This window comes from Tauraco erythrolophus, chromosome 2 (assembly GCF_009769465.1).
Source record: "Tauraco erythrolophus isolate bTauEry1 chromosome 2, bTauEry1.pri, whole genome shotgun sequence".
In the NCBI taxonomy this organism is placed as follows: Eukaryota; Metazoa; Chordata; class Aves; order Musophagiformes; family Musophagidae; genus Tauraco; species Tauraco erythrolophus.
This window is the reverse complement of record NC_141466.1, coordinates 71,226,188-71,369,805: the sequence shown is the minus strand read 5'-3', so window position 1 is coordinate 71,369,805 and position 143,618 is coordinate 71,226,188. Positions and strand designations below refer to the sequence as shown.

Below are 143,618 nucleotides of genomic sequence, written 5' to 3'. Positions count from 1 at the left end.
GGGAGGGAATCGGTAACAATTAATAGCTTTAAAAAAGAAAATGCTGTTGGGGTTGCTGCAAGCAAGGCGGGAGCGGTTCTCGGGACAGGAATCTGAGGTTTCGTTCCCTGCATGGATGTGGGCTTTGCTCGTGTCACATCACACCTGCGTGTGCCTCGGTCCGTTCCGGCGCATCGTTTTTGGAGGCAGTTAGGCAAGGCAAAAAAACCCCACCCAAAACATTTTAATCAGGAAAACTATGAGAGTTTTTAAGGCAAAACCTGGTGGTTTTAGGCTTTGTGAGTCTGCTTAGCTCCATGAAAACTGATGTTGTGGCCTCGCTGTGTCTTTCAAAACTAGGCTGAGCAAGTTATTTTTGGTATTTAATGATTGCACCAATGAAGGCAGCTGGGAGGACTGGGAAGGACTTTCCCTTAGCATTACTGTATGGCCCCAATCAGCAAAACGCTTCAATATTTGCTTTTGAATCCCATCAAGCCCACTGGGAGTCAGTTTTCTGACTTCCATCCTTTAAAACACGTATTTACCCAACCCAACTGTCGTTACCGTCCCACTGACACCAGCATCGCTGGTGGTGATATTGCACTTGGTGTTTGGGCCAGGATGCGGTGGCCAGGGGGCCGGATTGCCCCGTTGGCTTTCCCCCTCGCTGGGACAGGCAGCCATTTGGATTTTAATTTTTTTTTTTTTTTGTTGCGTTTTGATAATCACAGGCCGTAAACCTGCAGTCATGGAGCTGAGAGCAATCCCTGCACGCGGCTTGAGCCCGGCGTGTTTTAAGGACCCCGCGCTGAGGCTCAACTTTCCTTATAAAAGTGCATCAAATGGCGGAGAGAGTGCGATATTGATACCCAGATCATCACGAGCCCCGTTGTTGAAGGATCGGGTGGGCAGGCGAAGCGGGTTACTGGTGTTTGTTGGCGTGTTGGGGTATTTTTTTGTTGTTCATTTGTAACTTTGTACATACAAGCAGTGTATTGTCCCGCAACCTTCTCTTCTCTCCAGTATCAAACTGGCGGATGCAAAATGTTGGCCGCTGGAAAGCAGGAGCAAAACTGGCAGGATACTATCCAGGCAGGATACAACCCTGCGGAGTTTCATCGCTGGGTGAGTCTGGACAGATCCAGCTCAAATCCTGGGGAAGAGGAGAGGTGTTGCTCCTTGAGAGCTGCTCCCTCAGGCTCCCGTCCCTGCCGGAGCCTGGTGTTGAGAGCAAAAAGTCAGGAAAAGCCTTTTCCCGCTGGCATCGCGGACTTTGCAGGCTCCCAGGTTGAGTGTTTTATTGCGAGAACAACTTTCCAGACCGCGTTGCAAGTTGGTGCTGTGCATCCATGGCCCCGGTGACAATTAATTGTGTGGGGCAGTTGTTGCACTACTTTAAAAATAGTTTTGGTTTGGTTTGTTTTTTTTCAATAAAGAAAATGCTGCTGTCTGACCTCCAGTGTTTGAACAGCCGAGCTGGCGACATCCACCCTGCGTCGCCTGGCAGAGCTCGGCATGTTTATCCTTTCAGGAAGGGCCCGGCGCTGCCAGGGTGCAGGCAGGTTTTCAGCGATGCTGGTGGCTCTCCAGAAGCGAGTTGACACTTTGGGAAATCCCACACAGCCCCTCGCTGCATTTTTATTTTTCCAAATGTTTTTCAAAAAAGGGGCTCGAAGCAGCACCCAGAGCATAGAAGGAAAAAAAACCCTGAATTTTTGCTTTCCCTCAGACCTTGTGCCTTTCCCCCCACAACATCAGAGAGACCCAGGCAGGACCAGAGATTTTACTTTTTGCTTTTTATGCCCTTTCTGCCCCAAAAAGGCACTGGCCGACACAACTTGGCTCCCGCGGCTCTCAGCAAAATCACTCAGGAAACTTCGAACAAGCCATCCAGGTCGGCATCGGGGTGGTGGCATCACGCCAGCTGGTGTAGGGGGTTCATCCTCCTGAAACAGGGGTATGACATCGACACCCCCGGCCCTTCCCGGCCCGGATCTGCCTCAGAGGACCAGATTTTTCACTGGTGGGAGCTCAGGTGTCCGAAAAATAAAGCGAAAATAACTTTCTGCTTTTTTCTTAAAAATGCTTTTTTAAAAAGAATTATATAAAAAGGAAGAAAAAGGCGTCAGCAGCTTTGGAACAAGCAGGTGCATGTGGCGTCCCTGGGTGAGACGAAGGGGCTGGTAGGACCCCCCTTCTTCCCACCCCAGGAAACAGGGAAGCAGCCCCCCCACTGCCCTTCGGCCCTGGCCCTCGCAGTGCCTCCTCCTCCTCGCGCAGCGCGTAGCACTTACTGCCCAGCAGCCGCAGGGATTATCGTGTAGGAGTATTTTATATCGGTGGTGTTTTATCGGGGGCACGGGAGGGGCGTGCAGCTGCTTTTCCGAGGGCTTTTGCGGTACGGACTTAGCTGACAAAATTGTCCTTATGCTCATGACTTTTCTGTTGTGTTTTTTATTTTATTTTTAGTGGAGAACTGTGCAGGGTGGGTTGTTTGGTTTTTGGTTTTTTTTTTCCTTCTGGTTTGGGAGTATTTCGGAATTTTTACCACTTGAAAAAAAGAAAACCTCTCGTATTTTGCAGAAACGACAGCTGGCTTTCACCCTGTCTATCGAGTTGGTTGCATTGAATATATATTATATATATATTTTGTCCCTGCCCTATTATTTTTTAACTCACTTCCAGCCACCTCCCAACCGTTGGACTTTTCCTCCTGACACTTGAGTCTCGCTTGGTCTCAAGAAAACTCCTCTTTGGCCTCAACTGCGGGTAACCCCCACCTGTAAATCCAGCTCAGAGAGGTTTTCCCTCATCCCCTGCTTGTCTCCCATATATATGTATGTATATAGGAACCTCTTAATTGGGCACTAATTAATTGGAGGCTGCTCCTCCCTCTCCAGCAGGACGCTGTGCCCACTCCAACTGCTGCTGGGGGGTAGTCGGACCCCGAAAGGTGAAGTGAGTCGGTTTAGCGCAGGGTGACCCCACGTCGTTGCTCCTGTTGGCAGGAGACACACAGGTGGAGGTGTCATGGAGCAGGGAAGGGGTTGGGGACACTTGTCGCTGCGGCCATGCCCCTGTGGGGCCACTGGCTTCCCGACCGAGTGGGGACAATGCCGTTATCAGTGAATTTTCTGTCTTGTCGGAGCTTTTCTCAGCTGTCTTCCAAGTATTATTTTTATTGTTTAAAAAAAAAAAGAAGAGGACAAAAAAAAAAAAAGAAAGTTAAAAAATAAAAATGTGAAATGTAATTTTTACAGCAGCAATATGAAATATATTTTATAAGAAATAAAAAGAAAAGTTGCCTGGTAGCTCGCTGGCCTGCCTCGTCCTTGCGGCCCGTGTGGTGTCACCCGGGGACATGCCATGTCCCTTGGGGACCCCCTGTGTCCCCCAGTATGGAGGTGGTGGCACTTTCTGCCACCGTTTGTGGCTGCTGGGCCTCGACCCAGAGGTGTCGGAGTTGGCACAACTGTTCCTGGCACCACTAGATAGCAGTGTCTGCCCAGCGCTGGCAGTGCCGCTCCCTCCCTCTGCAGCACTTTTTTGTTGTTGCTCTTCTTTCCCAAAAAAACCCAAATTCATCAAGTTTTAACCTGGAAGCCGCAGAGAGGGGTTAATAAGTGCTAAACCTGGTGGTTTTTAACCCGTGTCCTGCCGTGGGGGACTCCGCGCAGTCAAACATCGAGCTGAGAAGTTGCCTTTGATGCAGAAAATGGATAATTTTATTTTTTCCTCCCTGTGTGGAGGTGAAAGAGAATGTTGAAAGGCGGGGGGGAAGAGTGGGACGAAGCAAACCCTTCCACTGGCCAATGTCTTCCCTCAATTAATTTCTTAATTGCCAACCCCTCTTTCTTGGTGGCAAAGAAAAAAGCAGCAGAAGTCGCCACCGTCCCTGCCTGGAGCTGGTTGTTCACCCGGAGCCTGACGCTAACCCAGCTTGCAAACTGGGACCCTCAAATCCCCTTTTTTCCCCCCAAATAACCCCCTGATCCATCTCATTTTGGCTGAGGGGCACATGTGCAATGGGACCGACAACCCCCCCACAGTAGCTCTGCAACAGCCCACACAAGGGGGAATATCTACCGTCCCAAAAGCCCCCACTCTGGAAATCATACAAATTTCCCCAAATCCTCCTTTTTTCCCCTAAAACCAAACCATTCCCCAGCTGAGTGGGGGGGACTCAATCCCACTCCCCATGGTGGGAGGTGGGAGGGGCATGCAGCGGGACCCGCTCTGCAGGCGTTGACCCAAGTGACGGTCGCCAGTCGCAATAATATTGTAGAAACAGTAAACTAATTTATTAATCCTTTTGCTATGTACAAGTTTAATGGAGAAATCTTTGTATGAAACAATTAAAAAGAACAAGATTTTGGAATTTTTTTTTTCCGTCGGGATTATTCTATATTTTTTTTTTTTTTTACAAACAGTGAAGAAGGGCAGTGCTGCAGGTGAGACCCGGGCGAAGTCATTCCCGGGATATGCTTTTTTTTTTTTTTTTTTTTTTGGTAGCAAATTAGGCAAAAGATCAACCAGATCCCATTATCCTTCTGGGAGTGACACGGAAAAACCGCATCCCGGCGTGGGGAAGGGGGGGACGCAATGCATGCCGGGGGCGGGGAGGAGGGGGACACACACGCAACAAAAACACCCGCCCGTGCGGTTTGTATTGCTGAGCAAGAAGTCAACCCCAGAGGCTTTGTGAAACTTCAAGGAAAACACTTAAAAGAAGGAAAGAATAAAAAAAAAATCAAAAGTGGGAAAAAAAATGGAAAAAGAACCATTTCCAGGTGCTTTCTGGGCATCGGGTGGGACAGAGTCACGGCGGGACGTGACTCCTCAGCATTCTCCGTCAGAAAAATTGGAAATAAATCCTGTGTGAAGCCGAAAGCCCCCTGCCAGGGGATGCCAAGCGCTGCCAGGGAAGGCACTGGGAATGTTGGATGGGGGCTGATTTTTCGCAGGATCCCAAGTGGCTTTTTCATAGTGGCCAACTCAAAAAAAAACCCCAAACAAAAAAAAAAAAATCCATTTTTTCCCCCAAATCTCTTTTTTTTTTTTCTTTATTTCTTTGACGTTTCCCCTCCCCGCCGTCCTCTGCCCCCTGCCTCGCGGCGTCCCGCTCTCGTCGCCGGCGGAGGCCGAAATTCGTCGGATCTCGGTTTAAATCTGTCTTAGTGAGTGAAGAGCAAAGTGATTTCTGAACGTGTGTGAGTCTGAAGCGCTTTGGGGTCCGTCAGAGAGAGGATGGAGGCTGCTGGGGTGGACAGGAGCAGGGTTAATTTTGCCTGTGCCTGGCGGAAGGTGCTGGGATGCGGTGCCGGAACGCTATAAAAAAAAATAAAAAAAAATAGAGAAAAGAAAGAAAAAGTAAAAAAAAATAAAAAAAAAAGAAAAAAAGAAGAAGAAAACGAAGAGAGAAAAAAAAAAAGAAGGAAAAAAAAAAAGCAGCTGAGCCGAGAGTGGAGGGAGCGAGGCACTCTCTCCCGGGGGCTGTGGGGTTGGGGGTGCATCCCCTGATTTAGGGAGATGCAACCTGGGGGAGTAAAAAAAAAAAAAAGAAAAAGAATGAAAAAATAAAGGGGAAAAATTTTCAAATTCTACCAAATTGTGGATTTGGGAGCGTCTGGGGCTGGATGGTCTCGGCAGCTGCAGGGTAAGAGAGCTGGCGGCTGCGAGCATCCCGGTGCTGAGCGGCGGCGGGATGATGCTGGTGCCTGCGGAGCGGCAGCCGTGGGGTTAACCCCGCTGCTTCCATTTGGCAAGGAGAAGCTGGAGCATTTGGGGAGGAATTCTTTAAGTTCTAAAGGAAAAGGTTCTGCTATAGTTGAATTTAGTTGAATTTATTTGAATTTTAAAAAATTTCTCAACATTTAGTTTAATTTTTTTTTTAATTTAATTTTTTTTTAAGGTTTTGAAGTTTTTTAATTTTAATATTTTTTTTCCTGTTTTTTGAGAGACTGAACTATCCTTCAGACCTACTCGGTGTGGAGGACAAACCCCTTTCGCCCATCATCCCCGGAGAGCTGACGGCAAAGGGCCTTTTCCCTGCGCACCCTCCGAATGCCGACATGCTGTTCTCGACATCCCTCCTCCGTCTCCAATTTGACATTCTCAAGCCATTTCCCTATTTTTTCACCCCTTTTTTTTTTTTTTTTTTTTTATTTTGAATTTGCACTTATGGACATGTGGTGTAGAGGGGTAGAGGGTTGACTTTTTGGCCATGGCGGACCTCGCCGGGCGGCATGGGTCTCCGTTAGATCTCGTTGTGCTCGCCGATGCTGCCGGCAATGTCGTACTCACTGGAGCGCGGCGACATGCCCAGGTACTGCTTCAGGAACTCGCTAAACCTCTTCTGGTTGTTCCACTTCCTCGCTGACTTGCGGACCCCGATGAAGCCCCCGTACCGCTTCTGCACCCCCTTGGCCGTCGGTGCCGGCCACGAGCCGCGTGTCCCTCGTGGGAAACCGCCGAGTCGTCGGGAAATGTCCTCGGGTGGCTGCGGGAAGGCGCCCGGCGCCGGTTCGACGCCTTCGTCTTCGGTTTCCCGGTGCCGCAGCAGTTCGCTTACCTGCAGCGGGTTCACTGGCACCGCCGGCACCGCGCCGTGCCGGGCGTCGCCGACGGCCTGGAGGTCGCGGGGCTGCGGGGCGGCTCGGCCGACAGTGGAGGCACACAGCTCCCAGGTGGCCCGCGGCACGGCTTCGCCTTCGCACTCCAGGATGCAGACCTGCGCAGGAGACACAAGGACGGGTGTCAGATGGGTTTTGATCCCCTGGGGACTGCAGGATGCCGGGCAGTGCTGGGTGGTGTACCCCAAATGACGGGAGCTCAGGCATCCCCCCACTTCCAGCCTGTTCAGCGATGCAACGCACTGGAAGACACACATGGAAAGGTGCCAGCAGCTCATTGGTCCTTGCCTGGCCTCATTCGGTGAGATGTCCCCTCTCAAAACCCGTTCCTGGGCTCCCAGGGGTGGTGGTGGTGGAGATGCTGGGAGCCATGGCATCCCTCTCCCAACCCTCCCTAGACAGACTCTGCTCTGCACTGGACACGCTCCACACTTGCCCATTGATGTCCATTTCCCATCCCACCACCCCATGCTCAGCACTTCTGTGTCCTTCAGCTGGGCATGAGCCCAAAAAATCACCAAGTCACGGGACAGTGGAGGTGGGAAGGGCTCTCTGGTGTGTGCCCATGGCACAGCCCGCGTCTGGGGTTGTTCCTCCTCAGGAGCAAGACGTTGCTCTTCTCTTTGTTGAACTTCATGAGATGAACGCCTGTTTCTCCAGTCTGGCGAGGTTCCTCTGGATGGCAGCACAACCCTGTCGTCTACCTTCCATGCCTCCCAGCTCTGCATCATCTACTGATTGCTGAGGGTGTGCCTGCCACATCGTCCTGGTCATTAACGAAGGTGTCAAGGTCCCCCGGGTTTCAGTTCACCTCACAGCTTGTTCATCTACCTTGTGCTTCAGCAGCTCGTCTACGAGGATGTCATGGGAGACAATGTCAAAGCCTGATGAAAGTCAAGACAAGCAGGTTGTCTCACTGCAGAAAACTATTAGGTTGGTCAAGCACGATTTCCCCTTCATAAATCCATGCTGGCTGCTCCCGATGACCTTCTTGTCCTTCATACGTTTGGAAATGCTTTGCAGGATGATGTGCTCCACTGCCTTCCCAAGGATTGAGGTGAAGCCAACCAGCCCATAGCTTCCTAGATCCTCCTTCATGCCTTCCTCAAAGACAGGTGTGACATCTGCCTCCTCCCAGTCCCCAGGAACCCATCCCGGTTGCCATGTCCCTTCAAAAGCCATCAAGAGCAGCCTCATCAAGAGGTGCCATCGGGCTTCCTCAGCACTCGGATGCATCCCACCACATTTGTGTCTTAGCCCTTTCCAAAAGGCCTTGCCCACCAAGGCAGGAAACAGACCCAGCACTGCTGTGGGCTGGTACCACCAAAACCAGCATCCAGGGAAAACCATCCAGGAGCATATTGTAGAAGAACCAAACCCAATAAATGCCCAAAGAAACCAGGGCTGGAGGGTCCAGGAGGGAAGGGTTGTCTTCCCTCACCTTGGAGTGTCTCCATCCCAGTATTATCTTCATAGTGGGCTCTTCTGAATGCTTAACACCAACTGGAGGACCTCGTATTGAAGCATGTTGGCTTGTCTCATTACTACAGGCCATCTGCAAGACCAAAAGCCTTGCAAAGACCCTCTTCACCATGGGTTCACTATCTTTGCCAGATGAGAGGTGCTACAAGTCCCAACGTGGTGTCTCAGGGCTGCAGCTCAGCACATGGCTCTGCAGCAATTGGCTATTTCCACCCCCGAGGGCAGCCAGGCTTTTCAGTCAAAAAGAAAAAAGAAGAATAGTCGTCCCGAAGTGAGGTGGTGACGAGGGTCTTGTATGGTGGGACACCTACAAGACTCTTTGCAGAGACATCAGAGATATCCTGCACCAAGCCAAGATCCCGTCCTGGGATCTTCAAGGCTTTGGCAGGGTCTACAGCTGATAGACAATGTCCTTGGAGATGAAAGGTGGTGGATCACACACAGGTGACAGCTCTGATGAGCACCAGCTAATAGGCTTCAGGAGGAATTACCCCAGGCGTCAGTCTGAAGACCATCTGTGGTCCTCTCACTCATCCACAAAACAGCACCATGAACATCCCAGGGTCCTGGGCCATCATGCTTTGGTCTTAATTCACATGGAAACGGCTTCTGCTCGCAGTGTTTTGAAAGTCCTCAATAAACACCAGCCAACGCTCCTCCACGTCCAGTGCCAAAACTACCTGAGGAAGCTCCTTCCAACCTTCAATTGGCATTAACGGTGCCACCATGGCTTTGCACCGTCCCTAGATGACTCTGGGGGCCAGGACGTAGGTGATTCATCCATGTCTTGAAAACCAGCTCCATCAGCTGGTCCCTGTCCTGCCCTGACAGCTGCAATGATGATGCAGGCATGCCTGTAACTTCAGGGACATCTCCTATTTCTATGTCTGAAGGATGGATCAACCATGTCGCTGATGGGACTTCCTTGACCATTGCTTTGGAAACGGTGGAGAGTTGTATCAAATCCCACCATGACACTTCTTCCAGCTGAAACCAAGCCTTGAAAAACCTCAAGTTCCTCTTGCTTTGAGATACAACCTTGCATGCGACCCGTGAGCCACCAGCCATCCCATCTCCTCTTCATCTTACTGGTCAGGGAAGACAGAGCAAAATGCAGCTCCAGAAGCAGGATTAGGCGGGAAGGATGGGGATCCCTGCAGAGATGCTGGTGCCTTCAGACTGCAAAACAACATTTTGGGGCAAAACCAGGGCAATCGCGCCCCGAAACTTGGTGGCGACAACAAGTGATTGCAGAAGGGCATGTCTCCATGTTTCCCACTGGTTTTGGGGGGACATTTCCCAGCCCTGGGGGCTTCCCGAGCTGCCGGCTCCTTGTGGGTGGACATCTCAACCCACCGTGATTTATCATCGCTAATAAATAGGTGAGGGGGGAGGTGATGGATAATCCCTCCGGGGGCAGAGGTGGAATGGGATGGAAAGAAATGCTGCCTGGCCACAGCTCAGCAGAGGGGAAAAGAAAGGATTAGGGACTGGGAAAAAACCAAAACGGCGATTTAATGGCTCTTCCTGTGCATTATTGGAGGCAACTCAAGAGGGCGAGAGGGGCTGTGGAGCGCCCGATGTCCTGTCCCTCAAAACACCGCGGTTTGCTGGCTGTCTGCAAAGCTGCTCCCACAGGGCTCCGAGGGGGATTTCAGTGCCTCCTTGGAGGATGGAGTGGGGGGACAGGGCGGTCCAGAGTTGGTGTAGGTGGGGACGGTGATGCCACAAGCCATGAGGACAGGAAAGCTGGGGATGCTCATGGTCTTGGGACCCTCCTTGGGCCATCCCAGCCTTGTTCCCATCACTCCCAGCTGCCGATTTGGGGTCTGCATCCTCCCTCAGGACCATCTTGTCCTAAGGTGTCCCTGGTGGGTGCCCAAGGAGGAGCAACAGTGACGACAGGTGGCACCTTCCCTTTGAATCTCCATGCCAAGCAGCAGCCAAAGCCCCCCTGACCCCAAACCCCAACACTGGCACCGGGAGGAGGGTGCCCACCCGATGTCTACCCCTCTGGGGATGCAGCTGGCACAGCAACCATGGGTGCCACCCCCATGGGCGCTGCCCATGAAGGAGGCCAAGCCAGCAGGCAGAGGCACTTACGAGGACGTCAAAGCCATCCCGGTAGAGGTGGCGGTCGCAGCGCAGGCAGTCCCCCCGGCAGTCGCCCCGCGCCCGGGCGAAGAGGCAGAGCAGCAGCAGGTCCCAGAGCACAGCCCTCATGGCAGCACCAGCAGTGGCTGCAGCGCAGGAGAGAGAAAATCCGTCAAGCCACGACGGCACCGGCACCTCCGAGCCCTATTCCTGCACCAAAATGTGCCCGTTCTCAACCTGTCCTCCCTCACCTCCCCCAGACAGGCATGTTCCCAGTCTCCCTGCCAAAATTTTCCTGTTGGGAAAGGAGCCTGGCTCCCTCCTCATCCCCAAAACAGATCCGGCGTGTCCCGGCGTAATTTTTTCCAGGCTATCTCATGGCATGAGTCCCAGCCAGGACTTATTTTAGCAGGTGGACGTGGCGGGGCAGCACGTCTCCAGCTGTCCCCTGAGCAGGACGTTCCTTATCCAAGCATCACCAGAGCTGGGTGAGGACATTGTGCTCCGGTTTCCCTTCCTGGCTGTTTTTGGGGTGCTGCTGCACTTGTCCTTATTTTGGGAGAATTCAGCCAGTGCTGCTGGCAGTGATTGCTGGGATCGGAGCCCACCCAGTGTGGAGCAGCAAAGACAATTCCCAAAGAACCTGCCCATGTCCTTTCCGGCTTTGCCGACATCAGTGCCAGGTGGTAGTTAAGTGACATGACCAAGGCCATGCACTTCCCTCCCAGTTCCTGGAGACTGAGCCCTAGCCATCCCCATGGCCATCTGCAAACAGGAGGGTTGGTCCTCCTGACACCCCCTGGCCCTCATCCTGCTGGGAAAAGGGATCTGACATCCCTGTGGGCCTTCTGAGTTGGATCCACCGAGTCCCCTGGGTCCCGGTGCTGCATGGCATGAGGTTTATTAGCCAGCAAGTAGATGAGATGGAGGTGGTGGGGAGGAGCAGAATGGGGACATGAAGGTTGGTGCTACCCTTGGTGGCGCCGAGGTCCCTCCGTGCCAGAGCAGGCATCTGGAAACCCCCATTCCAGGATGCTCAGAAGTGAGGAAGACCGCGGTGACGGTGGCTTTGCAACCTGTGTGTTGCTCCATCAGCATTTCAGGCAACTTTTGGGGGAGCTGAACACCTGGGCAGGGGGTCCCCACTTATTTCCCATCCCACCAAGGTGGGGGACACCTCTGCTCTTGGCAGAGCATCTGCTGGGGTCTCTGACCAGAGTCACGGTCACCTTTCGTTCCTGCCAGCTGGGAGGTGACACGGAGCCTGGCGGCTCCCGCTTGTCATTTGCTGGAGGGTACGAGGGGAAGCTGATAAGGCGCAGGAATTAAGGCTTAATCTTCGTCGAGTCTCATTAAAACTGGCTGGCGGCATGAGTCAGAGGCTCGGCGGAAAGCTCCCATGAGAGGGCAACCCCCCCCAAAAAAATCACTCAGCCCCAAAATGGGGTTCGGTAGAGCCGGGGAAGGGGCTGCAACCCACCCCCTAGCCCTGTACCCGTGTCCCCAGGAGATACCAAGTTCAATGTCCTGGGAAAAGCAGGTCACATCTGGCTGCGGAGGAGGCTCCGAGATTACGGCTCGGCTTTTCTTTCCCGTTAATTGAAAGATGCTATCGGGTGGGTGGGTGGGATGCAGTACCCTGCCAGCATCACTGGCCACGGTAGGGGTGGGAAGGAGGGAAATAACCTCCCTGGAGCATCACTGCACCTCCGAAAAATTAAATCAGCTTGTTAAAAGGGAGGGAGCCAAGTGCGGTGGATTTTTTTCCTGCTTCTGCCCTTGGGTGTTTGGGGCGAGGGGGGTGGCAGGGGTGGGGGGGCAGCAGCACGAAGCCTTTTTCTGAGTCTCACAGTCATGGATCTGCAAGAAAGAAAGAGGGATGCTTCTTTTCCTGATTTTTTTTCCCATTTTTCCCCCATTTTTTCCTATTTTTTCCCCATTTTTCTCTCTTTTTTTTTCCCATTTTTCCCCCATTTGTCCTCACTTTCCCATTTTTTTCCTATTTTTCCTCTTTTTTTTTTTGTATTTTCTCCTATTTTTTCCTCCAGGAAAATTGAACGTGGGCCCTATTTGCCCAGGGATACACCAGCTGGCCCTGTTGTCCTCATGTCTAGGGATGCCATCGACCCCGGCAAAGGATGCTACAGCGCCGGCATCGTGCCATAGCCACCCCAGTGGCTCTTCGGACACCAGAGCTGCTCCTGGGCACGAACCTTCCTCTTCCTCCCTGAAAACTAAACCTATTCATCTCAGGATATGGCCACCCCATCCCGCAAAACAGCTTCAGGATCCCCTCCTGCTGCTATGGGCTGCCCCAAGGGCGCATCCTCCGGAGTTTTTGATCCAGTTGAAATTACCCTCTTTAACATTTTTTGGGGAAAAGAAGAGGTTTTTCTAGAAATTCAGCCTGCGGTTCAGATAACAGCGAGGTCCGGTTATCTGTCAGGACAAACAGCTTTTATTTATTGCTCCGGGTGGGCTGATGTGGGAGATGCCGCTGTACCATTAGGGATGGGGGGGGCAACGGGAAGGATGGAGCAGAGCTTGTGGGATGGGAATAACTGGAGAAGAGGTGGAAGGGGAAGCAGGTGCTCGCTGCGATGAGTTTTATTTGCTTGATTTGATGTGATTTGGGTCAGGAGCCGGCGGGCAGCACCAGGGAGACGCTCCCTGCCTCTCCCCTGGGAAGCTCCATCCCTTCTTCCCATGGGGAGATGCTAACCGTGGCACAGTACCCATCACCCTCCCTTCCCAAATACCTTCACAGGGATTTAAACTCTCGGGTCAGGATTGATCCCGCCACGTGCAGAGCATATATCAGAGCTCCTCGCTTCCCACATATGGACCTCAACCAGTCCCAAATAATTTTTTTCCTGGCTAATTCCCACTGCCCAAAGCCAAGGTCTGATCCAGAGGGCAAGAGAGGTGTGACCAGGCAGGATGCGGCCAAGCTGAGACCCAGCGTTGAAGGAGTCAAAGCTTTTTTTCAGACAAAAAACCGCATTATCCAACAGTGGCCCCCACTGGCACCGGCTACAACACTTCCCCGGCTCCCCCAGACCCTGGCAATGCTGCCCGGCTTTATGCCGACAGCTTTTGGGGGGATTTTAGGGAGAAGCAAAGGGATTTGGGGAGTGGAGGGGGTTGTTACAGATGTCCAGCGCTTGCCAGAAAAATAAGCGTTTCCTTTTGTCAATCCCCCTCAATCAGGTAATTGGCCATAATTGGCCGAAATTGGACGCCGCGGCGTGACTATAAACACAGATGTGGGCTCGAGAGGCTGAGAAAAGGCTGTTTAAAGGTAAAAAAGCTGGGGAAGAACATTTCTCCCCACGTCCCCCTGTCTCAGCCATTCATTCCTGTTTTTTAGGGGGGGACTAAAAAAAAAATCAAAGCAAGAAACAAACAAACAAAAACCCCAACAAACCCATTTTCCTCTTTTTTTGTGCTTTTTGGGAGGAAAAAAAGGGATTGCTCGCAAGCTGGGCATCTCCCACTGTGACCCTGGTGAAGTCCTGGCTGGAAGAAAAAGGGGCAGAAATATTGAATGGGGAAATAAATAAATCTCTAAAATAAATCCCCTAAAAAAAAAAACCATCTCCTGGAGGAACCCACCATCACCCCATGGGCTTCCCCCTGGCTTCGGGCAGGCGGCCCGTGCCGACTCCTGTTGCATCCCTCCAGCTCCGCTCCCGTTGATTTTGGGGTTGGATGACGAAGCCGAAACTTTTCCTCTCTTGGGATAGAAGGGTTGGGATTTCACCCTCCGGCAAGAGATTTCATTCAGCCTTTAGTAGGGAAGGGAATATCTATCCATGAATCGAAGCCGGACAGAGTAGAAAAAAACCAGCTGAGTCCCCCCAGGATGGAAAATTGAAGCGGATTTCCTACCTGCAGGTGAGCTGTCGGCTGCCGGCTCCTCTGATCTGTGACTCCTCCGGCGCCTGTGCCACGGTGGTATATATAGACGGTGTACACACGCATCCCCACACCTCCCTCCCCGAACACGTGCATCGCTGAGCCCACCCCCGGGGGCTGCCGGCAGAGGGATGCGCCAGCCGGCAGCTGGGGAAGGGGATGTGCATCCTTCCCCCCCCTCCTCTTCTTTTTCTCCGATGTCCTTCATCCCTCCCTTCTCTTCCTCTCCCAAAACCGGATAGGTAACCCCGAAAGGGGTGAGGGGTGCCGGCCTCATGGTTATCCGAAGGTGCGGTGTCTCTGAGCATCCCAGGGGCGGTGGGGTTGGGATGCGGTCCTCGGGGGGTGTGAAGGTACTGGTCGATGGTCCCGCTGTGCCCCAGTGCAGACGTGGGGGATTACAAGGACCCGAAGGCACCCACAGCCTTGAAATTGCCCCCACACCCCCAGGGCAGCCGCCAGTCCTTCCTGAGGGGGGGTCTTTTTCACTCTTCGCACCCAGGAGGAGGCAATGGGGGGTCCCCGATCCCATTACTGACATGCTCCGGCACAGCCATGACATCGCTACTGAGTGTGTCGCGCATCAATGGCAGGCGTGCGGGTGGGGATAATTGATTTCAGGCTCAGCAGATGATGTGGGGTGGGGGGGAGCAGAAAATTCTGACTTCACATTTCACGGATGATGGAAACGCCCGGCGAGGCAGCCTCGGGGAGCAGGGAGCCAGATTTGGCCGCTCCGACCTCGGGATAGACTCTGCTTTTGGTTTGGAAAGGCCAAATTGGTCTTGACCTTCAATGGTTCCTCTTACAAACCAGCATCAACTTATTTTTTTCCCAATTTAGGTGACCTATAACGCTCGTCCCCATCGGTGTGGAGCCAGGACCCCCCCAAGCCATCCCTCCCTACCCCACCTCGGCAATTAAGTAATAAAATCTGCCGTGCGCTGCGATCCTATCTGGGTAATTTCTTGTAACGACTCCCCGGGAAGGGCTGGGGATGGGGCGAAACGCCTCAGCGTGCTTTTCCGTTCGGCTCCGGCTGTTAAAACAGTCCCGTTTAATGTCCCCGGCTGAGCCGTCGGATGCACCGGCGCTTGGGCGGGCGGAAACAAAATCTTGAAATTCTATAAAAATGCCAAAAATTGGTGAAACGGCAGCATGAGGGTGGTCGGAGAGGACTTGCCCGGTGCTGGGGACAAGAGGCGAGGCTGGATTTGGGGTGGTTTAGGGGAAAATAGGGCTGGTGGGCAATGCTGGGCCGTCTCCGTGAAGCAATTCCCCATCACGCTCCCAGGCGAGTGCTGGAGAAAAGGACACTGTTTTTTTTATATAGATACATATATCTTAAATTTATTTTTAATTTAAAAAAATAAATATTTTTTATATATATAATGCTTCAGTCTTTCCTTAACCACCTGGTTTCTCAGTAAGGACATATTCCCTGGCTCTTATGCAAAGCCGAGCAGCAGCCAAGCTGGAGCGTGAAGATTTCGTGCTTCTTTTGTCCTCTCCTGGGGTAATTTTACACTCTCTTGGGGCCTGTGACCCCCCCGAAATATTCATTTCTCAGCATTTATTGAAGTGGTGGAGCCTTTTCTCCCCCAACCCGGCCAAAGGGGTTTGCCTCCACAGCCCCCTGTTTGAGACAGTGATGATGATGATGATGATGATGATGATGATGATGCTGTTGAGCTGGCAGGAGCAGGAGGCAGCAAATAACATTGGGGTGACGTCGTTTATGGTCTCACTAATTAACAGAGGGGTGGGGGGGGATGATTGACAGTCAGGATGCCCAAAGCCAGCACGCTGCGAGGGAGAAATACCCATTTTTGCAGCATTTCCAGGTTTTTTCCCGGTCCATGCAGGTACCAGCAGCTAAACCCCCACCAGCACTACCAGGGAGGGCACGGGTTTGGGATCAGGGGACCATTCACCCCTTGTAAAATTAGGGTGGAAAACACAGACATATTTTGGTTTCAGGTTTTTTGGGTGCTTCTGTTTCGAAGTTGGGTCTGATGGAGCGCTCTCCTCCATGGGGGGGGGGGAAGCATCCCTGGCGAGGCGGAGCAGGAGGATCTGAAGTGACAGGCAATTAGCAGTGAAAGGCAACAATCCTTTTCTGAAAGAGAACATAGAGCAGATGGGATCTGGTGAGAGGGAAACATGGAGAGGGCGGATTCAAAAGGTGCCTGGAGGAGGCAGGGGCTGGGAAACTTGGGAGCTGTGAAGTCGCGTCATTCCTTTGGTCTCGTGAATCCCTTCAATGTCATCACTGGAGGAGCCCAGGACCCACCCAAGCCTGTTTGATGCGATCTGTATGAGGTCAGGAAGGGGTTTGATGGGCACCAGGAAGATGTGATGGGGGAGGAACCATCCTCCCGTGCCGGTGGAGCTTTTCATGGACAAAGCGGCAAGTAATCCCCTGCCTGGTCTCCATGATAGCGTGGGCAATAACAGCTTCACCACTGGGTCTCCAGCAGGTCCTGGCTGAAATGAGGATTCTGACATCAAGAACAGACAAGTTGAGGGATTTGGGAGAAATGTTAAGGGAATAAAAACACATGAAAGGGAGAGGGGAGCAATCCCTTCCTGCACTTTGCATCAAGCGGGAAAGAAGGACAGATGATATCCCTGCGAGCAAAGAGGGACTACAATAACTCAGCTTGAGGCAACATCTGAGAAGATCATAATTTCTGCTTGGTGCCCTTCATCCCTGACACTGGGAAGGGCCGATTTGGACAAGGAAACTCCATTTTGTGTCGGGAAAGGGAGATTTTACCCTTCAAGCCCTGAGGGACATGGCTGCTCTCCTCTGCATGACTGCAAGGTTTCGTTCTTGGAGATGCTGGAGCCACGTCTGGATGGGTGCTGAGCAGCATGACCTGATTTAGGTTGGCCCTGCTTTGAGCAGGGCTGGGACCAGAGCCCTCCAGAGGTCCCATTCCAACTTCCTAGGGCTTTCTGACCCAATAGTTGCAGGATGCAGACACCTCCACCCATCTCCATCTCCATCTCCGTCTCCATCTCCATCTCCATCTCCATCTCCATCTCCATCTCCATCTCCATCTCCATCTCCATCTCCGTCTCCGTCTCCGTCTCTGTCCCTGTCCCCGTCTCCGTCTCCATCTCCATCTCCATCTCTGCCTCCATCTCTGTCTCCATCCCTGAGCTGGTCCCAGTGGGGATGTGGTGGCTCTCAGAGAGCTGCAGTAGCTGGGCATCATCTCTGGCCCACAGCAAAGTGATGGAGAGAATGCATCCTGGTGTTTTTCAAATTAATTTGTGGGACCAAACTGCCCTGACCAGATCAGAAATCCCCCCCACTAGCACCCACTTTGCTTGCAGATGGACCTGGAGCCCCCACCCTTCCTCTGGTGTCGGTTTTGGGGGGTCATGTCACATCAACCCCATACAAAGAACAAAGATGGGTGATGTCTTTTCTTCAAACATCTCCAAATTTGCCTTTCAAGGTGATTTTTGCCACAAAAGCTCTTTGTGCCAGCATCCCAGATCATCTTCCTGCTTACCCCATCCCAGGACACACCACCCCCAAATGTCCCCATGGCTCTGTGCTCCTCAGCTCTGTTGTCCCACGAGACACATGGGTGTTAGCTCCCACCACCATCACCATGTACCCACTTTGGGATGAACCCACAAAGCAGAGAACAGCCAGTCAACAGTCTGTGATGTCCAAGCAGAAACATGAGTACCTAAGGGGGGTCTACAAGAAAGCTGGAGAGGGGCTATTCACAGGGGCATGTAGTGATAGGACAAGGGGCAATGGCTTTAAACTGAAAGAGGGGAGATTTCGATGAGATCTAAGGAAGAAATTTTTTACAATGAGGGTGATGAGGCACTGGAACAGGTTGCCCAGAGAAGTTGTGGCTGCCCCATCCCTGGAGATGTTCAAGGCCAGGTTGGATGAGGCTTTGAGCAACCTGGTGTAGTGGAAGGTGTCCCTGCACATGGCAGGGAGGTTGGAACTGGATGATCTTGAAGGTCCCTTCCAACCCAAACCACTCTATGATTCTATGATTCTATGATTCTATGATTCTATGATTCTATGATTCCATGATTCTATGATAGGTTCCTCAAGAAATAAAATGAACGGGAGCTGTTGCTGGCAACACGAGAGATCTGTCGCTCAGCACTCAGCCTCAGTGAGTGGTGGGGGCTTGACGGGGCCCCACCAAGTATTTGTGTCATCTTGTTAGAAATTGCAGTTTTATTGAAAGCCCGATTGTGCTCATTTAGCTGTCGCTCAAACCCTTCTGCAGCTGCTTATTAGCGCTGGAGCGGGGAGCAATGAGACTTTGCTGAAGATCGCCCATCCTTTCACAAATTACCTCTTACTGATGAATTAAGGCCGTCAAGGCGATGGTGCTGGAGGGATATCTGGATTTCAGTAGGAGTGTCTGAAGCCATTACCCCTCTCTATTCATCACCCATAGTGCCACATCTGGAGCGTTGCATGAGATGCTCAGCTCCGAGGAGCAGCGCAGGGGGCCCAGAGGCCACGGGCATGGTCGGAGGCTGGAGGATGGGACATCAGAGGAGCTGTTAAAAAACACTATGGAGCAGTTTTTTGTTCAAATGGAGGGGGAAGACGGTAGATCTGTCCCTAAATATACTTCAGCATATGGTGTATCATTCCTTGTACACCCCCTCCATGCTGGAGGCAGGTGGCCCGGCCAGAGATGGGCTTGAGCTCAGTGTGGGGTAGGAAGATCACCTTATTAGAACCATAAACTGATTTTTTTTTTTTGGAAAAACTCTTAAGTTTAGGCAAATCTCTAAAAATACTTCAGGGTAGAGAAAGAGTTTTATAGGGGGAAAGATTTTAACTCATGATGTGAGGAGCACGGGCACGTCCGTATATGTGTCCCTGGGTTTGGGGGTCCAAATAGCAGCCGGAAAATTGCAGGACAAGGTTCTCTGCCTCCCAAAGCATCCGGGAGTGACGCTGTCATCAGCCCATGGTTCTTATATTTATGTCCAACCCCTGGGGCCAGCACTTAAAAGATGGGAAGGATGATGTTCTAACCATCTACTCCCTTCTTGATTTGGGGCCACGGCACCCCCTGTCTCCTCCTTCCCGCAAAAAAAAACCTTCCCCGGGGGAAAAAATCTGCTCGCCTCAGCCCAGCCTGATGGATGGTGACAGAGACCGGCAAGCGAGAAACCAGATTGAAACCAGTGACTCATTTCCCACCGGCGGCTATTGCAGGGGAGAAGAGAGGCCGTTGTTCCCCCCCCAACATCCATCAGGTGGTCGGAAAGTCCCTGCAGCCACTTCCGACACCCGCCATGCTGCCGTGGGGTGGATGAATGAGTTTTCACCTTAACTGGATCTTTATCTCTCTTTTCTTGCAGCCCCACCCCGTGCCACCCTCTGTCGGACCCGGGATGAGGATGCAGCTCTGTCCCCGCTGGTACCCAAACCCCCCGTGCCTACCCCCCGGCCATTGATGGGTGACGTTTGGCTGCGATGGAGCAGCTTTCCCTGGGAGAGGAGATAATTAGCAATCAGCTTCCCTAGGAGATTGCCATCACTTACAGACACCAAGATATCGATAGGCACTGCGATGGAGTTGATAACCAACTCAGAGATATCAGCCAGCACAGATGCCCTGGGGGATTTTTTGGGGGCAGGATTTGAGTTTCGAGGTGTCAATGAGCCCATCGGAGAGCGGAGGTTGCGTCTGAGCCCAAAGCCCCAGATCGCACCCATCCTCGCAGAGCCCCAAACGCTCGCGCTGCCTCCAGCCGGGCAAAAGAGCCTGAAGTTTAATGAAATGAGATCAGCAATCAATAAAAAAAAATAACTATATGGGATTTCTTTGCTCAGCAGCAACTAAATCTCTCCTCCCGCCCCGCAGCCCTGCCCAGCCGACCAGCCTCGCACCCTCCGCTCACCCCATCGTTCCCTATGTGGGTCTCAGCATCCTCCCAGCAAGGAGTCTGGGCTGGTATCCACTAAACCATGATGCACCAAAAAATAACCCCCAAACCCCAGCATTTAGTGCTTTGCAAAAGGAAAACTGCTACATCACTGTCGTCTTTAGCACATAAAACCTCTGAGTCACCGGAGGAATGTGCAGCGCTTTTTAATAGAGTCCAAACTGTCCCAGCAGGCCCCATGTTTAACATTCAGGGCTTTGATTTATTTTATCTTTATTTATTTAGATGGCTCCATTAAAATAGTCCCCCCTCCCCCCAATGCCCCAACAATGGGGATGATGCGTTTGCAGGAGTGAAGGGGAGCTGGTGCCGGATGCCGCGTGGGTGAGGAAGGACAGACCAACTGCACCACCAGTCTTCTTGATGCTTAATTATTTTTTTTAATGGGAAAGATGGAGTGGTCTCCCCATGAGGGATGGGGAGAGAGGCAGCTCAGAGTGGATGTACTAGAGGTCTACAAAAGCCTGCATGGGTGGAAAAGTTAAAAAGAAAATTACTTTTTTCCAGGATAAAATACACAAATGCATTGAGCAGATGGGCGGATGGGAGAGGAGCAGGCGTGAGCCATGGGCTCCTTGCTGCGGGATATCACTGCAGCTGAAGGATGCTGCCATGATAATAAGGCAATAAAAATCCAGTGGAGGTAATTAAAACCCTCTTCACCAGCCCGGCATGGTTGGGAAGTCAATGGGGTGGTACCCAACATCCCACCGGGCTCATCCTTTCCATAGCATATACATTTGGATTTGGGGTTGATACCATATACCTGGGCCTAGCTCTTTGTTTTTAAGACACGAGGAATTATTTCAGACTGATGCTGTGGTTTTATTTCATATCAAGAGCTCCGACTGTTATTAAAACCAATATTGAGGGGGTGTGATGGCCATGCAGAGGTCAGCTGCGGGGAAAACCTCCCCAGCCTTGCTGATTAGCGCCAGAGGAATGGGATGTCGGGGCTGGCATCCAGCTGCAACTCTGCGTCTCCATGTCTGGGACATCCCAGGGTGACACGTGAGAGCACCGTGGGGATTTATTTGGCTGCAATTCTTAATGCAAATGCAACAAGAGTTATTTCTGATGTGGAGGCCTCCAACATCAGAAGGACATGGAGCTGTTGGAGCGGGTCCAGAGAAGGCCATGAAGATGATGTGAGGGCTGGAGCACCTCTGCTATGGAGACAGGCTGAGACAGTTGGGGTTGTTCAGCCTGGAGAAGAGAAGGCTCCGGGGAGACCTTCTAGCAGCCTTCCAGTACCTAAAGAGGCTACAAGAAAGCTGGAGAGGGGCTTTGGATAAGGGTGTGTAGTGACAGGACAAGGGGCAATGGCTTTAAACTGAAAGAGGGGAGATTTCGATGAGATCTAAGGAAGAAATTCTTCCCTCTGAGGGTGGCGAGGCACTGGCACAGGTTTCCCAGAGAAGCTGTGGCTGCCCCATCCCTGGAAGTGTTCAAGGCCACGTTGGATGAGGCTTTGAGCCACCTGGTGTAGTGGAAGGTGTCCCTGCCCATGGCAGGGGGGTTGGAACTAAATGGTCTTGAAAGTCCCTTCCAACTCAAACCATTCCATTTATTCTATGACTCTATGTTCCAAGAGTTTTTTTTGCCGGAGGACCACAACAGCCCTTACTACTGGGATGAAGATGGTCCCAGCTGCCTCTTGCCGGTCCTTCTTCCCAGCCCCATCAATGCTAAGGGCTTATTTAGGACACAGGTGTCTCCAGTAGCTCAACTGCAGACCCCGAAGACATCTTATAAAATTGTATTTCAGTTTGGAAATGTGGCCAGGTGGAGTTGAACCGGAGCAGGAATAAAACGTGGGACGGTTTGAAATCCCCTCGCTTTGCCCCCCCCTCCCCCAGCCACACAAACGAATCCAATTGCTCTCTATAAATTAAAATATCAGCAAATGGCTCCATTTTCCAGCTAAATCGGGTCATTAAAAACTGTTTTGTTTTATTAATTTCTGCAGGCGGTGGGGAAACCCCCATGCCCTGTCTCTCCCGGCCGCAACTAGGAGGGAAATAAGAAACCGGATTGAAAAGGCACGTTTCCACTGCCTGGAAATGTTGCAAATTGAGAGAGACGAGCTGGAAATCAGCCTGCCCGTGGGGGAACCGCGTCTTCCTCGGCCGTACGGTCCCAATTCCGCGCCGGGGCTGCGGACACGGGTGAGCCGCAGGTTGGGGCGATGCCCCGGGACGGACACACGTTCCTCCGCCGCTCTTTCCGGGGCATTTGATGCCACCCGTGTCTTGAGGAGCTGCACCAGGACGCTGATTCGGGGGGAAGCGGGAGCGGGGCGCGCCGGGTGCCCGCTGGAGACCTGCCAAAAGTTGCAAAAAAATCGTCTTTATTTCATTTTTTTAAAATCATTAGGGCCAAATCAGAGGTGGGAGGCAACGGCGCGGAAGCGGCTGCGGACAGACGGACGTATGGGCGTGGAGGACACAGCCTCGCTCCCGCCCCCGCCGCGTTTCGCGGAGGATTGCCCTGAGCGGGCACCCGTCGCCCATCGCAGAGGCTGCTGGGACTTGTAGTTCTCCCGTGCTGCCACCACTACGCATGTGCAGAACTCCTCGCCCGGGCTGCTCGAGCCGGAGAAAGCGAAGCGTTCGCCGATTGGTCTGCCGGTGGCCTTACTCCCCGCCCCTCCACCTCCTGGCTGACTTGTGATTGGTTCGACTGCGCTTCCTTCTTTCTGGTTGGCCGGATTCACCTAGTGGGCGGGGTCGCGCGGCGCTGGCGGGAATTGCGGCGGGGCTGAGCGCGAGCAGCCGCCGGTGGTGAGGGGGTACGCTGGGGCGGGCGGCAGGCGGGAACGAGCCGGGCCTGAGGGGCTAGTGGAGGCGGAGAAGGGTCTGAAACTGGGGAAAGGGGCTGAGGGGAAGTACCTGGGGCTGGGAGAGTGGGGAAGGGGTCTGCGGTGAGGAAGGAAGGAATCTTGGGCGAGAAACGGGGAAGAGCTGAGGAGGTGGGGGAAGGGGGCTGGGGGCTGGGGGTGGGGGAAGAGGCTGAGGCTGAGGTGAGGAAGGAGCTGGGGCTGGGGTGAGGCAGGGGCCTGAGGTGTCCAAGCGGTCTTAGTTGAGATGCTGAGAAGAGGTGGGGCAAGGGGGATGGGGAAAGGGGCTGAGGGGGTAGGGAAGGAGCTGGGGCTGAGGGGGTGGGGAAAGGGGATGAGGTGAGATGCTGGGAAGAGCTGGGCCTGAGGGGCTGGTGGAGGCCGGGTAGGGGGCAGAGGCTTGGGGGGTGCGTAAGGGGGCTGAGATGAGGCAGGGGGCTGGGCCGAGGAGGGGGTGTGGTTATGCCATGGGGCAGGGCTGGGCTACGGTGGAGGTGGGTTTGGGGGGAGGTTGGCATTTGGACTGTGGTGGGGGCTGCTTTGGAGGGGAGTGGAGGGCTGAGGGCTGGAGAGTGGGAAATAGTGTGGGAGAGCTTGGTGAAAAGATTTGGGAAAGGAGCACACAGCTGGGGGATTCAGCTGGAGGAAGGAGGGGGATTGAGAAGGAAGCTGGGGTGTGCTGAGAAGAGGAGGGTTAGGTTGGGGGGCTGGGCTGAGGGTTTGGGAAGGGAGGAGAGTTTGCGGGGAAGTGGGAGCTTTGAAGGCAGCAGCAGGTGGTGCAGGGGGGCGGTTCAAAGGGGGAAGGGTTAAGGGATTGGGAAAGGAACATGTGGGGCTTGAAAGCAGAGGAGGATTACTATGTTATTAGGGAGCAAAACTTGGGCTGGTGTTGAAGAGCACTGGAGCAGGGAGAAGTGAGATGAGAGGCTGAAAAGGGAATGGGTTTGGAATGAAATGAGGGACAATGAGACTCACAGGGAGAGCCTGTGCTAGAGAGTGAAGTGAAGTGAAAAACCACCCTGGGGTAGGTGCTCTGGGAGTGGGACAGGGAGCTTGAGGTGGAGGGGAAGTGCAGTGTAAGGCTTGTGAAGGGGTTGGAAGAGGGTGAGCTGGAGAAAGGGGGTGAGTATCAGGGCACGGGCTGGTAGAAGATTGGTAGTGGAAGTGCAGGGACACGATGTAGCCATTGATGGATGAGCACATTTACGCGGGGGGGCAGCGAGGGTGAAAGATCTAGTGCCAAACGGGTGCTTCTGGCTAACTTTATTTCTTTAGAAGTCAATTCTGGTAACAGTAAGTTCAGCTGTTACCCAGGAGGTCTTGTCTTCCCTTTCCTGCCCTGCTTAGGAAACGTGTCTACATAGTACTTTTTCTTTCTCACTAAACTCCGTCTGCTGTGGACAAATCAATGTCGCTTCCCAGGTGGTTATATCCCACTGTGCAGTCGGGATTGTACTTGATAATGTCTCAAAGTTACCATGGATATAGGTTTTCTCTTAAAACCCCATTTTAGCTGTCAGTCCTCGTGCAGCTGCATCATATACTGATGCATATACTGCTAAAATTGATACTGGTTGGAAATATTTGCAGTTACTAGTTGGTAAGCTGCTTGGTTTGGGGAGAGTTTTAAGCTTTTTATCCTCTTCTCTTCCAGGGTTTTACTGCAGGTGACAACCGATTGCCATGAGTTCAAACATTTTCCTCTGATTTGCTGTTCTCTGGGCCGAAGTGAGGGATGGCTACGGAAGCCAAGTATAGCATCATTCGAGAAGTGGGCCGAGGGAGCTATGGCGTGGTTTATGAGGCCATCGTTAATCAAACTAGAAGCAAAGTAGCTGTTAAAAGGATGCACTGTAACGTGCCCGAAAACGTAGAACTGGCTCTGCAAGAGTTCTGGGCCCTGCAGAGCATCCAGAGGCAACATGAAAACGTGATCCAGTTGGAGGAGTGTATCCTGCAGAACGGCCAAGTCTTTCAGCCAATTAGTCATTGTTACAGGAAATCAGACAGCCATTTGCTGCTCATCGAGACCTGCCTGAAAGGCCGGAGGTGCATGGATCCCAAATCGGCCTGCTTTCTGTGGTTTGTGATGGAGTTTTGTGACGGTGGCAACATGAACGAATACCTGCTGTCTCGCAGCCCCGACGCTCAGCTGAATAACAGCTTCATGCGGCAGCTCAGCAGCGCCGTGGCTTTCCTGCACAGAAACCAGATAGTGCATAGAGACCTGAAATCTGACAATATTTTGATTTCTCATAGACGTGGAAGTCCCATAGTAAAGGTAAGGGAATAAAACTTTGCTGTAACAAGTATGTGATCTACGTGCTTTCGCATCACGTGCTTTGGAATGGACTTTTGGTAAGTCTTGTGATACTTATAATAAATGTACTCGGAACATCTGATATCAGTTGTGGGCTTTTTTTTTTTTAGGAGTCTTGGAAGGAAGTAGAGGTCACGATGGTGTGTTTCTGTAACAGCCTTCATCCTTCATCCACTGCTCATCCTGTTGAGATGAGCAGTTCAGGGCTGTCAAACTTCTGCCTGCTAAATAATCAGAGAGATCACAACCGGTCAAAGACGAAGCAGTATTTTCTGTGCCCTTAAACTTTAAGAACACACTGTTCTGTTACAACAGCCAGTGCTTCCAATATTGCTGCCTCAAGCACATATCGATGTTCGGGGGAGGTAGGGAACATCTTTGTGCTTCGTGTTGGTGCCCTGATTGAGATAAAGACTGGCTAGCTGTGTTCTTGTAGCATCAAACTGAAAGTCTGTTCCAGCTCTCCGAAAAGCTGGGAGCCGGCTTGCTCCTGAACTTTCAATCCCGAGAGTTCCCATTGTTAGACACAAAATAACAGGTTGGTGCCTTGCAGGTAATTCATGACTTGACCGTTCACATCAATAATGGTATTTTTACTTCGACCTGTAGAGCTGTTAAGGGACATTTAAATTAATGTCATCTTAATGGCTGTGGGTGATAATGGTAATGCAAGAGATTCAGTGTCTCCACCGTGGATAGGTAAGAGCTGCTTCTACTGTAGATGTTGTTCCGAGGTGTGTTTATGCCTGACGAGATGTAATCAGAATGAACTTCACAGAAAGAAAAGGAACAGATAGCTGTTTCGCCCATCCTGGGAAGGGGAACAAACAACAGGAAAGGAGTTGAGGAACGGACAGCTAACAGGAAATAATCAGCTTTTTGTTTCAGAAGGGTTGCCACACAACAAGTGTCAGTGCTGTGCTCTGGTGGATTTCGGAGGAGAATTCACTGAGCTGCTGTTTGTAAACACACTTGTAAACTCGGTGTTTGTGAATAAGGTGTTTTGCTTTTCTTCTTATGCATTGCAGGTAGCGGATTTTGGCCTCAGCAAGGTGTGTCAGGGGAAAGGGAATGTGAACCAGCATCGCTTCTCCTCTGCATGTGGGTCAAACTTCTACATGGCTCCAGAAGTATGGGAAGGTCACTACACCGCAAAGGCTGACATATTTGCCCTTGGGATTATTTTCTGGGCTATGGTCGAGAGGATCACCTTCCGAGACGGGGATACTCAGAAGGAATTGCTCGGTGAGGATCAGATCAGTGCTGTCCTGTTGCCAGTGAATGTTCTGGATCTGTAGGGATCCTCTGAGAGGTGTGTTCCTGGGCATAGTTACAAACGCTGTGGCATATATACTTTGGATGTGACTTTTTCCAGGAATTTGCAAGCACCTTGCAACCTAAAGAAGCCCAAAGTTGGGATTTTTTGTGCATTTGGGTTTTCGTTTTTAGGAGAACTGCAAAGAAATCTCTCTTCAGCATGCATTGCTCCTAATTTGGTTGTTTCTTATGCAGGGTTTCCCAGTCTTAAAGAAATAAAGACAGAGGGAATGGTTTTTATATTTACAAATTATTATTTTATTTGGAAGATCATTCCTTCAGCCAGATTTTTCAAAAATACTCTGGAGGATTTAAAGATTAAGGGAAAGATCACTTCTGGCTTCTCTGCTGTCAGGCCTTCCTTAGCCTAAGGAACGTTCTTCCAAGAATGGATTTGGCCCTTATTGTGGCCAAAGAGTCGTAAGAGAAAAAACTCATAGCTGTTGGTGAGGCACCTGTCTTACAGCTATGCTCTTCATAGAGGATTTAGTATCTGTATACTTCCATTTGCTCAGAAATGCTTTTAATGCTCTTAAAACCAAAACCTTTCTGGAACTGGGCTTATAGGTTCACTTGTGTCCTTGACTCGGCATAACCAGGGGACAGGATCACTTGGAGCATGGAAAAGATGTTCCAAGGAGCCAAACGATAAACTGGGAAAGGATGTTTAGATAAGCTTTGTTGCCATCTGGCTGAGTTTCCTCACAGCTTAGAGATGCAGGATCTCACAGGGATGACTCTGGCCTGCTCTCTCCCTCTCTTTCCGCCTCCTCTTTCCTCCAAATCCCTCACATATAGGCACGCTTGAAATACTTTGTACTAAATGACTTCAGAAAAGTATATTGCAGTGGAAAATCCATCTTGAGAGGAAAGAATGGCAGTCGTGCACATTAGCATAATAATTGAAGACATCTACCCAGGCTCTGAGATCATAGCATACCTGTCTGCCTTTCTTTTAAATGTTTAAATTCTTAAAAGATATTGCTGCGGAGGAACTTTGCGAAGCTATTGTGCTACCCCTTTAATAGTTTTTTCATCTTCAAGTAGGCTCAGTTCTAATTCTATTGTTTATTTCTTTTAAAAATGCCAAACATTGATAAATGTTTTAGTTCCTGCCTACAGAAACAACCAAATGGCTGCAGCTGAGGCCAAAGCATGAACAGATTTCATTAAAATAGCTGCCCGCCAACTCGAGATAAGGAGTTTGCAAGGCCAACCTTTTCTACCCACAGACAGGTCACTGCCTTTGAAACATTTATTCTTTGCTCGGTGCAGGGGCAGAACAGCCTCAGTGAGCAAAGCTGTTTTTACTGTCTGTTTTGGAAGCTGGTTAATCATTTTCAACAACGGGTGAAATTATTTAGATTACCAGGAGCAAATTTACATTTCCCTTCCTTAATCTTGCTAAGGAGAAGTTGGCTAAAGCTAAATGGCATATGCTGTCATTTTAATTGAAAATTGTTTGATTAACTGAGCAAATAAGTTTTGTGTTTAACTCTTTCAAGTTACCTCAGCCAAGCACAGTCTCCTTCCCTACCTCTTCTAGAGCTTCCGTGCCTGGTAGTAGGCTGCAACGGAGTAAAATGGAGGGGATTCATTTCAGCAGCCCATTTTCTCTGCAGATGGTCCCTATAAATGCTTAACGAGCATGCGGCGCTTAAACTTGCTCCCTCTTCCATGCATGATTACGTGCACAGCCTTGTGCAACATCTTGATTACTATTTGCAAGTAAAAACCTCTTCTGATAACAACCTCTCCCAATATTTGACTTGGCGGTCACCTGTTAATAAGTGATCTTTCCGGTCATCTTTCAGATGTTTTGTTTTTCAGATTGTCTATCCGTACTGCAGACAACAGCATTTTGAGTAGACTTTCCTCTACCTGTATAACCTGACTCCTTCTAACCTGTGTTCAGGAACTTACATCTGCCAAGGCAAGGAGCTTGTTCCCCTCGGAGAAGCGTTGCTGGAGAATCCCAACATGAAGTTACAAATTCCTCTGAAGAATAAGAAGTCCATGCCAGATGATCTCTGCAAGCTCCTGCATGATATGCTGGCTTTTAACCCAAAGGAAAGATTGGATGCCTTCCAACTAGAAGTCCGAATCAGGCAAATCTCCTACGGCAAAAAGCGTCAACGCTCTGTCTCGTAGAGATGAAGGACGTTCAGGTGAGTGTCTCTGCCAGGCTACTCCCTGCTTAGTCTGAGCTTATAGGGGATTTTTTGATATTGACCTCCAGGACAAAGCCCTCTAAATCCTACATGACCTGTAGCAGTTCTGAAAATTCAGCGATAGAAAGATGCAGTCAAACTAGAAGTAAAAAAAAAAACCAAACACAACAAAACTGCTTTGGGAAAAGGAATTTGGGCAGAGTACCTCTAACAAAGAAACTTTTACCTTTTTAATGGTGTTTGTTCAGGGAACTGGCTGTGCTGTCTATACTTGGGCCAACTTTTCCTTTACTCTAAACCTCATCTGTTTCCACAGATGAGGGCAGGTTTCTGCTGTCGCTCTGGCGTTTACCCGTGCTTGTTTTTTGCTTTTACAATCTGTTTGCTAACTAAATGAAAGCTGAAGCGAGCAAAGTTACTGTGCGTTTGTAGGTGTGCATCTTAACTATGGTGTTCAGGTATGACAGTAACTGTCAGGTTAGTTTGTTCATTCATTTATTACAGGTTTATTCATTTACTTTTTAAGCTCTGAGCATTAACAGTGCTTTAATTATCAGAGCTGCGTGCTCTAGGTGCTAGAGGAGCTTCCTGTCTTGTTTTTATGTGCCCACTTTGGGGGAAAAAAAAAAAAAAATTGATCCTAATCCTTATGAGCTCTTGATGGCCTCTTGGGTACCTGCCTTGATGGCAGTATCAACATCAAACATAAAATTCAAGTTAGTCTATCAGATTCTGTGTCTTTCAGCAGAGCAATGAAAATACAGAAGGGAGTTTCCAGGATTTTCAAGTCCTGCCTTCCTGCCATGTAGTCCTCCTTATATGGGCTTCATATCCTCGAATTTGATAAATGCATCATAGAAATAAAGGTTTTCGTGTCTGATGCTGTCACTGAGGCTGAGCATCTGGCTGTCCTTACAGTGAAGGACGTTGTCCTTTGCAACACGAGTGCATTTCTGACGAGTTTAAGACTCTTGATCTTGTGACAGACTTGTCCTTTAGCTTAAAATGTTTTCCTCCATCCCAGGTGTTTGCTCATTCCGAACTATTTTGTAGAGAACAATTGCAGCCTTAGCAGCATTTCTTCCCGCCGAAGGTTGGCTGGTCGTTTCCATCGAGTTTGGCTCCTCCATCTGCTCTGTACACAAATAATTCCAGCACTAACTCCAGGCGAGTCTCTTCAGGTCCTTGTAAAGAACAAGCATTTACTATCTAGTCTGGAAATACTCCTTCTGATGTATTCCAGGATCGCATCTCTCTCCTTTCTTATCTCTATCACTTAATCCTCTCATAATTACTTTGTATCCTAAAGCCCTTTTTGACTTGAGTTGCTTCAAATCAATAACATTCTGGGTTGCAGCAGTTACTTTTGTTCACAGATGCGTGACCTTAGGTTTTCTGTTACCCAGTTTCATCCTCTGTCAGTTGGAGGAAACGGTGAATGACCCTGAATATTTCCTCATCCTTTTTTATAACCGTAATACCTCCAGCTTTGTGTCATCGGCACGCTTCTAATTGTGCCAAGGCTTTTAGTGCAAACATTAATTAAACAAGTCCGTTGCCAGTGCCAATCTTGATAAAACTCTACTCTAGCCTCTTTATTTCAAATTATCTGTTTCAGTTTTCCCTTGGGCCAGGTTAACTGCCTTACATCTTCCTTTTCTCTAATCCCAGTCCTCTCGACTCTATCTGATACTTTCTCATGTGGTACTGCATCAAATGCTTTACTGAAATCTCAGTGGATGAGACAAACGCTTCTTTTTATCTAGAGAAAAAAAAAATGAGTTTCATCGCTGAAAACTACTTGATTAGTCTGGTAGGATCTGCAGTTCTGGGGACTGTACCTGAAACAGGAGGCCTGGAATACTGTAATAGCAACAGTACCACTAGCTGGCAGGCCAGCCCTGGAGTGGTTAGTCTGCTCTAGAGGAATTTGCAAGGATAAAGAGAAGGAATAAAGGCTCCAGCGGCGCAGTGTCAGGCTGATATTAGGAAACCACAACAGTGAACAGGTTTGCAGACAAGGTTCAGAAGAAAAACGCCAGCACAGCCAGGACATATCCCTGAAGAAAAACATCTGTCTCAATCTTTTTGGTTTATTTTATTTTCCTGTTGGGTAGGAAGCTGGCTGTGCTTGCTTCCGGCACATCATTGGAGCCGATGCAGCAATGGCTCGTGGCACAGCGCTCCACGCCACCAGGCGCTGGGCTGGCGCCGCTGAAAACGCTGTCAGCTGCTGCTGCGTGCGGGCTGAAATGAAAACCTGCTCGCCCTTCTGAAACGGGGTTGTCTTAAACACCAGTTCACGGGTGCTTCAGTCCAGAGAGCAGACCGATTTCATATCCTGCTTTCCTCATCTGAAATCAGGAGTAGCACAGGAGCTGAGAAGGATTTCTCCGAGGTGCTTCAGAAGAAATTCTCCAAGAGCAAGTTCAAATCAAACAGGAGATAGAGGGTTTTTTTTCCCATAATGCTTTGTTATCACAGGGCAATGAACTCTACAGTGTAGGGCAGCCAAATGCTAAATCTCCTCAGAACAGTGTGAAAAACATCTAAATGAGTTTTCTTTCATGAATTTAAAGACAAGGACATGGATATAACCTGTGATTCAGGAAGCCCTTCAGTTAAGCATCGCTCAGAACTGGGATGTTTATGGAGGAAAGCCCACCTGTGTACCTGCCCTGTGCTGTGCCCTAGGTGTATGCTATTGATGGGGCAGAACAATGGCTCGGGGACCTTTGGTACGGGCCAGTGCTTTTGCCAAGAAGTATTTTATTCTGTGTTTCCTTTGCAGGTATCGTGTCTCACTGTGATCTGGAGGCCTCAGAGACGGCAAACAACTCTGCCTTCCTTTGGAACGAGTGGGTCGACCAGAAGACTGGTTGCTGGCTTCCAGTTTTCCCCAACAGTTATATTTAAATGGACAATAACTTTATTTATTTGTACAGTAATTTTAAGAGGAGAGCTACAAAAAAGATCTATTTTTATGCAAGCCTTTGGTGTTTTTATATTTGCGTTCTTTTTATGCCACGAGTAGCGTAGGTGAAAACTGGGCTGAGGTGACCTTGACTGTCTGGCCGTACTCGGCACAGATGTAGGAGGAGTTTCTGAACTTCCTTTCTTTAAAGCAACCCTTGTGCATCCTTTTGCTGCCGTCCTGTGACTGCCTTTTCAAAGAAACATGCAGAAACCACCTGGAGATGGGCTTCTCTGCCCCATGGCGTGTTGATTGCCTTTCCAGCCCTGGCTTCTCACTGATAACGCCATAGTGCTTGTCCTTGGCACAGAAGTTGTCTTTATGAGGTTTAATTGGAGCTTTTTTTTTGTTTCTGTGTGTAATTCTTCGCTCCGTGTTGCTTGGCCACGTAACTGAGTGATGTCTGCTGAATGAGCTGGCAAAGTGTTCAGTGTCTATTCTGAAAAGTTAGAGCAGAAACAAAAAAATGTATTTTCTTCACAGTAGCTTTTGAATATTCTTGCTTAGATTAACTAAAATGCTTTCTTAAAATAAATACAAAGAATGTTAAAGATGCCAACTCTTGATTAGAACGTATGCGTCACTAACACTTAAAGTAGTTTAAGGAATCATGCTTCCTGCTGTGTTAGCTGCTCGCGCCAGCTGCTCTTGGAAGAGAAATGAAAAGGACTGAACTGGAATCTTGGCAGGTAAATGGCGAGTCTAATTTGCACCCCGTTTGAAAAATATTTTAATGTATCTGTAAACTACTGCTGATCTTCGCTCTTCTGAAGAAGCTGGTTGCTCCTGGAAAAGGTTCCTCCTGTGCTTTTTCTGTTGTGCTGAGGTGAAATAGTGTCCTTCAGGGACAGCTTCCTTTTCTAGGTAAGGAATAAACTGCCAAAAGAGAGATGCCACACAGAGGACAGAAATACATATATTTCTGTTAGAAATACATTATATATTTCTTCCCTCTGTCCTACTCTGCTAAGATTGCGATTGCGATATATAGGACACTCCGTATTTTAAGCAGTGTGCCGCAAGATAAATTCATGGAGAGGATCTTTCTTCCTGCTGTGACTTTATCCAGAGGCTTTGCTGGCCTTCCATGGGGAAGCGTAACATCTTCTCACCTGCTCCTCCAGGCTGTAAAATACGTTTGTCCTGCCCAAACAAGCACTAATTGACCTCCGTCCCCGCAGCAGATAACGAACGGGCTACCCAATAGCAGCGGTCCCTGAAAAGAGCTGTTGCGGGAACATGTGAAAAATAAGTTAATTCAAATTATTAAGTTAAAATTGACTTTCGATTTTAGAGAATCTCCAGCCTGGCAGCGCTGGTGCGTACGAAGTGTGTGCAGCAATGATAGACACAGTTGCTTTGCAGCTCATTCAGCTCTTGACACCTCTGTGCGGGCCGTGCGGTGACTGGAAGTGGAGGTCTGGATCTTTTGTCGAGCCACGGTCGCCCTGTTCTGGAGAGCACTTGTGTCTTCCCGTAGGAGACAGGTCTGGCTTTACCACAGATACAGAGCTGCGATCCCAGCCCAGTTTTACCTAATCCTTGTTGTTGCCATGATTTCTAACTCATTTTGGAGTTCTGGGGGATCGGGACTGCGCACTGGGTGTTCCTTTCTGCACCTTTCGGTTATAAATACACTCTTGTGCTTTGCAGAGCTGCTTTTCCAAAGGAAGATTCCGTCATTCTTCTCTTCCTCATCCTGTAGCCGCTGCTACTCTGCTGTCTGCATTCTGCCATCTCTCCTCAGAGCACGCTCTTGGTCTTCCAGAGCTGATTTTAGCTGAGAGCAGATCCATTTTTCTGGAATACAGACAGGTTCGCACACCCTCGCAACACGTGAGGAAACTGCGGGGCGCAAAAATGGCTGTTTACTGGTTTTCTTCCTTATTTTACTCTGCTGGGTGAGTATCTTCACAGCTGCTGGATATTTTTAGCTAGTCTGTATGTATGCTTTAATCGCTTGAAACTCTGTACTTTTATAAATTAATAAAACGCTCTGTATTTTTTACTAATGCATTAAAAAGTGTGGTGATACTGAGCATCTCTTTAGAATGATGTGACACTAATTATTTTTTTTTTTTTAGGTCCCACAATTTAGTCTTACTGTAACACCTGGTGAATTGGGAAATGAACAGATGCAATGACAGCCTCTAATTTAAGTGACTGCTTCTTAGGGAAAGAGGCGGTGGGGAGAATCCTGGAGCTGCTGTGTGTAGCTCTCTGAAAAGAAGCTCGATATTTAAAAGTGATCTAAAGGGTAAATGTAATGTCTGTAGCCAGGAAAGGAACAGAATAAAATGGAAAAGTGCAGGAATCCATGGTGTTCTCCTGTTTCAAAAGCTGCCTGCAGCTCATTAATAATAAAGCTGAGCGAAAAAGGAAAAATAGAGATAAGTTAGTTTGACAAAAACCCTACAATTGGGGAAGGGGAATTTTGTTAAATTATGTATGTTACAGAGAAAACAAACTCGTTACTGAATGGATGATCCCCTCCCTGTGCTATGAGGACTGAGGGCATGCCCGGGGCACGTGCAGGGTTCACACAGCAGATAGCTGAATCGCTGAACTCCCTGGTTGTGGCAGAAGTGTCAGAGGGCTTCAGTCGTACCCACTTGTGGAAGAAAAATCTATGAGCGGCTCCTGGACAGAGGTTTAGAGCAACTGTGGGTTCAGGGAGTTCCTGCGCTGCTGTTCAGCTGCTGATGGAGCCCATCTCTCGGTGGTGCCCTGTTTCTAGACAGTTGTTCTTCCAGCTCCTGGCCCTAGGGGAGACAGCGACGCTGCTGTCCTCCTTTCTCACCATAAAATGCTGAACCCCAAATATTGCTGCCCATCACAACTTTCATGGTAAAGTTGCTGGGTTTTGGTGAAATCCTCTGCTTTGGTGGCTGGAGGAAGATATTTGCCAGCGCCAGCTGCTTATGTGGCTTCTCATTGAGGAAGAGGGTTGAGAGCAGCCCTGAGAAGGACTTGGAGATGCTGGTTGATGAGAAACTCACCATGAGCTGGCAATGTGCACTGGCAGCCCAGTCCGTGTCCTGGGCTGCATCCAAAGCGGCAGCGTGAGCAGCAGGTCGAGGGAGGGGATTCTGCCCCTCTGCTCTGCTCTTGGGAGAACCGAGCCCCTGCAGTGCTGCGTTCAGCCCTGGGGTCCTCAACATCAGAAGGACATGGAGCTGCTGGAGCGAGTTCAGAGGAGGCCACGAAGATGATGCGAGGGCTGGAGCACCTCTGCTATGGAGACAGGCTGGGAGAGTTGGGGCTGTTCAGCCTGGAGAAGAGAAGGCTCTGGGGAGACCTTCCAGCAGCCTTCCAGTGCCTAAAGGGGCTACAAGAAAGCTGGAGAGGGGCTTTGGACAAGGGTGTGTAGTGACAGGACACGGGGCAATGGCTTTGAACTGAAAGAGGGGAGATTTTGATCAGATTGAAGGAAGGAATTTTTTACAGTGAGGGTGGTGAGGCACTGGCACAGGTTTCCCAGAGAAGCTGTGGCTGCCCCATCCCTGGAGATGTTCCAGGCCAGGCTGGATGGGGCTTTGAGCAACCTGGTGTAGTGGAAGGTGTCCCTGTCCATGGCAGAGGGGTTGAACTGGATGATCTTTAAGGTCCCTTCCAACCCAAACCATTCTGTGACTCTAAGAACGGTGCTGTCAAGTGCATCACGGGACGACAGGGCTCCAAGCAGGTCCCTCGGCTCAGCACTCACCTCGTGGAGCTTCGAGGCACTTGATTTTTCCCCAGTTCAGAGCACAGGCAGTGGTGACAGGGATGTACCACTCCATTTTTTTTTTTTTTAATTTTTCTATGGTCATAATCTCTCTTGAAGAAAAAGAAGGGAGAGGAACGTGGAGCTGTGTTTCAGCTTTGTATTTCAAGCGCACAGATAGCAAAGGTGAAGCTCCGTTCTGCTTTGGTGGGGAAAAACGTGTAAGTTAAGTAAGTTCTCCATTTTCCTTTTCTCCCCTGAAATGAGCGTCATGTGCATCGGAGCCATTTGTTAGAATAGCCTCCCTAAATGCCAGAGTCGTCCATCGAGGCAGTTTAATTGATCGCTTTAGATTAAGGCTGCTTCACCCTAGTTAATTTTTTTCAATGGGACAAACAACATCACTCACAGAGATGCGAGATAGCCGGGGGCTGAATTTAGCCGGGGAAGAATAAAAAACTTGCTGCTGTCCCCTGTCAGGATCGAGCCAGTCAATACCATTCTATTTTTCTCTAAAATTAAGCATTGCCTCCAAATCACTCATTAGCAGGATCGTCCATTAATCATAAACCCCAGCACATCTCGCCAGACAGCAGTAGCAGAAGGGCTTTTTTCCCCTATGTCTGTTAAATACATCATTGTAGCTGTGCTATTACGGCTGCTGGGAAAAGTGGGGTTGGGGTGGGGTTTTTTTTTTTGGAACTAAATAAATTCACAGGTCTGTTAATCACAAAGACTAATGAAGGCGCTCTGGATGCCTGTCACTGGGTCGTTATCTGCAGGCACCCAACGTGCAGATGGGATGGCTGGAGGTATAGATCATTCCAAGGTGGGGGGGGCGAGGATGGACACAGGAGTTGGTTGGATTAAGTGTCTCATCTCAGTGGGGTCTCCAGATGAGATAAGGAAAGCAGATTTGCTTGGGAAGGAGGAGGGTTGGTTCCAGTGAAAGCCGCGGTGTTGGTGCGGTGCTCCTGTGAGCCCGAGTCATCAGAAACGTTCCCTTTGCAACGGGTTCACAGGAAGAATTTAATTTCTTCAGGGCTGGAAAGGTAAGAACGATGTTATTGACCTGTGTGGGTGCAGCAGTGACTCGTGGACTGACTGAATCTAGAGAAACAGTTTCACAAAATAAGGGAAATAACAGGGAAAATCTACGGCTGTGTCCTAACCTGCTGCTAAACCCATTGGAGATGGCTCCAGACTATTTCCTAATTAAAACCTTTAGCACTGGAGCACTCAGTTCATGTTCCTCCTCTCTCATCCTAAACTTTGACCATGTTTATCCTTTGCTCTGTTAAATACCTGCTGCCTCCCCCATAAGAGGCGGCTGTTTCCGTAAACCACTAACCCGGTGTCTGCATCCTGTTTGCAAAGCACAATCCAGGTGCTCTCCCAGGCAAAACGCAAAGCCTGACGTGCCACGGCTGACGCTGCGCGGGCACAGCGCGGAGCGAGAGGGTCTGAAAAGGTAACGCGCTCGCGTGGTTCAATCCGTCAGTCCCTGTGGTTCTTTCAAGATTCTTTGTACACTCTTTAATTGATTTTGCTGAGGCTTTTTGGGGTTGGAAGCAGCGGTTTGCTCCCTTTTGAGATTCCTTAGCTTTCCTTTATTCTCAAAGAGCTGCGGGATCAGAGAATTTAGATTAAATTGGTTTTAAATGCAAACAATGTGCAGTCTACCGGTGTTCTTCATGCTCTGGCAGCCCTGTGCTTCCTCCCTGTTCAAAGGGCTGTTGGCAGAACAGCTGGAGCGCCAAGCAGCCGCGTTTACCCGGAAGACAGGCAAGAGGGGTCCTGGCCCCACAGTGAGTGGCACGGGCACCCACACGCTCTGTGCCAGGATCGAGATCCTGGTTTCATTGCCCTGCTACCTCCAGCTTCCCAATCCCAGCAAACTTTCCATGACAATTGGCTCCCAACCAAAATAGCAGCATCAAGGTTTACTTAATGGAACTCTACTAATGCAAAAAAAATTTTCTAGACCCGCTCGGGTCCAAGCAGTGCTGCAGGAGTCTGAAATCCCAGCGTAGAGGAGAGGGAAAGTTCTCCTGAGGATGTGTGTCCCAGGAGCAGTGTGCTGAGCCTGTGGTTCACCACTGGCTTCCTGGGAAGTGATCTGAAAGGGCTCTGGGATGCATCAAGCCCATCCATGGCTGAAAATACATATATATATATATATATAAGGCTTATATGGTGTATACGTAAGGCTCGGACCTCAATTTGGTGCTCAAGAACCATCAGTGGGTATTTATGAGCCAGAACAAAGTTTATATTTAATTTTCATCATGCGTATCAGCTGGATTTGGACAAAAACTAGATCTGCACGGATTCTGGGAGGAAGCACCAATGAAAACAGGCACCTGCAGAGGAATATGTACACACTGACTTGAGAGTTTTATATATTTTTTTTTAACCTTTTCCCTTAAAGCAGCACCAACTTCTGCCCAAGACGTGTGCTGGAGGAAACTAGCTGCCAGTTTGTGGCTGAGGAGTCTCAGCCTTTCGCTTATGTGAAAGATTGAGGTTAAAACCATCACATTCAGCTTTTCCCCACAATTACAAACTAAAAGAGGGGAGAAAAAAATATATAAAGCTGACTGTATTGTTAAAGAGTTTAAAACTCCCTAAGTGTCTCTGTGAGTCAGTGCAGGGGCTGGTGGCCCTCAGAGGGGAACTTTGGGCACGAAATCCCGCAGAGCACCTGCGCCCCTGCGCTGTTGGCTGAGAAAGGGAGGGGACAAAAGCAGGAGGTGGCAGCGCTATCGATAAATCGATACCAAACCACTTCTCCTCCATCTGGAAAAGGACTTGAGATGAGCCCAAAGACTTCACACTGCTGTTTACCCGAGGTCTGAGTGGTACCGTTTTACCTCCACTTTTTTTTTTTTCCCCCCCAAACCACCAATTCCTTCTTCTTATTAGGCAAAGCTGATGAGCACAGCCTGATAACAACTGCTGTATTTTTTTTTTTTTCAAATCAGGCTCCTTTCTGGCTCCTGTATCTCTTGATTTAATTTTCTCCTTTTCTTACAGATTCAGTGAGCCCCCAGCACGACTGCTTATTGCACTGGAGGCAGGAGGCAGCCCCCGCTGCTGCTGCACGAAGGATGCGAGCGAAGGAGAAAAACAAAATCCGAGGTGGCGGAAGGGGATAGATCCTTCCAGACCACCCTGCGCTCCTGGTAACACCTGGTCTCAATAGAGCAGCTGCCCCGTTTCATTAGGTGTTTCTGGGTTACTTGCTTTTTTTTTTGTTTTCTCTGTTTTCTTTTCTTATTTTTTTTTTCTTTTTTTTTTAATATATCCAGTTCACTTTTTTTATAACGAATATTGCTGCCGGGGTCTCGGGAAGCAAAGGAGCTAACGCTGGCTTAAGAGTTCGCAGCTGGACACAGGATGAGCCAAACTAGAATCTGGAAACAGGTATTATTTTATTTTCTCCAAACTGAGCATCATCTATTCTGCTAAATTCATCCCTTTCAGATGCGGAAGGGCCCACTGGATGTTAAAGTTGCCCTTAACATTAACAACACAGAGCAGCTGAGCGGCTCATGCTCTGCCCATACAGTGTTTCTCTCAGTGGTGGTGGTGTCCGCTCGTTTTACGGCTCAGTTCCTGTAATGGTGATGCTTCACCTTGGCCATCTTAAGCTTGAACACTTCAAGTTTTTGGAGGTATTTCCCAGCTGCTCTTAAATTTCCACCTTCCTGCTGCTGTCAGGCTGTGGTCAAACATCCTTCTCCTGGAGCCAGCTCTCCTACCTTGTAGGAGTTACTGTCTGGAGCTGTTCAGCACTGCGCTCTGCCAAAAGCCATCGGCACGGCAGATCCTGTGGCTCCCTGCAACAGCTTCTTTTTTGCTGGAAGAGGTTGTTGTATCACTGCAGTCACCTAGTTCATCTTGCCTAATCTGAGTTGAGCTACTCCTGTAGCTCCAAGGAGCAGCTGGGGGCAGGAACCACTTTGGCCTCCAAAGCTACAGGCAGCGAGGGCAGGGATCGCACCCGGATGACCAACAGGCAGCTGTGTCTGGTAAGGCAACCTGCTGGAGGTACCCATGGGTGTGTTCTTATTGGGGGTACTGGACAGGGGGTTGTGTAGGTGCTGGCGGATCCATGTTTTTGGTTTTTTTTTCTGCAGAGCGATACAAGTAGGGTGATGCCCATCAGGTCCTCCAAGCTCAGGCTGAGCACCGAAGTGGAGAGGACAGAGGGACACAGATGTGCCTGAAAAAGACAGGCATAGAATGATTTGAGTTGGAAGGGATCTTCAAGATCATTTAGTTCCAACCCCCCTGCCACAAGCAGGGACACCCTCCACTACACCAGGTTGCTCAAAGCCTCATCCAACCTGGCCTCGAACACTTCCAGGGATGGGGCAGCCACAGCTTCTCTGGGCAATCTGTTCCAGTGCCTCACCACCTCCAGAGAGAAAAATTTCTTCTTTAGATCTCATCAAAATCTCCCCTCTTTCAGTTTAAAGCCATTGCCCCTTGTCCTATAGCATTTAGTTTGGAAAAAACCAATCATTGAGTCCAACCGTTAACCTGGAGCTGCCAAGTCCACCACTAAACCATGTCTCTAAGCATCACATCTACATGTCTTTTAAATACCTCCAGGAATGGTGATTCCACCACTTCCCTGTGCAGCCTGTTCCAATGCGTGACAACCCTTTTGGTGAAGGAATTTTGTCTAATATCCAATCTAAACCTCTCCTGGTAGAGGGAGGTTTAGATTGGATATTAGGCAAAATATCCAATTGAGGCTGTTTCCTCATGTCCCTGCCTGTCTCCATGTGGCTAATTTAGAGATTGCTTCCAGCCAGGACAACAGCATGCCTCAGGAACAGGCTCAGGGTACTCTTTACCTGGGCTTTGCTCTCTTCACAGGTGGAGCTTGTGCGGGGTGGACCCACCTGGATGCCTATGTGACCCAGGGCAGCAGTTTTGATCCCTCCTGCAGTTCCCAACCACCGGTCTGATGCTGCGCTCCGCTGGAAAGCAGGAGACAACAGCTGCCCATGGTCTCAGAAGCAGCAGATTGAGGCAGTCTCACATCCTCAGCAGGGTTCTTCTGCCAGCAGCTGTCCTGGGCAAAGATGGGCTCCTTCCCATTGCCATGGGGAAGCAAAAACCTGCTCTGCAGCCCTTGTGCTTACAGTGAGAGAGGCTACTAGTTGCTCCAGCCCTACCGAGGCAGGGACGGAAAATAAATTTTAAAGCAATGAAGGGAAAAGCATATAAACAGAAACAAGAGAAGTATTGAAGCTGGCAGAAAGCACAAGACTACAGCAATGAAACCATGGCACGAGCCCTGGTGCTCCTGCCCTGAGCAGGTTATTGCTGCTTGAGCTGCACCTGAGCTCCCCGGCACCCGCGTGCCACATCTCGGCCGTGTCTGATCACAGGCGCAGAGCATCAGCGTCCCAAAAAGTCAGAGCAGGAGAAACGCAACAGGCTAAAATTAATGCAGAAATGAGCATGACTCACCGCCACCTTCTTCAAAGTATTTTAAGCTGGTCACTGCTTGCCTAGGAAAGGAGAGAGCAGCTTCTGTTAATGACTTGCTTTCTTCCTGCCTGCTTGCTTGTTTTCCTCTTGGGCTGCGAAGGAGCTGGGAGCAGGCAGGGAAGCAGGACCCTCGCTGATGCTCTCTTGCTTGAAGGCATTGGCTTCAAACTCCCTTTGCCCGATGGAGGCTGCGATGAGTTACTGAGCAGGGATGAGGCGGCACGAGCACCCGCTCTGCAGTGGCGCCCTGAATCTTCCCTTGGCACCATTTCAACCCAGAGAGAGGAAATTCAGGGCCAGCCCAGCCCCAGATATCAGTTCCAGAGGTGTGGGATCGGCCACAGCTCTTGGTCTGTTGGGTTTTACAGGCAAATGGCGTTTTCATGACTTTGTTCATCTTTTGACCAGTTGCGTAAGCCCCTGTCTGCGTAATCGCCCTCATTCCCATCATGAGGGAGAAGAAAGAGGAGCTGCAGCTTCTCAGTATGAATCACCTTGGTGTGAGGGGTTTTATCTGTGGTTTTGAGGGTTTTTTTTGTTTGTTTTCCATCCAGGAGGCTTCAATACACTCTTCCACTGAGTGAGTCCCACGGCCACTGAAGGAAACGCTGCATTTAGCCGACCTCAAACTTCAGGACGATTCATGGCTGCACCAGACACACATTTCATGGGCTGTAGTGAAGTGCAACTGCTGGATTTCAAAGCTGCTCTCCCTTTCCCAATCAGTTCATAGATTCATAGATTTCTAGGTTGGAAAAGACCTTAGAGATCATCGAGTCCAACTGTCCCTAATCCCCATTAAACCATATCCCTAAGTAGATCATCCACCCTATTCTTTAACACATCCAGGGATGGGGACTCAACCACCTCCCTGGGCAGCCTACAGCGGCTCTGCAAGAATAACGTACCTGTACTCAAACAGATGCTGTATTCATGGAGGATAAAACTCTAAACCCTCAGATAATAACCCAAACTTTCAGAGTATTGCAAAAAACATGTCATAGCCAACTGGAAAATTCTTTGGTGGGGCTGAGTGGCTACCAGGACCCTGGGAATGAGCAACCTGGCCAGGAAAAAGCCAACACACCTCACCCAAGCTAAACGACTTCTCTTATGATAAAGTTTTTGGTGCTCAGCAAAGCTTCCTTCTCTCTGCAAGGCCCTCTGCTCATCTCTAGCCACAAGTGTGAACTTTTAAGTGTGGAGGGGGTGGAAAACCCATCCAAAAAAAAAAAAAAAAGCCCAAGACTATTTTGATTTATTTCCTGGCAGGGATTGCAGAAGTTAGCCATGAGGACGGCCAGCACCAGGACTGCACTTTGTCTAAACGTGAGATGGTTGTTGGGAGCCAGAATTGATGACATGGGGTGCAGGCACTGGCCTGACAAAGAGCATGACCATGGCCATTGTGTACAATCCTTTTTTGCAAAGAGCTGCTGTCTGTCCGTCTGCGCTGTTGCAGCGACATCCCCCGCAGGCAGGGCTGCCAGTAGGAAACGTGCTATGTCTCTCTCCAGTTGCATCAGGACTCTCCAGGTGCCCCAGTTTGTTATCTGGATAGCTGGTCCCACGCTGTTGCCCTGTATTAATGAAGTCTGGCTCAAGAGGTGGTCACAAAGCTTCGAGCATCACTATGGGAAGGATCTGCACAACCTCTTTCCTTCCTTTGTGTCTTTTTTTTTTTTCAGCTAAAGGTGTCTGAGATCTTTCCAGACTTTGTGGCTCTGTTGCTGTTTGTGCCTGGTGTACATCAAACACCAGACAGCCTGAAACCCTTCAGAGCAGCTTTAGAGGGAAGCGTGGTTTTTGCTTTTCCGTCCCGGCAACCGCGCCACCGGCAGCAAAGCGCACCGCAGGAAATGATCTCGCCTGAACTTACGTCCAGGCACCTGCAGATCCCGTGAGCCATACTAAAACCCGTGGAAAATCCACACACACCTGCTCACACGTCCCTTCCCCATCTCTCCACAGCTGACTGACACATACCACTGTATTTTTAAACTCGGGCAGACACACTAAAGGGCGAGAAGCTGCAGCTCCAGCTGCCATCCCAGGACCTTTCCTCAAACCATCGCATCTCCTGGGCCTCCCAGGATGGCTTTCTCGTGCCCTGGCACTGCCTGAGCTCCTCTGAGCCCATCCCAAACCCCAGCGGTGCAGCAGACAGGACATACGCCAAGAACGCGCGCTGGAGGAACTCCCTGTCCCCGGTGGAGGCAATGGCTCGGAGAGAAGTACAAACCAGCTATTCATTTGGCTGCGTTTCTATCAAACGGCTGAATCAATCCATCACACTTGGAAACAAAGCCGAGCCTGTGCGGACAAGCCCAGAGAGGTTCACAGAAGCTGAATGAGTGCAGCATGAAATCACCCCAGAAAGAACACACAAATGGGAAGCTAAAATAAGACACCACTCTCCCCCCTAAAAAAAATTGTTTTATTGCTTGATAAAGCTGCCAGTAAACTCGAAACGCGTTGGCCTTAAAAAAAACCCAACAAACTTATGCGACATTTCCTAGATTTGCCGGAGGGCCACACTTTCGGATGCACAGCAGCAGTGAGCTTTTCTGGCCAGTACCCGGAAAAAAACCCTGGGCTGTCAGAGCTGAAAGCGTCAGAGTGATTCATAATTATGTCAGTGGTACCAGAACAACAAATTTTACGGAAAATTTTAAGGATTCTGCACAGAAATTGCATCCCTTCTCAGTGCATCCCTTTCCATCTCCTCTGCTTTTACGGTGTCAGAAGCTTAACACGCCCCATTTACCAGTGTCTTAGAGGATGAAAAAAAAAAAAAAAAAGCTCAGTTCTGCAAATCAAGAAGCAACAGCCTCCATCTCCCTTCTTTAAATCAAATCCTCCTCCGTACAGGGCAGGAGGCTCAAACACGCTCAGAGTTTAGCTACCAATGAGCCGCTCTGTGGTTTTTCCCTCTACAGCCCTTAAAAACACAGGACACCAGAGTTTACCTTCGATGATAAAAACTTTATTGCCAGGTATTTTGCTTCTCTGCAGGAAGGAGGTGTTTTTTCTGCGCTGCCAGGGCAGCCGCTGCCTCCGCCGCTCGTGCGTCAGCGGAAGTCAGCGGGTTCCAAGTGCTGACCCCACGTGGTGCTGTTCGGGAGCAGCTATGGATCATAGTGGCACAATCACGTTTACGGCACGGCCCCGCCACCATGACAGCCTTCCTCCTTCCTTCCTTCCTTCCTCCTCTCCTCCTCCTTAATCACGTGTGGCCGAACGCTCGTTATTGGCGAAGTTTCCAGAAGGCTCCTGACAAGAGTCATTTGTCAGAGTAACACCCGAAATGTCAATGTCTCTACCAGCTGCTACTCTGGATTTCAACCTTATTTTTGATTGAAATACTATAAAAAAAGGAGCAGAGGAGGTCAGAGCTCCGGTCGCTCCCTGATGATTTTGTTAAGCCAAGCAGGCAGCGCCAGGCACACTGCTTTTGGAAACCCCGAATTGCTAACATCAAAGGACACCCACCTGTGTCGGCCTCACTGAAGAGCTGGGGAGAGGTGAGGAAGGTGCTGAGCCCTTTCCAGAAGGCCACACTCGCGCTCGCATCCCATCTTGCTCCGTTAGCAAAAAATCAGCTTTAATTCTATCATTTCTGATAGAATTCCTGGATGCCTGGAAAAGGCAACCATCACACTCCCCTCCAGGAAAGACCAGAACAAAGATCTGAGGAGCTACAGGGCAGTCAGCCCCACCTCTCTGCTGGGAGATATGGACCAAACCCTCCCCAGAGCCCTTTCCAGCCATGGGATGGAGTTGGGAACAGCCAGGAGGGATCGTGCCTGAGCAACCCCAACGCCTCCTGTGATGAGATGCTGGCAGCGTGGATAAGGGAGGGCTGTGGATGTCATGCACCGGGACCTTGCCAAAGCCTTGGACACTGCTGCTACACGGCATTCTTGTGCCCAAATCAATGGGTTATGGGCTGGAGAAGTGGCAGAGCAGGTGCTGGAAACACAGCAACACCTAACAAACTGGAGTAAATCCGGTGGAAATCACCAGGACGGTTATGGCATTGTAGCATGTGATGTGCAAGGAGAAGCTTGGGAAACCAGAAGCAGACTTTTCCCAGAGGTGCACAGCGACAGGCCAGGAGGCAACGGGCAAAAGCTGAACTACGGTAAACTCCAACCAGATATTAGGAAAAACTTTTTTAACATAGGGGTGGCCAAATATTGGAACAGGGACCTACATGCTGTGGCCTCTCCACCCACATCCATTGAATATCTCCACCTTTGGAGGTATTCAAGCATCACTGTCCTGATCTAATTGTACCTGCTTTGAGTGGGGTGGGACTAGAGACGTCAGAGATCCCTTCTAACCTCAGTTACTCCACGGTTGTGTGTCCCTGTAGAGACTCAGTTTAAGTTTTAATTTCAATTTCAATTCCTACCACTAGCAAGTGAATGGCTTCCAATCCTCATGGCTTCCTACTGTCAAATGGCATCGCTTGGGACGGACAGAAAAAAATTGAGTGCAGCATAAATCAATACGCACAGAGAAGGAATTCGTTCACGTTGCAGAATAACCCGCCCAATTTCAACGCTGAGCCATTAAAAGCCACTGACAGCATCACTGAAACAATGGATGGTTTTAGTTCACCTACACTTCAGTCCGCTACCGCAAAGCACCAGAGCCGGCCCTGGCGATCCCGAGGGCTGGTGTGGGCAACGAGACGTGTGAATCGTCCATGACCTCTCCTGGGGCAACGGGCAGATCTTGGAACTGCTCTGCCCAGAGGGTTTTGCTGGCAAAAAAGCAAGTCCTTCACAGGTGGCTTTGGTTTTCAGCTTACATCTGTCACCTTGAGAGTTTTCTTTCTAGAATGAGTCTTGTCTCCTCTTCTCCCAGCGGCTGGTGGGGGTGAGGACCTCCTGGGACATCAGTCCAGCCTTTTCACCATGTAAGGCCCTTCCAGCTCGTAGCCGATCTTCCTGTAGTAGTTCCTTGTGCCAACACCTGTGAGAAGAACGACAAAAAGGTTTAATTTAGTGTGACGACAAACGAGTTGGAGAAGCCAGAGCCGGACAGGGAAGTCGCTGCCATGGAAGGATGGTGCCGAGAGGAGCTCAGCCCTTCCAGCTGCTGTGCTGGAGCGGGGATGCTTACTCATTAGCTGATGATGGTGTTTTTAAAGAGAGAAACACAGGAACATAGCTGTTCTATCTGCCCTGAATCACGCACCGTGTCCTTTGTCCTGAAAAAGGCAGTGAGCTGCGAGGGAGCGAGAGGAAGTGACGCAGGAGCAAGGGTGGAACGTTAGTCAAGAGTTCAGAGTACCCCAGGTGTACCAAAACCCAGAGCCAGGCTCTCAAGAACAGCTGCCGGCATCATTACCAGGAACTGAAGGGCTCTAAAACCTGACAGACTCCGTCCAATCGCTCCTAGAAATGAGCTCAGCTCCACTTCAGACAGACAAGTGGGCTCCGCAGCCGCAATCCAATTTCCTCTTTGAAAAGGACGGCTCCCAATGCCTCAGCTCTCCAACAGCCTCTTCCCTCTCCTTCCTCTCTTAATGAGACCCCGCAGCGTCCGAGCCCGGGGTGAGCCCAGCGTCACCCACCGAGGTCGCCTTTTCAAGGCGGCACCCTGCGGCAGGACAGGTCCAGCCCAGCAACCTTCCCCTCATCTTATCACTCACAGATGCAGACATTAGTCACCAGGGGAGGGAGGAGGAATTCGGCATGGCAACATCATTGTCGTCGCAGCTGGTGGGTAGGGACAGGAGGACAGGTAGGACATGGCTCTTCATGAAGAAAAGCAGACCCTTTTTCCTCTAATCTCATCCCTCTAGCCAGTTCCTGGAAACTGCCGGGTGCTTGCAAATGGCTCTCCAGGAATCTGCATCTCCCATGCAGGGAATGACCCGGTGCAGCTGGTAACCCCTTCCTGCCCACACATCGCTGCAGCGATTTTACCCATTGCTACTTTGACAGATTTGTTTAAAATAGCGGTAACGTATTTCCTGAACGCACATTTCAACAGCTACTGAATGGCTGAAGCACCACAGTTCCAGGCAAACCCCCAGCCAACATCCTAGAAAAGCATTATATTAATTTAAGGTAGGGAAAAGACACCTGAAACCCAGACCTGAGATGTCCTCGTGCCCCTCATTCTAGCTGAAGCTGGGAAGAGCTTGAAAAACCACAAAGAACCTCAAACTGGTCAACATCTGAGCAAATTTACTTCCAACCAGCGGCAAAGCCCCTGTGGTATCACAGCAGAGCACTGTCTTCAACTAAAAACATCCTGGAGGGACCCAAATTCACTCAGCTTCAGTGTGAACCTGAAGCCAAGGAAAAACCCAAGCCCCACTGCACACACACCCACTCTCCTCTTTCTGATCTCTGCTTGGGAGGGTCAGGACCTCTGACCTGGAGTAAATTATCATCTTTATCAATATCTTGCCTAAAAAGCATCCTCTGGGTTCGTGACCAGAGATGCTGCGGTGTGACATACAGATTTTGGCAGTAACTCAGCAGAGCCACCCCACCCGTGGCCCAGAACAGTCTGGTTTAAAAGGATTAGTGAAACCTAAAGCTGAAGAACAACCCTTGGAAGCGAAAGGACAATCGAGTAATTCAGCTGATGGTTTTAAAAACACCTTGATCAGAGTTATTTAACGCTTCTCCTTTTTTTCTAAAGCCCTTGGGATACACGTGGATTTTAAAGAGGTTGCGTCGGAGCATCCTCTGCTGCCTCCATTAATCTCCGAGCTATTAAGTGGCACTATTAAGAGCCAACTCCTCCTCGTCTGAGGGCAAGGGGTCCAAGCCATTAACAAGAATGATGATGCAGTTGGCTGGCCCTGCGCCCCAGGGTCTCGCACTGTGCCGCTTTGTGAAGCATCTCAGTCGTCATCTCGGCCCTGCTCGTAGCAGCAGCTTCTCACACAAAATTACTCTCCTTCAACAGGAAAGTCTTCTGTGAAGAGGAGGCAGGAGATGGCTCAAGCTGAGGGCTGCACGTGAAGATATGGTGGTTTCCCTGCTGCTCAGCTCTAACTTGAGATGTCTCGCTAGCTCCAACACTGCAGGAATGTTTCCAAGGCAAGAAGCTTTTGAGGGGAAAAGCTCGCACCAAGACATCCCAAGAAGCAGCCATTTGGGTTGTGTCCAGAAGCATGGAAGCTGAGCGTCCAGGACTACGTCCCCTGGACCATCGTGTTGCAGGGCAGTGGGACGGTGGCAGGCTGCCCAGGCATGGGGCGCATGGAAGTGGGCGAAAACAAGCAGGTGTGGAGGCATAAGCCAATGGGACAAGGACTTCTTGCAGCCTCATCTGGTATAACAGGAGTGGATCAGTAGATGGAAGCACTTGGTGCTCAAGCCCACACTATACATGACTGGGGGGATGACTTTAGACTAGAATTTTGGTACCTTGGACTGCATGTCCTCACCACACACTTGGTTTGAAGTTGGCCAAAGAGCCATTGACTCAGACCCCTCTGCCTCCTCCAGAGCGTGGACTGCGTTTGATCTGCACCTGGAGCAAAGCTCGTGGTTTAGTTTCCTCTGAAAGGAACCGCACTGAAACGCACCAAAACATCTCCATGAGCCAAACTGATGCACAAGTGAGGATGAGGATGGGATTCACTTCAGCTGCTCTGAACTCAAGGGCTAAAAAACCCAGCCTAAAAGATTCATTAGGATGCCATGAACATGAAGGTATCTCCTCGTAATCAGAGCATATCAGGGAAATAACAACCAGAACAGAAGAGATCAGCATGGCACAACTGGAAGAGAAACAGGGTGATAGTCAGAAACTATCCACAGCCGCCTTCATCCACGAGAAAAACGCAACACAGCAGACACTGCTAAACGGAATAAAAGATCTGTGGGACACTAGTAACTGCCTATAAATCATGCAAAAGGGATCCATCCTCACAGGTGACATCACTGTGAAATGATCACAACTTTGTATGAATGCAAAGTCAAAAAAAAACCCAGACGAAGTTGTAGGACTATGCTGCTGGCTTCTGATCACAAGGAGAGTGTGAACATGTAGTCCTAAGAAAATCAGAGCTGCAGCTATCAAAGCAATGTGCCATTTCGGCTGCTCACAAGTCACTCCAGGGGTCAGTGTTGGAGGAGCAACTCGTAATGACCAGCATGCACTCAATACTTGTCCGTCAAGCATACCTGAAAGGCAGGTCTCGATGGCACAAGTTCTCTTCCCAAATCTCTGCTGCTCTCGTTTACAGCAAACATACAACAGAGCTGGCGGAACCTGTTCAGGCAGCACTCTTCCCACCGCTCCAAGTCACATGCACACCTTCCAGCGAAAAGAAACATCACCCAAGAAACACCACAAAAGAAATATCATGTAAGAAGGGAAGAGTAAGACCAAGAGCTGGCCCGAGGAGCTTTTTGACTTTCAAAGCCAGAATTGGCTGCATTTCTCATTCTGGGTCTTTAAACTAGGGTTTTAAATTTTAAATATTCCATATCAAACTGTGCAGGAGAGCTTAGTTTGAATTCAGCAGAGCAGATTCCAACAAACCCCTTGCAGATTCACTGCCAGTGATTTGGTTGAAGGGCAGTGGCTCTGCTCACGCCTGCCTGGATTGAAACCCATGGCCAGGGGCCAACTGAGGCTTTTTGGAAGCGTCCCTCACCGCAATCTTCAAATGACACATCCTCTGGCAACGGCTCTGGTTAATTTAATCATCTTTCGTTCTCTTCCTTTGGAATTGTCTGAATAATGGTGAAGCCTACTGATAAAACCCCAAACCTGGCTCTTCATTGTAACATTTAAACCTCAAAATGAAATAAATAAATAAATAAGTCTGCCTGTAGCATGGGACAGAGAAAGGTGACCGACAGCGTCAGGGATAAACACTCTTCTGACCCAGAGGACGAGCAGTTGTACGGGACCGCTACCCGGAGGACAGCAGAAATCAGATTTCCGTGCTCACGCGCAGCACCCCCTGCCCGTGGCCTGTTCTGTGCAGAGCCCATAAGTACCCCCTTCTGCCTCTGCAGAAATATTGTAATGCAGCATCCGTGCCCGAGTATCCTCAAAGATTCCTTCCCTACGGCTCACTAGTCACAGAACTAAGTGAAAATGAGATTGTTTTCAGGATCATTAAAGAGCTACTAATAGTTCATAAAATAGCAGAGACTGACTGAGGCTCACAAGAGACTTCCCTCTACACAGACCTCCGCATCTTTTGGCAACAACGGAAATCTTTTCTGAAGACGCAGAGTAAAGGCATCCTGTGCCTCGCAGCTTTCTCTTCCCCCTTGAAATATTTCTCGGCAGCAGTGAGCGGGGTCCTGTGTCAGAGTCTGCTGCACTTTCCGAATTGCCTCAATGCAATGATGTGCCAGCTGCGATTCTGGCGATGGCGAAGCCTCTTCCAGGTTTCTTCTGGGAGTAACTACCCAGCTCGGTGCTTTGCCTTAGGAAGGGAGAGCCCCGGGCTCACCGCGCAGACACCCGGATCATCTGTAGGATTGCTGGTAAGTAGGCTTGTCCTTTAAGGCTGCCGAGAAAAGGATTCGTCGTTAGTGCAGGCAACGGCAGAGGAAAGGGTGATGTTACGTTCACCAAAGCGCTATGGATTTCACCCCAAATCGGCAGTGAGTGTCGAGCCAGCCGCAGGGATTTGGGATGGGGAGGCTGCTTCTCTTGGTATGGGGAAGGACGTTCTCCCCGTGATGGCTATATATAGTGACGCTGAACAAGGGGAATGCTCTGCCATGGTTGAAATATAATTTCTGTGGTTTTGACAAGGCACAGAGAAGGAAGCAACAACTGCTTCCGCAGTTCCGGTAGAACACAGCGATGGCACAAAGCTGGGCCAGTAGGCTTGGAAGCTGCTGCTGCCACAGGATGGATTGTAAACATCTGCATTTTCAACACAGCTGGAAAAGCAATGAAAGAAAATGAGAGCTCTGAGAGAATCTCCTTGGCCTCCAAGCACATCTCCCATGATCAGACTGAGGCTGCTGATGCGCGAGGAGGATTCAAAGGCCATCATTCAAAGATCACAAAGCTCATGTGTTAATGTCTCTCAAGACCTGGGGTCGGATGACTTGAAGCCTGGCATCAGCAGGGAGCGAGCAAACACAACCCTCTTTTTACCATGGGTCTTGGACACGCAGGCTACTAAAAGAGAAGTTTTAGGTTTTCATTTGTAGTCTTGCTTTGACCATCACCAAGTCCAAGAAGACACTTTGTTAGCTGTCAGGCAAATGCTTTGTTGTGAAATCCACTGCTATCCAAAACCTAGACCCTGTGTAGGACTTCAAGGCAAAGCTGACACTTACAGGTACTTGGCAGACACTCGGGCAAGCGTCCAGAGCTTGCTGCAGAGCAAGCCCCGCTCTTCAAGTTGGAAGAACCTGCTTTTACGAGGAAGGGTCAAAACTAGGGTTCCAAATCCATAAGAGTGGTAGGAAAACAAAGATGAGAGAATGTCTTCTTGTCTATCATGTACCTGATGCTGACCAAAAAAAACACACATGACATTTCAGTTCTGGAGTCCCCAACACAAGAAGGACATGGAGCTGTTGGAGTGAGTCCAGAAGAGGCCACTAAGATGATCGGAGGGCTGGAGCACCTCTGCTATACAGACAGGCTGAGAGAAATGGGGTTGTTCAGCCTGGAGAAGAGAAGGCTCTGGGGAGACCTTCCAGCAGCCTTCCAGTATGAGAAGGGGGCCTACAAGAAAGCTGGAGAGGGACTTTTTACAAAGGTATGTGATAAGACAAGGGGCAATGGCTTTAAACTGAAAGAGTGGAGATTTCAATTAGATACAGGGGAGAAATTCTTCACTGTGAAGGCGGTGAGGCACTGGCACAGGTTGTCCAGAGAAGTAGTGGATGCCTTATCTCTGGAAGTGTTCAAAATCAGGCTGGATGAGGCTTTGAGCAACCTGGCGTAGTGGCGGGTGTCCCTGCCCATGGCAGGGGGGTTGGAACTGGATGATCTTGAAGGTCCCTTCCAACCCAAACCACTCTATGATTCTATGATTTCTGAACTGATACACGAGTTCAGAATGCACATGAGATCCATCCACAACCTCCCATGAGTTTGTTTTGGTATTTACACTTTTCACAATGCTGGATTTTATCTTCAGCAAAAACATGAGGCTGTTTCATGTGAATCTCTACCAACCAACCGCAGGGAACGGTAACAATAGGGAAAAGGCAAAGGAGCTGAGATAACCAAAATGCCTTATCAGCATCAAGAAAAGAGAAAAACCCAACATTCTTAACACCGCTGAGAAAACCTGGGCAGGTCAGAGCAATCAGAAAAAAAGTTATTAATTTAAAAAAACAAGGAACAATCCTTACATCAATCCCTGCAGCAAAGATTTTTAATTTATTTTTTTTTTTAAGATTAGATAATTGACAACTCATTTCCCCAAAGTTCCTAAAGATACCGAGAGATAAGAATCCTATGAAAATTAGAAGTAGGGGCTTTTGGAAATGTTACCCAGTATCTCGCAAATACAATACTCTCAATTTTCAAGTTAGCACAGAGAGGAAACACAAACATGCTCACTTTTCTTTTAAAACAACAGATTCTGTTGAGAATTACTGAGAACTACTAATACTTTGGCAGTCATCAGAGAACACAAGCCGGGTAATGCAAATGGAAAACAGGAATATGATTTTTTTTTTTTAAAAGAGAATTGAAATATTTTTATTTCAATAAATCTGCTTTAAAAATGAAGCACTGGAAACCCTTTTAGAGATTTTTTTGCACCCATAAGCACATCATAATAGCACTGGAGTCTGAAGCATCCTCCCTGCAGAGAGACTCTCCCCACGTGTTTCAACGGTCTCTGGAGGGACTAAATCCAGGGATGGGAGAGTTCAGTATTTCACGACCTTCTCCTGATGCAGCAACCACAAAGAGCTAATTAGCGTCGCAGTTAGAGTTGTGATTCAGACATATCTTTATGTACTTACATGACTGTTAATATCGTTGCGTGTGAAGCGTTTCATAATCCTTTCTCTAGTAAGGACTAAATGATTAGTGGAATCAAACCCGCTGTATTTAGTCAGTGTGATGCTCTTTGTTGGACCTGGAAGAGAAATCTGCACCTGAAAGCCTCTCTTCTTTCTGTCAAATGCAAATTGTGCTTTCTTCCTACCTGGCTTGCTTCCTAGAGATCTGAAATTACTATTTTCCCACCACCTCTGTCTAGCAGGGAGGTACTGCCATCGCCACATCCCAGAAGAAGAGCCAAGCTCCCCGGCAGCCAGGTCATTTGGCTGAAATCACAAAGCAAGATGGCGATAAAAAAAGAGTTTTGAAGCCCAGGCCTCCCTTTATCTGCTCACCAACTCACTTCACTACTGCAAAACACTGATGGCCTTTCGGATTTGAGACTAGATTATTTTTGAAGCTGTGACCCACAAGCAGAAAGCCCTGAGTATTCCCCCTCGCAGCCTCCCATGCAAAGCCAACTCCTGCTCTGTTTAAATCCACTCTGGATTTGATGCAAACGCAGAGATGCAGTCTCTTTCTGAGCGAGCGGATCCTTCCTCCAACTCGTGGTCAGCTCTTGGGCTCCATAAATAAAAATGAAGGAGAAACGACACTATGTAAAAAGCGTAGAAGACCTTTACTCTCCCCTATGCAACTTACTCTTTATACACTACAGATTTAATTTAACTTAATTTAACCCAGTTTAAATCTAGGATGGCTTGGCATGGTCTGGGACCCAGCCAATTTGAAAAACTCTTTTCTTCTTCTCTTGCATCTCCCACGTGAAAGGCAGCGTCCCCTCATTTAACTTCAGTCCCATCGAACGGAGATCTCTAATCCAGCTAACGAGGTCCCCGCACGCCCTCCCGGCTGCAGAGGGAGCCTCAGCAATTACGTTAGAGGAACCACCTCAACTTTAAAGGTTAATATGAGCTGCGACAAATGCTTCTGTAACAGAGAGCAACACTGACTCACCAGCAATTTCAAGGTGAAAGAGGGACATTTGGGGACACCAGCTTCGGAGGACAGTTCTCATTTGACAGGGTAGGTTTGGCAAACACCAAAACACCAAATATAATTTAACAGGGCAAGTTTCTGGAGTGACAGGTGCCCGAATGCTTTGCAAGGTACAGATGCACCAGCCCATTCTGGAAAGGCGTTTTGGTTGTCAGGATTATAGTACCTCGATAGAATAATTTAGTGAACTGCTTATGAAGTTTTATTGAAACAAAGCAGAAATACAGTATTTCCTCCTATCCAGTCACACTGCAGAATCTGTGTGTTGGTGAAGGTGCACAGCTAACAAGCAAAATCAGAGCAAAAGCTTTGTAATATTAACAAATGAGTCGCTTGGGGATTTTCTGATTTGTTCTTAAGGCCAAATCTCAAAACCAAGACTGTCACCAATAACTTTTTTTTTCCCCCCAGTAAAAACAATTAAATGGATGGTAGAATTACAGCATTCAACTTTTGGGGTGCCTCTTGGCACACAGGAGATGTTCTGGCTAGAACTGATTTTTAAACGGCAAGTCTACAGCTAAGACCCATCCTAGAGCTTCCAGATGGTGAGATTACATCTCATTGATTTCTTTATTATAGAAGCAATATTTCATTAATGACTATGCAGGACTGCCCAAACCCAGCTGCACTGAACGCATCCATTGTCAGCAGTGAGAAAGCCACCACCAAGACTGCCTTTAACTGCGACAGAGGAAGCCGGAGCTGACAGATCTTCTGCCTCTAACCCAAGCAAAATTAAATATTTAAGAGTTAATACCATAACTTCTCTTATACTTCAACAAAGCGCTGCCACCAGGCACTGACAGAGACAGCGAAATGCGTCTGCTACTCAACCCCAAATTTGTCAAGTTAAAGGTTTGTGAGATGTTATATCTACAGGGTACGTACATAATGTCTTGAGGCTTCTTCCAGAGATGGTTGATGAAATATCCAACTCAGCTGGAAAGGTATTACTGAGAGACTGGGGATTTGGGATGACTCACTAAGCATGTGAGGCATTCACGATTGATTTTCTTTCCTATGGACTATGAGATTTTTAAATGCTGATGAAGAAACACTCAGCAATCTCGAGAGAGCGCCTACCCATCATTAAACAGGCAGCGTCCTCATTCATCTACTTCATCAGAGAATCATGGAATGGTTTGGGTTGGAAGGGACCTTTAACGGCCATATAGTCCAACCTCCCTGCCATGAGCAGGGACATCTTCAACAGATCAGGCTGCCCAGAGCACCGTCCAACCTGACCTTGAATGTTTCCAGGGATGGTGCATCTACCACCTCTCTGGGCAACCTATGTCAGTGTTTCAACACCCTCAGTGTAAAAACATAGCACACGGCTTCAGGAATTTGTTTCAGCACCTGTCCAGTGCAAGAAGGTAGGAGTCAGAAACCAGCCTTTTCTTCTCAACTTCCCCTCTTGCTCATCAGAACAAGAAAGCGATGATTACTGTTACAAATACGACACCCCTGTACTGAAAAACAACTTAAAAGGTTCCTGTAGATCTAGAGTTTAACAGCACAGATTGCTACATCAGATGTCAATGACTTCCGGTGAGTAAAAGTAGTGTGAGAAAAGAGCAGGAAGACCCCAAACGCTGAGCAGGAACCTCTGCGATGTGTTCCTGTAAGCAACAGGCACACTCAGCAGTTTAGGTGGCTCCACCTGAAGGTTACTACCACATGTATTTTTAATAAAAAGCATTAAAATCCTCAAAAAAATAATAATGCTACTGATTAAAAAGAAGTGAGAATGACCAGGCAGGAAAAAACCCCTCATGATCTTGTCTTGTGTTTGCATGGTTTTGCTTTATTGTCTCTCTTGCAAGTTGCTCACAGGGCTCCTACAAGTTTGTGTGTGTCTGGACCCAGCAGCAATGCAAGTGGAGAGGGTCACTCAAACATCCATTATGTTTGCATCTCTGGTGCAAAAGGCTCTGGTGTGGCAAACAATGAATTAATACAGCTGATGTAAGTTAATACTAGACAGCCTCTTGCTTCCAGATTTTGCAGACAACACCCCTTAAGTGCTCTGCAGGAGCACTGCTCAGCTTCCTTCTGAACAAAGTACACCAAGATGGGTGGTTAAGGAGGACTGCGCATGCCATGGGCGATTTTTCTCCAGCTCTTCCCCAGCTACTCGACTTCTCTGATCATCTGGCTAATGAAGTGCGCCGGCGATGCTTGGCATCACCTGCTCCTCCACGCCTACCATTCAGAAATCCATCCTGCCTTCCCCTCGCCACCTTCAGCCTCGGCGCGCTCAGGCGTGAAACATCCCTGGCCTGCGTCCACGTTAATTTTCTACTTGAGAGAACACAAATAGAAACCTGGTCTGGGGGAAAACTGATCATCTTGCCGCATAGTAATTAGCTCCTAGCGGGGAACGGCGGCAGTGCCAGACCTCCACACCGCCGCGATAAGACTGCGACGTCAGCGGGATGGAGCGGGGCTCCGATGAAATCTCGCTGCAGGGAGACATTAAACTGCTTCGGAAGATGAAGGAAACGCGCTGGTGCGGGTTTGGCTGTGCTTCCAGACACCTCTCCAGTCTCAGGAGTAAATTACCAATGAGGCTCATTTAAAGGCTGCTGGAGACAAAATACCTGCACTTCAAATGAGAAAGGAAAGGGTGCTTATTGATGGACCTCGGTGCATTCGGTTTGAACAGGGCAAGCACCTGTGATAGGGGAATTAAATCTCGTCCCCCACCTCCCTGAACAAGCGTCTTCTGCACAGAGATAAGGAGACAATCCTGTTGGTACAAGCCAAGCTAGGCTGCTTTTCTGATGCCAGCATAAACAGATAACGCTGACAGACGTCACAGCAGATACTGCAGCCGAAAAGCCTCTTCCGTGCAAGAGTGCTGCATTTACAGAGCGCGCTTTTAGTGCTTGGAATGTAATTTGCAGTCTTACAGCACATAAATATGTGGTCTGTGCACTCAGGGTGCTTGCCCTTGGAGGAGCCAGCAGCCTCACCTAGAGCATCTCAGCTTTCAGGTTCACTAAACCAAGGAGGCAGCTCACCTGCTGCAACCAGCACGTTCATCAAGGACAATGAGTAGACACCAACCCTTTAAGGACGACACGGCAGTGTGAAGGTGCTGTCCCTCTCCTTGTGGCAGCCCATTTAGGCTAGGTAGAGGGATAGAGACAGCTACTCAATAGCTGGATACCTTCAAATCCTCAGCTGCGAACAGAGGGAATGCTCAGTGGTAGCCCCATCTTAACTGCATACAAGAAGAGTTTCTTCTCAAGAAGAACCCCCAAGAAGGGTTACAGAGGTAAAACAGATGAGCTGTATATTGTCACTGTTAAATGTCACTGGTACTGAAACCACCAACCTCTGCTGTGTCCGTAGAAAGTGAAGTCGGAGGCAGCTGCCTGTGCTCTGCATGTGCCAGTGATGTGATGTTTAGAGGAAAGTGGCTTTCACACACCAAAGACGTGCGCAGGGCACACAGAAGCAGCGGTAGACAGTACACCTAAAGTTTGGAGATGATAGCATCAAAAATCCACACGTAAAGCCAGCGGCTATCCCTAAGACAGGGGAGATGTATCCTTTAAAAAAACACCCAAAACCAAACCTCCAACAAGAACAACGATGTTACACACGCAGTCAAAGCGAGGTATTTCGGTGCCAGGACAGGATGTCAGTTTGGCACACACCCAACACTTCTCACAAAGAGGAGCAGGAGATCAGGGTCTTGGCGAGGAGCTAGCAAAGTGTAACAGCCCCAAGCGCGCTCGGAGCCAGGAGAGGCACAGGCAAGTTCTGACGCATCGATGTCTCGCGCTCGGTTATTGCTAAGCCGTGTGTGGGCACGGGCTGGTCAGAGCTGCTCAGGTATCGGCCGGTTGTGCTCCAAGTCTTCAAGGTAGAGGCATGAAGGCCATGAAGCCCAGCCAGGAACGACAGCAGCAGTTGAGCAGATCCTCTTGCCAGCTCAGCTCTGGGCTGCGATATTTTCTCCCTCCTTGGATTGAGCACCCAGGCTTCAGCCGGTGGTGCCAGGCACTTCCAGGGGCACTAAGTCCTCATGAGTGACCTTGAACATGTGTGTGCTGCTGTCACTCCATGCTGCTACATTCACTCACTTGTACCCTTCTGTCTCTGTAGACCTGCTGATTACAGCCTCCCTCCAGATTTCCTAGATTGCTACAACAGATGACGCATACATTAAAAGAACAGAAATATTTGGGATGGGAAGTTTCCCAAAACTGCACCCACAAACGCATTATTTCAAGTTCACAAAGATTATTTTGAAAGGATGTAGGGAAACATTTCTGCCACGTTTTTCAGTACGGTGTGTAACTGCTGTACTTTAAAGGAGAAAGGTATCAGTCTTGTAATTTTCTTCCTCAGGTGCTTTAAGTAGTTGTAAGGCACTGATTTGGATCTCTCCAGTCATTGTTACTGCCAAAGATAACCACCAAAATCAGAGGATGACATCAGAACAATTAAGTTGCCTCTCAGAGGAAACACAAAGGACCCACAAGGTATGAATGTGTTTGAGCACATCTCCTCAGAAGCTTTATGCTTCTGTCATTCAGGTGGGGGACGACTCAGGTCTTCCAATATTTCTGAATTTGTTGCACGTCACATTTTGCATACTCAGCACTGGTGCTGTTTTAAGGAAACAGTCTGAAGCACTTGCTACAGGATTAGGGTCAAAAAGGGCTAATTATGGGATGTCAAGCAACAAAGTCAAATCAATGCAATAGGAACTCACAAAGAGACAACAGGAAAGGTTTCAAATGAGGACTGTCCTTTATCCACCTTCAATTAGACCTCCCAAGCTCGAGGTACATCGGCGAGGCAGTGCAACTCACCCTAAAAAGCTGATGGAAAGGAATGGGGAGAGAAGTTTATCAGTTGTTGCAGGCAGACAGACTGGCAAGGCAAAAAAAAAAATCCCTCGAGGGCTATCAGATGCAAAGACACCCTCTGTGATTCTAGAAGTCCTTGGGCAACAAACGCCTGGAGGCTGAGAAAACGTTTGCATGCTTACTGGGTATTTAGGTATTTACTCCCTTCCCCAGACACTCTGCATCGGCAGCGTCAGAAATGACATATTGATCCGACCCGCTGCAGCCTACTCATATTCTTCGGGCAGAGGAAGAAAATACGCTGCAATTTGGGCTAAGAGACAACCTGTATGAGGGCTGTGTTGTACTTACATTTTCAGTGCCTAAGGACTTGTGGACATCAGAGAAGTAACATGTTTGAAATTGTTTTAGTGTAATTTAGGTTCAGGGGAGCTTTTTTGAAAGGGAAAAAAAGATGCAAATGCAAAGTAGGTATAAGTAAAAGCAAAAAAAAAACCAAAACCCCAACGAACCCACCACAAAACCAACAAAAGGCGAAGAAAACACACATGCAATTACAAACGCTGGAAAATGGAAAAACAGACATTTCAGATCAGACCTCCCCAGAGCTCTGAATAATGGAGTGATGCCTCCAGGGCCTACCATTCAGCTACCAAAGCCTGCATACTAATATACTACTCACATCAGAAGAGTAGAAAGGCACCACTCATGCAGAAAATTACCTTAAATGAGCAACGACTTCATGGTAAACAAGCCACTTGCTTTTTTACTTTGCTCTTTGATTTAGGTGGGGTTGGGGGCACCTCCTCTCTACTGCTAAGGAGCAGATCGCACACTTAAGGCTCTGCACAGAAACCCTGCAAGCAGGCCCCAAAACCATCTCCTTATTGTGAATATTTAATTCTGGTTGGTTTAGTCAAACGTCCGGATACGAGACTGCATCTTTGGGAGGAAGGCTGTACCTTGCAATCTTAGCATCCAGAGACCAAAACACCCAGGATGACTAGCAGCCACACTTTGAATACAGCAGGGAATCTGCACAGTGGCAATATCAGAGGTATAACTACAGCGTCACGCGCAATATGAAACCAGAGTATCTATGGCTGATGCTGTTTCCCATCCCATCGGTACTCTAATTTCCCTATGTGCTGCCAGAATCCAAAATGCCCTTCTTAACCTGGCTTGCAAATGCTCATCTTCCCTTACAAATGCACTCTTATTGCATTTGTCCCATATTCCGGAGCCGATTAAATGCAGTTCTCCCACCGGTCCTCTTCAAATGAAGTGATATTTAACCAGACACACCACAAGGCAGCTGCCGTGCAGCCTGGCTTGCTTTGTGCATCATTCCTCGCTTCGTTGCCTGTGATGACTCCTGGGTGCCTGATGCAGGGGACCTCAGATTTTCCTTTGTTTGAAAGTCCCCTCGCATGGTTTTAGGTACCATTGTTATAAGCAACGTCGATCCTGTTAAATCGTGCCGCATCTTTTCCATTTTCTGTCCATAAATTAAACAACCCAAAGAGCAAAGAGACTTACGATGAGAAGACAGGTTCAGCTGAACCTGTTTACTCCAAGAACAGCAGGGAGAACAAAATGCTTTGGAAAGAGCCCGCTGGGAAACTCTGAATTTTAATTTTTTTCCTAGGAGTGCAAACTAAAGTGCTCTGAAGAAGTGCAAGAACCGACAGCGTTAATTTGTGCAGTCCTGGACTGGATGTGCTTTTAAAGGAAAATCTGCTCACCGTCTCATGAATACCTCCCGCTCCTGACGTAGGGAGAGGTCCTCACCCTGCTCTGGGAAGGGTTATGGTAGCTGATGAGGTGCAGAGCACTACTGAGATCGCAGGGTGAGACTGGTAAACCAGAGAGGAGCATTAGTTGTTCTGTAACAGCCTTTAGAGATGAACAAAGCACTCCGGAGATAAGGTTGCCTTAAGCCAGAAGTAATTCTCGGCTAAAGCAGCAGCTGAAAAGCTGGACTGCAAGCGTGCCTCAAATTTGGGTTATAAACACAACAAAGACGAAACTCAACCAACTCTACACTCAGAGTTTTGACTAAGAACAAGCTTTAAGCCCTTAACCCCCGGCACAGCCTTCAAAAGGAGGATTACCACTCACGGGCAGCGTAAGGCCAGCGCCAGTCAGAGAGGAAGATTCCCATGAAAGAAAATTATATTTATTTTTAAATCCCTGAAAACTGCTATTGCTCACGATTCAGATTCAATGCTATTTATGTATTATAACGCTATAAACGCTATTTATATATTTATATATTTATATTTTCCATCTTAGTGACCTGCGTATTACAGGTCACTAGGATGGAAATCACCTTCATTTCCTCATTAATCTGCTTTCTAAATACTTCCTACTCAATCTAATTTCAGAATTTGTGGGTTTTTCAGTTGTTTGGGTTTTATAAACTTAGGGATAGTTTGGGTTGAGACTGGGGAAAGGGTTGTTGAGGAAGGAGGAAGATTTTGTGTACGGTTTTCTTACCGGTTCTTCCTCTGCCACTTAGAAAGCTCCTGCAGATGGAGACCACACAAAAACCTTAACGAATCAAGACAGGTTCCCACTTTCCAAAACATGCTCAGCTGAGACAAATGCAAGATAGGCGGAAATCTCTGGTCTGTATTATGCAGAAATTAGGTCACATTATAAATCTTTGTTTGCAAGATATATTATGGTATATATATAAAAAAGCTTCCTACCAGAACACCCTTGCAGAACACAGGCTTTCACAGAAGTGTCCTTGCTTAAGGACAGCAATATTCCCATTTATTCCCATTCACGCCTGCGCCAAAATCCCAGTTAATACGATATCAAACCTGTTTTCAAAGCTGTTACATTATTAAACCTTTGAAATTCAAGTTCCTTAAGAACTAGAGGATTGTACACAGTAGCTATTCCACAGCACCAATCCCCTAGTACAGGTTTATCCTTGGCTTCTTCCAAATCCCTTTAATTAATTTTTTTTCAAAGACCATCAATCTGAAGCAGACAAACATCAGAGAGTCAATTCATTAACATTCCCGTATTTCCACTTATCGTGGGCCACCTCTTTTCTTTTTAATAGCTAGTAAGATTGGCATTTCTAAAAATAACCAACCAGCGCTGGAAGAAAAACTCCAGGGAGCCCTCCCAAACCCCAGCAATCCTCCCATCAAGACTTAGTCTCGCCCTAAGGTCTCCTGAGTACACCCTGGCAGTTGGCAATCTCTGAGGCAGCCCATGAATCAATATCCAATATGAACTATGAGATGCTGATTACTCAAGTAATTTATTACTTTGAGGGTGACCAAAAGGCTGCTTACATGAGGAAATTAGGATATTTCAGAGTGCCGTTGAATCATGGAATCATAGAATGGCATAGGCTGGAAGGGACCTTAGAGGTCATCTAATCCAACATCCCTGTCATGGGCAGGGACGCCTCTCAACTAGATCAGGCTACTCAAGACTCCATCCAACCTGGCCTTGAACATCTCCAGGGACTGGACATCCACAACTTCTCTGGGCAATTTATTCCAAAGTCTTACCACCCTCGTACTGAAGAATTTCTTCCTAAGATCTAACCTAAATCTGTTCTCCTTCAACTTTAACCCATTTCCCCTTGTCCTGTCAGTGGACACTCTTGTAAAAAGTCCCTCCTCAGCCTTCCTGTAGGTTCCCTTCAGGTATTGGAAGGCAGCTATTAGGTCCCCCCAAAGTCTTCTCTTTTCAAGGCTGAACAATCCCAGCTCCCGCAACCTGTCCTCGTAGCAGAGGTGCTCCAGCCCCTGGGTCATCTTTGTGGCCCTCCTCTGAACATGCTCCAACAAATCTATGTCTCTCTTATGCTGGGGACACCAGAACTGGACACAGTATTCGAGGTGGGGTCTCATAAGAGCAGAGTAAAGGGGAAGAATCACCTCTCTTGAGCTGCTGACCACGCTTCTCTTGATACATCCCAGGATGCAGTTGGCCTTCTGGGCCGCATAAGCGCACTGCCGGCTCATGCTGAGCTTCTCATCTATAAACACCCCCAAATCCTTCTCTTCAGGGCTACTCTCAACCCACTCTGTGCCCAGTTTGTATTTGTGCCTAGGATTGGCCTGACCCAGGTGAAGGACCTTGCATTTTGACTTGTTGAAGCTCATGCAGTTTGCACTGGCCCATTTCTCAAGCCTATCAAGGTCCCTTGTGCCTTGAAAGTTTACCTCTGATTTATATGCCGGCTCAGTTTCTCTTCTCTTAACGTTCTTCATCGCAGGTGAATCTAACACTGGTACGATGCATCGGATTTACTTTTAGAAAGTTCTGAGACTCCGCTGTCTCCCTAACTGCAAAAGGTGAAGGCAAGAGTAGGACAGTTTCCTTAAAACACATAAGACAGTGTGTGCTCGAGCAGCACCAACAGACTGGGAGATGAGTCACCGACTATAATGAACGATTTTCTCTGTGGTGGAGACTACAGAAAACAGGTGGTATTAGTTTAATTTCTATTCACAGCTTTGCGATTGTGGATTCCTGGCTGCTGCAGAATGCTTAGGAGAAAGACATTGGGCTCAGTCACCCCAAACTGATTATTACCGTCCTACTGATCTTAATCAGGAGGCAATCATGAATTACTCACTGGTTTCCCATTTACATGTTTGTAGCAAGTGATTTTACAGTACTGCCTGACAGAGAGTATAAAAACGCGCACACTTCACGCTGAAATATGCCACTGACTCACTGCTGAGGGGGAAGGAGTTTTAGCTCTCCTTGAAGCAAGGAACAGGCAAGCACAAGACACGACACCCGACCTAACGAAGGGGACACCTGCATTTGCAGGCAAGTGAAATAATGTTTGATTAAGAGCACTGGCTAGGTTACATGTGGGAAGGAAGCAGGCAGAGGGGAAAAGAATATTCTTCAAGTCCTCCGGGGAGTCTGGACAAAAGGAAAATTGGCTCTGGCAGCTCACATGCTTTGCCATGGAGGAGAGAGGTTTCTAACGAGGGAGGCTCTAATGGACACAGCCTGAGATGTCAGGAAATGCTGAATACTACCTTGATCAGGATGGGCAGCAAATGAGCTGGACAGGAGAGAGGCGTTTCTAATGTAACTTCACTAAAAGCACGTTAGTCATATGGTGGGTTTTTTCTTTCTTTCCTGTTTTTCTTAACCACTTGTAGCTGTATTGCCCATTTTGGATGTTGTACGTACATACCCTCATCTGCCTTTACCATAATCTGGCTTGAGTTAAATGCATTTCCAAAGCAACTTCAAGCCACGCTTCAATCTGAGGCTGTAGCAAATAATCAGCCAGAGACTCCTGGAACCCTCCAGACTTACCTAGCTCCCCAGATTCATTCCCTAACAGGTGAGCAGGCCCCCAGCCAGCTGCATGAGCTAGAAATGAGTGCCTGGCCTCACACGTCTGGAGAGACAGGAATATTTTCAGTGATCAGCAGTGCAAAGCAAGGCTTTAGTGTACAGCAGGATACTGGGGGGCATCCAGCAGTTTGGGGTCCCTAGGAGATGAGCTGTCATAAAGCAATCAGTATGAGATGCCTCTACTCAAAGCCAGGGTAGGGAAGAGTCACAGATGATCACAGAATCATTGAATGATTCGGGTTGGAAGAGACCTTTAGAGATCATCTAGTCCAACTCCCCTGCCACGACGACTGCTGCTTAATTATTTCTAACCAGAGCTGCTAATTTCTAACCAGACCTGAACTTGAACTGATCTTAGAGATGAGCCCTATCCTTTAGGCAATAATGAAAACACTTCATGTTGTCCTATCTTAAAAATACATGTGTTTCTTTTGGAAGAAATCAAAGAGAGAGTTTGCTACTCAGACATAACTTTCTTAAAAATTGTTAAAAGTACAGGAATTCAACTATCCACTCTGTTACTTTGCTAGTGGAAGCCCTGAGAAGGTTTCAGCCCCGACGGACCAGCACTGTCCCCTGCCACTTCTCCAGCAGAGTTCATGCACCAACACGGATCGGGGACCATGTCCTGAAGAGGCAGTTTGCATGTTCTGGCACTATTTAGTTGACTAGTACTCATGTAGTCATTAAGTGCAAGACTGGAAAATACTGTTGAAGAAAAGACACTGTTAACAAAACACTGCAACAAAGCATCCATAAAAACATGCAGTATTAATGAGATAGAGTCCTTTGAGAGACATCTTCAAAGTAGAGCTCCCTCACACGCTTTTCTCCAGAAAGTAGTCGAAATTTTGCAATATGTTGGAGATCTAACCTTGCAGTGGGTTCCTAGATTAAAAAAATCTACTTTGAAAACAAAATTAGCAAAACCAAGTTCATCCTTCAATGCAGAAAGAACTTCTGGCTGCATTTTTATTTCAGATAAAACCTAAAGGAGAACTGAAATTCTACTGGTAACATCTCCAAGGAAACAGCTGGAAAACTTGTGGTCTTTGCAGATGCTGTTGTATTCTGTATTCAAAGACAAATTGTAACATATCGTACTTTGCACTCCGGGGAGGGGAAAAAAAAAAAAAATCATAGACAAGGTCTCAGTTGGATGCCACAAACTATGCATGCAGCAAAACAGACTCCTTGCACTGGATCTTGATGCAAAGAATATATTCTTCACATCGGTTTGCTGAAATATGGCTAAAATTAGCAACATGAATGCTTTCACAAATAATTTTTTCCTAATCGCTGTACATTTTTTGTTCTTCTCAGAAAAAGCGTTCTTTAGTGCAGAGGAATCACAACTTCCTCTCTCCACACATCCCAGGCCAAGATGCTACTAGCAAAACCAAAAGAAACCATTTTCACTTTTGCATTCCCTTCTTTACTGAGAAGCGATGTGGTATGGACGTTTCTTAACCATATGAAATTCCCAGTTCAAACTGACACCAACACAGCCGCAACAGGGAAACAGGGATGGCATATGTCTTGAGCAGACAAGAAACAGGGGATCCAGAGAACGCAGGATTATCTTTAAGCATCTGGGTAGTGCCTGCACGCTGTCCTCACTCACACTCTGGCCCTTGTCACAAGTACTTGTCACGACAGCCCACTTTGGCTTTTCAACATCCAGGGGCACTACACAGCTGGAAATACACACAGAATCATAGAATGGTTTTGGTTGGAAGGGACTTTCAAGACCATCTAGTTCCAACCCCTCTGCCATGGGCAGGGACACCTTCCACTACACCAAGTTGCTCAAAGCCTCATCCAACCTGGCCTTGAACTCTTCCAGGGATAGGGCAGCCACAACTTCTGTGGGCAACCTGTGCCAGTGCCTCACCACCCTCAGAGGGAAGAACTTCTTCCTTAGATCTAACCAAAATCTTATCTCTTTCAGTTTAAAGCCACTGAAATGTCCTATTACTACATACCCTTGTCAAAAGTCCCTCTCCAGCTTTCTTGCAGGCTCTCCCCCCCCCCGCAGAGAAGCTCTTCAATTCGTCACTCAGCAGCTTCGATCAAAGTTGTGGTTTTCTGCTTTTCAGGGAGGCAGCATAAGATTATTATTATTTTTTAAAAAAGATCTATATTACAGCTATTCTGTTTAAGTCCCCCAGAATACATTAATCTTACGCCAACAAGAGTTTCTCTTCCCACACAATTCACCATCTTCCCCAGTTATATAACCTACACGTCTGTAAAAGCTCTCTATAGGTACTGTAGCTGCTCATATAAGATAAATTAAGACATAAAGGTAGTCCCGACCTTGACTTCACACACACACGATGAACTGATGTCACTCTTCTTAGTCACAATGCCTTGAAAATGAAATAGGAGAAAGGGCTGCAGCTCTTTCTTATATAGCTCCCTTCTTCATGATAATGCTTAATGTATCCTAAAAGCACATCTGTCCACCCTAATGATGGTATTTGCAGAAAGACTCTAAAACGGAGCCCGGCAATTTTCTATCCTTGTAAGCTCTGGAAAGCAGCGCTCGACAATAACAACCTGTGACGGGGCCGAATCGGCGAGGTCGGAAATAGCGGCGTTGGGAGGAGGAGGACACTCATGGTCATGCGGTCTGTCTCCTTCAGCATTAAGAGCAGGATGGTTCCCCGCAGCGTGTCCCTCAGTATGCTGCTTACAATAAGAGTATTGTCTGGATAAAGCTATGAAGGAATTTGACTCCACTACGAAGAAGCATCTGCAGATGCTCATTTTCTACCTAATACGATGAATGTTCACAGCAGTGGCGTTTGCTGCAGTGGGTTTATTTTCAGATTAAGATATATATAAAAATAAGGGATAAAGCAAAGGTACCTGAAATTACAGCAATTTTCCATGACCCGTGCTCCTCCTTGGCTATTCTTTCTGCCTCCTCCATTAGTAACATACCAAATCCCTATAATGGGAGAAATAACATGAAGAAAAGATAAGTTCTATAAAAATAGAAAGCAGAAGCAACATCAGAACGTAAGCACTAGTACAGTTTCAAAAAGACGATTTTTGGCACGGGAACAATCAAAACCTTATTGCAGGAGAGGCTTTGAGAAGAGTACCGCAGGAGAGGTGTACCAACACTAAGCTTTACAGTGGAGCTTTATTAGAATTTTTTTTCTGATCGTGAAATTAATTGACAGGCAGTTCTAGCGTATGACTGCTTCTCAACAGCAGGAACAGAATGAAGTTAAATCCACTGATAAGTCAACTTGTTCAGTGCCAGAAATTACGGGATGCCTACCAAGTCTATCCTGCTGACATAATCCATCCTAAACAACAATCATGGAATCATAGAATGGTTTGGGTTGGAAGGGACCTTCAAGATCATCTAGTTCCAACCTCTCTGCCATGGGCAGTGACACCCTCCACTACACCAGGTTGCTCCAAGCCTCATCCAACCTGGCCTTGAACACTTCCAGGGATGGGGCAGCCCCAGCTTCTCTGGGCAACCTATTCCAGTGCCTCACCACCCTCAGAAGGAAGAATTTCTTCCTTAGATCTGACCTAAATCACAATCATCTATATTAACAGCTACCTCACTAGACCTGAGTTTGTGCTAGTGAATTAAAGCCAGAGCATGAACACCAGATGCAATCGTCTATGCTGTCAAATTGCAGAAGGATCCCAGTGCTGTTCCAACTAGAGGCATCAGTCGAAACAGATGTGGCCAGACACTACAGACCCAGAGACGAGCCCTGCTGCTGTTCTCTTTTCTGATATACATGTTGCCTTAGCGCCTTGCAATCTTTATTTCCACCATCCCTACAGGAGCAAGGAGCTGCTTCTGTGCTCATTTCAGGATGAAGACTCGAGGCACGCAGCGACGACAGGGTTTGTTGGGGCTATGCACAAAGGGTGCACTGACCTGCTGCGTGACCCTTGCAGACCTAGGCTAGGCTCAAGCTCTGTCCTGCTCTCCTAGGCTCAGCTCGTGACACAGCAGATGCCAAATCACAAAGAACTGCAGAAGAACATGTTGATATTCTGGACCAGATCCATGCCTTTATTTACGCTTGGAAATCTGGCACAACAGGAGTGCTACTGGAATCACGATAATGCTTCAAAATAAGGGAACAGCCTTTCCACTCTACTTAACAGCTTCGTTGTCCTATATATGTGGGAATAATTGATTCGATTAATTCACTCCTAACATTAGGATGCAGGAATTCTACTCGGCTCTTTGTTCATCTATTTTCCTGACAAGATGTACAGAATTGGGCTGTGGCGACACTGAAGTAGATGTGATTTAATTCTAAAAACCATTTAACACTTACAGGCATTTTTAAATAACACACAGAGAAATTTTCATTCTAAAACGTCCTTTTAATCAGAAATTGCCCCCACAACTGTGAAGAACACTTTCTGATTAACCTCTTGAACACTGACTATTCCGAATGAACATGAGTGCGTCATACGCCATGAAATTTCAATTTGCAGCCTATTTTAATGTTTGTAGTTGGCTACTTTCAATTGATTTTCTCTCTCTCTTTCTCTCTCTCTCTCGTTCTCTACTTGTTTTTCCAAATACTTAGGATGACCACTTTTTCGTTCCTAAATTTTTAAGTGTTAACATCCACTTCTTTTTTTTCTTCCCCCCCTCACCACTGCCTTATGGTCACACATCATCAGTGTCAAGCAAAAACTGCATCTTAACGCATATACCCAGGGAAAGATTAATAAATACAAGGAAGTTAATTTAAAACATCAGCCCATAGCACTTCTGGCAAAGATGACAGACTGATTGCTTTTTTAAAAGCTCAGTCTAAAGGTTCAAAACCTACTGGGGCAAAATTTAATTCACATTTTTGCTCACTACAAGCCACGGCATGTTACATGCAGCAGAAGGATAACGTTCAATTTTCATACACGTCACTGCAAGGAATTAGAAACACAGCTTTCCACTCCATTCTTCACATGTTTTAAGATATATATGAAATTGTCTCACAAGTGTGTCTGAAGCAAAAAACCTGCCAGACCCAACTAAGAGACCTTACTCATGAGTCTCACCAAATCACTTAAACCAACAAACATCTCAGAACTAAAGTTGGATTTCTTCTGTAGGAAGAATGTATATGATAAATGTTCCTTTGAAAGAAAACTGGGTAGTACCAAATAGAATCTCACCTTCCCATATGTAATTCTTTTAGATTTCAGAACTGAAATTCATCTGTCAAACAAGATCAATTTTAGAAGGAAATAGAAAGACAAAATGGATGTATCCCCTTTGTTTTGTTTTCAGTCAGTTTGCAGTGAAATCTGATGCACCATACAGGACACCAAAGGGAAGATGCTTCAGAATCAAAAATGCTCAGTACTCGAAAGCCAACTTAACACCAAGCATACATAAGCTCATACTATATGGGCACGAAGCAACGCTAATAGCATTCAGGCATGCTTAGTTCATCTCAGAGCAGTTGCAATTGCCTGAACATGATCACACTAGCAAAAACTCAGAAGCAGCATGATTTCAGCAGTTGAAATGCAAGAAAGGGCTCAAATTCAATTTTGTTTCTGTTGCAGCAGACTATAATTCAAAGCAACTGAATGAATCTCAGATATTAAATAAAATTCTTCTCCAATTATACCGGGGAGAGGGGAGCAGGCTGCAAGAAAGAGGCACAGATGAAAAATAAAGATGGTTTGGAGTACCTGGTGCTGAAATTTTGAAGGATCTCGACTGCTCACAGGAACCACGCTCCCATACACGTGCAATTCCCGGACAATGGAAACGCCTCCTTTCAGCTCAGGTCTGAATGACTCCTCTGAACACTTCCGCAGTCGTAGAAGGCCAACGAGAATATCCTGCTCTGGATCTTCATAGGACAGGAAGGTCTCCCAGCCACCGTTAGCCACATAATCTCTTCTAACTAATTCAATCTGATCGAAGAGAAGAAGCGATGACAAAAACAAAGAGGAAAAGAGAAAAGGAAAACTTTAAACATGTTTAAGCAACATGTTGAACAGACCAAAACCAATTTCACGGATCCATAAACTATTATGATTCAGAAAAAACACAAAGTGCTTTCTTAAAGGCCAATTTAATTCTAGATGGATTTCAGCAGGACTGGATAAGAACTGCTGTTACCGCAGTCATATTAAAGATAAAACATGTGACTACTTTAATAGAAATGTATTTGTCAATGGGACAGAACTAGTCTTCCATCCCTATTTGCAAGCTTTCAAGAAGGACTGGTAACCCACACGGTTACATGTTTGTAAGTCAGAAATGTATGTTTCTTGAGTTACTCAAGTTTCATAATCACCGCAAAATTGATGGGGGCAGCAACTCTTGGCTCTAACCAAGGGACTTGCTCTAATTGAAATTCAGCTCCAGTTACAAACTCACTAACGTAGAATGAGTAGTTTTGCATCTGCCTTCACTAAACCTGCATTTAGGTCCATGTCTTTATTGCTTTTGCAAAAGAAATGGCTTGAGACGTCTACAGAACATGGGTCTTCCAAGCAGCAGCCAACTTCTTTACTAATTACCAATTAGTTCTTTCCAGCACCGTACAGGATCTACCTACATGAGCAAACTGAAGGGCAAAAGGAGTAGATCTGAAAGATTGGTGTTGAGTGAGTGTTGCATTATGTGTGCTTTACAGAATCAGCAGGAAGTGTTTTCTTACTCATTCAGTTAGTACTCAAGACACCAAAACCATTCAGACAAGTACCCTGAGAACTGACCAGTAACAATGTATTACCTGCCTCAAATCCACTCTTTGTTAACAATCTAGACAAAGGCAGCTCTCAACAGTCACAACAAGTGGAAGGGAAAACTGAAGTGAGAGTTGGCAGACTGTGGAAAATACAATAAAGACCATGCTTGGGTAGAAGAAATTACTTCTGCAAAGCACCTAGAAGCTATAAAGAGTAACTGGTGGATAAGAGACCAGAAAGAAGAAAAAAATAATTCTTTTTCAGACAGTCCTGACCTGCCGTCATCAAGGAGCAGTCCCAGGACCCAAGATGAGACTCTCTTACAGCAACGTAAGGCAGGCTGAGAGAGTTGGAGGGGCTGTTCAGCCTGGAGAAGAGAAGGCTCTAGGGTGATCTTATAGCAGCCTTCCAGTACCTAAAGGGGCTACAGGAAAGCTGGAGAGGGACTTTGTACAAGGGTACGTAGTGATAACACAAGGAGCAATGGATTTAAACTGAAAGAGGGCAGATTTAGATTAGATATAAGGAAGAAATTTTTTACAATGAGGGTGGTGAGGCACTGGACCAGGTTGCCTACAGAAGTTGTGGCTGTCCCATCGCTGGAAGTGTCAGGCCAGGCTGGATGAGGCTTTGAGCAACCTGGTGTAGTGGAAGTTGTCCCTGCCCATGGCAGACGGGTTGGAACTAGATGATCTTTGAGGTCCCTTTCAACCCAAACCATTCTATGATTATATGAACGTGAGACCTGACCAAGTCTCACATATGGTACTTGTGTTTATACGTAGCAGAGTTAGCACTGAGTTCATTTGATGTAACCTGTAGCCAATTATGATAATGTCACATCTCTGGTGACATAGCGAGTCACTCTATTTGCATTTTGAATTGATATGGGCAGCTGAAATAGCTGCCCATCCTTGCTGTAGGGACTCCTCTGCCCACCCGTACCAACCAGCTGCTAAGCAGACCAAAATTATTTCCTGAATTGCCTGGCTCAACAGAGGAGAGGCAGCAATCGTTTGCAATAGTGAGAGCCTGACGACGACACAGTATATGTCGGTGGGTTTTCAGTACAGACTAGTCCTGGTTCTCATGTCAGGAACTAGGCACCCGTTACCCACTGGCGCACATTAGGTGCGCCATGTAACCCTTGCCGTGCTCCTCCCAGTACGACTATAAAGACTAAAGCAGAGGACCTCAGTATTTTTTTCCACAAATCCTCGAATACCCAGAAATCCATGAATTAAAGATTTGTTTACAGAAAAGCCATAAGGGATTCTGTCGCCTGCCTGCTCCACTCCATGACAAAGCTCACAATTAAATCCCTTACTGACTATGGAAGCAAGGCTCATTTCCACACTGACGTACAGCTCACGGGGTAAGCACCCAAGCAGATGTCTGCTGATGTGCCAAGTTCTCCAAGAGCATAACTCCACCCCAGCTTGTGTGTCAGGACGGCTGACACATACTGATCTAGATCTACCATTAGGTACACAACACCATTAATAAAATGGAAATGTACAGGAAAATAAAAGAGCATGAGATCTTCAAAATACTCAGATTCTGCAGTTAGATTTATATGTGGAAAAGCAGTTAGGTTAAAGCTTACTGCTAATGTATAAAAAAAAAGCAGCAAGTACTATTAAACACTGCTATACTAAGAGTTTGAAACCGAAGACTGGAGAACTCCTGGTTTCTCCTGAGCACAAAGCAAAACAAGTAGAAAACATGGCTCCATTGCTTGTCATCCAGTAGGGACGATATGCACTGTTACCAAAAGCCACCTGTAGACAGAGATGAAGCAAAACTACAGGAACCTTCACCAGGAGGCTTTATATTGTGTGCATTTTTATAGTATCATAATCATAGAACCATGGAATGGTTTGGGACCTTAAAGATGATCTAGTTCCAATCCCTCTGTCATGGGCAGGGAAACTCTCCACTACACCAGGTTGCCCAAAGCCTCATCCAACCTGGCCTTGAACACTTCCAGGGATGGGGCATCTACAGCTTCTCTGGGCAACCTGATCCAGTGCCTCACCACCCTGTGAGTGAAAAATTTCTTCCTTATATCTAATCTAAATCTGCTCTCTTTCAGTTTAAATCCATTGTCCCTTGTCCTATCCCTACATGCCCTTGTAAAAAGTCCCTCTTTTTAGACTTCTTCCTTAGATCTCATCGAAATCTCCCCTTTCAGTTCAAAGCCATTGCCCCTTGTCCTCTCACTACATGCCCTTGTAGTGACAGGACAAGCCCCAAAGCCCCTCTCCAACTTTCTTGTAGCCCCTTTAGGTACTGGAAGGCTGCTGGAAGGTCTCCCCGGAGCCTTCTCTTCTCCAGGCTGAACAGTCCCTATCTCAGCCTGTCCCCAGAGCAGAGGTGCTCCAGCCCTCGGATCATCTTCATGGCCTCCTCTGGACCTGCTCCAACAGTCCATGTCTTTCCTGTGCTGAGGACCCCAGAGCATAATAATAAGCAATAATAAGCATGCATATTAACAAGCATGTAGCAGATAAGCTGATCCGCTCAGAAAAGCCCTGACTGGATCATGCTTTTTGTTCTCCCCACTTCCTTGGGCACAGAGAGTCCTAGGATACATAAATCCCTTCAAATGGTTTTCAGGGACTCTTGAGACGTACAAAGCCTTTTCCTTTTGGGACACTGGTACAAATGTGGCAAAAGCCAGTCTGAACCACCTCCTGTTTGGCTGGTGCACACCTATGTGCAGGAGCATGCTGTAGTCCCCAGTGTCCGTCCCTTTTCTGTAAACCATCCTGTGTGCTGAGTAAGAATAAGCCCCATCAGGGTGGATCACCATTTCAGTACGCAATCCTATTAAACGTCCGACACAGCCTGTTTTAAACTTAAGTTTGACAAACAAAAGGAAAATCCAGTTGCAGATTACACTTTTAACCTAAATCAGCTACTCCTACCTTAAAAATCTGCCTTATTCCTACTAAGGCTCTATATCGAGATCATTATCTTGATACAAAACCCCCACTCTGCAGGAAGAGCAGCTTCTACATCTTACACTTCCTGCATTAACACTAATGTAGGTTCATATCTGTAACAGAGCTGTCATTGCCCTTTGCCTTTCAAAACCTGTCAATCCAACATCTCTTTACAGCAACAACTCACCAGAGCATTTTTAAGGCTATTCCGTAGCACTACGGAGCCTTAGCCATTCGGAGAGCAAGCAAATACCTTCCGCTGCTATGGAGAAACGTCACTAATTGAAAAGGCAGCTTCGAGATAGCTCTGGAAATAACCAGCTATAGGCAAGTAATCTATTTCAAACTGATTTAAAAAAAAAAAAAAACTTTTAACAGCAGACACACCATTGCCATTATAAAAATACATACAGCCTACTGATCCTTAACAGAAAGAAGTTGTGTAAAGTGTAACTAATTACAGCAAGCGATTAATTTATTTTCGATCTGACATGATAGCCTCGCTTATCAAAAGGATGCGTTGTTTACTTACGCAGCCAAGAAAAGCCTCCTACCTTGTCATTAGTCTAAAGCGCATGAAAAATTATGCCATCTTCAGAATATTTCTCTTGCTTGCTGTCATGATAAATTTTGCTAAGACTACATAATGACATCCTCCTGCCACTCAGAGAGATGAGTTTAACAAAGGGAATTTTCAACCTAACGGTGCTTTGAAAACCCTCTGATAAGCTATTTGCTAACTACTCCAGAAATTTACAATTTAAATCAGATTACCACTGCTGACAACAGACATCTTTGGAGGATATTTTGTGAAGCGACCGCAGATTAGATAACAGGAGCAGAGCACAAAGGCTGCATGGCCTATGTACAAACGAGTCCCTACAGCCTCAGTTCTTGTAGAAATCTGGTAAGAACAAGATATAATTTACTCGAGATCGCCATGCATTTCCATACTGGATTTCTGTTATCCAAGATGGGAAGCCATCCTAATTCACATAATGGCAGGAGAACAGAATATGGCTCCTAGTGATCTCCGATTTGCAAAGTGAGAACATCTTTCAGATGCCAAACTCAGAGAACGTTCATGCTACTCAACTTCTGGCACCAATCTCAGAGCCTCTTTGAAGCCTGAATAATCAGCAGAGCTTCCAAAGCACAACTGAGAGGACCTCTGTTGGGAATCTCTCTCTGTGGTGACACACAGAAAGCCTAACCTCAGTTTAGTGGCTCATATTTAGAAACTGGGTGCGTGCCCATTGCACAGAAGAGGAGAAAGGTATTTAAGTCTCATTCTGATTCAGCTTTCTACTTGAGGGTGGCAGTATCTTCTGCCTGCCACAAAGAATTCTTGTGTGAAAGTAAAGGAGATATATGACGGACAAACTCTACAATCATTTCAGTCCTTCCAGTCAGCAAAGGAAGAGGAAGAGCATACTTCCAGGGTATGATTTATTAGCCACAGCATATATGTATACTAAGATGGATCCAACCCTGCGTGATCTTAGAAAGCTCATTTCCTTGGGTGCCATACATCGCCATGGACCTCTTGACAACTCTCTGGAAGGATTGATCCCTCCTCGTAATCACAGCGAAGCGGAGGATTAGTGTCCTAAATTAGATGCTTGAAGTTCAGCAGTGAACATTTTCCTTTCTATAAAATAAGCATAGCAATCTTTTCGTGGACTATTTTAGCAAGAAAAAACACAACATATGTGTCATATGCTAAATGTATCTACTCACCTATAAATATATACATATATGTGCATAAGTGTATTCATACATATACTGTTTGCCTACCCAAACATGCACATTCACAAAAAAGGCCGTAAATTCATCTTGCTAAACGTTCATTCCTGTTCAGCATGCACACACTGTGATTTCGCTATTTTCTAAACTCACATCTAATGAGGAGGGAGAAAAGGGAAGGCTGAGAAGCAGTAAGAGTGAGCTGCTTATTTTGTTATAGCAGTGCAAATACCAAAATAACTGCTGGCTGTAGTTTATTGAACATGGTGGTCCATAAATTTCAACATGTGACTGTGCTCAAACAAAAGACGTCTAAAGCTGCCACAAAAATAAATGGAAAATTAGATCCAGCTACAAAGGCAAATCGCAGGATTGGATGCGCAACAAATGGGTCTCAACGCCTCCAGACCAAATACATATAACAAATTGTGGTTGAAACGAGCTCCTAGAAAAAAAGACAAATCTTACCTGATATGGTCTCACTTTATGGTGAATTTCTTGAATTCCAACCTCTCTTGTCCTTACATCACGACACTAGGAAAAGAAAGGGATGGAAAAAAATACATAGGAGAAAACCATTAAGCTCTGAAACATACAGATTTCCAGCCACCTATTGGGTTCAAAACTAAACTGAAATAGCATGAAGTTGCAAGGATGAATTTCAAGTGGATAGACTTCAAAATAAAAATGCTCACCGATCCATCCCTAATATACCTCGGAAAGAGGTCTTAGTGCTAAATGGAAAGGCATGCTGCCAAAAATCAATTCACTAAGCAACCATTATGTCTCATGAGGAAACGGACCCTTTGATTCACAAACAGCAGGGTCTGGAGGCAAAGTCAACATACACAAAAGAATAACAGAGGGAAAAAAAAAAAAAAAGAGACTGGCACAATTTGGTTTTACCCTATGTTGGGAAGGTCTGACATGGGCAAAATCTACCCTAAGGCACCGGAGAATCCTTAAACAGTCAGTTTTTGGATCTCAGCAATCCTTTTCTTGCTTTTAAATGAGAACTGTTGCAGAAGTCCTACCCAAATATCAGAAAGTACAGCTAACACTGATGTGGCACCCACAGAGCATCACTGAGGCTTGGGACCAACGACAGAGAAAACAAAGACAGCCAAAAGGAATCTTCCCTCCCTTATAAGTCAGACAGAGGAGGAGACGAGGCTCCAAGATCAGTGCTTGAGAGATGGGCTATAGATTGCATAAACTTTTGTGCTTCTCAGCAAAGCCAATGAAAGTTGAGTAATTTGGGACCCATTCACATAAGGAAACAGTTGTGACAGTGCCAGCGCTCCTACTGCGGCAGCCCAGGTGTATTCACGTCTTAGCAGGTTTACTGGAAAGTCCAATGCTAAGCTTAACCCGACTTTTGTCAGCAAAGTGCAGTCACAATAGTTTTACCCAAAGCAGCTGAGTTGCAAATGCTCCATTCATTCCAGCAGTGCTGCTGTACTTGGAGGGAAGGGAGATAACCTCCATCAATGGGTTAAAATTGCTCTAATAGCAAGAAGACCTTCCTGCCCATGTATTTCTAAAAGCCAGACTTTTAGACAGGGAAAGAATGCGTGAAAATCCAGTTCACGCAGGTCTATCTTGTGCCCTGTGCTCCTCTGAATGCTTTTAAATTCCATTATCAATATGAAGCAACAATCTCCCAAATACTAGAAAAAAGTGGGAGTTTTGCGTTTGGTTTTTAGAGCAGGCTATGGTAAAACCAGGATTCGCTGTCGTACCAGGATTCTAGAGTAGACAAACTCTTCCCTGCTTTACAGTTCCCCAGCTACACAAACAGCAAAATAAAAGCCAGAGGAACATCCACTCTTCATTAAGAGCCCCAGAACTGAGGAATGACATGGGATTCTGGGATGCTGCTTTAAAATTCTGTGTCCCAACTGTGTATCTCCACTTGCACTTGGTGGCTGGCAGTCCCAGCATCTGCTCCCTCCAACAAGGCTCCTGAAGAATAATTTCTCTCCACCAACCACAGACACAAGTTGCAGTGTTGGCATGACTGATCCCCATCCCCCAAATCCTCTCCTTGCCAAGTCATTCCCCAAAGACGGATGCCAGAACTGCCAGAGCTGCTATGCCACCTGATCTTTATTATTGAGCCTGCAAATATGTAAGATTCCTACGAGTCCCTTCCTTGCCTTGGCCTTTTCCTCTTACGGCATATTTACGGTTTTCTCCTGTGATAGAAGAAAAACACCACAGCATCTCACGTTTCACGCTATATTGCAGCGGACTGTTTGGTTCCTCATTCCACCAGCTGCAGTGTTTCTGCCTCACTAAATTAAAATCTATAATCATCTGCACAGCAGAGATATTTACAGATTTGGTTCTTCTAAAGGCGGTGACTGCCAGCCTGACAAGCCCTGTAATGGTTCAGCTCAGCCCTGATTGCCATGCATCAGCTATCCCTGCTTCTCCAGCTGGTCTCAATCAGGTTCGGATCAAATGATGTGGTTTTAGTAGCAAACTCAGGGAAGACTTCCCTACTAGCCCTAAAGAGCTCAATTGAAAAGGCTTAGCTGCACCACGGAGGTTTTCTCCCCTGCCTGGTTTTGAAGTGAAAAGTCAGCAGGTGGAACAGGATCTTCTCTGGCTGGCAAAGCTGTCTGCCAAACCCTGGCTTAGTACTGGAAAGAGATGAGGAGGAATGATTTAAGGAGAAAGTCCAGGGCATCATCTTAGGAGAGATTAAGTGGTATGGAAAGCTCAGCTGGAAGGAAGACAGTTTGGAGTTTATTTGCTGATCTTTTATGCTGCAACTGCAAGATTCAAGTGAGATGGCAAAGGCAGTAAGGAGCTGGATGTAGCCTAGAGGAATTATCCATGTTAAATACCAAAAACATAGGTCAGCAGCACAAGTTGATGTGGCATTACAGGCACATACGCAGTAGCTGAGGACTCTACAATTGCTGGATGCAGTAATGCCTTAAAAACTCCATAAGAAAGGGCGAGCTAGAAAGAGGGAGTGCTAATCACAATACAGATGCGTGGAACAGTTGTGGTGAGGATCTGCGCCTGCCTGAACACCAGGACACCAAAGCGATTTTGGAATAGTCTCAAGGAGCATGAGGTTTGTGTGATGTTTTGTCTAGAAGTCAAACATCCCAAGAAAGGAAGAACTTGGGAATGATTTTACTGGAGAGTCTGCAAACTACTGCTGATAGCCGGGTTTTGGAGGGAGGTTCGAACAGTGAGAGTGTCAGAGCAGATCGTGGGGGCACGGTGAATGCCAACCGCTCCAGCGACCTTCCGAGAAAAATCCAGACTGGGTATATGTACCTCCTTCTGACTTCAAATACAAACGCAATTCCTCCCTCCTCCTCCTTCTCTCCACCCCCACTCATATTTTTATTTGACCTTAGAAATATCAAGAATATCAAGTCTCATTTGTTTGTGCTGAAATCTCTCCTACAAGATTTCTCTGGCCTCAGACTAAGAGCTTTTCTTCCAATTGTTCAGTCAAGTAAAGTGCATGCGTGGGAAAAAGAAAGGAAGGAGAATTTCTAATAGCATAAATTAAAAAGAAACCTTCCTGCCTGCTCTCTGATTTAAGGGTTTCATTCTGCTAAAAAATGGAGTATCACAAACTAATTACCAAGTGCCTTCAGGAATGGGGTGAAGGGGCTAAACTAAAAATCAGTCAAATAAAAACAGCTTTTCAGAAGTACCATCAAGGTGCTTTTTAGTCATTAACATTTTTTTTTAAGACCTTTGCAGGTCATTTTAATTCAGCAGTAAACCTGGATCCTATTGTGTCTTCTAGTTACCACTTTATTCTTTGCTACTTTGTGTAAAGTCATCAAGCAGCTCTCTCTCAGTACCAATTGACAAATGTTTTACCTGTGTCCCAAGGTCTTTCATTCTGGCCAAGGCAAGTTCTCTCAGGTTCCCATGCTCCACTCCAGAGCTGACCAGTGGCATTGGGATATCTCTGCATAGAAAACGGAAAAAAAAAAAAAACCAACCTCAAACAACTGCATCCACAGACAATGTGCCATAAAGTACCATTACGGTCACCTAAGCCATGATCCCAAATAGCAGAATTTATCCGAATTACCTTTTTTCCAAGTCTTTGGTTGAACAAGAAATAACATGGGCAAAACACAACTAAAAGCAGGAGAAAAACAAAGGGAAAAAGCCACAGATTTCATTTCAGTAAAAAGACTGAAGACAAAAGTAGGTTTTTACAATCCAGAGAAATAGGTTATCATTTTGCTCTCAGTTCTTCACTTGGGAGTCTGGGAAAAAAAACGATCATCCAGCCAAGCCTGTGTCTCACCTAGGACTCCAGGTCAGATGTTCTCCATGGCATTTGTAGCTGGAGACCAGCAACTGGGAACCAGACCGCGTCTTTCTGCAGTCTCCAGAGCTGAATGCCCATTAGGGAAAATTCATTGAAATGGTAACATTTTTATACTGGGATGCTAGCTGCTTGAAAGTGAAAAAGTTTTGTTTAGCAAGTGATTGGCAGCAAAGCCCAGCCAGAAAGTCTAGGGTCTTCCTGTGGGAAGGTAAATAATGAGTCTGCAAATGGTTAAACTCCTTCCTTCGGTTCTCCAAGGAGGGTGCTAAAATTAAATTTGAAAGCAAGACCAGGTTTGGCCTCTCCACTGCCTTCCAGGGCAGTTTGTCTCTCCAGAGATAAGGAAAGCAGGATACCATCCCTTAGGAAAAGAAGGATTTATGCATCCAGATTGAGATGAAAAACAACCGTGTGGATTATTGACATATTCCACTCCACACTCACTTATATCTAATGCTGTACTATATGGTGATTTGAAAAGCTTCTCACTCTCCCTGCTCAAACTCCACTATGGCAACCCTGATAACACAGCACCCCAGTGCACCTTTGCGTAATCCGAACCCCCTCAGATCTTCTACAGGGAAATAAAGACTATACAAACATGAAAGAGGGCCACGAAGATGATGCGAGGGCTGGAGCACCTCTGCTATGAAGACAGGCTGAGAGAGTTGGGGTTGTTCAGCCCGGAGAAGAGAAGGCTCTGGGGTGATCTTATAGCAGCCTTCCAGTACCTAAAGGGGCTACAAGAAAGCTGGAGAGGGGCTTTGGACAAGGGCATGTAGCGATAAGACAAGGGGCAATGGCTTTAAACTGAAAGAGGGGAGATTTCAATGAGATCTAAGGAAGAAATTTTTTACAATGAGGGTGGTGAGGCACTGGACTAGGTTGCCCAGAGAAGTTGTGGCTGCCCCATCCCTGGAATTGTTCAAGGCAAGGTTGGACGAGGCTTTGAGCAACCTGGTGTAGTGGAGGGTGTCCTTGCCCATGGCAGGGGGGTTGGAACTAGATGGTCTTTAAGGTCCCTGCCAACCCAAACCATCCTGTGATTCTAAGATACTCAGTACATTGTACAACAGGTTGGTCTCAAAACGAGACTCATTCATTTTATGATTCTTTCGTGAGTATTCCTCCTTATTCTTTATCTATGCAAGCATTTGACAAAGTAAAGAAGAGAATATCACAAAAAAACATACAGAGAATGGGATGGTTCAGAGAATTGGTAATATAATTAGCTTAACCCATCTTGGTTCAGTAGTGATTGAAAGTCATCACCATCTAGCAGCTGTCTGATGACCTCCGTAAAACGTATTAATTGATCTATTCAGTTCCTTGAGGACTTGCATTCACATCATGGCCCCATTAACAATTACTATTTTTGGCAGTAGCTGTACAAAAGATAAAAGTCTTCAAGGGTCCTACAGACCTGATCCTTGCGCCGCTTCAGCCTTGTACAAGTCTGAGACACCGGCAATGGGGGGCAAGAAAAGGAGTTTTCCTTTACTGTTAAGAATGAAAACAAGGGCTTCGAGACTCCAGGATTCTGCTCCCATTTCAGTATCGCACTCCAATTTTGGTACCACTTTCTCCAGTGTAACGGAGGCCCTGTGTTTTACCTTCCTCTCCTGTTTTCCCTGCTTCTTTTTTTTTTTTCCATAAAGCCAAAGGGTCTATGAAAAATTCTTCGCCTCTTACACTTGCGTGCCAAAAAGTGGAGGCAAAATACAATTAGCTAACCAGTTCATTTATTCAGTGGATTTCTTTGAGTAAATAAGACACTGCAGAGCCAACACAACATACTTCAAAGAGCTTCAATTAGAGGAAATGAGCACTTCACATTGTGACTAAAGGACACACTAGAGGGGAACGGCATTTTCATCAGGGTATGTTATATCTACAGTGATAATCTAACTAAACGCCTTTCTTCTAATTATGGAACAACTCCAAAAAGTCAAGCTGTATGTATTTTCCCTACAGGGACACAGATAAAACATCCTGACATCTTCCAGTAGCAGGTCTTTAGCTAAATCCAGAGTCAGTTATGAAATAGTAAATAAAGTATTGCAAACAAAACATAGATTATAAGATACAGTAACTTGAGCCTCTCTCATCTGCCTACTAGGAGCAAACTAAATTAAAATATGAATGTGAAAAAAATACTTTTCAAGAAAAAGAAAGCAAGAAATAGGTTTTCCATCCCCACTTCAGATTAGGGCAGAGTATTTAAATAAATACCCCATGTGCATCATGAGTGTACACACTAACTGCACATTTTGAATAGCCACAAGACAGCAGTGTACCAGTGATTTTAAGACTTGTTAAAATGCTAAACAAATTCAGGGATACGGGGGATTAAATCCTGACCTTATTAAAGTTAATGTGCAATTTGCCAGAAGCTTCAAAAGGGTCTATTTAATCTTCTGTTTTTCAAACATTCTGCATTACTTAGAACACTTGTGAAGCAGTTGACTGAAGCACACAGTGAAAGTCTAAAGACTTTGAGTCTGATCTCAGCTCTGACTTACTATCCGATCTTGGTTGAGTAAGGTATTTTATTTCTTTGTACCTACATCTCCCCATCAGTCCAGTGAAAATAAGATTCATATAAAATACTGAGATCCACAAAAAGAAAAGTCTCAAGGTGTGTGGCACTATTCCTGCCATTTCACGCCTTCTCACACATCGGAGAACTTTGGTGATAATAAGGTTCACAAACATTCAGGGTAAATACAGTATTAAGCATCTCTGACAGTCACAGAACACCGCGGAAGATATATTCTCCTCCAAACAGCTATAAGCAATAGCACCTTTTTTTTTTTTTCCTAAAACATATTTAACCTGGTTTCCTGAAGCAGACAGACTTCTACAGTGTTTTGCCAGTGACACCTCTCCCAATGCTCACCCGACCCCTTAAACTGAAAAAAGTTGCTGTCCTCAGTGAAGCAGCATTGGGAACAGGCCACAAATGTTTCTAGAAATCTGGTTTTGTTCATTATTCTGTTACAGAGCCACACAATGGCCCTGAAAGCAATTTAGAGCAAAGTAATAGCTTTTGGACTTTGCACTGGAGGTGTAAAAATCCGTAATCACCACAAGTTTCACATAACATCAGCCAGTCAGTAAGAAAACAGCTATTCCGCTGGAGCATAATAACTGACAACCAGAAGACAGCTGGACGGAGGCTGCTGCTGTGGAGAGAAGAAATCATAGTCAAGCTCAGGCAAATCAGCACACCAAGCAGACTTTTCCAGGCTTGCGTTCCTTAGGAGAAGACCTGCTAGCCTGCAAACTCATGCCATTCCCTAAGAACAAACCTGTTCGTTTTAGATATGATGCTACAGTGATAGCATCATGACCAAATAGGCTGTTGTGGCTATAGTGGAATCGATGAGGAAGAAGGAGACGTGCAGGGAGAAAAGACAGGAGGTTTGCCTTTAATAACACCTCTACAATTGATGTGAAAAGTCTGGGGGAATATCAAGCAGAAAGTTCCTGTAAGCCATGTTTTGCTGCCTTCATCATTATCACATCCTTCTTCTCAGAGCTCAGCTACAGCCGTCAGTTTCTCACAGTAGTGAGGACAGAATCATGGAATGGTTTGGGTTGGAAGGGATCTTCAAGATCATCCAGTTCCAACCCCCCTGCCATGGGCAGGGACACCTTCCACTGCAACAGGTTGCTCAAAGCCTCATCCAATCTGGCCTTGAAGGCTTCCAGGGACGGGATAGCCACAGCTTCTCTGGGCAACCTGGTCCAGTGCTTCACCACCCTCATTGTAAAAAATTTCTTCCTTAGATCTCATTGAAATCTCCCCTCTTTCAGTTTAAGCCATTGATCTGAAGAAAGGACCTCATGGTCACTGAAACTGTCCCTCTGTTACTACAGACTGCTGGATCACAATTGCATTCATAACCCTAATCAAGCTTCACCATACTCACATTTGGCTTCTTTGGAAAGCTACTTCAGAATCTCAGTCTTGTCCAAAAATTCCCAGTTTCCTGCCTTGTTTTATGCAAGGTTACTTCTTATTTTCTTATTTTCTGCCCAAATCAATGTTTCTATTTCTTAAAAGGTTACTTTCCTTCTCTCATAGACTTGCAGAGGTAATTTACGTCCTCATCTATCTTTCAAACAAAAGATGCTCCTCTGCACATATTTCCACAGTTCATTTTCTTGAAGACAGGGATTATTCCAGACAAAGTTTACCAAAGCCTTGTCCTGTGCTGCATTAATACTTTCATCTCTAAGAAGAGCTATCCTGAAAAAAATGCTTTTCACAGCTGCATCCACCAGTGGCTTAGTCATATTACAGACCAAGGCATTAAGAACTTCTCCTCCTCTGCTGTTTTCACATGGTGATCTCATGGTTCGCAGCAAAACCCCCTCTGAGTTTGACCTCAAACTTCTCTGAACTGCATCTTGTCCCATTTCTATCACTCCAGCTTCACCACCATCAGATCCTGCTCATGCATTCTCTCTCTTTCCATGACACTTCCCAGCCCCACAAGGTTTTCTCAATGCCTTATTCCTTTTTGTATCATTGTAAATAAATAAAATTTTGAGCAAGCTTAGTTTTTAAATGGATGCTTGAGAAACTCAGGAAATAATCCTGAGTCCATACTTTCTTTGTCGAAGCTACCCAGTGTTTCCTGCCTTCAGCCACTTTCTTCTCCACCATGTTTCTCTGCTTATCCCTGCTCCATCATACTTCTTATAGGGCACAAAATCAGATGTCCTGGAGAAGTCCAGGCAGGTGAAGTGTAATGCACAAGGCTTTCTCATTCTGCATGTTTTTGGAGACTTAGGCATTGGCACTGTTTCCAGCTCATGTAGCTGGAAGCCAACTGACTATTGTCTGCACATGCAAAAACAGGCAAGTATGCTATAGCCTCCCTTCCTAATATCAGACAGATGCAGGAGATAACAGAAGATAAATATTCCAAGCAAGACCTCACACTGAAAATACAGTGCTAAATGGAAGTATTATCTATCGTCCTGGGAGGTGAGTGCCGGAAATAACGGCCATAGTACACTTATGAAAACTGTGCAACACCCACAGGGAAAGAAAGGAAGTCTACAGAAAAAAAAACCCAAACAAATTACACACCTCATAGCTTCTGCAATAAACGTAGGAAACTTCACCTACAGCCAAGAGGCAATTATCCATCAATATCACTAAAGTATGACGCGTGCCGCATCCTATGCTCTCGCCTGACCGGCAGTGAAAGCGAAGCCTCCAGAAATCGTGGAGTTTCTGGGTGCCTTAGAGAGGTGGTTCCATCTAAAGAGCTTCTCATTCTACTTAGCCTTTCCCATTCTGAATAGACAGGAAGCAGTTTTAAAAATTTTTAGTGCATTAACGATTTAAGATTGAAAAATAATAAAAGCCTGAGTCAGATCTTGCTGTAATTGAAGAAAGAATCCCTCCAAGTGCAATAAATCAAGATCCAAGGCCTGCCGCAGAAAATTACCTCTGAACACGGTACACACGTGTCCACGGTGGGACAAGGGCCAGGATTCTGGCCACCAGATCCACAAGAGTGCTGGGGGGGTAGCTCTTGTATCTCCCAGTCTTCCAGAGCTCGTACAGACCAGTACCACGGATCACTAGTGTTGGATAAAGCTTCATGCCATCTGGGCGAAAAGCTGGGTTCTCAAAAAACTCCTGCAAAAGTGGAACAAAAAAAAAATGCAAGTCAAGGCAAAAGAAACTACATTTCCTGGGGCTTCAATGCCTCAGCAAAACTAATTTCAAGATAGATTTTATAAAAGACAATCGTAAGTACATTTTAAGAATTACTGGCTTACATAGAGTTGCCAGTATTTACCAGTTTACATTTTTTGAAAGAAAAGAACATGTTCTAGATTCAAAGAGAAGGCCACTAAAGAAAAAAAATCCACACGACAACACTACGAGTCAAATCTGTACATCGCTTCTACCTTTCAGCATGAATTCAATAGATACTGCACCATTTATTGTAACAGACTCTGCTCAGAATTAGAACAATAGGAATGAGTGTACTAATCTTCAATCTCAGCAGACCACATTTAGAGATTAATCAATGTGTCTGGGACACATAATTTGAATAGCAATGAAGAAAAACAGATTTATTCTACAATGATGTTATGAACAATCCCGGAGAATGGGAGGACAAACTGTATCTTCTGCTAACTCCTATGACTAAACCCCTGCACAGAACTGCAAATTGAACAGCACTAGCTCGCACTACACAACAATCACATTGGGTTTTTTGCAAATTAAATTTCAGTAATGACAATTAAAATAAAATCACTTATTAAAAAAAAAAAAAAAAAAATCAAAAAGCAGGCATGGCACCCTGAAGCAAGCAACTGTCAAATTGACTTCAGCGATGACATGGCTCTCATTGTAACAGCATCTACGGGTCAGATCTAATACTAGATTAGGCTGTTGCACACTTGAAATCCACTGCTTGATCCCTCTCCAGCGTGGTATTCTCATAATAAACCCACAAGTTTGCTAAGCTGAGTTAATAACGGGCTACTGTGGTCTCACCAGTTGCTGCAGTAGCTTTGGTACTCACCAGCACTTTGCTGAAGTGCTTCAACGCATTTTTGCTACGTTCCCCATCGCTACCGTGTGTTAAACCAGCTCCTGGAGTGCTCCAGGAAGCTACGATGTTGGAATAAAGTGCCACGAGCAGCCTGCTGGGAGCAGGACCTCCCCACCTGGGCAGCATTAAGCTGTTCTGTTGGCTCCCTGTGCTTCATTCACAAAACCCTACTTCAACATGATAAAAAGCAGCAAACACTTTGCTGCTATCTTAAGCACACCCAAACAGATCTGCACAGACTCGAACACGTGTTAGATCCAGCACAAGGACGAGAGGAGGTGAGCAAAGTCAGAGGAACGGCAGGACCACATCAGCCCAGGTCAGTTCTGGCAGACTCCCTGCCTAAGCCTGGGCCAGCTCCAGCAGGCTCTGCCCTGCACACCCACACTCCTGTGCCACCCCGCCTGCTGTGCAGCTACAGAGAAAAACAGACCAGAGACCTAATCCAGCTGAAAAAAGAAACCAGTTCAAAAAACATCTCTTCCAGGCAGACCAGCCTCCTGAGCCACTTATACACACACTCACAAACAGAGAGATAGGGACAACTGAGTCAGTTTAAGAGACAAAACAAGATCTGGACCATGGATAAAGTCCACACCGCTGCTGTAAAATTAACGGTGAAATCCTGCATTCAGGCTCTGACGAAGCTTCAGCCACCACCATCCCTGCAGCACTGCTGGCTGAGGGAGCAGTAAGTCCCAGATGGCCCCAATAAAGGAGAAAAGAACACAAGGAGGAGGTACTGAATTTAAATTTTGCAGGGGGATTTTAACTCGGATCAACTCACTGACTTGAGTTACCTGCAGCTTTGCAAAATGGTTGTGCCAAAAGCTGCTGCTGCTGAGAAAACCTCATCCAGGCACAGCCTCGTTGTGCTCACCTCGTTACAGAACTGCTAAACAATTTGGTTCACGCAGAAACGATTTGGTTCTGCCCCTCTGCTCTGCTCTCGGGAGACCCCACCCACAGTACTGCGTTCAGCTCTGGAGTTCCCAACATCAGAAGGATATGGAGCTGTTGGAGCAGGTCCAGAGGAGGCCACGAAGATGATCCGAGAGCTGGAGCATCTCTGCTATGGAGACAAGCTGAGAGAGTTGGGGTTGTTCAGCCTGGAGAAGAGAAGGCCACAGGGAGACCTTCCAGCAGCCTTCCAGTACCTAAAGGGGCTACAAGAAAGCTGGAGAGGGGCTTTGGACAAGGGCGTGTAGTGACAGGACACAGGACAATGGCTTTAAACTGAAAGAGGGGAGACTTAGATGAGATCTAAGAAAGAAATTTTTTACACTGAGGGTGGTGAAGCACTGGAACACGTTGCCCAGAGGAGTTGTTGCTGCCCCATCCTTGGAAGTGTTCAAGGCCAGGTTGGATGAGGCTTTGAGCAACCTGGTCTAGTGGAAGGTGACCCTGCCTTTGGCAGGAGGGTTGGAACTGGATGATCTTGAAGGTCCTTTCCAACCCAAACCATTCTATGATTCTATGAAAGCAAAACATGTTCTTCACCCTCAGCCTCCAGGAGGGATATCTAATTCAATTCTCCTCAAAGAGTATCCAAGACACAAGACCAACCATCCCAGACAGGTAAGACACCTTGTATCCCATTAAGCTGCACTACCTGTGAAGTAAATGGTTTACAAGGAAGTTGGCCAAAGGCAGATATAGACAGATGACTCTGAACCCTGGTGTCAAGGTGCTCACTCTTGAGTGTGCATAGATATAAGGCTAGTCTCCTCCTTTCCTCAGGTTTGTTTATGTAATCTATAAACACTCCTGTTGGTCATAAATCTCACATCACCACCATGAGATGAAAAAACATACTTATCTTGCCAGCTCTGTCATCATCACCACCTCTGAGGACAGGACATAAATGACTTATTCGGAGACACTCTGGGCCAGTTTGTCCTGCAGGTCCACAGGCAGCAGATGTGATGGCTCCCTGCCCTGCCCACGCTTCCAGCCACGCCGTCCTGCTCCCAACCTCGTGCCAGCTCCAATGCCTGACGAGCTCTTGATCAGGATGACTCATCTCACTGATGCAGGAGAGCCCAACACACATTTTGGGGAGAGAGCTTTTCCTCTATTTCAATGTTGGGCTGGGTTATGGAGCGGTCTATTGAGCACCACTGATGAATCTTAGAATATTGCAAGTTGGAAGGGACCCATAAGGATCATTGAGTCCAACTTCCAGTAAGTAAGGTCAGAAGCAGGATCTGCCCCCAGGGGACAGACATTATGACAGCAGGGGACCATTATGTCTGCTTAATGCATCTCTCGGAAGTGTGTGTCCTCCCCTCTGCTCCAAGGTTTCAGTTTGACTTTATAGGTCAATACTGTCACTGGTGGCTGTCAGAGAAGGCAGACATGCTCTGCCCTTGGCTGACCACTCTTACCACCTCTTCTGTGATGGCCCTGGTGTCCATCTGATGCTCAAGATGCAAAAATAGGGGGAAAAAAAAAATAAATCACTGGACTCAAAGCAGTCAGCTGAAGCAGATGTGTAATCCAAAGTCATACAGCATATGAGGCAGCATAGGGTCAGAAAAATAATTCAGAATCCTGTTGTCCTGGAACAACCCAAAAAGACAGACTTGCATCTTTTGTGGGCGGTCAGAGGTGCTCTAATGTAAAGCAAAGCAACTGTGAAAGAAGGAGTAAGAAAATCATATAAGAGGTGATTGCTCTGATGAGAGGAACTCTATGGCCAAGTGGCACTGAAGAAGAGAAAGACGTTAAAGTAAAGAAGCAATGATGCTTCCCCAATGAGATATAGTAAGGTAAATAAACCACTCCACTCCAGCAAGCAAAAAAGGCTTCCAGTAAGGTTATGTATTAATATTCGCAGCGATACCGAACTGAACGCAAAAGCATGGATGATTCACCAGTCAGAATATTTAAACATTCACTGATTTACATTGCAGATTAAAGGCAGGCATCAACACAGCACTAAGGTCAAAGCCATCCAGCAGTCAAAGGCAAGGTCAAAAGTTAAGGTTTCTTCTAATGACATCGTGAATTTTGCCACTACATACACACTGCAGTTTTACATCTATTTATTAAGCCAGCTGACAATGCTACTTCATATTTCAGCAATGCTGGCATTAAAAACCCAACATGTTTTCATATCTATTTCTTAAAACTATTGCTCAAAATCTTCCTCAAGCTTAATTATTTCAAAAGTAATTAGTTTCAAACAATACAGGAAAGCAGCGTCTCCTTTCCCGAACTCCTTTTTCCAGTGACCAACTTAAAACAGTTTCTGTAAATCCCAATATTTAAAGGCTTAACCTTTTCCCATTTACAAACAGTTTTGATTAAGTCTCACATGAAACAAAGGAACTATAAAACGCCAACACACGCCAAACTCTAGTAGGAATTGTAGCCTTTTCTTTTTTTAATTAGACACCTTAAAAGGTGTCTTCCACTGATAAAAACGTTCAGAATAGTTTACTGCCAAAACAAATTCAATCCCTAAACCAACATTGGTTCCAGAGACCACCATCCATAGCGTCACGGGAGTCAACAGGAGGCTTTCCATCAGCTCTAGCAAGCACTCACTCAGGGCTTAAATCCGCATCTGCTCCCACACTGTGAAGGAGGAGGTTCAAGGCGACCTAGAGAGAAAGGATCCTTACGTATTTCCAGTCTTTATGAACCTCACTTGAGGATGCGGCGTAGCGCTCTTGCGTGCATGAATATTCCAAATGGAAGCACATACAACTTCAAAGCTACTGAAACAATTTTCTTCGAACTTGAAGTTTTCTCCCCTCTAGCTAAGGACTGTAAGCCAACTAGCATTTAACACATCCCGTATAATAAAGATGGATGCTAGAGTAAAACCTTAACTTCGCGCACGTAAAGGATGGACAGAGAGATTATTGTAGTGGTTTAATAGCAATTAAAAAAAAGGTCAATTCAGATCAGCTGAAACTTAAATGATCTGAAGGTTCATAAACACGGACCTTTTCATACCCTAAAATAACGTTTCTCATAACCTTGCTCAATGTATGCGGTATTAGAGAAAAGTTGAGTACTTTTTCACAGTAAATAATATAATGAGTAACCACAGAATCTTGGAATTCACAACTTTTTTTTGCTTCACCTGAGCTCCATTAAACATACTTTACTGGTAGGAACAGCTGCTCTGTGAATTACAAACAATGAATCTTAATAAGATCCCATCAACACACATTCAGTCTACAAGGTTATACAAGTTAGCCACTAACATGTTTTATGAGAACAGTAATTGATTTTAGTAGCATATGCCTTTGTTGTAGAAGTTCCCTGTTATTAAAGCTAATGGCATCTATAGGATCCATTCATCCACCATCTCATAAACTCACTGCCACTATGAATAATCAGGGTCCAATGGGTGTAAAATTAGTCATTTAGATGCCAAGAAGCCACTGATTTTTCCATCAAGGCAGACAAATCAAAGTGCATGATGGAATCCTTTTGTCCAACTCCCATCAATTGCTTTGAGTCTTAAAAAAAAAAAAATCCCATGACATTGTAATTACTGTCCAAGAAAACAAGATGTTAGTTGAAAACCAAAAGTCAACGTAACAGTATGTGAACCGAAAAAAGATCAGAATATGAAAGGAGATGGAATCAGGAGATGAAGTCCTGAACTCAAATATTTCACTTTCATGTGCGTTTGCAATAACCTTTTCAAATAGAAGACCCCCTGGTCACCCATGAAGAGTTGCAACAGAAAGGTCAGATGTGTTGGGATCATAACAAGACCACATAGCGGTTTGGTGCTATTTTCGAGTTTGGTAATAACTCAGTCAATACTAAAAGATTATACCTTTCAGTTTTAATCTGATTTTACCAACCACTTTAAGTACAGAGCAAATTAGAAACGTGTTTTGAAGACACTCAAAAGCTGCAGTTCTCCAAAAAAGAGGAAAAAATATTATTTTATGGGATTCCACTTAAACATTTTACAGATCAAAGATTCTGTTACCATCTTTAATCTTCTCGCTCTCAAGATGTTCAACTGTTTGAGGAGATTATTGGTTATAGGATAAGCACAGCAATTTTTTAAAGCGGTTTACTAAAATGTCAGTATTTGTTAAAAATAAAGGTCACCAAAATCTATTTTTTAATGACTGTCCACTAGCAATCAGGTGTCACTCAACCTGATTCTTGAATTGGTTCCTTTACTATAGTCCCTGTATTAAACAGATGATTAAATTCGTGCCCGACTACATTAAGATGAACGTTATCTTAACTCTCCATATTACGGCATTCCTTATCTCCATCAGCTGTATTATTTATAACTACGAATACTGGTAGCACTTGAAAGCTACTGCGTTGAGTGACACTTCCAACTCTACAGGGAACGAACAATCACTTAGTAGTTTAATTATATGCATTAACAGAAGCTTGTGGCTCAAAAATGTGGCTCCGTTTTAACACTAAATTTGCATTTTCCCCTCTTTCTTGTAAATACCAGTCTAATTAAAATGTAACGATAGGATCTGCATTCACTGGTATTGACAATGGCCTACTGACTGAGGAGGAGAGACTATATTGTGCCTTTTTAGTGCCTTCGGAGCAGCCTAGGAACACACACCTCGCCAAGCAGCAGTTGTCACCTGGGAAGTAAGGCAACACAGTGACTACACCAAGATGAGAAGTGGTCATTTTAAAGTCACTTAACATCAATATCTTTCAATTACGTGACCTTAGACTTCCTACTAAGTTACCAGAACATAGTAAGATACTACTTGTTAGCTGCTCTGAACACCATCGGTTTGCAGAGTCTGGCTTGGAATAAACAAGGTTTTAAATCCAGCTTACCACTCAGTGGGATAATGATGAAAAAGAATTGTATTTACTGTGATGCATATTGTAAGTGCATTAAGCATGTTACATACTGCGATCGTATACACACTGTGCCAACCAGCAGAGCAGACCTGAACACAAACGCAATGCAGAACACTCAGTGATGACAACCCCCATCAACCCTCTATGAAAGGGAAGCAAACTCTCCAGCATTTCACCTGTGGTAAGATGGAGCTCATTTTGCTGACTGCATGCACATCCACTCTTCAAGGTATCTTTACCTGACACTTATTTTAAATACATGGAATTAAAATATGGTTGAAACATTTTTTCTAATATAACCTGGGGAATTCCCCAAGTTGCCTTGGGTTTATGTAAAGATGATATGTTGATATCAGGTGTTACCTATCCTCAAAGAACAACATCTTCTGTCCATTCAAATGTTCTTCGGAGGAGTGACTTCACAGTGCAATTAGTAAATCCTGTTGCTGAATCAGTGATCATAGAATCATAGAATGGTTTGGGTTGGAAGGGACCTTCAAGATCATCTAGTTCCAACTCCCCTGCCATGGGCAGGGACACCTTCCACTAGAACAAGTCGCTCAAAGCCCTACCCAGCCTGGCCTGGAACACCTCACAGAATCACAGAATCATGGAATGGTTTGAGTTGGAAGGGATCTCAAAAATCATCTAGTTCCAACCCCCTCCAGGTATGAGGCACTGATGTCTGATGCAAACACAGTACAGCAAGGTAACATTTTTCTTTAGGCTTTTCTGAAATGCATGTTACTTTATATATGGGGTCATGAATCTCTGTAAAATTGATTCAAAGGTTAACATAAAGAAGAGATAAATCAAGTCACTTCTGCTTAATGTCTGCACTCATGACAAAAATCTCCTACAGGTGGGACAATGGGGCAAAAAGCTTCTAAAGCAGATGATCCTGGATGATGATACGCAGACCTGTTGGATCGAGTCCAGAGGAGGGCCAGAAAAATAATCCAAGGGCTGGAGCACCTCTGCTATGGAGACAGGCTGAGAGAGTTGGGGCTGTTCAGCCTGGAGAAGAGAAGGCTCCGGGGAGACCTTCCAGCAGCCTTCCAGTACCTAAAGGGGCTACAAGAAAGCTGGAGAGGGGCTTTTGACAAGGGCGTGTAGTGACGGACACGGGGCAATGGCTTTAAACTGAAAGAGGGGAGATTTAGATTAGATTTAAGGAAGAAATTCTTTATGCTGAGGGTAGTGAGGCACTGGCACGGGTTGCCCAGAAAAGTTGTGGATGCCCCACTGCAGAAAGTGTTCAAGGCCAAGTTGGATGAGGCTTTGAGCAAACTGGTCTATTGGAAGGTGGAACTAGATGATCTTTAAGGTCCTTTCCAATCCAAATCATTCTATGATTCTATGATCCAAATTTCCAGCTGTCCTGAGAGCACCTGTAAAGCACTCTGCAATCAAGGGAGGAAAGACCATTTTCCAACTAATTCTTACAACTCTCCTGACTATTAACAGCTACGTAATAAAATCTTTTCAGTTCCTGACACATTCAATTTTACCAGTAACACATCACTGAAGACTTTGATATGTCTCTTAAACTATTACAATAGCACACATTAAAAAAAACATATGGTTTTGGTTGTTATTTAATAATCTATATTCTTACTTTAGGGTGTATAGTGCTTCATACAGAGACACTGAATGTCAAATAAGAAAAGTGGATTTGTTTGCTTACATCCAGAGTGAAGAGTATAAAGGACCTTGTAGTTCACCCTTCAAGGTGCAGAAAGCTGTTCTGTCTCCTCCCTTCCCTGACACCCTCAAAACCCCCAAATCCACATGCCAAAGAGAACTTTTCCAGAAGTGTCCAACACAAGTGAATCCTCACAATCTTCAGCTTCAGTATGAACACTTTATCACATTAAACCCAGGGACAAATTACTCTTGGGGTGCAAAGCAACAGTTATGGTGGAGGCGAACTAATTGACAAGCAGCATTTAGTCCACAGACGTAAAGCTGTCTTCAGCAAGTTATTTACCAAGACTATGCACCTCAGTGCCATAAATACCCTAATTCTCTACATGGTATAGGAAAGTGCTGCTGCCAGATTAGGAGAGAACATGCCTGCCTCCTATCCCATCTCTCTCACCATCTCATTTTAGCCCTGGACTGTCGGGATCTACTGGTTGCCTCCCGTCTAACACTCCGTTGGATAGTTGCTCTCTCCAAGTTTCCAAAGAACTTAGTGCAAGGAGATCCAAGTCTGTGACAGTCCTCGGCGCTGCTATAATACAACTCAATAATAAGAAGAGACATTTAACATTTGGAAGAGGCCTTGGGCATCAGTAGCACGACCTTGGAGCGTGGTTTTGACTCCTGAACACAGCAGCTATCCAAACATCAAGACAAATTTCTCCAGATTGTGCTCACTGCACCGAGCAGTCCCATCTGCTTAGTCTTGCAGGTGCTCCAAGTGAGTCTCCATTTATTACGCAGTTTTGGAGAAACCCATGAGAATACCTCAATCAATTTGCCGTGAAGTTTCACCTTCACTTTTACTAAGAACAGAACTCTGGTCTTTCTGTTTCTAGGAGGGTCAGCTTTTCCCGAGGGCTAAGTATGGGAAATGTAACATTTTTCATTGTCTTAAGTACAAAGGTTTTGCAACACAGATCCCTTTAAAATATGTCTTCTAACCTAAAAAACATAGAGATCAGCAACTCTATAATGTTTTTGATAATCTAATCCTCCTTCATCAGATCTCTCCTTTCTGTAAGGAACATCAATACAGCCATGTGCTCCTCCCACCCTACTGAGCCCTGCAAAAGTTTGTCTCATTTATTATTACAGAATCATAGAATGATTTGAGTTGGAAAGGATCTTCAAAGGTCATCTAGTCCAACCCCCCTGCTATGGGCAGCGACATCTTCCGCTAGATCAGGCTGCTTAGAGCCTCACCCAACCTGACACTTTGAATGTTTCCAGGGATGGAACATCTACAACTTCTCTGGGCAACCTGTTCCAGTGTCTCACCACCCTTAGAGGGAAGTATTTCTTCCTTAGATCTAGTTTAAATCTACTCTCTTCTAGTTTAAAAGCACTATCCCTTGTCTTACTGTAACAGGCCCTGCAAAAAAGTCTGTCCCTATCTTTCTTCTAAGCCCCCTTTAGGTACTGAAAGGCCATAATAAGGTCTCCCCAGAGCCTTCTCTTGACCAGGCTGAATAACTCCAATTCTCTCAGCTTGTCTTCACAGGAGAGATGTTCTTGGATCATTTTTGCGGCCCTCCTCTGGACTCACTCCAACACATCCATGTCTTTCCTGTGCTGAGGACTCCAGAGTTGAATGCAGTACTGCAGGGGAGGTCCCATGAGAGCAGAGCAGAGGGGCAGAATCACCTTCCTTGACCTACTGGCCACGCTGGCAGTGATGTAGCCCAGGACACAGTTGGCTTTCTGAGCTGCCAGCACACATTGCCAGCTCCTGTTGAGCTTCTCATCAACCAACACCCCAAGTCCTTCTCCCCAGGGCTGCTCTCAATCCATTCTCTGCCCAGATTTTATTTGTGCTTGGGATTGCCCCGACCCATGTGTGGGACCTTTCACTTGGCCTTTTTGAACTTCATGAGGTTCACACGGGCCCACTTCTCAAGCCTGCCAAGGTCCCTTTGGATGGCATCCCTTCCCTCCAGCGTGTCAACCACATCACATAGGTCGGTGTTGTCAGCAAACTTGCTGAAGGTGCACTCAATCCTATTATCTACGTCATTAACAAAGATACTCAACAGTACTAGTCCCAGTACAGACCCCTGAGGGACACCACTTGTCACCAATCTCCATCTGGACATTGAGCTGTTGACCACTAACCTCTGGATGTGACCAACCAATTCCTCATCCACCAAACAGTCCACTCATCAAATCTGTATCTCTCCAATTAGAGAGCAGGATGTTATGAGGAACCATGTCAAAGGCCTTACAGAAGTCCAAACAGATTATGTTCACAGTAAAACCATTATGCTTTTCCAGTATGATTTTTTTTTTTTAAAATTAAATTAAAAAACCCCCAACAACTAAATCCTCAAAGACAGAATTTGGATGTCATGGTTTACCCACCCTGATGGCAAGCATTCAGTTGCTGCTGATGATTTGTGGTAAAACACATATTTCACTGAATGATGCTCTGTTTGCCTAAATCCCTGGCAAATTTGCACTCTTTATCCAAGACACATCCCTTTATTCCGGTGCTCTTTTCCAGTTGGCTGTGTTTTCCCAGCCATATGCTCATTATTGACTTCAGCATCAAGGGGCCTCCATGAAAGAGTCCCAGAAAACAGCTTCTGAATGCTGGCTTGAAAAACCACCGCTCGAATAGACAGAGCAACCGTATGAGCCAATGCAACCCACAGTTGTCTGTTGGTTAAGGGCAGAAATGATCTTTTAGTTCAGGTAGAAAAAGTGTCTCAACTGTACCTTTAAATTTAGCAGAAGCTTCTTCTGAATCGGAGGCTATTTTAAAGGTAGCGCTCTTTACTATCGTAACTTTTACAGCTGGCATGCTGGAGGAAAACGTGCGTGTGGGCAAAATACTAATTCAGAAAGACAAAGGAAGCAATCCAAGATCCGTAATAAATGCAGTTTTTCCACACAGCCTTGCAATTTATCATGTTCATACTAACGATGCAGCAGTATGTACCGCTTCTATGCGGTACAATGGAACATAGTGAAGATCGTGCTGCTACTGAAACCCGCACCCTTTGCATTTTCTGGTTTAAATTGTGACACCCTATCCCCATTACGCATGGACCCTCAAATGATGCAGAAGATAAGGGACCAGTTTTACCTGTAACGTTCAATTGATTCAGCTATTTTGCTCATGCACATCGTCACATTGAGGGAAGCAGCTCTGTCATGGTTTAACTCCATCAGCAACTAAATGCTGCGCAGCCACTCGCTCACCCTGACCCACGCTCTGGGAATGAGGAAGGGAATGCAAGGGGAAAAGGGAAGGAGACTCATGGGTCGATATAAGAACAATTTAATAATAACAATAATGTAATAACAATAAAATAATAATATATGAATATATCTATAAAATTATAATAATGCATACAAGCAAGTGATGCACAGTGTAATTGCTCACCACCTGGTGACCAATGTCTGTCCTGTCCCAGCAAGGGATCCCGAAACAGGCAAGTCCCAAAATCACGATCCCGGATGAGTGAGAGGCCCAAAAAGAGAGTGACAGAGATAGAACTCAGTCTGTCCTGGTTTCAACTGGGACAGAGTCAGCTTTCTTTTTAGCATCTAGAAGAACTCTGTGCTTTGGATTTAGTTTGGGATTCGTTATGAGAAGAATGCTGATAGCACGCTGATGTTGATAGCTGGTGCTGAGACATCAAGAACCTTTCAGCTTCCCGTGTTTTGCCAGTGTGCAGGAGACAACAGGCTGGGGGGGAGCATGGCCGGGACAAAGGGCCCCCAACTCTTCTTATGACTCAGTTAGATTTAAGATTAAGGGCCAGACTGGCAATGGAGTATTCTATATCATGCAATGTCATACCCAGAGTATAGATGAGGGCTGACTGGCAAGAAGGGTCTTTGCTCTTCCACAGGCTCTTGCTCTCCGAGTGCTCTCTCTCTCTTGCTTTAGCATTTTTCAGGCCTCTCGCTCATCTGGGATTGTGGTGTCAGGACTTACCTGTTTCGGGACTGTTTGCCAGGACAGGACAGGTGTTGGTCACCAGGTGGTAAGTAATTACACTGTGCATCACTTATTTGTATATTATTATCCTTATATATATTTTACTACTACTAGTGCTACTATTATTATAATTAAATTGTTCTTATTTCAACCCCCAAGTCTACTTTCCTTTTCCCCTTGAATTCTCTTTCCCGTTCCCAGGGGGTGGGGGAAGGCGAGCGAGCAGCTGCCTGGTATTTAGTTGCCTACTGGGCTAAACTACAACAGCGTCCAAGAGAGAGCCCTCAGAAGAGAATTAATTCCCTGTTTCCTGGTCAATTCCCATCTATATAATGGGCATGACATTGCATGATATAGAATACTCCATTGCCCAATTTGGCCCTTAATCTTAAATCTAACTTCGAATCATAAGAGGAGTTGGGGGCCCTTCGTCCCAGTCATGCTCCCTCCCAGCCTGTTGTGCTCCTGCACACTGGCAAAACACAAGAGGCTGAAACGTCCTTGATGTCTCAGTGCCAACTATCAACATCAGTGCGCTGTCAACACTCTTCTTGCAACAAATCCCAAACTAAATTCAAAACACAGAACTCTTCTAGCTGCTAAGAAGAAAAACTCCGTCCCAGTTGAAACCAGGACAACCTTTAACTTCTATTTCTTTCTTCTATTAGAATCACAGAATCATAGAATGGTTAGAGTTGGAAGGTACCTCAAAGACCATCTAGTTCCAACCCCCCTGCCATGGGCAGGGAAACCCTCCACTACACCAGATATCCAGAGAGAATTCTCACCCGCTTTATAGGAAACACACCCAGAGCTGCAGCAAACGCACCCAGCGAGCAAATAAAAGTTATTTCCACCCAGACACTGGAGAGGGAGAGAAGCTTTGTGTACACAGTTCGACCATCTGCAGAAGTGGGCACACACTGGGGCTTCATCTAGATATTTTATCTGCGGAAATATGAGTGCAATTATCTGTGAAAATAGTTTCTAAAATTAGCTTGTTCCTTACTACCACGATTCTCATTAACATAAAAATTACCATGGCATTGGCCATAGTTCATGAAACTATAATTGTATCCAAAGCGAAGAGCTTTTTAGCTCTAACATTTACTAAGACTCCAAGAGAAGCTCTAGTAACTGGAGGACTGATCATTAAATACTGCCTAATCTGTAAACGTGCCCATGAAAAAAAAAAAGACAAACTTTCAGAGGTAATGCTGGCTACCTGCCAATAATAGTGTTTCAATGAGATGTTTAGTAGGAACTGAAAGGAAAAATCATTCACCCCACTAAACATTTCAGAGCTATATTTAAAAACACAGATAATTGTCTTCCCAAAGAGTAAAAATCAATGTAGATCAGCAGTTTAACCGTCTTTTATTACAGTTATTAAAAGCTCCTGATAGAGGTGCAATATATTAGGTTCATTATGAATTTCATCTCCTTGGTAAAAATGAGAGCCCTCAGGAAAACGATCTCCTTATTTACAGCTAAAGGCAAAACAATAGTATTTAAAGTTTTACAACAACATCAAATACATTGCAAAGAGAAAGGACACTCCTATTACCCACTGCATTACTTGACCATTATTTTTCTCTCTCGCGTACAACACATCCAAGGAGGCTGCAGCCCTCTGCATATCTTACACTTGCATCATAGGCGCATCAGGCATTTCACTAAAATTAGTCTATTTCTGGGAAATGCTTATTTTGCGATTCGTGCAGAAAAAAACCCTGACACATGACTGTAAGAAAAGGAATTTTCACCAGACTAAAATCAGTCAATGATTATATTTTATTTAAAGAACATAAGAATGGGTCTGCTGAATTGAACCAAAAATCTCTTCAGTCTGATATTTGTCACCAGTACTGACCATTAAATGGTCCTGCCTATGCTTTTACTCTCGTCATTTTATTTACATGAGACTTTAGATGTACAGGGTGAAGCCATGGGACCTCCTCATGGATGTCCTCAAGGAAAAAGAGCTTCTCCGCAACTGAAGGCCTACCCAATGTTTCTGGGCAGCATCCACCAGCTCCCACGTGCCTTCAGGGGTGGAGGGTTCTGCCAGCAACTTGCTACAACACTTCCCCTGACACTTCCCACACTTGAAATGTCTCATCTTCTGGCTCTCCTCCCTGTTCCCTTTCCTTTATTCTACTCCTCAGATTTATTTCCTCTATGAAGGGTCTTTAAAGTTGTTTGAGATGGGCTTACAGCCATCCCTCCTGAAGGACCAAGAGGAACAGTCACAGTAAATCATGCTTAGGCAAAGACCATAAAAAAAAAAATAAATAAAGGCAAACATAGCAGTATCTTCTCCATTAATAAATGTTACAAGCATAATAATATTTATTCTAGAGCAGATACAGTTTGTTGATTACAGTATTGCCACTCAGTGCCTCTGCAGAAACAGAATGAGGAATTAGTAATAGCATCCTGGGAACTCTTTAGCCTCCTAAAGTTTTTGCTTAAATCCAAAGTTCTGCTTGGTAGCCCTGTTGGCAAGTGTGATTCATGAATCCTCCCAACCATTTACCCCTAGAGTCACCTCATCTCTCTCGCGTTACAACAGCAAAGTCGAGTGTTTATCGCGTTCCACAGAATGAGGTGTCTGCTCTGGTAACAATTCCATTATTCCCGCTGAGTCCTTGATTTATTCTAGCTATTATTCTAATTATTTTCTCCGACCACCTGCTACGTGAGGCACTGCGAATCGGTCTTATCTGTTATGCTTGCATTTGCCAACAGTAAGTAGCAGTATAAGTGTGTGTGTGTTTGTGTGTGTGTGCGCGCGCGTGTGTGTGTGCGTACATGTACACTGCCTGACACTCCTGGCACACCACATGCGTGGTGGGAGGAAGCAGAGCATAGTCCCTCCCTGCAGCATTTTCCCATATGTGGAACGGGGTGGAAAGACCTGAAGTTGAAAGGAAATCCTCTGAGGCTATAGAAAGAATCAATAATACAGGAGGAAAAGAGGCATGACGGGGGAAGGAGTGGAGAAGCATAACAAACTGGGACACAGGACTAGTACATTCATTATGTTTTAAAAAAAAGTAACTAATAATCTTCAGGATGAAGGCAAGCAAAAAAGCCAGTCACCTGTCGCTTACAGTAAAAAAGAATCTGTAAATATAGCAAAAGATCTAATACACTCACTCTTATCAATAAATTAAAAGTTTTGAATAATTATTCATAAACTCTCTAGGAAAGCAGTTGCTATATACACAACTTTAACCGTAGATACGCTTGCAAAGGAGTAACCGATAGCATCCTAGCTGCTGGATGGAAGTAGCAGGAAACGCTTCAAAATCAATAGGTCATAAGGGACAGAAGCAATATTACTCTTAAAACCATAATTACCTGTTCAATTTGAAGAAGCACCCAGTATTTTTAGTACGCAGTCAGCACAATCAGCAGGTTATGATCTTCCCAGGAGAAGCCCCTGTATTTAATACATCAACTAGTAATGAAGGCAAGGTGCTCAGACCTCCTTCTAAAGTCATCTGGTTCCTTTTTGTCCTACCTTTCCCTGATGTGAAAACCAGGGTGGCTAGAAAGGAGGTTAGTATCACAACAAATAACTTCTTTTTTCAAAACTTATTTAGAACTACTATGAAATCAAAAATCTGTAAGGATCCTTGACAAGCCACCGGTGTCTTTGTCTCCAAAAGTCATGGGTATCTTATAGGAAGAGCATATGTTTTTGTGAACGAGAATACCACCGCACAAAAGAGCACTACTGCTGCTCATGAACAGCTTCGTGCTGTTGCTAGAACACAACAGATGCTCTCCACTTGGTTCCTCTCTTTGCTCTCACATTATTTTTACATAGTAGAAGTGTCTAAATATTTACCAGTATGGACTAACATTTATACAGCACAACATACAAATAAGTTGTTTTAATAACTCAAAACCATGATACAAAAATTTAAGGTAGGAAATAGAGAATGTACTATCTAGCTGAATTCCTGGGAAAGAAGGAATTACTGTCTGCGGAATACTTCTATTATGTTCACCAGTGCAGGGCTCTGGAAAAAAAACAACAGAGGGTTGTTTTTACCCTCTAGTCTCTCCTATTTAAGACAAAGGATCTTTTAAAAATAAATTATAAAGCATTTAAAATGGGATGAGAAAAGCAGAGGAGAAGGCAGAAGGAAGAGGATAGCTGTCTCTTGTTTACCATCCCGTCTTGAAACACGTCATAGTGATCCACAGCCTCTCCACTCTCATGCCCTGCAGCTCCATTTTCTGAAATGCACAGTGATCACTTAGCCGGGCACCAACTCTGCAGCTGCCTCTTCCACACAGGTCTTTTTTTGTGTGCTGTCTGGTCTCAGATCGTGGTGGGGACCCTGTGCACCTTTCTAACATAGGCATTTTTGAGTCCCCCTTCTCCTCTTTCTCACACTTCCTTCACTTTAAAACAACACAGGCATAATTCTTCTCCATGTTGATGTGATCCATCATTTCTTCCTCACCAGCCTGCCTCTCTAACTCCCATTTCTCTTCCTCGCTCTGCAGCAATCACATCACTTCTGGAGGGCTTCATCCTCCACACTGATTACTCATCCTCCAACTCTTCATCTGTATGTTCACTGGCATCGAATCTTAATTTGATCTGCGAGTCCCGCTTCAAATTTCTGAACTGATTAACAGGGCTGCCACTTGAGCTGGTCTTCACCCCATCGCCCTCTCCCAATTCTTGAATTCCCCCTCTTAAACCGTCACCTGGTGTTCTTACTCCCCTGCTTAGCATTTCTCCTTCCTGGCCCTCCAACCAGCCTTTTTGCCAATTCCAGCCCTTCAGCAAAAACCAATCTTATCTTAACCCTTCCTTTTCTAAATTGAAAATTTCTTAATTCTCTTTGGGCCTCATTCTCATTTACTCTCACTTTTCCCATCTTTCCCCATCGCAACATGCAAATTCCTTCCTGCCGTGTCCCAGAGCTCGCCCACCGTCAACATTGGTTTTCCCAGCTCCTAAAGCCACACCACTTCTCTGGCAGAAATAGTCTAAACCGGTTGACCTTCTCTGCTCTGTTTTCTCCTTCTCTTGCTTTTCCATGCTCAACTGTTTTCCCAGCTTTCTTTTAATTCCCCCTCTCACAACTCCAGCCTTTTCACCACATTCTTGTCTCCTCTTTCTGAAAACTTTGCCTTCTGCCTCTTCTATTTCTGTAAAAACTGTTAATAAACGGACAAAATGCAGCATGGCATTACTTTTCCCCTAACAAGCAAGGGAGCCTGCTGGCCTGCAGAAACTGAAAGCACTTCAGCATCACTTGAAGTTACACATTTTAAACAGTCTCCCTAAATCTCCTGCAATGAAACAGGAGCAACTCCAGATCTGACAGTGGAAAAGCCTCAGCCATTTATCATGAATAAGCAGCAAAGAATAATAACAACTTAATACTTTCTACGGAAGCTTGTAATTCTGCCTTAAATAATTCCTCCCTCTTCAGTTTTACATCTTGCAAATACATTAGATTACTGTCTCCTCTTTGCTGGGTCTTATCCAAGGTTAGCTCTTTAAATGTGTTAGTCAGTATTGTTATTCTTCCACCCCAAATTCCCTCCAGCCTAATATTACTTCAGTAATGACAGGCCCATGAACAACCCAGAGCTACGGCTGCAACTTCATGAGGAGTTATCAAGTAAGGGACTCAGGTTTTGCCACACCCTGCATCACAAGTAATTCTATAAAAACACAGCTACTGTGACGTCCACCCTACACTTCCTTCAGCATTATATGAAAATAACCCAGAAGCAACAGTCTGGGGCAGGAATTTTGAGTTCACTTTCAGCTCTGTCACTGACTTCACCTCTAGTTTTATGCACATCACTTTGTTCCAGCCTCTCACACGAACATAATATTTACTGAGTACTATGACGCTAAGTTTATGAAGGGCTCAAGGAATTCTGCACAAAACCCCTTAAAAAAAATACCTACCACAGTTTTCAGAATTTCCTTCATGTACTGTACAGCTGCGTTTTCGATTGCTTCCTTCTAGACGTGCCTGTTTGCAGCACAGTAAGATAAACCACTGCTTTCTGCCTGTACTTCTAATCGATATATTCCATTGCATTGATAGCTTTTTAGTGCCAGAAAACACCTAGTCTGACCTTGCACAGAAATATACCTGCGATTCCTGTGTCATGACTACGATTTCTGCACTATTTAAAAAACATGACAAATTTTTATTTTAAAAAAGAACATGAAATAAAAAAAGTAATCTACCATGCTACCGGATAAAGTGGTTAATTCCCTACCCTGTTTACCACTTGCTCTTTTCTCATTTCAGTTTCTCTAGAAATAATTTTATATTTTCTTCCACATCATTGATAAAGATATTGAATAGCACTGAGCCAAGAACAGAGATGCTATATAACACACCTATACACTGCACTTTGCAATTAATTACCTTCAAGATAGTATGCTTTTAACTTTGAATCATGTACTATTCTAAATCCAAAGAAAGAAAACCACCTTGGAAAAAAGTAAGAGCCCTAGTTAATATCAGAAGAGCTATATTCCACAGAGACCCGAGTGACTCAGTCTTTCATGAGGCAAAGATATAATTTTCTGGATGAAGTAGTTCAACAAATCTCTCTCACCCTCCACCTTCCAAAATGAATTTTAAATTATTTGTCCTTAAGAAACAATTCTGGCCTGGATCATAACTGATAGCTGAGCTAAGAGAGAGAGGCAGTATTAGATGGAAAAGCTGGAACACACTAGAAATTCCCGGTTACTTTAAGCCATACTCACAACAAACTGGTCCATGTCCCTTTCAAGACCCATGTTTGGTAGATCAGGCATCATGTGCGCCACTACTTTAAACCCAGCATCCTTGGCTAAGTGAAAAGATTCACACACAGCCTTCACAGTGTGACCTCTGGGAAGAGAGAAAAAAGATTCGTAAGGAAAAAAACACATTTTGATACGTTTAATTGAGATTATTCTCTAGGAAGTGAGAAGGGTTGAGTTTTATTATCCATTTATCACCACTTGAGTCTTGGAACATGGCTGCTAATAAAGTAAACTACTCTAGGGGCTGAACGTAATCCAGTTTGCTACTTCTATAGCAGATGAACCTTACCAAGGCTACAGCTATTCAAATTACAGCTGGGGAAACTTTCAAAAGCTGCTCAAATTCAATTTGTAAAGCAATGACACAAGTTGATGCCACAGCACAAGCTAAGACACACCGCACTGAAGACTGTGTATCATCAAAATGAAGCATAACCAGAAACAAAAGCAACAGAAGAGCAAAATGAGAAGAAGGATGAGGGCTACATAAAACCAGCTAGCTAGAAAATCCCTCAAGCACTCCTTTTAGAAACACAAGCTCTTCTCAACTTCTGAGAGGCGTCAAACCTCCAAAACAGGCTGGATTGGGTCTTTTGAAGGATTTCATGCTCTTCTCCACCAACATCAAACCAAACTAACTCAGGCCAGATCTGCAGGAGCTCGGAGAAAGTGAGAGCCTGGCAGGAACAAAGGTTGAATCTCACATGACTCATTAGCCTCAAGCAAACTCCTCTCTCCCCTTCCATCTCCATGGCTCAGAAGCCTTCTTCTGCCTCTACAATAGCAATCACTATCACTACAAACTGCTGCCAGGAGGTCCCCATCACATGTGAACAGTCTTCTCACACAGTCCTTGCTTTTGCTCTTCCCCAGCTGGGAGGGCTCTTCCACTACTGACTGGCATTTCTGGACATTTCTATCCACTCAGCGTCTGCTGCCTTCTTTCCTCTCCAATCCCCGTTTTCTTCCCCATCACACTTTCACACCAGTTCACCACATCTTTTGGAATTCCTTGCCAACAGATTAGCTCAGCAAGTGACTTCTCCATAGTCCTTTGGATGAAAAATTAATGCCATCCAGGCATCTCTACAAATGCGTGCCTTTGGCCGAGACCTAGCACTAACCAAACCAAACAGCTATTTCCTTTGTCTTAAGGATCTCTTCCTTCCTCTCTACTGGAAGATTCTGCTTCTGTTAAACCCCTACATGTAGTTTCACAACAGTAGTTTTATTTATGATTTTTTTGCAGAATATTACGGTGTTTTTCTGAGACTGTTCAAGGACAGTATTACTCAAGACCTTGAGTAGCCTGAGGGGAGTAAATGGAGACTTGCTTCATAAATAAAAATTATTTTCTTATTAGAAGTGGAATTTGAGCTGCATCAATAACTTGATTATTTGATGCCTAGATCTGTTCTTGAATATTTTTCTGCCTCACAGCCACCAAAAGCACTCAAAAACCTCACTAATGACTTATGGAACATAATAGAAAGTAATTTCCAAACAGTTAGCCTAATTGGTTGTAATGTGACATTTTGCTACAAGCAAAATATTAAAAGTTTAAAGCCAAAACACATCCCCCACAAAGTAGAAGAAGAACAGAAGCAAAATGAGGTCATTTCAAAAGAAAGAGAAACTTGAATCACCCTTCCCTAAAAGTATATTCCAATTCATTGTTCTAAAAAGTTGGGAGGGAGATATTTCAACGAGCAGCCTGCGCTTTTCCTGCTCAGAGACTGCGTGCAGCAAAGCCCGTTAGGAATTCTGCAAGCAGCTTTGTAAAGTGCCAAAAGCCTTCACAAATATAATTCTATACAGAATTACTTCCCAGTGAAATCAAGTCAGTAATGTACTACTTCATTCTTCTTTTGATTCATCAGCAGGAAAGCAAGGGTTCATTAGCACATGTACGAGCCAAAAGTGACATAGAGCTTTGAATGATTTATGGTTCCGGCTCTGATGTGTCAGGCAAAACTGGAGGAAAACTGAAGATGACTGAAGTGATATCTAAGTGGGGTTTTACAGTTCTACCTCAGGATAGAACACTTTTAAAAGATTCAAGGTGAAAACAAGATTTTAAAAGTTGAAGAGAAATTGTTGCATTTGCAATTTGTGTCAGAATTAACTGTAAATGAACACGTCTCGCCTAAGATTGAGATCTAGCTACATTCCTTAGTATGGATCTTTTCCTTTGGAAAGCTCTGACATCTAGAGGAGGAAAGTACCACCTATGTTAGTTCTTAACTCTTGGACTACTCAATAAATGGCTTTTCCTGTCTACTGAGACCTGGATCTGACCATTTCATGGCAGTGACATCCCTGCGCTTCCACACACCAGCAACACTCCAGCTGAACCCACAGGAGGAAACTCATTTTAGATTCTTTCTTTAAGTCTCTAAAAGAAAATGTCCAACATTTTCAGTTTTGCACTACTGCCTTTAAGGTAAGTATTAACAAAAATGTGCTTTGCTTATTGAACCACAATTTCTCTGTCATTACATATGATTATGGTTATTAAACATCTTTGGTAGGTGACTGGAATACGCAATAAAACCAAGGCAAGTTGAACGAGTGTCAGAAGTGAAAAAAGAGAAAAATAGTTTCTTTCAAAATCTGAACAGAATTCTGAGACTTGCAATAAAATAAAGAAGAAAAAAAAAGAGATTGGCTTACTTGCCTACATGAGGTGAGATGAACAATGTATTGCGCCCTCTCCTACGTAAGACAACTGTTCTTTCAGCCATAGGTCCAGTACGACAATGAATAAATCACAGGCCTCTTGTGAATATATTTTTAAATCCCTAGAGATGCCATACACCTAGAATGACTGTGGTTAAACTATCAACAGGTGCTGTTTCTGGCTATGTCTCGCCCTCTGTACTTGCCAATGTCATCTCTCCTCTCCAATGCTCAGCAGAAGAAGGTACCCAGCGTAGAGAACATGCTGTTTGCTGGTAAAGCACCTCCAATAGATTATACTGCATTATAGCTACTCAAGACCATAGACTATGAATTATGTAGGAGAAGAACTATGAGCTCTCTCTGGGCACATGTTCTACTTCACAAAACTGCATTTATTTATGAAGTAATTAAAAAAAAAAAAAAAGCAATGTACCATACAGAAAAAGAATACGAGTTTAAAATAAAACATCACAAATAACTCCATTTTCTCAAGCCATGATCTACACAATATCATAAAGAAATCTGTAAAGTCACCGCAGTTCATTAGTTTTTCTTCACAGATGTATGGCCACACAAGCAATGAAAGGAGCTCAATGTTTCAACATTCAATGTTAAACAGGCGTTCAAGCAAACAGGTCAAGACACGCTACTCCAGAGTATTCCAGAAAGCATATGGTGAGCAGCCATGCTCAGCTTTGCATCGACGTTTTCTCCTCACCTGTTGGTGTCCCTGGCCACGTCCTCGTACACGCTCTGCACTCCAATCTCCAGCCTCGTACAGCCGTAGGATAACATGTCACTTAAATGCCGCTTCAGGCAGTAATCGGGTCTGGTCTCTATCGTTATCCCAATGCATTTCGTCAGGCTTCGTTCTGAATATCTGCAAAAAAACCCACATCCTCTATTAAAATTGTGAAGATGTCACAGGTAACTTCAAGAAGGGTTTCCAACATCTTCCAGGTGAGAGTTTCTATGTCATGACCAGAATTAAAATCCATGTTAAAACCCTCAAATATCCCAGCAGCAAGAGTGCCCTCAACCTTACTGCAAATGCATGGATGAAACAATACACGAATATGCACCAATACAAGTCTGGGGTTTGCTTTGTACGAAAAGGAACTGGACTGTGGCAGTCTTGCAGGGCTTTTTTAAACAGTACTTGTTGGGAAGACGCTCCCAGGACAGACTAAGTCTTCAGTACTCATTGTCTGGAAATGAAGCCTGGGCAAAAGGGAAGGTCAAGGTAAGCAGTGAGAACCGTGTTTGGTTTTGGGGACAAACCAAAGGCAGCCTGAGCACTTGCTCCCATTCAGACACTGCCAATAATACAGGATCTCACGTCAGGGAGAGCATGGTGCAGTCAGTACATTTTTGTTGGATTCCCATGGTGTACAGATAAATTGCAGGGACTGGGACAAGATCCAGCTGTGTCCTCACAAGAAAATGTACAAGACTGTCCATGAAAAATTCCACAAATCACTTTCCTTTGTGAGCAAGCAGCATGCTCACAACTTCATTGAAGCCTAATGCTGAAACAAAATTCATTGTTAACCTTTTTCCCCTCCTCTCCCATTTATCATTGGATGTCTAACAAAGACTAATTGTTCCAGCTAGTAGAAAAATCCTCTACTGATGGACAAACAGTAAGTTTGTACCTACAAGAGAGTAAAACAAAGGCGAAAAGGAATCCAAACACTTGAACCAAAGTTTACAAAAGAAAACCATCAAGCAACACTCTCTCCAACACCACCTAAATGAAAGGATAATATTCCTTTCCATACAGGGATGATCGTTCCTGCAGAGTATGGTGGTTGTGTAACAGAGGACTGCAGCACAGGAGAAAAGATTTACAGCAGGAAGAAGGAAACTTTTTTTGAAACCATTTGAAACTGAAGAGAATCTGGATAATTCCCAAGCCAGGATGTGGGCAGAATTAACAGTCGCTGTTTGAGAGGATTATCGGTCTCTTTAATGGTCTCAAATGATGAAGATCCCAGTATTAATATTAAATGTTGCTGAAAAGAGGACACCTTGAGTAAGAGAGGGATGTTACACTTATACGTCAAAGAATATTGCATATCAAAATCACAAAGATGACTAACTTCAGCTCTTTATTAGGTGTTCTATAAAGATTCATCATCCAATTTGTGGCTCTGGATAGCTGGAACCTTCTGAATCAAAATAAACCTCCAGAGTCTACCTTAGAGCACGATGGAGGTCCAATTTGACAAAACAATTCCAAAAAAACTTGCTTCAATCACCTGCCCAAAAAGCCCAGCAAAAAATCCCAAGGGCTCATACTCACAAGTAAAAATATTAACTCCCTTCAAACTCTTACAGCCCAAGATATATAAAGACTAAGATATTTGGGGGACAGACTGTGATGGCTGTCAGCATAAGCATCTTAAAAAAAACCCAACAAAATCATGTAAAACATTTCAGAGTTTGTGGCTCACTAATCTGACAGACTTAACAGAATAATTGTTTATTACATCAGGGAAAACATCGCCAACATGTGATTCATTAACATCAGACTGAAAAATGCCCACTTTTAAAAGATGTGATTTGCAAGAATTAAAGAGTGAAATTTTAGCTAAGAGGGGGGGAAAAAAAAAGTCACCAGAGAACTCACTCATCACGCCAGAGGGTATGCGCTCATATTAAGCACCTGCAATCATGGCTGGAAATACTGAGAGGAGACAAAAATAGTTATATGCCTCTCCAAGCAAATTTATGGCCAAGATATAAAGTGCTGAATATAATTAATACCAACAGACCCTAAACTACAACACCTACTAAGGGCACCAAAGGGTTTCAGTATGGTGTAAGGGCTGGTAAAATTGTCTTGCCCAACGCTACGCTGAAAAGAGATGTGTGTCTTAGTGATAATCAGAAAAGCAAAACAAAGATGAACCCAGAACAGATAAAGTAACCAAGATGGCACTTCCAAGAAAAGTCACAAGCCTCATCAAATCATCATCTTCTGTAGGACACAGACATTTTCAACCCAAGCCACAAGTCCTCCAGCTCTTCACCACAGTCCTGAAGACCTGTAGCAAGTGAACACATCTCCATTAAGATAAAATAAATGCTTGAATCGCGTGGTCCACATTTACTAAAGACTACAGATTCCTTTCAACTAATTGAAAAAGAGAAAGAAGTGCGTGACAGCCACCTGCCCACGGAAGGTGATTCTGGCAACACATCTCCTTCATTTCCTGAATAAAGAGAAATTTGACTTTTCTTCTGTCTTTTCTCAACTTTGTACTTTAAATACTCATTTGGATGTTCAAAATTTTTCCTAGCTGCAAAATGAGAAACTCTACTTCATTTGAAACCTAATACTAAAACTAAGGACAGGCACAAATTGTAAGATTATAAATTAGGAAGCCAAAACACAGAGTATCAGAAGTGGACATGAATTAACAGCTTTACTAGATTTACATAACCAGTCATTTTATGGAAGGAGTTATCAAATCGCGCCCATTAAAGTTGTACTGGTTATCATTATGCAGTACAAAGCTGCATTATACAAATAAGTTAAAATTTTATTTTTTAAAAAATAAATCTGTCAGTGTTTAACATCTAGTTTCATCATCTCTCTATGCACAATTAGCACCTTCTTCACTGACCAAGTCAATAGTGAGCTATGAGCTATAAGAGAGAGCCTGGAGACCTGAAAACGGCAGGAAATACTATATAAAAGGTTACATATTAAATACTGGATTTACATCAAGACAGACACTGATTTTTTTTTTTTTCCCAAACAAATTGGGAAATTAATTTAAAGCACAGTCAGGATCTGAGACAGATACTTACTGGCCAACAGAGAAAAACAAAAGCCAAACTAATGTAAGCTTAAGACTAACACTTTTTTTTTTGTGCAGAAAGCTTTCTGGATTTTTTTGGCTTTTATTTTTTAAGAAGTATATCTTTGAAATCTGATCCTGCTTTGCAGGTCTCAAGTCGGATTGTTTATTATTAATTAGTGATTTATGTGACAATTTATAATAGGTTGGCTATTTCAAGACTGACTTTTCTCATCCCCTACTTTCAGTGCCCAGGTCTCATCCTAACTGCCCACTGGCAACATGGTGGATTCCCCTATTTCTAGCAGCTTGGGTAGCGACGTTTTTGTCCTCGCAAGTCTGTGCTGAATCCTCCTGCCACCCTCCCAACCACGGAAGCAGCTTCCGCAAAGACATGCTCCCTAATGTTCTTGGGGACTAAGGCGATGCTTACCAGCCTGTAGTTCTCCTTCTCACCCTCCTGAAGACAGAGAGACCTTGACAGGCTGGAGAGGTGGGCCTGTGAGATCCTCATGAAGTTCAACAGGGCCAAGTGCAAGGTCCTGCACATGGGTCGGGGCAATTCCAAACACAAGTACAGGCTGGGTGGAGAATGGATTGAGAGTAGCCCTGAGAAAAAGGACTTGGGAGTGCTGGTGGATGAGAAGCTCAGCATAAGCTGGTAATGCGCGCTGGCAGCCCAGAAAGCCAACTGTATTCTGGGATGCATCAAAAGGAGCGTGGCCAGCAGGTCGAGGAGGGGATTCTGCCCCTTGGCTCTGCTCTCAGGAGACCCCACCTGGAATACTGCGTTCAGCTCTGGAGTCCCCAACACAAGAAGGACATGGAGTTGCTGGAGCGGGTCCCAGAGGAGGGCCACAAAGACGATCCGAGGGCTGGAACACCTCTGCTATGGAGACAGGCTGAGAGAGTTGGAGGGGCTGTTCAGCCTGAAGAAGAGAAGGCTCCGGGGTGATCTTCTAGCAGCCTTTCAGTACTTAAAGGGGGCCTACAGGAAAGCTGGAGAGGGACTTTTTACAAGGGTATGTAGGGATAGGACAAGGGGCAATGGCTTTAAACTGAAAGAGGGGAGATTTAGATTAGATATAAGGAAGAAATTTTTCATTCAGAGGGTGGTGAGGCACTGGAACAGGTTGTCCAGAGAAGTTGTGGCTGCCACATCCCTGGAAGTGTTCAAGGCCAGGTTGGATGAGGCTTTGGGCAACCTGGTGTAGTGGAGGGTGTCCCTGCCCATGGCAGGGGGGTTGGAACTAGATGATCTTTGAGGTCCCTTCCAACCCGAACCATTCTATGATTCTATGGTATTTCCAGCCACTGGGGACCTCTCAGTTGTCACAATCTTTCCAAGGTGAGGTGGAGCTGCCTCACTCATCCTGTTCCAGACTTGCATGTGTCCAATTTGCCAGTGGTTCCCAGTGCAATCCTTTGCCATAGGCACTTCCTCTCACCCCAAATCACCACCTAGCAAGAGCAGATCTTGCAAATAAAGACCGAGACAAAGAAACACTGCATATCTCAGCCTTTTCCTGTGTCCTTCATCACAGAGTTGCCTGCCTCATCCAGTCACAGACCCACGTTTCCTTTTGTCTTCATTTGCTGACAAACGTACATTTGTGGAAGTCCTTCTTGTTGCCCTATAATCCCTTGGAGTTTCAACTCCAGCTAAACTTTCCTAATGTGCCCTCTGCCTGCCTGAATCCCTCCTGGGTATCCCATACCTCCTTTCACCTTCTGCACACAGTCCTTTTTTCATGTTTGAGCTCCATCAGGACTTCCACATCAAGCAGTTAAGCAAAGCTGGTGACCTGTCGTGCCTGCTTGGTTTCCTGCACACCAAGATGCACTCACTGTCTTTGCAAATTGAGGAGGTTGTCCTGCAAAAATCAGCTAAACTCACCTGGGCTTATTCACCCTTCAGGGCATCCTCCCATGGGATTCTGCCTTTTAGTTCCCTGGAAACTTTCAAGTCTGTTGTCTTGAATTCCAATGTCATTATTCAGTTACTCACATCTCCCAGGATCTTAAGCTCTAACATCTCAAAGTCATTGCAGCCAAGACCACATCCCTCCCTCAACCAGCTCTTTCTGAGCAGCGGATCTAGGAAAGCATCTCTCTTTGGCACTGGATGAGCCAACTATTTCAAAATATCATCATAATGCACTCCAGAAATCTCTTAAATTAATTGTGTTCCACCATGTTGCCTTTCTAGCAGGTATCAGGCTGTCAGACTATATTCAAGGAGTTTTGTATATTGTTAAGTGCATATATTCTAATGCTTACATCATTTTCACACCTTTTCTTAGCACTACCTCCAGTTTTTAAGCATTCTTCTTGTTGCCTTTGATACCAAAAACAGCCACAGAACTTTGTGGACACACCAGTACTATATCCAGCTGGAATATGATTTGCCTATTCCTATCCAATTTTACACTATTTATACACTCAAGGGTAATTTGCCTGCTGAATCATACAGAAAGCTCATGATAATGCGACTTAACTCCTAAATATTTTCTAGATATTTCGCTGCTTCTCAGAATAGAATCCTGCACCATTCCTAGAAAAACAGCTTTACATTTTCCCATAATAAAGTACACAGTTTGCTTGTATACAACTTACTATGGAATACAAATTTATCCCTTATTTGCCTATCTCCAATATTGATAGCTCCTGCCAACCCTTAGAAATTACTATTTTAACGCAAGTATTAAACACAAGGCCCAGAGGCAAAAACAACAGAATCCTATTAGAAACCATTCAGGTCAATGACAATAATTTTCTGCTACGCCAGTTTTTTAAACTAATGTAACGGGTGACATGTTGTTTCAGTCTCTTTTTTAATGTCAAAATACCCCACTGTATCAAGTCAATTCTCGTGCAGAAGTTTATGCATATTACACTTCATTTCTCAAAAAAACCCTGTAACACAGTGACTTACCATGATAACGGAGATGATGGATTTGCCTTCACTTAATCTTTAAAAACAAGACATCTAACCACCTGTCCTGCAGGAATGGCATGCTAGCCAAGGCAGATATGAAGAGGAAACAGACTCTATCCAGCTAGGCAGACGGTCTGAAAAGCAGCATCTAGAGCTCTGGAGAGAGTGACTCAGGATACTCAGCCACAAGAGGTTAAGACGACCTTGTTGATGACCAAGACTATTATTAACTGATGACCAAAAGAAGAAAAATAGAGCAAGCCCTGAAAAATCAGATGAATTCAAGTCGAAAACTCCACTCATGATGGTCTTGTATAAACAAGTCTGTCTGATTTCCAGGGTCATTCTGGTGTTAACATTTATGATGTGCATTTCTTCTGGAACCTGAGAGTGGAGATGGATTTTATCTTCTAAAGCAGCAACAAACATCTTACAGTATTTCTCCTCCTTCCCTGGAACAGTCTTATTTGTTATTTGTAATACAGTGCTGCTGAGCTGTATTACAATTCACATAATCAAAAGCATAATCAAAAGCATAATCAGAAATCAAGACAACTGTATAGCATAAGATGACAGTGGAGCAATTTTGATAATAGACTGACCACAGAGGTGAATTATGCAAATAAAATAGATGCTAAGCCATAAAAATGAAGGAAATGAGATACAGAGAAACCTTAATATTTGCACAGACATAGCTATTGTGAAGTCAGTGCTTTTCAGCATGATTACAGAACTGTCTGAAATAGGGACAAGGAGAGATTGTTAATTTTAATCATTAGAGAATATTTGACTGAATTTTCAGAGAAAGCTGGTACATTAAGCAGACCTTCAAATCAGAATCTGCCTCTAAAACAAGCTTGGTGTTTTTCAGATCAAAAAGGCACCTACCTCTCCGCCAGACACAGCAGTTTGACACAGGGTCTCAGACACTTTCTCACTTAGACAAAAAACAGACAGCACAGCTCTGGCATAAACCAACTTATTTAACAAAGTCTCCACTCGCTCTCGATTAAACTTTGGTCTACAGATAAAAGCCTCATCAGCTAAGAGACCTCAACATCAAAGATTCAATTATTTACAATCCATACTACAGCAGCTTCCAGGCTCCCTGCTTGGGATCAGAGTGGCAGGATGCCAGACAACACAGAAACACCTGCATCATCCCAACAAGCTCAGAAGAGATAAACTATAAGAATAAAGCAGGTGGCTTAACGTTAATCACACGCCTTGAAATCATTTATCTGTTTTACATGTTTCAGAGTAGGAGAGTACATAAAGAGGAGGCAACAAGAGGCAAAAGAGCAGAAAAGGGCACAAGAAGCAGCAGAAACAGTTCAGAGGCAACATCAAAGAGAACCAATCACCACAAGCAAGAAGTGTTTAGGTGTACCCACCTATAAAGAAAGAAGGGGAGGATCTAGAACAACTCATCCAACTCAACAGACCCCAAAAACTTGCCTAAAGAACATTCCAGAATTACTTCAAAAGCCAAAGAAAACCTTCCTGAAGGTGAAGATGGCATAAATTATGAAGATGCTCATATTACTTGATCACTTGATTGTTGCCAATGGATTATCCAATAGCAGCAATTTCTGCGAAGCATGGTGCTCCATATTCATACACATCATAATGAGTGGTCACAGCTTAGCTGGGAAGGGGAAGGCACTGCTGCTTATGTGCCCTTAGCTTATCCTCCCAAAAAACACAGTTGAAAACCCACCTTGGAAGAAGAGGTGCTTAGAGCCTTGTGGAAAAAGGGAAGTGTTGCAGGGCTGGGTGGGAAAATGAAGAATTTTCATCAGCAACCAAAGGAGTCCTTGGCAGAAAGTTCCTGGCCTTAACTTTGTGAACAACTGTTGCCAATATCCAGCATCTCAAACAAGTCTGATACCTTGAAAAAAAACCTTCTTGTGCCCTTGACTACAAGGAGCATGGTCCTAGGTGTAACACAATTACAGGTGTTCAAGACAGACAATGACGTCTATACACGTGGAATTAAGACAAAAAAGTGACACCATTGGTTTCTGAAGAGGAAACTGCTGATATAATACAAAAGTATCTTACGTACCACATCCTCAGCTATTACTTAAATGCCTCCTTTTTCTTGATCTCTAATAGCTCCGCTTTATCACAATGTCAATCTCTGAAACATAGCTAGTGATAATTAATTCAGTATCTGCAATTTCCTGCTAGTAAACAAAACAGGTGGCATCTTACTCATCCAACATGTTTCAAAAGTCGAATGTCTGATGATTGCCCAGAGCAAATATTTCTGAAAGCTCAAATGCCAGTTATTTGGTCTTATACTGCTCCCTTTTTATTACAACCTTTCGGTGTCTTCTTTATCACCCCTACCAGCAGTATGGCAGACTGCTTTGGTTTCTCATCAGCATCAGTTTTCCAAGGTTCAGTTTTCAAATACTTAAAAAGTGAGTTACTTAAAATATAGTCATTTATTGACTAAAATAGAATTTTCCAATTTTGATAAAGTTACAGTATGTATACCTGCTAAAAGACAAGCAAGAACAAATCCTTTTATTTTGGTGAAATGCCACTAACAGATAAGTCATACATAATTATGTTCCCTCTTGCTATGTCACTTGGTGTTAGAAATCCAGGATAGGATCTGTGTTCAAAATAGTATCTACTCTGAAGCAAAAAAAAAAAACCAACCCTAGAACTTACCAGTTTTCTCTCTCTCTTAATTTGTTTACCAAGCTGTAACCACCATGAATAGATCTGACATCTGAAAATCCTCCGATGAAAAAGCACAGCACGAGCAGAAGCAGCGCAGTTACGTTAACACACTTCAGGCCTAATGAAAGTAGGGCTATTTGCATGGACTAATTAAACGCCTGGCTGTAACGACAAGGAGGTAATGATGTTAGCTATAGAAGAAAGGGGGTAAGCGGGTGGTTTGGTTTATTTTTATATCATTCACAGCTTTCAGAGAGCAACGTCACATAGAGGACCTCTGGGCAAGGAGCCTGTAGCTCTGCTGGAGGGACCCCACTGCTCAGGACAGCACCATGCACCAGAGCTGCTCTGCCCTTACCCTGCTGGGCTAATAAATGCACAATTATTTCAAAAGCCATAATCACTGCCTATTCTCAGAGGACATCTGAGCAGGCCCTGAAAGGTTTGTCTTGGCTCAGGAGGCAAAAAAAGGCCACTGAACAGAAAACCCTGACAGGACCTTCTAACACTGCAGGCTTATTTTCTAAGCTCCCATCCATCAAGTTCAAGGCAAGAGCAATACAGATAATGTTTGGTTGTTTTTTTTCAGCAACAAATTACTAGCAAGCTATAAATGAAAACACCAGGATGAATAAGCATATGCTAGAGTGCAGTATGTCAAACAAAAAACCCACATATGCATGGCTCTAACAGGAGCCCAGTTGCAATCTCTTTTTTACCTATTTCAGTCAAAACTAAAAAGGTTTAAGGGAAAAAAGCTGAAACAAGGGTATGGGCAGGAGAGTGCTTATGTCCTCCTCCCTTATGTTAGCCCTCTGCCTTTTTCAAACCTGCCCCAGTGAGCACAGCCAAATTATAGACTCGGAGACCAAAGTCTTCACATTTCAAGGGGCAACAGCTTTAAACAGAAAGAGGGGAGATTTCGATAAGATCTAAGGAAGAAATTTTTTACATTAAGGGTGCTGAGGCACTGGAACAGGTTGCCTAGAGAAGCTGTGGATGCCCCATCCCTGGAAGTGTTCAAGGCCAGGTTGGATGACACTTTGAGCAATCTGGTGTAGTGTAGGGTGTCCCTGCCCATGGCAGGGTGGTTAGAACTAGATGGTCATTAAGGTCCCTTCCAACTCAAGCCATTCTATGATTCTCCCAGAACAGAAGCAGTGAGGTGAGCTACCAGCTTCCCCACACCAAGGCTCAAAGAGATCCATGTCTCTGAACTGCCTTCAGATGTCAACTGGAGCGCCACTAACAAACCAACCTGGTCTAGAGGTGGAACAAGGGACCTGTATGCTCCAGAAACACATGAACAGTGCACAAGGGAAGTCCAAAGGTCTATTTAGCCCAACATCCCATCCACTCACGGCTGTTGCAGATGCTTAGACTAGAGCAGTAGGAGCAGGGCAGGCTGCAGTGGTATTTTCCTTGAATATTGCCAATTATTTCTTCCTCAGGGACTCCCTGAGCCAGAGATGATGCCTTCAGTAGTAGCAGGTGTCTTCAGGACTTCGCAGCTCTCAATGGATATTTTTGCTATGAAAGTGTTCGGTCACCCCTCAGTCTATGTACTGCACAAAGTGTCTCCTTTGCATTTAATTCTCTTTTCATCTGATAACCCTAGTTCTTGTGCTGTAGGAGATAATCTACGTTTATCCTTTTTTAAAGTCTTCTCCATGCTGCTCAGGATTTCATAGGTCTCTGTTATATCACACTCAAATATTTTTTCCCTGGTTCTACAGTATCATTTTCCTTCTCCCCTCCCTTATTTTTAAAAAGAACTACTGAACAAAGGTTCAAGCTGTGAAGGCAGTGCTGAATTACGTAGCAGCATACAATATTTCCCAGTTTGCTCTCTATTCCCTTCATTATAATTCCTCACACTGAGTTAGTCTTTTAACTAATATCAAGCACCAAGCCTGTATTTCTCACAGTTATCTACTATTAACTTTAAAATCTTGTTCTTGAGTGGCATTAGCCAACTTGGAGATCATTGTTTTGTAGTAAAATAAGGAAAAAAAAAAAAAAAAAAAAAATCTTTCTTATACACATCATTCTATATCTACACTAATATTCACCTGCCCCCTCACCACCCACCCAGTGTGGTCAAGGCCATCTATTCTGGCACAGATTCCTCTAGGACACCACTAAGGCCTTTCCTCTTTGTGTAAATTGATAATTTATTCCATCTCCTAACATCTTTCAGTTATTTATGCATAAATAAATCTGTTGAAACATTAGCCCATTTCAAGTACCCAGAGGAAAAGAATTCATCTGCTGTAAGATGAAAACATGTACTATGGAAACAAGAATCTCTCTACATTCTACATAAAGTGGGAGGTGGTTTGGGTTTTTTTGCAGCTAAAGGAAACAACTGTTATCCTAATAAAGACAGTTGAACTCCAACACATCAGCAAAACACAAGTTTTTCCAAGATGCCTGAAAGAAGAAAATACAGAAAGTGCTTGTAAAATGTCCACTTCCTAAGCCCATGCTCAATCTATTAGATGAAGAGTGTACACACCTTCCTTGACCACGAGCCAGACACTTTAAATTTCAGACTAATACATGAATGTCAGTAAAAAAACCCACCCACCCATCCATCTTATATGTGGAAGATGCAGCTAGTTCAACACACCAACCTGATCATTCCAGCTTGGGTTTTCAGAAGCCAAGACAAGCAGATCAATGAGCCACATATGGATGAAACGACAGGTCAGTTGCCAATGCACTCAACCAGCAATTCTAAAACTTCCGTCCTTGCTTGTACAGTTTTTTTTATCACCTTTAATTACCACTAATAGCATTTGAAAATGACAACCAAATAAAAAAAGCCATGAATGTCATCCCGAAAGACTTGACAAAACTGCAAAAAGGAACAAGCGGTTCAGATGACCAGAAACTTGAAGGCACTATGAAGCTCTGGGCTTGCTACAGAAGAGGGTAAGATTTCCTGTGCCAAGCAGCAGCTCCTCTCCTATCTAAGAGAAGAAAATAGCTTACAAGTAATTTCATGCCCTCCCAGGCTACCAAAATCACACAGGTCACACGTGAGGGTCATCAACCCCAAACAGTATTATTTTCAAAACCATGTGTCAGTTTATGGTGCAGAAGAAAAGCTTAGAAAAAAATACGCTCAGTACAATTAAAGAAAATTGGAGACACTTGAAGCTATGAAGTTTTAAAAAGAATCAAACGCAATTCTCAGTGACAGTTTGGGAATTTCTGTCCAGTAATCCAGGATAAACACTAAATACAGAGTCCTACTCTTTGCTTTAAGCATCAGTTCTGTGCAGCGTGGTGCCCTTAACCCACACAGTATTTCAAGGGGAGAAAGGCAGAAGGCTGTAGGCTGCATTTGATTAATATTTCATTTTGGTCAATTTTGCCTTTCTAGTATCTTTTCACCAAGCAATATAAAATCTAAAAAGAAGTAGCTCTTAGTCCCATTTCAGCTGTCCCTTCTGTGGATTCCAGTACAATTTTATTTGACTTTTAGTTAAATTCCACCTCTACCAGGCAATCGATATCAGCTATTCCCACAGGACAGGTTTTATTCTACGTCCCTTTCTCTTTTTATCCAAGCATACAGAAGCAGATAACACATCCTCTGAACAACAAACCATGTCACCACAGAGACACTGAAGTGCAAGCAGCTCATCAGCCTTCTATATACAGTGAAACAAAGTGTTATAAAACTTGCATGAGGAGATGCCCAAGATTTGCCCTTGATTTCTCACATCTTTGCTGTGCAATTTAGTCCGGGGAAACTTGAGAGAGCAACAATGTCAACGTCTGTTACCCAATCAATATGATCAATGATTAGGTCATAGAGAGTTTACCACAGAACAGTCAATATATCGTTACAGACGCAGGCTAAAAAGAGATTTGGGAGGGAAAAAATGACATGACAGTCTCTTATTAAATCTAAACTGAAGTTCAAGGTTTTGTTGCTACAGTTGATGAGACAGACAGCACTAGGTGAGACATATATATTAAAAAAAAAAAATAGTTCCAATTTCAGTTCTGATACTGACTCACTGTGGCCTAGGGAAAGTTGCATATTCTCAGTAACAACCATTTCCTAGCTGTTATTGAGGAAAACAATCACTTCTGCTGCTCTGGTGCTGCATATAGTTCTGACAATTAAATGCCCTAAAAGCTATAGTTGCATAAAGACTGTCCAGCAAAAAACTTGCTTTGTAGTTTGTGCATCTACCTATTAAACAGAATTCATCTCATCCCCATCTGACACTCCGATACAAACATTTTGCTTGAGGAAGGAAAAACAGCTTGATTGCTGCTTTGAGGAAACAAAGAAATTGTATCAATAAAATTATAAACAGAGCTAATAAAAAGCAGTCATCAGCCAAAACTGCCGGTGAAAAGCTACGGTTTCGCTAATCTCGCTCTCTTGCCAAAGCAACTCCCTCACCTATAAAGCTGCAATATGATCTACATACATCAAAGCACTACAAAAACATACACACGCTTGTTTTCTCCGTGCTTGTAAAACCACACGTTGAAGAAGAGGCTTGCTGCAGCAAACTACAAGAGCTGATGGTGTAATTTCCCCAGCTCCATGTGCTGTCCATTGTAGCTCCGACTAAGATGCCACCAGCTACTCAACTTTTAATGGTGATTGACTTGATTGCTTTGGAAAAGTATTTCAGCTTTTAGTTGCTACAGTAGCTTAAAACCACATCCTCCCTAGGCACAGACATCCCATGCAACTCCAGGGAAGATGTGTTGGTCCCAAGGAGCAAGTCCGTGCTACGGCGTGAAGCCAAATGTTTCATGTCATGGCTACAACCCCCTGTGAATGGCACAAACTGGCTTACAACAAGACAAACCCACCAGAGAGGAGACAGAACAGAAAGAGAGAGTACAACCAAAGGTGAGTGACCACTTGTGTCTTCCTAAAGGTGGGGAAAAGCAAAGACCTGGAAAGGAGAATGGGACCAAGAACCAACGCTGGAAGAAATTGGAGTATCTTGCAAAAAGTGATGCTGCATCAAAAACCAGCACGAGCTCAAGGAGTCAGAGACAATGAAGAAAACACCTCCTGCCTGTGCCTGAAATGGAGTCAAGACTCTCGGCGCAGGATTCAGCTCATGGATGCAAACATCTAGATGGAGCTGGGGCTCTCATCTCCTGTGGCAGTCGGTGGTGCCCAGTTAACAGCATAGATTGCAACGCAGACCCAGCACAGGTACCTGCTTCAGCATGAGCTGGATTCCTCTCTAGGCTTTGCTGGCTAAATCTCCACTGGCTGTAAGGGGAGATCAGGCATGCAGTTCACATAGAAACATCTGAATTGAGCTGTCTGAACCCACAAGGTGAGCCCACATGTCACCTCAGAGCTGTTAGAGCAAAGGTGAATCTTACTTATCTCAAAGAAACAAAGGCCCTTCCCAATAATTTTAGAATTTTTAGAGCAGCGCACAATAAATCTCTGGAGGCAAACCAGGCAAAGTTCTTGCAGAAAGAGAAAAAAAAGTAGGTAATCGCATAATCCAAGGCCTAGACGGAGGGTGACCAAATTAAGGCTGCACAAACACCCTCAGCTCTGCCAGTTCCCAGCTTTTGAGTACTTGACTTCACAAGCTGATGAGCCATGAGGAGCACAGAGTCCCAGAGTGCATAAGCTGCACCACACTGCAGAAAGACGTATTTCAAAAGCAAACAGCCCCCGCTCTGCCTAGTACAGCACCCACAACAGTCACAGGAAAACCACTTCTTGACATCCTTCCATAAAAGAATGACAATTAAACCTGCCTTTTCTTTTTCCATGCCTACTGCATTCACTACGTTACTAGAAAATGACTTTTCTTTCAAATCAATTTAGCGCTGTTGAAAGGCGGTGGATCGCAGTTTACAGTATCAATGAGGCGAGCACAGCACAGCTGAGGGAACTATAAACTGCATCTCACTATTTTACCAGCCCATTTTAATTTGGGCTGGAAAGCAATCTCTGCTGAAAGAAGGGAAAAAAGGTAGTGCAGGTCGCGCGTTAGGTCTCCAGGGCATGGGAGTATCAGCCAAGGATCACTTGCATCCTTACAGAGGTCAAAGCAATCGCTAATGTTTGATCTTCTGCACACTTGGAAAACCAGAATACAACAGCAATTAAGGAAGTGCTCCTGTAATACGCAAGATGGTGTAATACTTTCTGTGTCAGGGAGGAAATTAACCCAGAAAGCTTATTTAGAACACGCCACACCGTCTCTTCATGACATTGTCTTTGGATCACCAGCATCATTTGAACTGGAACCAAATAACAATCAGGCCAGGTTCTTACTCATACAGGTGACCAAGTCATAAATAAAACTCCATCTCCAGTTAGCAATCCCAGCTGACCACTCATCCCATCCTAGCATTAACATTTTAGTGCAGGTCGTTGGAGAACTTGTTATGCTTGCCAAATTACACATGCACAGCAGTGAAGCAGCAAAAATGAGAAAAGTATTCCCTTTGGCAGGTGTTCAGCAGTAATTTGCTGAAAACATACAAAAAAATCACTGAAATTCATTATTTAGCTTTGACAATGTCATGACCGCTAAGGCCGTCATCCCTTCCACCAGTGTAGGATAAAATACGGATCAATAGCATTTACAAATATTGCCAAATTTGGTGTAGCTCAAATTTCTGTTACGAATAAACACTAACACCTCATAAACCTTTGACAAAGATATATTTAGTTCCAGCATTCACCTTAGAAAACCTAAAGTCACATAATATCAGATGTGCTGTTGCCCGTGCACAGAAACACGTGTCGTTTCCTCCCTGGTCGTCTACATCCAGTCACAAACCTAGTATTTTACGTGCAAGAGAAAATGCTGCAGAAACACTGAACAGGACAGATAACCGGATAGACAATCGCTTTCCATTGCTGCAGGAGGAATAAAGATGAAGAGCTACCCATAACAAGATTAGGATCTGATGAAATGACTTTCACTTATATAACTTCCAAATAACACACACTTCAGCGGCTAAAAGTTGAGTCGAGTTTGGTAGAAAATAAGCAATGCAAAAGTAACAGGATGTCAACAAAGGCCAGCCAGCTTTGGGGTAAATTTCCTAAATTTCTGCAAGCTGGAAAGACGTTGTCCTTACTGAAGGCTTTTAGGGGTAAACACTCAGCAGCAAACAGGTTGTAATGTCAAACATGGCTCCTGCACCATGGAAGAGCCACATCCACAGCTGGAAACAAAGAAAATCTGCCTGCTTCTCCAGAACATTAGGAACTAGTCTCCAAATTTCTAGGCACAAAAGGAAATTTAGGCAGAATCTCTGTTGTAAATGATCTGGCACTAAAACAATAGCCAGTTATCTCCTGCCTGGCACAGAGCAGAGGAAAAAAAATCACTGCCCAGTCAGATGTCCTGAGGGATTTGACAGACGAGCTGGGATGGATCCAGCCACAGCAATTTGCAATGTTGCTGCCTCCAGCTATTCACTTCCTTCTCCGCCAGAAGCTGCTGCCTGCACAGGAGGGGACGCAGAACCAGATAAGTACCCACACACTTTGGTGGCCCAAATTACTGCTAGAATAGGAGTTTAAGCCAGCAATTACAGCGGTTTGTGCCAGAGCTGCTAGAGCTTCGAGAGCCTACCTGTCACAGTACCTACTCATTACAGCAAGTCAAGAGGTGAGATTTGACTATCAAATTCTGGCAATTTGTAGCGGGGCAATTTAACAGGCTGGGCTCCCTGCAGCCAAAGCAGTAGCATATCTCCTTAAACCACTATCCGTTCCAGATTACATTAATTTGCCACAGGGTGATCTCTGGCAGCTGAAGGGTGGACGACTATGTTTAGTTGCCTGTTTTGGAAGTGGTAAACTCAAGCAGAGGGTCAAAGGTAGATAAAAGGAGAACAGTAACCTCTTAAATCGCCCCAGCATGAATCACTGAAGCCAGTGAGTCAAAGCTCTCAGTTATTTTTGCTAGAGTCACAATTAGTACTCCAAAAGCACAATTAAGATACATTAGTATAACAAGCAGCCATATGTCAGTTGAGCCATCTGAACTGTAGGAGAACAGCTTCTTTGCCTACACTAACCGCAAGGTGAAGCGTGTTTGCTTAAATCTCTTTGCTTGAGATGCACGGCACATCCGAATTTCTCAGAAGTGTGGCCAGCAAAATACGTACACAAAGCCAGTTGCAACAGCACAGGCATAATATGCCCAAACAAATTGTTACCCCACGTAACTTCTTGGCGCATCTGTGCCCTAAAAGTCGAGCAGACGGGCTAAATCTTGGGAAAATCACAGCACCGGCATCAGCAAGACTGGACTTACCTGCAGAATACATCTTCTAACAAAACACCTTAAGTCTTGTTGGAGAAATTTAAAACAGACTTCAACTTTGACAATAAAGAGCGACCTCTTGAAAGCAGGTTTATTTCTCACTACTAAAAAGCAAAATTAGGTGTTGCTTAGTTGTCAACCTTCACGATCACTATGTTTTTTGTGGAGAAACTGCAGCTTCTATCAGGAGAATTACTGATACATGAGACCTAATGTGGGTATTCAAGAAAAGAGTATAATGACCGACAACCACACAAACCACATTTTTCATAGGTTCTTCTGATCTGGCGTGTTCAAGAAGAGTGATCTCCAGCCAGGTTTTAAAATGTGTCAGGAGCTCCACCCACCAAACCAACTGCTGCTGAAACTGCCAGTGCTTGGGGTTTTTTTTTCTTCTTCCTTGGATGGGCTAAGAGGTCTTAAACTGAACACACAATAATCCAGCTCTAAGCAGTAGTTATTTAAAACCAATGTTTTCTCTTTCAGCAAAAACTCTAAAGTAGCTAGATCTATCTGCTTACCGCTTGTCAAAAGACCAATACGGCTTCTGGGATACCTAAAGGAAATTTCCTCATGCATAATGAAAACATTCATAGCAGCAAGAAGCATTGCTGCCGGCTCACCAGCCCAGCAGAAGACACAGGGAGTGGTGGAAACACAAAAGGACACTTTGTGAAAGCAACTGATGACAAGCCTGAGAAAAAGGCAGGCAGTCTCACGGCGTCATCCGGTATTAAGAGCTACGATTTCTCCATGAGGAATCAAATGCAGCCAACAGTACTCATCTCTGCAAGTTCTGGGTTGCAGCACACGATGCAAGTGGAGAACGAGCCTTCTAAGAAACTACTGAGTGGATGTAAAGCCAAACTAGTCTTGGACGATGGACCTATTAGGGAAATAGTTATTATATCTGCTCTGCACCTGAATACTGTCACATAAATATCAGGTACAAAAGATACTCGAACTGCAGAACATAAGTTTCCAGCCATTTTACCCCCTACTTTCTTTGCCGTTTACGACCAGCCAGACCACACATCAGACAATGCAGGATACTGTTAAAATAAAATTAAAAAATAATTTCTGTGCATTTTTAAATACACTAAGAGAAGTCAGGCTTGATGGCGCAGTCCAAGAGCTGCAAGGGTGCACAGCCCAGGGGGACCTTTCTGACACCTGCCTTTCTCAATACAGGCAAGTTCTCCTTCGGCCTCGTTCACTAATTAAAGTCAGATACTGGCTCAGCCCTTGGAGCTAAGTGGTGAGTCATGGTGGCAGTTAAATATACCCAGCACCTCTAATGACTCATGGGTCAGGTGAGAGGAGCAAAACGATGGGGGAGCAGCAATTCTCATTTGCATGTGTATTTTACACCTTCTTGGTTCATTGTCCTCAGGAAAGAGCAAAGGTAGCCGCAATCAGTGATGGAGTCAAAACGTTGGCTTGATGGCAACAACTCCCACAGGAAGATGTATTTCTCTAGTGTACAAAAAGAAAAAAAAAAAAAAAATCTGTCTTTAGCAGTAATTACAGAATCTCGTCCTAAAGAAGGGAAGCTTATCACCAAGTGCACAACCTTGCTCGATAGGCATCCAGAAGTGCATGAAGTCTCCTAAGTGGTGTTCAGCAAACAAAAATTAAAACTTTTCAGTGTCATTGCACACTCTCTAGAAAACAAAGATCCCCTCTGGCTCTGCAATTCTTCACTCATTCCTTGGACAACTTATTTCTCAAGTGTAACAAAGCACCTCAAGCAAAGACTTCTGTCTGAATAGTCTAAAAAGTGTTTATTACCTCAATAGGGAGGTGCTACAGAATATTAAACACCAACAACACTTTCTCAGCAAAGTCATTTCCTTCCTCCACTCATGACAGAGTTGCTACGAAAGCCCACTAGTTTATCTTTTTTAAAATATCACACTTTTGTTTGGCAAGTTCATGTATGTAAATACGGTCACTTCTACACTCATGTTCTGTTCATGCATCCATAAACTCCAAAATCTTAACTTCCTTGAGGTGCACTCATGCAAAAAAGATCTCCTGCCGCTTTATAAATACAGGTATAAATGGAGTTCTTCATACCTCCCAAGTTAGATGCCCAGTCTACCTGGAAACAGTCTAGAGCAGCAGCCTAGATTATATGCTCTGAGCCATCCCATGAAGATCCTGCTCTCTCCACTGACTATAAAGACACAATTTCAGACTTATTTATTCAGCAGCAGCTGGCTACAGCAGTGGCCCACTTCCCTGAGACACATCACTCCCAGTTCCACACCATTTCTCTCACATAGGGACTGCTAGATTTGCAGCTGTGTGATTTACCACAGGGCCAGATTCACCATAAGACTCAATCTGTAAGAAAGCCAGAAGCCAATTGAGAAGACCAGCTGGAACTCAAGCGCCAACACAGTCTGAAGACTTGTTTCTTTAGTCAGGCTTGCAGTGCTGTTTCCTGGCGAGGAACCTCCATGGCAGGCTACCATCGGTACTGTACTGACTGAAACTGCAAAGAGTCACATCCTTTTTATCAGATTAACTGGGACCAGAAGCTGCAGTGGGCTGATCAAGACAAAGTATTATATGAAGAAAATTTAAAATTATATCAAGAGAAGGATGCCAAATTGATGAGCCCTACAGTGCTGCACAATTCAGACCTTAGAGGTCAGCATATCACTATCACTGGAAAAACAGCATTGGACATAGAAGCAGAGCTCAAGTTTAGCACAAAGTAAAGAAATGACTGGACAAAAGAGGAAAAAAATGTGTTCACAGTTAGGTGGACTGAAGCCTATATAGGTAAGTGCTGCACTAGTTTAGTCAAAGGTCATGCTCAGAAAGACTTTTTACGAAGTATCCTGCATGAAGGTCTTTTTCTCCATTAGGGAATCACTGTATAAAATCTAAAATTAACTAATGATTTGCACAAGCAGGAAAAATTTCAAAGCTACCATAATAGCATTCAAAGCAAAGAGTGAGAGAGACCAGATCTCAGGCTACCACCTAACGAAGTGCCCACACCATAAAACAAGTGAACTATTGTCAGTATTCCTCACGTAGCATGGCTTTTGTTGATGGAAGCAGTGAGGGAGAAGGAAAAATAAATTCAACCTTGAATGTTTATTCTAAGTGTCATTGGCCACCTCAAAAAAAGTACTGCAGTGACACACTACAACAACTACATGTAAGAAGCACAAAAAGTAAAAGGTCTGATTCATCTTGAACCAATTTTCTCACCTCTAGAATATTTGGAAAGTGCAACTTGAGTAACTCCCACATACTTCCATTTACTAAGCATTTAACGTGAATTTTATGTTAAAAATATAAACCTTTATTTATCTGCTGGAAAAAAAACCCACATATTGTTAGTGCAGGTTTTCTCACGTTGCTCAATCTGCGTGCTTGCAAGGCAGTACGCTGACTTCAGAGTCACTTCATTTTTGCATTTAAAATTACTTGGTCACACGATCTGTGTCATAAATAGTTCCCTCAATCTGCAGAACAAAGGACAGGCTACTCCAAAAGCAATTCTGGGTCTAGTAAAATTAGCTAGAAACCTGCAGCAGAAAAAATATGGAATGACCACATCCTGAACCACCTGATGGACGTACAAGCACAGCACTAATTTGAATAGACAACCTGCAAATTCCATCCTTCCTCCATAATGAGCTGTGTCCTTCCATGCTCAAACCAGGACACTAGAGCAAAAGAAAAGCAATTATTTTCCCAATTTGTTTGTGATTTTATCTTGATAAAACCCCCTCGGAAAGAGCAGCATAGCGCTTTTTGTCTGGTCTTAGAATGACAAGGAAAAAAAAAACACAACACAAAGAAAACTAGCAGAAGTGTTTGCTGCCCTCCAGAGGAAAACCAACTGAAATTACAGCTGTAAAATACGACATGAAGCTAGACAAGGGCTACTAGTCCTGCTCAGTTTGAAAAACGCTTTCTTTAGTAGATGATAATGGTATCAAGTAAAAGTCACTGCACTGAATGACAACAAGGTAGCAAACTAGCTGTCAGTAGAGATGCTCCCCTAGTTTTAACAGCTCCAAAACGTCAAATCTTTCTCATTGTCCTCAGTTTCATACCGCAAAACGCACTGGAAAGTTTTGTGTTTAACAACCCAAAGCACACGTAAATAAATCAGCCTCTGATTTTCAGTTCATCAACTGTAAAGCAAGAAGAGGAGCATCTCCCTGCCACATCGAAATACCGCAAGGGTAACTGCGTTTGAGACTGCAAGGGGCTCGGAGCTCTGAGTGCTGACGCTCTCGGGGGTGAGTCATCCCTTACAGGAGCTGACGTCTGGCCTCCCTCCAAGCCAGGATCAGCTCCCCTTCTCAGCTAAAGGAAATAAATCCCCTGGCAATGTGATTCGTCACAACTCCAAATCAAGGTGATGAGGCATAAAAGGTAGAAGTCCAGATGGAATGCCAAGAAATCAGAAGTAGCTTAGCATTTCCTACAGGAGAAAATAGATAAACCATGGCCCTATCTTCTGCTGGTGCTATGCAGTACACAAAGCAATGCTGCAAGCTGAGCTATAAATATTCTGTGCCTAAATATGTATTTGGATAAACACTGCCTTTCAAAAAAAAAACGACAAAGAATCCTGAGATTTTGTCTTCAGCATGTTCTGCTCTTACACCAGTTCAAGAATACTTTTAAAGAATTACATTAAAGAAAACCAAGATGCTTACTTGACAGCCTCCGCTACATTATTGGAAGTGTGACCTGATAAGGCATCGTGAAGGTTTCTGATGAAGTAATCTCTGTAGTCTTCAGGCAGGGCCATGAATGTTCCACCCATCACAATAAATTCTACTTTATCCACGCTGTGGCCCAACTGCTTCAGCTGTAAAATGAGAAGTACCAGGGAAAAATTACCAATCAGGGACTTATCTAAAAGGCTCTTCTGAAAACCCTGACATTGCTACACTGCATTTCCTTCTTTAGTTGTCGTACCTTTTACAAATGACAAACCATTAATACTTTTGTGCAGATTTCTTAGAATTCCCTCCCCCCAAAAAAACCCTCAAAAGTTATTTTTCCACTGCAAGAACACAGTATAGACATTGAGCCCAGCGTAACAGGTTTTCCTGACAAAGCAGAATTATTTGAGCCTAGCATCTTACTGATGGAGTTGCACTCATTCCAGTTTGAAGTTAGCTTAGATATGGCCAGCAAGAAAAGTTTCCTTGCATCTGCTTCAATCCACATAAAACTAACTTTCCTTAAAAACTTGTGGGAGAAAAGGACTATGCTGAATTCATGGAGAATTTTCCAATAGATTTGGAGTTAAACAGGAAACCAGTCAAAGCAGAACAGGATTGAGAAACTCTTCAGATCTAATTGTGCAGTGCAGATCAAAAAAAAAAAATCATTTTGGTAGGAAAGTCACTATTTTCAGTACTAAATTCTCCATGAAAGTAATCATCAAGAACTAGCAACTGCCACAAAAGTTCAGTACAATTTTCTTGTAACAGGACCTCCTATCGGTAATCAGGTATTGTTCAGAACAGATGACATCTTATAAGAGGTTCAAAACTTGTCCTTTTATCTAATGGAAATGTCTGTCAGACAATTAAAAGGTCTAAAAATAACTGTTTTATGGGGGTCAAGTCAGACTAGTGTAGAATTACAGAATCCTGACACATTCAGGTTGGAAGGGACCTCCGGAGATCACCTAGTCCAATCTCTCTTTTCAAATTAGCATCAGCTACAGCAGTTCATTCGGTGCTGCGTCCAGACAGGCTTTGAGTATCTCACAGGATGGAGACTGCACAGCCTCTCTGGGCAACATGGTCTGGTTCTCGGTCATCCTCACAAGTGAAAACTGTTTCCTGATGTTCAAATGGAATTTCTCATGTTTCAGTTTGTGCATGTTGCCTTCTGTCCTGTTCTGTTACTTGACACCACTAAAAAGATCCTGTCTCTGTCTTCTTAGTGTCTCCCACCAGGCATTTATACACATTGGTAAGATTCCCCCAAGCCTTCTCTTTCCCAGCCTAAACAGTCTTGGCTCTCTCAGCATCTCCTCAGATGCTCCAGTCCCCTCAAAGTGGCCCTTTGCTAGACTTGCTCCAGTATCATAGAACGGTTTGGGCTGGAAGGAACCTCAAAGCTCATCTAGTTCCAAACCTCCTGCAATGGGCCGGGACACCTTCCACTACATCAGATATATTCCTGTCTGGCTTCTGCTGGGGAGCCCAGAACTGGACACAGTTCTCCAGGTGAAGCATTAGTAGTGCTGAGGCCAGAGGAAGCATCTCCTTCCTTGACATGTTGGCAATGCTCATCCTAATGCAGCCCAGGAGGCTGCTGGTCATCTTTGTCTCAAGGCCGCAATGCTGCTCATGGTCAACTCAGTGTCCACCAGGACCCTCAGATCTTTTTCTGCCAAGTTACTTTCCAGCTGGTCAACTCCCAGCATGTACTGATGCCTAGGGTTGTTCCTCCCCAGAGGCAGGACTTGGCACTTCCCTTTGTTGAACTTCAAGAGGTTCCTGCCAGTCCATTTCTCCATCTCTCTCTGAACAGCAGCATGAACCTCTGGTCCATCATCCACTCCTCCCAATCCTGTATCATCTACAAACTTGCTGACAGCGTGCTCTGTCCCAACACCCAGACCATTAACAGAGAGGTTAAACGCTATTGGCCTCCAATATTGACAGCTGGGTTGTATCACTAGAGACTGGCCTCCAGCTGGACTTAGTGCTGCCAATCACAACCCTTTTAATTGCCAGTTCAGGCAATTAAAAGCATTATCACTATTTTCATCACAATCACAATGCATCTCTCTTCCACCGTAAAAATTCACCTGTTCCACTCTGTGTCTTGTCTGGAGATAAGGGTCATATCTTGCCCGAATGGCTCTCATGGATGTTGGCTAAAAAAGACAAGCAGATCCATCTCAAACTTTGTTAAAAAAAAAACAACAAACATAGTGAAAAAGAACAAAACATTATGGTTAGTACTGAAACATTAAAGTCTTCAAATCCTAACGGACCCTATAGTATTCAAACTCACAATCAGAGAATCCATCCAATTGTAAATTTGAATTTGGCTGCTTCACACACTTTTTTTATCCTTAGACGGTAATATGACATACAGAGAACGACACAATTTTTTAAATTTTTAGTGCACTAGGGCAGGATGGATAAAGAATCTCTGTAATAAGTCTCAAAAAATACTGCAAAAAAGAAATCACAAACAAAATGTTTTTCAAAATACAAGTTTTTGTCCTGTTCATTTCAGTTTTTCTTCACTTCCACAACCGTTATCCAACAAGCGTCCTCTAGAATTCAGTCTAAACTTCAAATATTTTTTATCTAAACATACTCTTTCAATTGAAATCCCTAATAACTTCCTTTTTATATTACTAGCTGATGTAAAGCTATTAATAATGCTCCAAGATAAGGTTTTCAAGTATCTTGTGTATCCTGGATTTGTTTGTTATTTCATATCTGCTGTATTAAAAGCTCTAAAGGATGAAGACTGTTTAAATCAGGCATAACTCCCACACGCTGTTAGTATTAAATAAATGAACACCACATACCAAAACCAATACAAATTATAAAGTAATATAAATATACACAGGATTTTCCTACTTTGCACTAATGGGACAAGTTTCAAGCCACTGAAAAATGGATAGCGGACAAAATCCATACTAAAAGGACGCTGAATCACCGTTTAACGTATTAATCCCATTTGAATTTTACCCCATTTTACTACTTCATATCTGTACCGTAGCTGTGAGTTGTTTTGTGAAAACCAGTCACAATAACTTAGCCACAACAAGATCTTCTGCTGTTAAACTTCCGGCAGACAACAGGAAAGCACCGTTTTGGTTATATGCATTTAGCAACATATCACTGCAGATACAGACACATAACAGCAGATATGTCATTTCAGAGGCACTTAACAGCTAAATAATGGGCTTTTTTCCAGCTTGACCTTTGTTAATCCACAGGGTCCTGGAGGTTGGGCAGAACTGAAAGTGGGCCCACTCAGGGCAGGACGCTCAGGGCTGTGTCCAGTCAATGTCTATCTTTAAGAATAGAGATTCCAAAACCTCTCTAAGTCCCTACTCAAGTGTTTGACAACCATCATGTTAAAATACTCTTTTCTTACATTACACGTAATTTTCAACATTCCAACTCATGTTTGTTGCTTCTCATCTTTTAACTAGGCAGCTCTGAGGAGGAGTCTGGCTTTGCCTTCTCTGTACCTCTCCCTTGAACTCATACCGAGCCACAAGTAAAACTGTATGTTTCTGCGGGACTGTTCAGTTAGGAAAAGTTGACACAGATTGATAACGGTGTAGGAATCACTGCCAGCACTCCTTCCAACAAACCGCATGCAGCAGTGTCCCATGGGCGACAGCAATGTCATCTTCAACTGCTCTTACGCACTCATCACCTTCCACAGCTGGAGATTCAGATTAACAGCTGCTCCCACACCAGCAAGGCCTGGGGTGCAGCCACGATGCTGCACTCGCCCTGCTCAGAATCACAGGCTGCTCGCTCCTACTCTACGGTGTATTACATGTGTAAGAGTATAAACAGCAGCAAGGCGAGGAGAAACAAACAACTGCTACAATTATTGGGAAGAATTTCTAGTCTTGTATTTGAGCTGCTTTAGTCTTGAAGTTTACAAAGTCTGCTTTTGTTTTTTTTTTTTTTTTTTCTTGCAACACCAGTGAATTTGTAGAAATAAAGAGCAGCCTAACCCAAGATTAGAGAGAGCATAGGCGATGCATTATGGCAGACTGAAGTACTACCTCATATCCAGTGTAAGACTGTGTTGAATATTCAAAATCAGAATCAGGTCCACCTGGGCAGTACCTGCAAATATTAAAAGACACAACACAGGCATCAAACTCATAGAATTGCAACAACTTAATCTGTCTGAGCTACAGGCATAAAGAGGGTGCAGGCTGAGCAGACGTTGCTCTGACTACCCCATCCCTCACCAGAAACACAGGGTAACACAAACTCGAGACAGGCTGGCCACAGCAACATGCCAACCGCTCTCCTGGCATTCAGGAGCTTTCATATAGGCAAAACCAAATTCACAAAAGGAAGGAAAGCTTTATTAGCTCAACCACTATGGCACCTTCCTGGTGCAATACAGCTTCTAGACTAAAGCTGGCTCACGACTGGTCAGCTGAGAGCACAGGATGAATTAACTAATTCCTGGTTTTGCATCATCCGATGTAAATACAGCTACAGACCCAAACGCACACAGCGAAGAGCGATTCTGTGATATCCAGTAACATTGAGAGGAATCAAGCCTACGTATGTTTGCAAACACTAAGCACACAGTGCAAAACGGTTTCATTTAATCTCACTGAGAATGGGATTTCAGAAAACAGTTCAGACCCGTCAAATGACTACATCCACATACAACTTGATGAGACTTACTAGAAGCAAAACATACTGTGAACATATTTCTGGAACATGGCATTGGATTAGGGAGCTGCCATATAGTTTTGCATTAATAGTTACAGAAAGATTATTAAATTCTAAAAAGTAATTTTACCATCATAAACAATTTACGTATTTTCCACCATTCTATCAAAAACACGGTCTCATTTGATGTAAAATATGATTTTTATTTGGCATGGAAAGACGTAAGAGACATCATCCTGTTACACAATCTACGCTTCTTTTCCAGAAATGTGTAGAATTTAAATATCTTGATGGTGAGAAAGCTCATTTACATTGTTTTCTGAACTTAGGAACATGCTATTTGATGACTACAGCAGTCTAAGACCATTTCAAAAGAACACAGTCCATCTACTCTGGATAACTATAGCAGTTTGGTATTAAATTACAGTTTCTGCATCTAGAGGATTGTTTGAAACCCTTATTCTGTGACATGGCAAGACAGACTTGCGGCTATCACAGCATGACTGCTGGTCGGGAGAGGAACCGTACACAGCAGACAGTAATTAAAAGGAGCACGAATTTATACTGAAGGGTCCTTAGCTTCCTTTTGAGGCCTGTGGGATTAAAGACCGATCTACTGCCATTCTGTGCTCAAAGACGACCTAAGACAGGAGGGCTGACAACCCCTTCAATGTTAGCTGCAGGCGCTGAGCGCCTCCAGCAGACAAGGTAATAGAGCAGTCAGCAGATTGTCACTTACGATGCAGATCTCAAACGCACAGACTAAGATAATGTCATCTCTGTTGAATCAGACACATTCGGTTCACAGTATAATTGATTAGCTTCCTCACTGCCTGCCCTGCAAACTCAACCCAAGTCATCTGTCACCATTAAAAAATTAATTACCAAATTACCGCGGCCAAATTAATTTGCTGGCAAAAGTTGCGCAACCCAATTGAAGACATTTCATACATGTAATTACCTGGAACATCTCAAACACAGTATCTGCTCGTGCAAAAACAAGAACAGAGCCAGCTCACTCTGTGAGGCAGCTGGTAGGGAAACATGCTGATGTTTTAGGAGTGACAAGGTGGGAAAGAGAAGCAATGTTTTGAAATAGACGAACTGATATAGTTAAGAAAAAAAAAACAGACGAGATTTCAGGCACACAGATTCTTAAGTCAAACAGAGGTAATGTACTTCAAGGTAAACCCAGCTTGGGTTTCTCAATTCAAATAAAACTCAGAAGCTATTCCCTTAACGCCACGAGCTCTTGGCAGCTGGAGGCCTTCCCTTCCATCTGTGCTCTCATTTCATTCCAGAGCCAGGCAAAGCCAGACTGTCACACTGAGCAAGTTTTTGCAGACAACACCTGCCCCTCCTCAGGTGGGTCTCAGTTCAGCAGTTTGCAAACTTTTCAGACTGAGCCCTGTTTCTTTTCCGTGATAGTCTTCTCCAATCTGCTTAGGTACCCAGTCGTATGCACAACACACCTGCACACCCTAACACAGTAATACAACTTACATTTGATCATTAATATATTCTCCTGGTTACTATATCCACAAAAGCATCTATCTACTAAAGGCAAGCAGCCTTCTGCCCGTGAAAAAAAAAGGTGTTCTCCTTGAAGAAAAACTGAAAACATGTAGATTTTTTTAAACGTAATGTGGAGGTATCAACGATCTGCAACTTTGCGCTTGTGCAGAAGGTAAGCCTGTCCCCAATACAAGGCTACTGCAACACTAGATTTATACATAAAACAGTCCTCGAGTCATCTAAGCTGTCATACTTACACACATATGTTGCCTGTAAAGTTAATGTGCGGACACCTGTGCGGTTTACACATCACAGCCACGACAGCAATCTGCAAGAAGCAAAGTTAGAGGAGAAAAATTTCAGTAATTGCTTCTGAAGTTACAAAAATAAACTGCATCTTGGAAGGCTATGTATACATGTGCATCTGCAAGAGACTATTTAAAGATGTTTTCTGCTCAGTCTGCCACCTAGAACATCTGTAAGTTAACTCTTGAAGGAGATAACAAATATATGAAGAAATAGGAATCCTATTATTGAATATTTTCACAATCCAGAATAAACTGACAGTGTATTATACAGAACCAGGTGCCTTATACCAAATCCAATTAACCACGCTGCTGAAAAGATGCAGACTGACACTCAGGTATTCACTAGGACCATGCATCTAAAACAGCACAAGGGTGAGGGTGTGCCACCAAACATACCAAACAACACCTGCAAGATGAAAATGGGGGAGAGATGAAGAGAAACAAAAGGTATAAATGAAAGATAATAAAAATAGCTTCCTCCCTCCACCTAACTGAGCAAAGATTTTTTTTTTCCCCCCAGGCTTAATCTCCGACAGCTTTCCACACATTAAACGCAAGCACAATGTAAGATATTATCTTCTTTTTTAAAAAGGACTAGAGGGAAAAAGTGACAGACATACTAAGATTTTCTAGTGTCTATTAACTTGGGGCACCCAACTTGGAATACCTCATTTCCAGTTTTCAGAAATCTTGCTTGGACTAAGAGTTTAATGAAATATTCTATAGCCAGAAAAAAAAGAAATTAAAAGAAATTAAGGGGTTTCTTTTTTTTTGGGGGGGGGGGGATTTTTTTTGTGGTTTTGCTTCAAGGTTTTTGGTTTGGTTGGTTGTTTTTTGTTTCTGTTTTCTTGGTTTGGTTGTTTGTGGGTTTTTTTTGTTGTTTTGGGGGTTAAGTTATAAAAATTGAACACTTCCTGGATTTTAGTTTCTGGTTTTGTGGGGTTTTTTTGTTAACTTGACTTTAGGCACGTTATACATGCATTATCAAAGCTTAAAAACATACAGCTGAGTGTTGGCTGTACCTCTATTACTGTCTTAAGCATGAACCACCTTTCAAAGTAACAGGTTAAATACTAATATTTTACCTTTGTTCACTGAGAGGGCCTGCGGATTAAGCTGCACTGTTTCTACAGCAACTAAAAAGCAAGACATGCTGCTCTGAAACAAAATTTCCAGACCTCCTCTTTCTCTTCTCCCAAATGCTTTGAAACCAATAGCCCTGTGGGCGCATCATCACATCTATATTAAAGCTTCTGGACAGTCAATATCCTGGTCTTTGAAAACAATTAAATAGAATTTATCGATGAGAGCAGGGGAGGATGGTGGTGGACGGAGAGAACGACGTACGTGCTTACCCCGCTAGCAGTTCTTATAGGCTTGGCCTTGAGCTTTGGTACCAGCACCTTGCGGTACTGTGGCGGAACAGCAGCAATGATGTCAACCAAGCGTGGCTGCGCTGAAAGTCCGTACTTCGCCGACGTCTTGGTTTTCAGCCTGAAAGCAGAAATACTGCAAATTAACAGCTCCGTTCTGACTTGCATACCCATATTCCACAGCAGTGCTGCTGCATTACTGTTCAGCTACATGGAGATCGAGGCAGGTTTTCTCAGTTTGCCTTTCCAGGTACCTTATTTTAAAAGCATACAATAATTCCCTGCAACAGCTGCTGTGCATATTAAGATACAGAAAATAAATTCCAAATGAAGCTGATTTGCAACAATTGCCAACGTTTTGAGTTGCTGTATATTTTACTTCTAAATATGATTTCATCAAAAGCTTCATCGTGAAAGCTGCCCACAGGCTCTGGCTTATCCATTTTCAGTGATTTAATTCTTTTCATAAGCCTTCCATGTGACTAAGTCCTACAAACGTGGACTCTAGCTGAGTTCATTTCCAAGACATTAATGTCGGTTATTTCCAGCATCTGCAAAAAGTTTGCAATTATATCACGTAAATGCAACAGAAACAGTGGGACAAATTCAGGTTTTATTATTCCACATATATAAAGAAAGAAGAGCTTTTTGTAAACAACAACTTAAACAACTTTGTTTTTAACACGTTGCTAAGAAAATCTGATTTAAACTTCATCCCTAAATTAATCTCTCCTTTACCTGATGGAACTGACTTTGGGACTACTGAAGGACGAACACAGGTGAAAACACAAAAAGGCAAACTCGTAAGTTTCTTAAGAGTTTTTCACTAATATAACCCATTTTGTACTCTCAGCATTGCCAATGAAGTACCAAGGCACGATTTCAAATCACCACACGATTTAAAAATCTTGGTGGTATTTTTTAATCAGATAACAGTAATGACAGTAGCCTGTGAAAATAAAACATTTAAAAAAAAAGCCTGAATGTAAGAGACTGTACAGGACACGTTCATCACTGGTGGACCAGCTCTTCAGTGTCATCCCAGTGAGACTTACTTGTTCAGATTCACATCTTTTCCCTGCTCGTGAGCCTCAATTAATTGCTTTATGATGTCAGCTATTGTCATCATCATCAGCTCTGCATGGCTGAAGTCTCCTGAAATGAGAACAAAACAAGTCACGTGTATAGCCAGTGCTTTCTAACTGCTTGTGACAACCAAGGCTCATCTGTTCTGCAGCTCATTTTTAGTATTTCCTACAACTGTTGCCTACAGAGGGAATTTTGCCACTGCGTATCGCTCTTGATTTGCCCCATTCCCAGAACCTCGTATCAATGGTTTTCTTTTACTTCTAGGACAAACTCCTTCTTCTTATGTCAGAGGAACCTGCGCAGCAGCTAGAAATCAAAAGTCATTGTCAGTTAAAGATAATCAGTAGACTAGTGATGCTACCAGTACATGTGGCAAGGGACAGAACGCGTTCTGAGAAGGATGGCAGGGCAAGTCAAACGAAGAGGCCAGCTCTGAACTCCCCTCCATCACTGAGACAGTACACTGCACCAGGCAGTGCTATCAGTGCCTTAAATCTTCCCCATTGCACTTCGTAGGCCCATCCCATGTATACACTGTATACATTGCTTAAATTTCTTCCATACCAGCTTTGGGAGAAGAGGGGCACTGCAATTAAGAGATCCATCCATGCTTCCTAACAACAATGTGCATTTATTTCACCTCGTGCAGCACTGTCTACACCAGCAAGCGTCGGGACAGTAAAGTATACACACCAAACTTGTCAGAAAAGCCACCAGCAGAGACACAGCTGGGTGTACAACTGCTCCAACAAGCTTTTGATTGTGCCAGCTGTGCTGAAATCTGGCAGCATTTATGCCCACTTGGGAGAAGCACCAAAGCAATGCTCACATCTGGTATCTTTCTGCAGATAGTTTTGTGGGATCACACTGCTGCTAGTCCCACACTGCCCTGCAACATCTTTGCTGTCCCATATCCTTTTCCCTGTTTTGTTTTTTTTTCCTTTGCCATGAGGAAAAAGCCCAGCAACATCCAGACTATCCTGCCTCCAGCACCCTATTCTGCATCTGACAGCGTGGGCACCAGTGAGGAGGAAGGCAAACTCCTGAGCACCCACATGGGTGCAAAGGACTCAGCCTCTCAGTGACAGGACCCAATTCAACAGTGGGGAGAGAAAACGGGTGGCTCACAGAGGAGTGCCAAGTCCCTCCAACCCTCAAGCAAGACGGGGCTGGCCCTTCACTCACCTCCCAAAGAACATAGTATTAGATATAAGGAAGAAATTTTTTACTCTGAGAGTGGTGAGGCACTGGCACAGGTTGCCCCGAGAAGCTGTGGCTGCCCCATTCCTGGAAGTATTCAAGGCCAGGTTGGATGAGGCTTTGAGCAACCTGGTGTAGTGGAAGGTGTCCCTGCCCATGGCAGGGGGTCTGGAGAAGGTCCCTTTCAACCCAAACCATTCTATGATTCTAACACGGAGGGGAGAGCAAGGCCTTGCGTTGTTTTCTCTCAGACAGACACCACAGCGCCAGGAGAGGTGGTAAAGCCCTGCCAGGCCACAACTCCCACCTCGACAGGGCCGAGGGAAGCACGAAGAGTCCCGTCCCACAGACTCCCCGCCATGCCCAAACACAGGGTAAAGTGTTGCCTCTCAGTCCCCCTTACATACACACACAAGGCCGGGGAAGGCGGTAAAGCCCTGCCCCACAGCCTCGCCGCCACCAGGGTTGGGAGAGGAGGGCAATACCCTGCCCCACGGCCCCTCCCCATTCCCCAGGCCGGGGGAGGCGGCACAGCCCTGCCCCACTGCCCGCAGCTCCCGGGAGAGGGGCAGGGACCGTCCTGCCGCCAGCCCCCGACCACTGCGATCCCTCCACAACCCAGTACCTTTCCTCTTCTGCTTCATGCCGGCAGCACTCCCTCAGCTCCCCTCACAGGCCAGGCCAGCGGCTCCTGCCGTGAAGTGACACCGCTCCTCACCGTCGTGAAAACGTCGCACCTGCGGCCGAGTTGCCGGAAAGCGACAGAAGGACTGAGCGGGGGGGGGCGGGAGGCAACGACCATACACGCTCGTCGTACTGCGCATGCGCACGAGAGTGGAAGGGGGGGTGGGGTGGGGGGCGCTGTTGGGCGAGCGGGAGCGGGCGGGGCAGCGCCGGGGGCGGAGGGCGCAGGAGCCCCACGCGTGTGCTCCGGGTCCCGCGGGTATGTCTCCCTGCCGGTCTCTCCTTACCGTGTCCGCTGTGAAATTGAAATCGTCGGCGTTTACCGATATTTATCGGTATTGCCGCGCCGCCAGCCTGGGGGGGGAGGGGGGCAGAGTTCCCGCAGGTCCCCCCCGCACTTCCCGCCGCGGCCTTCGGGCCCTGCGCCCCGTCAGCGCTAGGTGGTAGCAAAGTACCGACGCCGACGGGAGAGAGGGAAAACGAGCGGGATTTTCCTTACAAAAGGCTAAATGTCCTTCCCTGAGAGGTGCCTGGGGGGAGCTGAGGGCCGGCGGTGGTGAAGGGAGCAGGGAGGGGGACGGGGGTGTCCGAGGGGCTCCCTGAGGGAAGCGGCTCGTTAAGCGGGAAAGGAAGGGTTTGGGGGCCTGAGAGCAGCCCCGTGCCCCGCTGCACCTCCGGGGCGGTTATTCCTTCACAGTGGGGTGTGGTGGGAGGTAACAGGTGAAAGTTTTAAGAGGGATTCCAGCGGGGTATGAGGAGAAGCTTTTTCATTTTGAGGCTGGTCGAGTGTTAAAGGGTGGGTTGCTCACAGCAAGTCATGGTTTTTGGAGGATTTGAAGACAGGCTGAGAGAGTTGAGTTGTTCAGCCTGGAGAAGGTTCCGGGGAGACCTTCCTGCAGCCTTCCAGTACTTAAAGGGGCTACAAGAAAGCTGGAGAGGGACTTTGGACAAGGGCGTGTAGTGACAGGACAAGGGCAATGGCTTTAAACAGAAAGAGGGGAGATTTAGATTAGGTCTAAGGCAGAAATTCTTCCCTCTGAGGACGATGAGGCACTGGAATAGGTTGCCCAGAGAAGTTGTGGCTGCCTCATCCCTGGAAGTGTTCAAGGCCAGGTTGGATGAGGCTTTGAGCAACCTGGTGTGGTAGAAGGTGTCCCTGCCCATGGCAGGGGGGTTGGAACTGGATGATCTTGAAGGTCCCTTCCAACCCAAACCGTTCTATGATTCTATGACTCTGGGTAAAACCCTCAGCAACCTGGGTTGATCCCAGAGCTGACCATGCTCAGAGCAGGTTGGATCAGAGACCTCCTGTGTCCCTTCCAGCCTGAATTCTCCTATGGTCCTATGAAATGAGCTTGAGATCCTTCCATGAACCTCTAGTAACTCCTAGAGCCCACATGAACTTCAACATCTACAACTTCTCCAGGCAGGGAGTTCCACAGCTGAATTAACGTCTCTCTACTTCCTTTTGTTTGTTTGTTGCTGTTAGCCAGAGCCTCACTGGTGCCACCAGCTCCTTCCTATCCTTGCCAGTGGCATCTTGATCAGCCAGTATATTCCAGTGGATCTCATTGTGTGTAACGTGAATCTGCCATCGAACAGAGAGGAGAGGCCACCTGGGTAAGATAACAGGATTGCAGAGGCAGAGAGGGCAGGCAGAAAGGAAAAATAGGCCACAAAAAAAAAAAAATCACCAAATGACAGGACAAAAAGAAGAGAGATGCTGACGACGGCCGAGTGACCCACTCTTGTGATTTGTGAGCTGGTAAAAAGCCTTTCTTTGAAAACCTCCTTATTTGGGGGTGGACTGAAAGATTTTTGGCATCATGCTTACAACTGGTGTGTGCCTGGACACTGAAGGGTCAGCAGGGTTTGCAGGGCCGGAAGAAGGCACATGGAAGGAGCTGCAGGTCAGCTGCTCCCACTGTGTGGGTTGGTTTATAAAGCAGCCAGCCCCTGCTCACGTGCCTGAGGTCAGTACACGCAGCCTGGCAGGCAGCTTCTACAAGGGATTATGTGCATGTGTTGTGAGTCCACCCTGCCTCCCCACCTCGTTGGCTGAATTTGGCAGCATCCTGCCTATACAAAGCAAGACCCCAAGATGGAACAGGTTGAAAATACGGTTTAGACCATCTGCTCCCGTTGCTACCTCTCTCCTGCCTTCAGGGCTTTTTAGAGAGCCGAATTCTGTTTCCTTCCTACGGGATGTGCTGGGAGTGCCCTGCAGTGTCTCAACCTGTCTATACCCATGATTTTACCTCCCTGGGGGTCTCCCAAGCATCCCATGCCAACCACCAATTTATCTGTGGTTTAGAGAGTGGTTGTGATCAGGATATGGGCTGTGCGAACCATTAACAAAGCATCTATCCAGACACGCATCTTCTGCCATCATCTTTCTCAAACTTACTGCAGCTGCTCCTCTGCAGCAAGGGACATTTCAGATGCGACCATGCAGTCAGGAGTTGTCTCTGTGTCTAGCCGTGCCCTGCTTTGAGCTGGCTGGGGTATGAAAGCAATTCCTTCCTCTGAATTATTTGGTGGTGCACCCGCTACACAGCATCTGGGGGATGTTTGTGTGTGGCACAGAGCACAGGACAGGTCGGATGCCCGTGCTAGTTGCACGGTAAGGCAGTTAGTCTAAGAGCACGTCAGCAGGGACAAGGTGACTGATTTCAAACCGATTCCCATACCTCTCTCCCTCCCTTTAATCCACCCCTCCCAAACACAGCCCTACATACCATGTCACTGCCTCCCCATTGCCTCAGCCCTTTGTTAGGTGAGCTGAGCTGTGCTCTCCTTTAGCTATCAGCTTCATCCACTTATTACAGCAACTTTTTATCTTGTGCATAGCTACTATCATTAGCTGCTTTCCCTTTGCCACAAGGCCTCCACACTCTTC

The 143,618-nt window shown here is 45.4% G+C and overlaps 3 protein-coding genes across 4 annotated transcripts; 1 reads left to right on the top strand and 2 right to left on the bottom strand.

The window, feature by feature from the left end:
• Nucleotides 1–5,260: 5,260 nt before the first annotated feature.
• Nucleotides 5,261–10,319, bottom strand: PNOC (prepronociceptin). The gene is made up of 3 exons (XM_086624366.1): nt 10,200–10,319; nt 6,286–6,712; nt 5,261–5,310 (listed from the first exon to the last, which is right to left on the bottom strand). Exons 1-3 carry the CDS (start codon nt 10,317–10,319, stop codon nt 5,261–5,263), a joined length of 597 nt encoding a protein of 198 aa, XP_086480492.1.
• A 14,324-nt stretch (nt 10,320–24,643) lies between these two features.
• Nucleotides 24,644–28,696, top strand: LOC104383046 (serine/threonine-protein kinase PDIK1L). The gene is made up of 3 exons (XM_009991110.2): nt 24,644–25,189; nt 26,257–26,473; nt 28,461–28,696. The coding sequence occupies exons 1-3, from the start codon at nt 24,644–24,646 to the stop codon at nt 28,694–28,696; spliced, it is 999 nt and encodes a 332-aa protein (XP_009989412.1).
• A 15,694-nt stretch (nt 28,697–44,390) lies between these two features.
• On the bottom strand, nt 44,391–140,773 carry ELP3 (elongator acetyltransferase complex subunit 3). 2 transcript variants are annotated; one of them, XM_086631451.1, is made up of 15 exons: nt 140,661–140,773; nt 138,802–138,901; nt 137,729–137,867; nt 136,323–136,393; nt 133,920–133,983; nt 131,958–132,026; nt 129,838–129,992; nt 108,109–108,270; nt 104,667–104,793; nt 85,288–85,481; nt 79,357–79,447; nt 75,964–76,029; nt 69,791–70,018; nt 66,962–67,043; nt 44,391–45,890 (listed from the first exon to the last, which is right to left on the bottom strand). In XM_086631451.1, the coding sequence occupies exons 1-15, from the start codon at nt 140,677–140,679 to the stop codon at nt 45,814–45,816; spliced, it is 1,644 nt and encodes a 547-aa protein (XP_086487577.1). In that variant the 5' UTR covers nt 140,680–140,773; the 3' UTR covers nt 44,391–45,813. The 2 variants fall into 2 exon arrangements, with proteins under 2 accessions (XP_086487577.1, XP_086487578.1); XM_086631452.1 differs by having other exon boundaries at nt 138,802–138,898.
• Between the last annotated feature and the right edge of the window lie 2,845 nt (nt 140,774–143,618).

What these genes read in the sequence shown, in the direction of transcription:
- PNOC (XM_086624366.1), bottom strand. Translation starts at nt 10,319, where the DNA reads ATGAGGGCTGTGCTCTGGGACCTGCTGCTGCTCTGCCTCTTCGCCCGG. An exon ending in GGGATGGCTTTGACGTCCTC is followed by an intron (nt 6,713 to 10,199) that starts GTAAGTGCCTCT and finishes TCTCCTGCGCAG; the next exon opens with GTCTGCATCCTGGAGTGCGA. An exon ending in GGGCATGTCGCCGCGCTCCA is followed by an intron (nt 5,311 to 6,285) that starts GTGAGTACGACA and finishes TTTTTTTTATAG; the next exon opens with CGTTCCGGCACCGCATCCCA.
- LOC104383046 (XM_009991110.2), top strand. Translation starts at nt 24,644, where the DNA reads ATGGCTACGGAAGCCAAGTATAGCATCATTCGAGAAGTGGGCCGAGGG. An exon ending in GTGGAAGTCCCATAGTAAAG is followed by an intron (nt 25,190 to 26,256) that starts GTAAGGGAATAA and finishes TATGCATTGCAG; the next exon opens with GTAGCGGATTTTGGCCTCAG. An exon ending in TACTCAGAAGGAATTGCTCG is followed by an intron (nt 26,474 to 28,460) that starts GTGAGGATCAGA and finishes ACCTGTGTTCAG; the next exon opens with GAACTTACATCTGCCAAGGC.
- ELP3 (XM_086631451.1), bottom strand. An exon ending in CGTGTGTACCGTGTTCAGAG is followed by an intron (nt 79,448 to 85,287) that starts GTAATTTTCTGC and finishes TTTTCTATGCAG; the next exon opens with AGATATCCCAATGCCACTGG. An exon ending in ATAAAGTGAGACCATATCAG is followed by an intron (nt 70,019 to 75,963) that starts GTAAGATTTGTC and finishes CTCTTCGATCAG; the next exon opens with ATTGAATTAGTTAGAAGAGA.